Consider the following 144,179-nt stretch of genomic DNA (forward strand, 5'->3'; position numbering starts at 1 on the left):
AGCTGGATTTCCCGCCATGTTAGTTCTGTGCTCTGCTGTGACCGTTCCACAGTGGCTCTGCCATGTTAGTTCTGTGCTCTGCTGTGACCCTCCACTTCAGGTTCATCTGCAGAATGGCCGGTATCTTGTCTCTCTGTTGCTGGAGAGATGCTTACGGGATGAAATTTCTTCCCCTTTAACATGTGATAAAAATATATTATTGGATAATGAATTAGCTTGCCATAACTGAAAGAAAGCCCAGCCGGCTTTGGGATGTGTCCTGCCTGTATCAGTAGTTAGCCATGTGGATTGATAGAAACAAACATTTTGCTAAACTTGCATGAACTCTCAACTTCTAAAATGAGTCACTGAAGTCACCTGGGCTCTGAAGATTAGAAAAGAGTTATGCTAAGTGCTCAGCATTGTGAAAGCTTTTATAAGTGTAACCCTGTGAGTTTTCCTTTATTAACTCAGCTTATATAACCAATGGGCCATGCCTCCTCATGGCCACTTTCCTGGGTTTGGGGAAATATTTTAAGGGGACAAGGGAAGTTTTTGAAGTGCTGAGGCTATAATAGTGATCTATACAGAAGCCTAGGCAGTTGATCTAAAGAGAAATGGATCAGTTAGCTTGGATTTGAAGCTGCTTGGGAAGGAAGGATATTTTTCTGGCGATTTTGACAACTCCGGGTTAGCAGTAGCCACGTTTTATCCCTAAATTGGCAGGTGTCCCTAAATTGGTGTAGTCACCTAGATACTGCTAACCACAACCCCTCCCCCAAGTCAACACTTCCTTTTTGAGGAGACATATGAGTTTGGAACATCCTTGCCTGTCTGTTAGGTCAGGTGGTACCAGGACTGCATCCTCTGCTAATGGAGCAGTTTAGGCCCGGTTGCACAAGTCCATCTAAGCGAGCTGTGAGGTTTTCTCCGTTGAAAAGTCGCTCCACTTCATAAGCGTCACAGCAAGTAAAAATCTCAGCAACACCCCCAACCCCAGCACTGTACCACAACAGCCAAACAAAATGGCAATGCCTTCTCCTTGGGGGGGGGAGTCTTTCTTGGTGGTGCTGTCCACGTTTCTCACCCATGCCACTCTTGCTGTCACGCACAACACGCCCCCCCCCGACACACACACACACTGTGGGTGTTGTCTTTCTATGGCTCAGTTTAAGACTAGTTACAGGGGCTTTAAAAAAAAAAGAGAGACGTTTGAAAAAAAAAATCCCTTCAGATTTGGTTTAAATTTACTTTGGGTGATACTCTAATTTTTGCTTTGTTTTGTTTTGTCTTTATTCCAAAAACGTAAGTGCATTTTTAAAAATGGGCAGTAAGGCCTCAGTGGACAAGGTGCTTGCTCACTGTAGGTGTTCATCATGGTTTGGAGACTGAGACTGGTGGTAGAGTTGGAAGCTGCAGGACTAAGAACGGACGTAAGAGAAGTGCCAGCAACACCGTGCTTACCTCATTTTGGCCTAAAGTATGGCTGAAGAATAAGCACTAAGAGTTCGTTCTCCCAACCACCCACACCACATCCATAGACGTATGCTTAGCTCTCAGATTCCCTCTCCTCATTCTGAGCCTTGACAAATGTTGGAAGATGATGGAGGCAGGAGAATGGCCTAGCCTCTCTCCTCAATGATGTCCTGCCCTCCCAGGCTGTGACATTCACCACAGCCTCCTTTCCTATTAACCCCCATGGCCTCTTGTCCTCTTTCTTGGTAGACTTGCCAGCAGATAAGCCCCAGGGGATGCTGGAGTTGACTTCTGCAGAGGGCACCTTCAAAGGCTGAGGAAAGCCGCGACATTTTGAAAGGTATCTCGGTGAACAGGAATTAGCATAGTCTCTGTGTTGGGAGAAAAACCAACCAACTGGCACAGACCCCATAACTTTTGTTGGCAGCAGCAGCAAATCCTGAGTCTTGCCAGGAAAAACAGCTTTGAATGATAATACATAGCAAGTCAGAATGTAATCATTTGCAGGAAGCTCAGGCATCTATGTGCACAGGAGCAAACCATACCTGCCTCCTAAGAACCTGCCCAAGGTCATGATTTCATCAGCAACTCTTAGGAAGAGTCTCTCTCTCTCTAAATAGAAGGACATCTCCTATATGACCTCATGTTTAAGACAGTCTTCAAATCTCACATCTTGAGAGCCTCATTAAGAGCCCATCCTGAGGCTTCCATCTCTAAGTCCCAGCCCAGCTAGTAATTACTCCTGCAGCTGGAGAGACGCAGGTGGCTGCGCTGTGCAGCTCTTCCTGGTTTGCTGTGTCAACAAGTTTCAGTCTTCTGTGTTTCTTATGTGGGGCATGAGAAAGGCAACAGTGAGAACAAGACACAAAGAGCACTGAGGTCTGGACTTGCTGGGCTCACACTTCCTTCCCTTGGGATGGCAGCATCGGGAGCCTGCCCCAGGGTGGAGTGATGGCACGAAGCCCCGGAGTCCAGCAGTTTCTGGGCCCCGGTAGTCTGCACCTGGAAAAATGGAAGTCACACTGTTACTCACCTTAGAAGTTATTCTGAATGTGGGAGTTTCTGCCCAGTTTCTGTCTCATCAGCCCTAGATTACTGAGCTCAGAATTGGAACTGAAGGTGTCAGCTGTGTATTACATTCTACCTGCATCTTTACTTTCACAAACTTTTCAGAACAGCAAAGCAAATGACGAAATTCCACGGTGGTTTTATAATCGCAGATGGATGGCCCACAGTGGCCTCCTGATATGCCCAGGATGTGTGGGGCATACTGTGGGCTCAACGCTGTTCAGAGACACAGTGTAGAAACAAATATTACATGCTGGCCAGGTCCCAAGCACTGCATCTGCACTGACTCATTTAACTGAAAACAATTGTAGGCTACAGATGTGATTGTATTCATCATGTTCAAGGAAGAAACTGGGGCACATGGGGACATAGAGTGACTCATCTTAAACCACTTAAGCTGCAAGTGAAAAGATGAGAATTTAGGTTCACCAGGCCCAGGTCTCAGGGTAGAAGAATCCATAATAGCTACCACATGGGTCTAAGCCCTGCTACGATTAGATAAAATAATAGACTGTTTGCCTGAAACACAGTTAAAATTCTGGGAGCTACTTACCTAGTGCAGAAAAAGGCAAGGTGTCCACACTTACGAACCCAGGAGCTTTGTGTGTATGTGTGCGTGTGTGTATGTGTGTATGTGTCTGTGTGCGTGTGTTTGTACATGTGTGTGGTATGCATCTGTGTGCGTCTGTGTGTGTACATGTGTGTGTGGTGTGTATCTCTGTGTGTGTATGTGGTGTGTGTGTGCACATGTGTGTGAGTGTGTGTGTGCACGAGTGTGTATGCATGTGCGTACATGTGTGTGTATGTGTGGTGTGTGTGTGTGCATATGTGTGTGGTATATGTGCATGTGTGTGTATGTGCGTGCATGTATGTGTGGTGTGTGTGCATGTGTGTGTGTGTATGTGCGTGCGTGCGCTGCATAGTAGAAGATTGGAGAGGTCCAGCAGAAGGATGTGAGGTATCAATATTTGTTGACAAATATTCAACAAAAGGTTAGATTGGGGTGGTGGCTAGAGGTTGGGAGCCTTGATCTCTTGCATTAATTCCTAGTTGCCATGATATAAATGCTCTGATATTTAAGATTCATTCTGTCATCAAAGAAAGAGTTGGAAAGAGTGGCTAACCGCTCCCATACAACAGCGCCAGCAGTAGGTACTTGGTTGGGACGGCAAGTACATTAGAAGGTAACTGGACTACTTGCTAGGCAACACATAGGGACAAGGAACAGAGTAAGTATTCGTGAAGTCAGAGGGGCCTTTGACAAGCCAGATATTTGGCAGGGTTTTTTCTTTGCGAGAAGTTATGCACTTGAGTTCTTCAATCCAGTTTCATTTCTGCTTTCCTTTGCTCAGTTTGAATTTCAGCCCCTCACTTAGGTATAGTGAGGCCTCCCTAATCTTCACTTACATAAGGTTGGGGTTAGATCTCTCTACAACTGGACAGGAAATAAGGAGAGCTAGGAAGGGTTTAGAGGATTAGGTCTGGCTCCTCTTCCTCCGAAGTCTTCATCTCCCGGCTTTCTCCCAACACCAAGTTGTGAATGTCACGAAAGTATGAGTGCATGGAAGTACTGATTCACAAAAGTACAAGTGCATTAATGAAGTTGGAGCCCCCAGGATCCAATAACCCCCCACAATCCCATCTACTGATAGCCACACCTTTAACAGATGAGCCTTCAGGGGGCATTTCAAACTGCAACTAAGCTAAGCTTCAAAGGAAAACATGCTTATTATCCTTCTTAGTTATGCTCAGTGGGTTCTTAAATTAGATGTTCTCAAATTATCATACGAAATAATGGGCTTCATTACAGGCCCTCAACATGGGTGAATAAATTGAGTGTCTTCCTCCATTGCGCTCCACTTTATTTTTTGAGACAAGGTCTCTCACTGAACCTGGAACATGCTGTTTCAGGCAGACTGGCTAGAGCGAAGCCTCCACGATACTCCCAACTCCCATTTTTGCTTTCCATCTATATACTGTTGAGCCTAGAGGAGATCTGAGCTTGCTTTACCCACTGAGTCTTCTTCCTAGTTCCCTCAGCAACTGTTGAGATCAATTCGTAGCCCAGTGTGCCTGTACACAACCATAAGCTAAACGCTGAGAGCCGGAGGCAGAAAGAGCACTGTGGGTTTAGCCCATCCTCAGCGGCAAGGTGGGGCCTTGGCTCAAGACACAAACACAAAGCATCTGTAACACACAGTGTGAACAAGTTCAGAAGCTGAGTCACCTAGGGGCCGCAACACTAAGAGACACCTGGGCCTGCTTACCTCCCTTGATGTCCCTGTTCTGATGAGATATCACTCCTTCCATCCTCTCCCAGACTCAGTGACAGCATCAGCAAGAGTCAGTCACCAGTCCATCAGGACTAGCATTGGGAAGTGACAACCACAAGCCTGGAAGTCTCTAAGATTGCAAACGCAGCATGGAAAGGGGATTCAGGAGTCTTTTTTTTTTTTTTTTCCAATTTCATCTTACTGAAAATTAGCATAAGGGAGGTCTCGAGTTTGTAATTCTACCCTTGACAATGATGAGCGGGAGATGCCCCTGGGATTCAGTGTGCAGAGGGATGTGCAACAGTAGGGATGTAGCACAAGATAGTCCCCTTCCCCACTAAGTGACCAAGCTCCAAATGTCACCTGGCAATCCCTGATCTCTGCACAAAAGAATTTCTCCCAATCTAAGACATGCATTGTTATTCCAGGAAGAAATCAAATTCACAGATTTTATTAAGCTGTGCAATGCCACCTTTCATTCATGTCTTGTGTTTTAATTAAATTTTATAAACTACCAGTACAAATCAATACAATGCTTTTTTTTTTTTTTTAAACACACAGCTTGGGTGTTCTTGAAGCGTTTAAACAATGACTTTACTGTGGGCAAACAGAAGGCACAGAAACAGGAGAGGTAATTAGCTCATGCATCTGGTGCTGGCTAATAAATAAATAATTTGCACATGGATGTAGAAACCACTCAATGTTAACCATATTTGTTTTTTTTTTTAAAAAGGAGTTTGAAGTTGTAAGAAAATGCAAGCTTTAGAAGCTTCTTGGCAACCAAGTAACATTGCTTATTTTAAAAATAAGTTGCTTCCACGTAGCCAGGAGTGAGTGAAAATGTAGCAAAATCCCCCATCTCACTGGACTGATGGATTGGTCTTTCAAAATATATGTATATATTTCCTGCATTTTTCTTCTCATGGAATCCCGAGACCAGGAAGAGCACCCCGCTTTGAAAAGCGATTGTTTGGTTCATAACTTTGGTTTATTCAAAGAGTTAAGAAAGTGGTCCCCATTTCTCCAAAGGAGAAAGTGCGTTTGCTAGCCAAGGCTTAATTAGTGTCCTCTTTTTTGTAAAGATGAAAGTGTCTTTCCTTTCTCCAGTGTTTGATTGTTCCTCTTTGGACAGTCTTAGAGAGTCTCCATACCATTTCTCTCTGCAGCCCCACATGTAACCTTATTGTCGTCCAAGTTTGGCAAGTCCTCGGATCTGCTCGCACGTGCTTGCAACTGAAGGGTCCTGCCACACAGCTCTCTAGGTGTCCTCTTGCCAGGTGTGTTGGTGCACACCTGAGATCTCAGCACTCAGCCTGCTGAGGCGGGGCACATCATGATTTCAAGATTAGCTCAGGCTCTGTGTCGAGGCTGTCTCAAGTAAACCAACAAAAACAACAAAAAAAAAACCAAAAAACAAATCTTAAAGGTCACAAAAGTGTATATACTACAATGTGCTCCTACCAAGGCTTGCAAATAGGCAATTAAATAAGCATAATACTCCCAAGGGGGAAAAAAGTGCATTTTTAGAACAGAGATGACTAAAAGATAACTGAAAAAGTGTTACTTTTTTGGTTAATACTGGTGGGAATGACGGTGTTGATGATTTGCTTCCGGGTCTGTTTGATTTTGCTCTCTGTCTCCTAGAGGACGCTAATGTCAGATGGTCACATTTCATACAGGTCCTCTGCCTGCTCTGAGACGTTGGTAGTCCTGGGTACCAAAGCCCTCTAAAGTAGCCAACCCCAAGAAGAGAAGCTGGTGCTTGCATCTCATTCTAGCACTCTTTACAAAACTGGTCCGGTGTTGTGACTATCTCAGCAAGCAGGGACAAGAGAGTTCATCTTGCTGTAAACACGGAGTCACCACACACAGAGCCAACAGAAACCAGGGACTCCCTCCTTTCCTCTCTTCTCCTCATCAGTCAGGTTCTTTGTTGCCCTTTGTGGAAGTCTATACCTTGTTGGAACTACTTGTTCAGTGACTGCCAAAGGCAAACAATTGAAATGTCTCCATTAATCTGTTCCTGGGAGATCATGTCTTTTTACTGCTTGCTCTCTGCTTCTGTTTGCGAAGGTGAGCCTCTATTTCGTGCCGGAAGACGAGCATCCCCAGCTGCCCGTGGGATGCCTCATTCATGGCCTTGGATTGCATGCACATCTTGTACTGCTCGGGAGTCAGTTCATCCATACAGTGTTTCTCGTGCCAAAGGTGGAAAAGTCCCCGCACAGGCGTGCGCACCACTATGAGGTTACTGTGGAGATATTTCCGGTACAGGTGCACATCTTCACCGCCCCAGCCTTTGATGTCCAGGTCAAATCCACCTGTGGAGACAGAACATGCTATTGAATTGTGTGGCATACACTCAGCTTCCCTGGACTTTTCATCAAGAGGCATGGATGGGGTGGGGCGGGGTGTGTGCGGTGGCTGGGCAGATAGCTCAACTAGTGAGATGCTTTGCCTTGTAAGCATGAGAAACTGAGTTCCGTGCCCCACAACACACATTTAAAAAGTTCTAAAGCCAAAAGTGGACCCCTAAAAGGGCGGCATGCATTTGCAAGTCCAGTATGAGGGAGGGAAGTAGAGGCAGGGGGATGGTGGGAGGCTTGCTGGCCAGCCAATCTAGCCTGCTTGACAAGTTCCCGGTCAACGGGATGCTCTGTCCCAAGATTAAAACTGTGCATGACACCCGAGGAATGATATTTGAGGTAGTCCCTGGCCTCCACTGCACCCCATATACACAATATGGAGGTACTCACGGGAGGTGCTACTTGAAGCACCACCCACCCCAGTTTCCAGTGTCCCTCTGGGCTACATGCTATGGATGGCTGTGGCCATTTGGAGTGGTCTCCACAGCAGACAATGCAAACTTCCTCACATAATAAGACATTTGGGCTGCAGGAAAGAGCCATCCACAGTACTAAAGAATAGCCCTGGCCGGGATTAAGAGCTTCAGAGGGAGCCTGGCATAGTAGCGCATGCCTTTAATCCCAGCTCTCGGGAGGCAGAGGCAGGTGGATCACTGTGAGTTCCAGGCCAGCCTGGACTACAAAGTGAGTCCAGGACAGTCAAGGCTACACAGAGAAACCCTGTCTCGAAAAACCAAAAAAAAAAAAAGAGCTTCAGAGGAATCTCTCCTTTTGAACCTGACACTTTGCAATGTGAACCCTGTATTTCTGTATGGGAGTTTGGTGGCATGGAAACAAAACCCTCCCATAAAAGAATGCTTCCTTTCCTGGATTGCAGCTGTCTTGAACATTTGTGTGTAACCTTCCCATAGGCTGCTGGCTCATTTTAAAGGGCTCTGCTTCACAGTCAGTGTTGAAGCTTGCCGCCCCCCGCCCCCCCCCCCCGCAAAAAGCATATTGACCTCCTTTCAAAGCTAGCCTACACCTCATCATCCACTTGCTGTGAGGCCCCAGGACGGCCTTTTGCCCCTGAGAGCCCCTTTGGTCTGTTCTGCTGAGGCCATGTGGCTTTCCTTTCTGAGTTCTGGAAACCTGTGTGTAAATGTGTTCTTTTAAGCTTCTATGCAAATATACATGAATGCGTATGCCGGTGTACATTTTCATGTGTGCCTATGTATAGGTATGCATCTCTGTATATGTGTGTGCATGTTTCTGTATCTATGTGAATATGTGTGTATACATGTCTCTGTGTGTGCATGTGTGTCTGTATGTATGTGTTCGGATATGTGTGTCATTGAGTGCATGCATATGCACACGTATACATCTCTGCATATCTGTGTGTCTATATAAGTTCACACATGTGTGCTGATAGCGACAGAAGCTGTATACTCAGAGAGTAAAGTGACAAATGGGGCCTTAAATAAGCATTATCAGAGTAAAGCACTGATCTTTTTTGCGTGTGCTTGTCCCAGATTGCCCTCTTTTTCCTCATCACCTTCCTGGAGCCTCACAATGTCCCTATTAGTGGGCGCCACAGCAAGAACCCACAGAGGAGGAGGCACCCCTTCCTTGAATGCTGCCATTGTAAAACCCTGAGTGGTACTGGGTACACCTGAGAGGGGATGGTATATGTGATGGGGTCCCAAGTGTTGTCTCCTCCCCCTGCACCCCATGACCTGATAGCCAGCACTGTTTGTGGAATTGGTAGCAGCTTTACCAGGGGAACCTGCAGGATTTGCTCAAGGCCCTTGGGACAGCGGCCTCCAGGTGGCAGTAGACACAAAGTTTTATCTCACCTATGTTGATAAAGTCTGACCTGTACTGACAGGTCATCCCAAATCCAAAGTCTCTCCAAAATCCTGTTTCCTTCTTTATAACCTGCAAGGAAAAAAAAAAAAAAAACTGTCAGGGAGAGTATATAAAACTGGCATTCACACACTTAGGTGAGCAGTGCTCAAGACTAAACCCCCGTGCCAACCAATAGGCAAGATAGAGGGGTGTGTGTGTGTGTGTATGTATGTGTATGTGTGTATATGGGTGTGTGTGTATGTGTGTGTGTGTGTGTGTGCGCGCGCGCGCGCACGTGTGTGTGTGTGTGTGTGTGTGTGTGCACTCACAACTGTGCCAAATGGAATTACAATAAACTAAGTCTAAAGAGTGGCCTTGTGATTTTTGGCACCACTGGCCAGGATGTTTCTAGGGTGTAGGCATAAAAACATGCACACACTCTCTCACATAGAACCAAAAGCAAATTCAGAGAGCAAGTCTTTTGAGCGGTGCCATGGAAAAGCCACCTACGTGTCTGGCCTGGTCCCAGTGCCAGGGAGAAGTGAAGTCAGGCCCTTCACACAGGCCTGGGCACAGAGCCAGCAAAGGGCTCGGGAAGTTGAGACAAGGCCTTGGGAACAGTTTGGAACACACAGGCCAACAACAAAGAAAGAGAAGAAATGCCCAAGAGAGACGGAAGTTGTTCCAGGCTCCCTGGCCCCCACTACCTCTGGCTGGCTGAGGAGACGGTAGGTCTCAAGCTTGAAGCTACTCCAGCGAGACCATGTGGGGAGTGCCAGCCTGCAGGATGGCCAAGAGGCCGGCCAAGCAGTGACTGAAGAAAATCAGAGCAACTCAGGTCTGCTAGGTTTTTTTCCTTTAGAGAAAATTTCTAGCAAATTTGCTGAGGCAACAATACAGAAGAAAATAATAGAGATTGGCATGTGGACCTCCACCCGCACACACACACACTCACGTGTTCACATACACACACATTCACGTGTTCACACACACACACACACACACACACACGCGCGCGCACACACACACACACACACACACACACACACACACACACACACACACACACACACACACACACACACACTTTGTAGTTCCCCATAGGTGCTTAGAAGATAGGAAACAGGTGTGAGGAGGACTCACTTGTAACAGCTCATTAGAAAGGAGGAGTGCTCTTGCCTTCTCCCAGCTCCACCTCTGGCCACTGTTTTTTTTTTTTTTTTAACTTTTATTGATTCTTTGTGAGTTTCACATGCACCCAGTCCAGTCATCTCCCTATTCGTTCATATCTGCACTCTGCCCTAGAAACCTCCCCCACCCCCACTGACTAAAAAAAAAAAATTAAAAAACAGACCAAAACCAAACCCCGAAACAGCAGCACAAAAACGAAGCAGAGAAAACATCTTGCTGTGGAAGCTGTAGTATGTCACAGTATGTCCCACAGTGTGCCCCTTTGTTCCCACATCTTCACTTGCAAATGTTCATTGCAAATGAGTGATTGGTCTGGGTCCAGGCCTCTGGCTTCTGCTACACCATCAAATGGGGGATCCTCACCAGGCCTCCTCTCGGGTTATCCTGTTGTTGCCCTCTGTCATGGAGATGCTGCAGCTTTGGATCTGCAGGACCTGCCCTTTCACATGCCCCAGTAGTTCATAGATGAGGTAGATTTTGGGGATGGGCTAACTTGAAAGCCCTGCATCTGCACCTGGGTGGCAGCTGAGCCCACCAGCTCCCCTGTACCTGCACCCACCGGTGCAAGATCTTCAGCACTGCCCCCAGCTATTTCACCTGATGCTGCAGCGGGCCAGGGAGCAGGGTCAGCTCTCCCACTGGCATTATCCCAGAGGTACTGGCCACTATTTGCATCTCAGACACACCTCTTTATTTCAAGGCCCTGTTCTCCTTCCTATACGATGAAGACTTGAGCTAAATCACACTTAAAGAGTCTTCCAGCTCATTCACTTCATCACTGTTACGGCATGTTCTAGAACCTTCCCACAGCCTAAATTATGCCTGATAAAGGTCTTGCAAAAGAGTTAATGAATCTTAAACATTCTTTTATGCCAGAGTTCAGTAGTGCAAAGGCTATGTCATGCTATGGCTTAAGAATTTGCTCATGATGAGGCTCCCTGACATCCTGTCAAGGAGTGGGAGAGGCTCAGGAAGTCCCACCTACCCCTCTCCAAGGATTTGTTTGCAGTTAATGGTTTCTTGGGGGTGGGTGGGGGTGGGTGGGGGTGGGAGGGGATCTTCACAGTGATGCAGGCACTGGAAAGGTGCCCATACTCTTGTAAATAATGCCCGCCCATGCCTTTGCAAGCAACCCTGGTGAAATTCATCCTGTCACCCAACAATACAAAATATTTGACAGTAGAAGGCAAAGAAGTTTAGAAGGACTGTGTATGGCAGGAAAGTCTGGAGACACGTCCATTGAGTAAATATTCAATGGATTTTGTTCTTTCTCTGTCAAGCCAGGTAAACTCTCCTGTTGCAGCTAACGGCTTAATATCCATTCTACTGTCCAGGGTTCTCACAGACATGAAAAGAAGCACTAGTGTGCAAACTCCAGATATTTGACTGCACTCTGTATAGGATCTGAGAGAGACAGCACCATACTGGAAGCACAGCTGGACAGAAATGAGGGAGGGGGGCATGAGAACACGCCCAAGAAGTAGCTGTGCCCAGATTCTGGCCAGAATCAAGGTTGTGCTGAAGGACATAGCGGGAGGAGTGATGCTCACCCGGGGTGGTGTGATAGTAGCACCTCGATTTATGACCCAGGGGCTGTGGTATAGAAACAGTGACTTAGTTGGTTTTAAAGCTGGTAAGCCACAGAAAGCCACTCTGGGAAGAAGTCACTGAAATATAGTCTTTTGTGGAAACCGACATGGTGTGTCACAGCATGTAATTTCAGGGCAAGACGGCTTTCACTTATTAGAGGTTCTACCACCATCACTGGGCCATGTTGCTAACTGGACCGCTGCCCTTGGAGAGCAGCCTGGCAGAAATGAATGCTCTTAAGTTCTCTTCTGATGGGACCATGTCATGTTACTGCTAAGGATCCTATAAGAGCCTCAAAGGGTTTCCATTTCACCCAGTGCTGCCTGCTTCCTCCTTCTTCTCTCATCCCTGTTAAGCCTCTATGCCAGTGGCTCTCAGCCTCCCCAGTGCTGCAGTTCCTCATGCTGTGGTGGCCATAGCATTATTTTTGTTGCTACCTCATAACTGCTACTGGTATGAATCAGAGTGTAAATATCTGTGCTTTCTGGTGGTCTTGCGTGACCCCCATGAACAAGCTGTTTCACCCCAAAGGGATCATGACCCACAGACTGAGAACCTCTGCTCTACGCAGTCCTTTTTCCTGACCCTGAAACTCCCCAGACTCACAGGCATCCAAGGTGTCCCTACAGGCTCTGCTTGGTTTCCTTTCCCTTACTCACCATTGCTCAGAGCAATCACCCTCATTCCCCTGGCCAAAGCCAATACAACTGCCAGCCCCCCTGTCCCCCCCCCACTACATTATGCATTATGGGTACATTTGCTTCTCAGTTTGTCTTCACTCACCACACTCTAGGAAATCAACCCCAGAGCCCTAGTCCTCAATGCCCAGAGCACTGCTGGCCACACAGTGGTGCAATTAATAGACCCTTCTTCAGGGAATGGAGGAGGAACAGTTCTAAGGTAACTATGGCTCCTGGCCTATGGAAACAAATATGCTTCAAGTGAGAGACACTTGTCAGCAAGTACCTCAGCAAAAGTGTAGGTGGTCCAGTGGTGACAGCTGTCAGGATTGGTTAGCTCTAGATCAACAGGCAAAAAACTGTCCTCAGCTTCTGGAAGCCCAAGGCATGGAGCCTGACTTATACCCGTTGACTCAGGCAGAAGGAGTTCCACCTCTCCACCCAAGAGCTAAAATTTATACTTCAATGGTTCCACCACAGGAATGCCTGAACAGTTACTCATCTCTTCCTCTTGCTCTAAATTTCACTGGTCTGCCTACTGGTGCCACTATCACTTTAAAGACGCCCTAGAGGCATCACTTTAAAGATGTCTTTCCTGCCCATTCTTTCTCCAGCACCTTTCCAGTCCACAGACGTTTGCAAAAGACCCAAGTGGGCCCAAGTAGATCACAAAAGGATGAGTTTCTGGCTGGGTCTTCCCACAGGGAAGTTTCTAGAATTACAGCTTTGTGGGCAAGTCTTGTGATGGGGGCTAATTATTTTTTATTATGATCAAAACACAGAGCATCAACAACTCCCTCTGGAATCAGAGGGGAACGCAGCCGCCCCACAGCTGCACAGGCAGCCTGGAGCACAGGCAGTTAGTTGCCTGTGTGATTTAATGGTGTTGGGTTGGACAGCGGCCTATGAAGCAATCTGGATCTTAAATTTAAGTAGGTAACAAAGACTTCAGGCAGAGGATTCTCTCTAAATCAGAGTGCTTCCCAAGAACCGAACTAGGTCTGACCAGCCTTCTATGCCAGGCATGTTTATAGCCACATGGCCCACAAGCTCACACAGGGGCCCCGGGCTTGTTGCAGCTGTCCTTAAATTCTGAACACTTTTGGAACAAGGGTCTGCATTTTGGTTTCGTTCTGAGATAGTCTAGAGATATAACAGACCCCACACATGAATATTGGATACCTTGAATTGCGTCAGTTTCTAGGTCTCGCCATGCATTTGTGTATTCTCTTTATTACGTGGGACCTGAAGGGCCAGTGATCACACTGCAGAGGGCTCCAGGGGTGAGGACGATGTGCCCTCTTCTTGGGACCTCTTCAACGGAGGCAGGATGATTTGCTGGATTTCATTCCGTCTGCTGCTGCAGCAGAGCTTGAGGCTACGGTTCCCACGAAGATCCTACTTTAATTTCTTAAGAAATAATGTATTCAGGAGCCAAGGGGTGCCCAGAACTTATTTAATAATAGACGCAAATCTCATCTCTTCCCAGACCTCCACAGTGTCTCATTTTCACATCTTATTGGTATCTGTATAAAGTGATGACTGTGCTTTCTTAGAGGTTCTGGCTGGACACCGATGCTCCAGGGCTTTCATTTCTGGGATCTAGACTCTTGGTCCTCCTTGAAGCACACTGAAGCCAAGGAAAACATCTCCTTTATCTCATCCTCCTCCGTCAAGCTTAGCCCCACAGTGTGACACTCACATCTGTCCCTCTCCCACTCAGCCGCTGGCAGGAGTCTCAGCTAAGTGCACTTACGCCCTCTGAGCATGGCACCCCATGTGTGCACACTGAGATGTTGATGTCATTTGCCCTTGTTGAGAATTATGGGAGATTACATGGTCACAGTGAGAGAGTCTCAGATGGCGTCTGGCAACATCACTTTGGTTATTTAGTAAGTGTGTGTTTTCCCGGTCTGCAAGGGTTCACTGCATATAATTTGCTCAGCTGGCTATGCTAAAAACTGAAGCTCAGGTTAGTGGGTAAAATGGTCAGTAATTCACACCCCAAATAAAAATAAATCTCAACTAACTGAGGAGCTTCTTGGTAAAGTGATTGGTTCACAAGTATGAAGTTTTGAATTTGAATCCCTAAAACATACATTAAAAGCCAGTGTGGTAAAGCGTGTCTCTAGCCCTACTGTTCACTGTCCAGGCACACTAGGAACAGTGCAACAAAGTATGTGGGCTTAAGGGACAGGTGTTAGGGCCATGCCAGCATCACACATGAGGGAACAATGTTTGGCCGGGCAGAACAAGGACAGCACTCCGAGACTGCGAGCAGGTGTGCCACATAACAGCAGGCTGACTTGGGTATCTATGGAGTTGGCACCATCTGCCAAGTTGGAGGGATTTGCTGGCATTTTCTTTGCAAGCAGGATGTTTATGGAGGACGATTAGTCTTAACAAGAAATCAGGGTTTGCAGCCCTGTGTTTGAGCCAGCCCATACTGGCTCACCAGATTTGAGCACATCTCTTCCCAACTGTTTGCCCTGTGGTAACACTGGGAAGCCCAAAATAAGCCACAGTGGGATTATTTACACCATGGAAATTGGCAAATACCATCACCGGGGCATTTTTCTTCTTCTTTCCAAGAGTGGGTTGTTAAACATTTGCTACCATACCACTGGCGTTATGCCATAAATGCTTTTTATAAAATGTGGAATTAATTTGTTTATTCAAAAATCAGTCTCCGGCAGAGGGTGAGGAAAGACTGGAGTGTGGGGAGGGTCGGAATCTAAAGATAGGAGAAGCAGGAGGCTTCTGCAGGGGCCTAAGCAAGAACTGACAGGCTGAGCTTGCAAGGTGGAATGTTTAAAGTGAACACTGATTTAAATTACAGTCTTCCCTTCCTCAGTATGCTGTTTCTGCATTAACGCACCAGAAAGGTTTGTCTCATGGCTTAAAACTCAGAAAATTAAATATTAGTATGAAATCCCACAGTGCCACTTATTACTAATGAGTCATATGCAGAGGTTAAAAAAATGTCATCTGTACACACACACAAATCTTCACTTTTACTGCAAGCAAACTGGAAAATGACAGGGCTGATAGGCACGAAAATTCATAACCAGGGCATTGAGCAGGAGGTTGTATCTGCAGGGCTACTAGGGAAGGCTGTCTCTGGTTTGCATAGGTAAGGGACCGTTATTACAGACCCATGTGGATGGGCACCAGGGGAGGCTCCCAAGGATTTGCTAATATCCACAGCCTCTTTCTAGACTGAGCCAAAAAATGCAACCTCGGGAGGAAATGTACCCATCTCTCGCCATTACGTTTTATTTTATGGTGTCTTGCCATCTATACATTTTGTTCCCACTATATTCATTTCTGTGGTTTGATGTCTGCCTCTAGAATTCTTGTCGGCCGTTTCCTTTACACCTCAGCTCTCTTGAGGATGCTTGGTAGATCTAGTCCCACTGCTCAAGAGGAAAGGCATCCTGGTGGCGGCTGAGCTCTGTCACTCAGACCTTGCAATGTTAATTCTGTGTGCATGTGTGTGTATGTGTGTGTGTGTATGTGTGTGAATGTGTGTGTGCGCACGTGCGTGTATGTGCTATGCTGGCATGTTTGTGTGTGTGTGCGTGCCTGTGTATGTGAGTGTGCTGTGCTGGCACATTTGTATGTGTGTGTATGTGTGTGCATGTGTGTGTGTGTGTGTGTGTGTGTGTGTGTGTGTGTGTGTGCTGTGCTAGCACATTTGTGTATGTGTCCTCATCTGTGCTGTCTCCGTTTATCTCTTTTCACTTTATTTTTTGAGACAAGGTCTCCAATGATGCCGGAGCTGGCAGTTTGGACTAAATCTCTGGCTACTGACTGCCTTAGCCCTTCTGCTAGGATACCCCTGTCTCCATCATATTCCAGAATTGGGGTTTTGGGTATGTGTCACCCATCTGTCTGGGGTGGGGTGGGGACCTGAACCCAGGGTCTCATGCTTTCACAGCAAGCTCTTTTCCGCTGAGCCACCTCTCCAGCCCCCGACTATGCGGCGTTCTGTCTCTATAAAGGGTGGTTAAGGGATCTCTGATCAACCACTTCTGAGTGTATGAAACAATTGTAATTCTTCTGACTCTTGTACCAGGACTTGAAGCCGACCATTATAGGCAGCAAATGATACATTTTGTCTTGGGACTGTAGAGATGGCTCAGTGGCGAAGAAGTTTGGCTGTTTTCCCAGAGGACCTGAGTTTTGCTCGTAGCACCTGCACCAAATGTAACTCCAGCTCCAAGACACCTATGCCCTTTTCTGATCTTACACCCATGAGTAAAAATAAAATAAAATAAAAATGATCTGCCTAATGAAGGACATAATTACCGTATTTTTCAGACCATAAGATGCACTTTTCTCCCCAAAAGTGGGGCACAAATTAGGGTGAGTCTTATAGTCTGAAAAATATGGTATGTATTTGTCTGGGGCCTGGGGGTTCTTCAAATTGCTGCATGTCACTGAACTAGATAATTACAGACACTGAGCTCTAAAATGGCAGCTTTATGAACTGGAGGAGAGGTCAATGATGCCTTCAGAAATAAATGTCAAAAGCCATAGGGTGATTCAGGGCTGCTAGCATGGCCATGGGGATCTGAGTTGTTTCCACCTAGACTGCTGATTCAGTGGGTCTGGTGGGCCTGCTTCTGTGCTGTCTATCTCCCTGCCTTCCATCCTACCAGCTTTCAGCAGGATGAACTAGAAAGGACAAAACCTTTAGATTGTGAAATGAAAAGAATTCCTTGCAAGCAAATAAGGCCTTTATGAGTCCGAACTAGAAAAATTAATCATTTCCAATGTCAAATGTAAAACAGAGCTCTATTTAAAACCAAAGGAACTTTTATTCTCATTGGTTGAAAGGAAATAAACCCTTTATCCCACTTTCCCTTAAAGTCCCAAGAGAAGCTCATAGCTCCTGCGAAGGGAAACCAGAAGCCTCTGTCCACAGGAGACTATTTGCTCTTAAGTAGAAAACTGGTTCTTTGGCTGTGAAACTGGATTGGTTTCATCTATAAAGCCCAGGTAGACATGTAGCCCACAGTACAGACACATGCTACATCTGCAGTGCTAAAATCTGACGGAGCAAGTGGGGACTGCTCATGCACTTTCTGGCTTGAGCCGCTAAAATCGTGCTCAGCCAAGTATGAGGTACGAACCTCATCCATTCTGAAAACACCCAAAGCTGCAACGTTCTGTGAAGAGAGGTTCCCTGGGGAGAGCGAAGGGCAGGGGCAGGTGGGAGGAAATGGTTGGCTCCTTCTGAAAGCTTATCAGTGAGTCAACTACTCACATGAGCTTCCAGAAGATTCGTTTTCAACCCACGTGTCCTCTTTACATGGGCATGAGGAGACTTGGGTTTATCATATCTCCGTGTCCATGTCCCGTTTCCTCTCCTCTCCCCCCCCCCCCCCCCCCCGCCCACCACCACCACCAGGGTACTCATGGGAGGAAGGAGAAGCATGGCAGCTCCAGGCTTGCTAACAGGAGTCAGAAGTATCAAAAATAATCTCCCTGCTAGAAAGATCACCCTGAGAGCGGTGAGAGAGGAGTCGGCTCTGTGCCCTCGTAGCCAACAGTACAGTAGACCCCACATATAATCCTCATGGCTTTAGTTACTGCTATCAGCCAAAGTCTGAAAATACTAAATGGATAATTCCAGCAATGAGTGGATTATGTTTTAAATAATGCCTGTCTTAGGATATTGTTACAATTACTCTATATTGTCATTAGTCATTGCTGTTACTGTCTCACTGCTGATTTATAATATAAATGTTACTATGGGTGTAAGAATAGAGAACACCACACTATGCCCAGGGCTTGGGATTATTTGTGGGTCAGTGTTATTCATTAGTTCAGGCATGCAGTGAGGCTCTTGGAGCATACCCCACATGGGCAAGGCCACATTATTACAATGGCCTTGGAGGGGCATGGGGAGCCTCTCCTGGTTTATTTTATTTCCATTTCCTGTTTTGCTATAGCTATCTATGATGACAGAGATTAAAAGGCTCTGGAGCCTTGATGGTTCCATGGCCCATCACCTATGCAGCCAGGATCTTGGCAGAGAAGTCTCTCCGCTATTTCTTTGAAAGCTACCTCTCTGGGACCACCAATGATACCAAAATCTGCCCCATTACAGGGATATGTAGCAGTAGTGATGGGATGGGATGGGTTGGGGAACAGACTAGGAGACAGGACCAGGCCCTTGCTCCCTAATGACTCACTGTACTTCTGGGGTGAGCCACCTCCTTCAATCATCTCCTTTCCACCTGAAAAATGGGACCACCAGCCTTACTTTTCCCTGCTGGGTTTTGTAATGATAAAGGGACAGAATGGTCCAGCCATAATCCAATAATAGTAGTTCCCAAAATGAGAGAGGAAAACTATGAAGGTGTGAAATTACCTTCTTGTAAGGTACCGTTCCTATTTATTTCCCACTTTTAAATATTGCAAGCACTTTTAATCAACATGGCACCTGGAGCAAAGGCCAGAAAACCTGCCAGACTTTAAAAACCACCAAGGGGACTGGCTGGTCTGCAGATTCCCACTCACCTCACGGTCAGGTGCCCCTAGTAATGAGCGACATGAAACAGCCACACGCAGGCATCTGCAGGGTAATTACTCACCAGCTGCTGTTCTAGGGGTGGGACTGCGTCGTGATGGCCGTAGATTATGCCAGGGTTATACTGACTGAAAAGAACCGGATAAAATACCTTCTTCCCTGCAAATCAGAACGCAAACATCTGCTTTAAAAAGCGACTCATTCCATTGCTGGGCTTGTTTGCATGCATTCGGCCATCTGAAATAGTCCAGGCATTTTTTTATTTTCACCCGCTTTCTCTTGTCTCTTTACTCAACTCTAGACTACATTTTAGAAGTGCCATGCCAGCTAGACCAGTCATTCTGATTCGCCACCCTTTCTGTCCTCCAAGAATGGGACTGATACACAAGATATTTGCAGTCAGTGGCTGAAATTGTAGTCCCCAAATCGAAGAGTGTGGAGATGTCCTGGTGGTCCCGTCCTGTGTGCACAAAGCCCTTCAGCACTGGTTTCTAGCACAACCTTAAAGGCTGGCAAAGGAGGTCAGGAGACACTGGGCAGAGAGGACTTAGAGTCCACATTTTAACAGCAGTGACCATAGGAAGCATCTCAGCTGTTGATCAGCTGTGCCTAAGTCCACAGACATCATTTTTTGTATTTGGGTTTTTTTTTGTTTTGTTTTGTTTTTAACCAGCCACATCCTTGGTAATAACCTACAGCTACTGTGCTCTCCTTCAGAGCGGAGTGGCTTTTCTAGGCCCAGGTCCTCTGGCCTACTGTCTCCTTATGCACATCCCACTCACCTTACTTTCTGGTGGGAAACCGAAAAGGGCACAAGACAGAGTCCCGGAACTAGTGTGCCTGACAGGCCTGTAGCACAGCACCCAAGGATGAGTTAAAACAAAGTCACCTTCCCTGTTTTTTTTCCTGGAAGGACGTGAGCCTCACGCACACCTAAGCAAGATGTCAGAGTCCACTGTGCAGAGGAGCATTTCCTGAGCGAAAGAGAGAGCCAAGTGCGGGAAGGAGGGAACAATGAGGTGACACAAACCTGGCTGAGTGTTCAGCCTACACGTATTGAGGAACTCAGATGTGAAGTAGATGTCCACGTCGCAGAAAAAGAGCAGGACGTTGCTTCCCTTCCAGAAGCGGGCTCCGACATCCAGTCCCTTTCCCCGGGAGAATTCTCCATTCAGCTGGATGAAGGTGAAGTTCCTGAAATTGGCAGCTCTAGAAGGGGGCGGGGCAGGAGCGGGGAGGTCAGGGATTGCTGTTCACCCCCACATTACCCAGCAGACTAGGATCCCCTAGAACGTACACAACTGAGGCCAACCCCCTTCTGAGCATTCTGTCACCCTGAGGGTGATGGGGGTCCCCCAGGCAAGGACAGACTAGCCAGACTGTATAGACACCACTGGGGTTCAAAGGGCAGAGAGCACCTAGGAAGGTTTTGTTGTTGTTTTGTGACAGAGGTTTGCTGTCCAGCACAGGCTGGCCTTGATTTCATGGTCTTCCTTCCTCGGCTGACATTACAGGTATATGCTACAATGCCCACTTTCTACTGAACTTAATTAAAAAAAAAAAAAAATAGGATATGTATCTGTGTGTGCAGTTGCTCATGAAGGCCAGAAGAGGACATCAGATCCCTTGGAGCTGGAGTTACAGGTAGTCGTAAGCTAGCCCACATGTGTTCTGGGAACCAAATTTGCGTCCTCTCCAAGAACAGTATGTGCTCCTAACCACTGACCTATCTCTCCTGTGCCCTAATGAACTTTCAATGTTAATTTATATCTTCAATTTCTGCTAATGCTTCTACAATATGACTGCTATTGTTATCACTACTGTTACATTCTTTGTGATGGGGTTTGGCGTCGGTAAAGTCTAAACAAAACCCAAAGCCATCCCCAATGCATTCTAGGCCATCCAGATAACCCTAGTACATAAAAGCTCCATCACTGCAGAATACAGTTTATATCTGAACTCCAGTCCACAGGCCAGGCAACATGTTCTTGATGTGTGTTACCCCAGATAGACTGAAATTAATTCCTTCCTTCCTTCCTACCTTCCTTCCTTCTTTCCTAGCAGAACCTTCGGAAATAGGACACATCTGGGCAAAACATAATTCATTTAGTGCAAGTGGGACCCGGACAGTGCCCATCAGGTAGAACTGAAAAGCCGCATTCAGTGCTGTTGTGGCTCCTGTGTGCCAAGGGGGCTGTCATCTGGCAGGTCTCTCTCTTGTTGACGCCATCTATGCACCCTTGGATCATGGCTTGTCTTTCCCTCGCTCCCTGCCCTTCCTACCTTGGCCCAGCCCCAGCCCTCCCCAGCATCCCCCATCTGGATATATTCAGCAGACACAGAGGGAAACCTATTTCCATCACACAGTTTACGTTCCTCACAAACTTCTTGGCTGAAGGTCAACACAAATTGCTAAAGTCCTAAACTCTTCACATGCTAAGCGGTAGTGCTAGTATCTGGGGATTTGATCGCAGAAACTGGTTTGGCTACTCTTCTGTGACTTACGATCTTCTTTCAGATCTCAAAGGAACCTTTGGTGTTTTATCTCAGGCATCCAGGGCCCAGCCCAGTCACATTCTGATGCCAGACAGGACAGACAGGATGATGGTTCAACCTCAGATCCAGGTGGGAGACATGGGGTACGTGAAAAGCCCTGTTCTATGAGTCAGCAAACCAGGATCCAGGGCCTGCAACTGCGCTTGCTCCCTACCAGGTGCACACAGGATGGCTATGAAGATGTGGGAATACAGATTTATATATAGGAGTTAGAGTGGGTCTAGCCCTTGCCTATCATAATGTTCTTCTTGTAGGTTTCTAGAACCCTCTGGATCCTTCTACTTTGCCATTCTCCCATGCCTCCCTTGCCTTTCTCCAAAACCCTCTTCACTGCGTTCCAAGGCCACGTCAGCTCTGGACACTTCATTTCCTGTGATTTCCCCTCCTCCTTCAGAGCTTTATCTTTTTTTTTTTTTAAATCTTTTAAAAATAAATATATTTATTTATTCACTTTACTTCCCAGTCTTTGATCTTTTTGCTCAGGGCTGGTGGCTCCAGCCCACAGTTTCTTTAATTAGCACTGAGGCTGTGATCCAAAACACTTCAGAATCACAACTGGCACGACTTAAGGAAAGTACAACTCTTGTCTCCACAGTCGCACAGGTGCTGGGAGGACCTGGCAAGCAGCCCCCAGCCTCCTTGAGCTTGCTATAGCCCCAGCTGTCCTAAGTTGGCACAGCCCATGTCCTTCTGCCCTGTCTGTTCAGCTGCCAAGGGAAACTTTACCTGAGGGAGAGGCCTGGATTTCACCTGTTCATCTAGGGGGCTTCCCTGCAAGTTCTCCCAGATGCTTCATCCAGTGTCTGTTTTGGGCAAATTGCTTCAGCTTTTCTACCCTCTGAGATCCTGTCTCCTGAGCCACAGGGGTATTTGTTATCTGGTTTACAGAGAAGGAAGGCTGCCATTTCAAAGCACAGTGCTCGCTCAGGTTGTATCTGACTTATAATTCTAAGGGTAACTCTCCTAAGAGGATTTCAAACGTGTATCATGACAGATTTCAACTATAAAAGCTTATTGGTTTTATTAGGATTAATGAGACAGGGTCTTTTTTTTAGGTAGAGCAGGCTAGGCTCCAACTGACAATCTGCCTGCCTCCTAAATTTTGGGGTTATAGGAATATGCCACCACACTTGGCTTAAACATGCTTTTCGTCAGCAGGCAGGCTAGCAAGCAATGTTCCCTGAGGCAAGAGTCACACGTCCTTTAATGTTACATTGCTACCTCGGCCCGGGAGAGCCTGCAGTCCACTTTTACAGGTACTGCAAGAAGTCACTTCACCCTGAGTACAAGAATACAAGGTGAGGGGCACGGATGCCTGAGCTAACACTGTTAGAGATACAACAACCTATAGGAGATATCTTGGCAAACAAACAGCAAAGAGATAGCAAAAGACTGGATGCTACAGAGTTTAACAAAGGGCCAGAAATCTGATGCATCTGCCTGCCCACCACACGAATAAATCTATCTTGTTGTGTACAAAAAGTCTTCATAGCCTGGCTCAAGCTGCTTGGCCTATTAAAGACCTTCGTCTGCTCCATAGCCGCAGAAGGAAGGGGAGGGGCCTGGGCTTCCACATCCGTCAGTGGAGAAGGAAGAGGGACAGCCATGGTACTCCTGCTTAAAATGATCTTAATTTAAAAGACCTTTAGAAAAAAAAGTATTTGAACGTCAACCTCTATCATCAATGCATTGCTTCTAAAGAAAGATTCTTCAGGAAGCTAGGTCCCGAGGAACCCTTTTTCTGCCCTCACACAGCGGCAGTTTTATTTGTTTGTTTATTTTTGTTTTGTTTTCTGTTCATTCAGGCTTTCTATGAAGATAAGGTACTCTGTGCTATTTCCAGGGCACTACTCATTCCCAGCTCATTCCCAGTGCGCATCACAACCAGTCTTCAGTGTGTGTTTCTCCCAAAAGGCTACAGCATTCAAGACATGAACACTGACAGCCCCAGGAGGGTGTCTCTTCTGTATATGCACTGTCTATATGGGGGGGGGGGCGGTCACTATTGGGCCAGAAGCACATGAAGGTCCCGAAGTCTATGCCCATGGCTCACAGACCTCTGTCTTCTACAGTCCTTCCTGGCCGCTTTGTCTATCTTGGGCATGGCAGCCAGGGGACGAGTTTCCTCTGGCCTCCTCTGAAGCCCTGATAGGTCACCAGGCCCTGATTAGTGGGATACATATGCACAAAGAAGTCAGGGTATGTAGAGCCATCAATGGCCTAGGAAGGACAGTGCCACCTCTGTCATCCACCCATGGTTCCCCCTTGGCTTGAAGGATAGCAAGACCTCAAAGACTATTGTGCAGGGATTTCTCTGCTGCGGCTCTGGAAAAGCCCTATGGCCATGAGCGTAGACCAATAAGGCACCATGCAGGCACCCTAGTCTACTGTCTACCTGCCCGACTCTGATGACAAGCCCATTGGCACCATGACAGATGAGTCAAAAACGTGTGCGTGTATTTTCTCAGAGATCCTTTTCCCAGCAACACACTATCATCATGTATATCTGCGAAAGGGGCTCTCGTTCTTCTAGCTCCATACTTTTTGAGTGCCTTGCTGCAAACTGAAGAGAATTCCGGAAGCATTTTATTGAGCCTTGCCCCTGCCCACCTTGTGTCTTGATATCCTATCGTATCAACTGTACCAATGCACGGGGGTGTTAGCAGGTTCTGACCCTTTCAAGGAAGCAGCACCACGCCCCTCCTTCCTTCAGGAATTATCCAGGACTGGGTAGTTAAGTGGCACACACGGGGACAAAGAAGAGACTAAAAACAGTCGACACAAGAGTGACTAGAAAGGACTGAGGCTCTTCAGGTACTTCCCAAAGAACTTGATGTCTGGAGAGAGCTTTTCCATTAAGGAGAGCTCAGCACCCTCAAGTGCTAACCAGGAAGGCCTTACTGTTTATATAAGCTCACTTCCCACACCCAAAGGATGCTGGAGACAGTGGATTTGGAAGAATAAATAGATAAAAACTTTAGATTTTAAGATGAAGTACATGCAGAACAACAGAAAACACAGATGAGAAAATAGCATGCATATAAAAAATATTTAATTCACTCTTACACTGAAATGCAATATTTGGTGACAAGCCTATAGTTGTGGCATAGCAAGAAACAGGCACTGGCCATGGTAGAATGGAGGCTCTCCATCTCACTATTATGGGAATTCCTATTATAGACACACAAAAGGATACATGATTTATTCCTAATTACTTCTCAAATTACATTAATCATTGACAAAGCTCTTGAATTTTCCACTCAATTCCTTTCTTTGATATAATAAATCTGCTGCGTAGGGACTTCTGGGTTGCACGTAGTCATTTTTTTGTCGAGGTTATGATGACCTGAGAAAGCCATTGCTTCTGCTGCTCTTAATTCCCCTAATTGCCTTGCGTTTCTCAGAATGGGAGGATTAAAAGTGATAAAAGATACTGCTGTCTAGTATGATTGGTTCTAACATGGACATTTTCTCACAACTGCAAAGAGATTGCCTTAATGTGACACTTCTCGCGCTAGCCTTTTATTAAAAAAAAAAAAAAAAAAAAAAAACGACTTTAACATTTTTGCAAAGAAGCCGGGATTGTAACTTAAAAACTTTACATTGCATAGCCCTCAGCATCAAAATGTTTTATGGCTCCTACTCACTGAAGACATTTGGACGCAGTAAAGAATTGAAAACCAAACCTACGATCATCCCCATTTTTCACAGTAAGCACTTCCAACAATTAGTGCTGAATTCCCTGCATTCTGAGCTTACCCAAGCCAGTCGCTGCAAGTGTCTATGGGGAGCTCAGGTTTGCCTTTCCACCAACTCTAAAATTTCTTGTAAAATTGTAGCTCTGTCCATTAGGAAGAGAAAATGGAGTTTTTGAATCTCAAAGCAGCAGGGCAGGCTGGTGTTCATTAGTATGGGCTCTCTTGGGCCAAGCAAGGGGCTTGTTTTATCTTTTTTTTTTTTTGTTTTTTTTTTCTTCTTTCTTCTTTAGTGTATGGATCCAAGGTTTGTTGTTTTGAATGGGGAAATCAAAGTCAGCGTTGGCAGATGCTAAACAAATTTGCTGATGTACAGAAAAACACTGAGATGGCAAAATCTGGGGAAGAGGTCAGTTCTCATTGAAAAATGAAGGGCAGGCATGTGAGCATGGCACCAAGGTCTTGGGCAGGATTGTGAGTGGGGTGAAGGGGGGAAGTGTGGCTTCCTTCCCAATCAGGGGACCCTCGACCTGACCCATGAGACATATAATGCCAAGGATACCACGCAGGCATGGGAGAGCAATCACACAGAGTCCGGACTATAGCTGCAAGGCTGTGTGTGACCTTCACGGGAGCACATCCCTTCCTTTCTCACTCTTCTTCCCCTCGTGGTGGTTTGAATGAGAATTGTCCATTCACAGTCTCATGTATTTAAGCATTTAGCTATCAACTGATGGTAAGGTGACGGAACTTTCCTGGAGGAAGTCTGTCACTGGGGGTGGGCTTTGAGAGTTTATAACCTTTTCCCCACTTCTAATTTGTTCCTGTTTTCAGGATCTGGTTGAAAGTTTCTATCAACCATCTCCTGCCTCACCTATCCAATGCCCTGCTTTCCCCAGCCTAACCCTCTAAAACCGTAAAATAAAATAATACTCTTCCTTCTAAATGCTGCATTTGGTCTTGGTATTTTATTACAGAGGAGTAACTAATACAGGGCTCAACTCACAGTCTCAGACCTCCCCCTTTTAATCTCTCCTTACTGTCTAAGGCATGGGCCTATAACTCCTGCCTCCTTTGTCTCTGCCATGAGGCATGCTTGCCCTGACCCATGTATTGCTCATATCAACAATGGAAGGAAGCTGGATAATTCCTCACAAGGCCTGGAGCAAGCTGTGCCAGCACAGTGGACGCTGCGCTGGCTCCTTTTGTCTGTAGTAAGCAATGGATTTGCCATTCAACCCCATATCAAAGAGTGAAAGTGGCCACGGACCTGCAGCAGGCACAGAAGGAACATAAGACAGAGGATGAGGGACTGGAGCACCTGGGCTTGGTTCCCAGCACATATGGCAGCTCACAACCAACTGTAACTCCAGTTCCAAGGGACTCTGATGGTCTCTTCCGGCCTCCGTGAACACCTATGGCAGATATAGATACATGCAAGCACACACTCATTCACATAAAATAAAAATAAATAAACCTCTCTAAAACAGACAGAGATTGATTGGGGGGGTCATTTAACAATAAAACCACATACACGCATACATACATGTATCTATCTGTATACATATTTGTTTACATGTATATATTTGATTGAAGTAAACATTTAAATGACAGTGAACCGCTCTGAATACAGAGTTCAGTGGCAATTATTACCATCACAACATTGAACAACTCTCACCTCTTTCTATTTTCAATGTGTTGTCATGACCCCTGTGTTCTAATAAATCGTCATCTCCCATTCCTGTATATTACCAACTCCTGGAAACCACTAATATACTTTCAGTCTTAAAGATGTACTCATCTTGGATATTTCACATAAATGGAATTGGACATTGTCAATCTTTTGTGTCTTTCTTTCATTTAGAAGAATGTTTCTGAATTCCCTCCACATTGTAGCACGCATTAGCACTTTCCTCCTTTTTATGGTTGAATAGTATTTTATTGTATGGATATTTCAGGTTTTATTTTTTTTTTTTTAATTTATCAGACAATGGATATTTGGGTTGATTCCACCTTGAAAATTGATCACAATACCACTGAATGTTTGTGCACATTTGTTTAAATGCCTATTTTCAATTATTTTGGGATTTACCTGGCTTAGGAATGAAATTTCTAGTTTAGACATTATTTCTACTCTAAATCATTTAAAAAGCCATTGAACTCTTGTCCACTGCACTATTTTTCATTTCTGCCACCAGTGGGCAAGAGTTCAAATTTCTTCACAGTCCCGCCGACATTTGTGACTGTCTAACTTTGGGATTTTAGCCATCCTACAGGGTAGGAATTTACATGTGGTCTTCCTGTCCTGCTATACACACAAGTTCTCCTCAGTTATCTGGATGAAATCTTCATGAAATGACGTAAGAGGCGTGAAATGCTGTCACACTCTGTGGTAAGTCAGCTCCATGACAACACCACCACCACTAAACTACAAGCCTTTCTTCCCTTCTCATGCCTGGGGTAGAGCAGTGTGTGTGTGTGTGTGTGTGTGTGTGTGTGTGTGTGTGTGTGTGTGTGTGTGTGTGTGTGTGTGTCCATGCATCATATATGTGTATGCATGTTTGTGTGTGTGCAGGTGTATGTGACTGCATGTACATGTGTTTGCGTGTGTACAGAGAACACAGAAGCGACATCAGGTGTCTGTCACAATTGCTGTTCACCTTATCTTTTGACGCAGAATCTCCCACTGAAGCTAGTGCCCACTGGTTGGCTAGACCAGCTGGCTCAGAAGCTCTACAGACTTTCCTATCTTCGCTCCCACTCCCAGTTTCGGAGTCATAAGACACATATGGCCACACCTAGAGTTTACGGCATGCCGGAGATCCACACTCACATCCTTATGTTTGTGCAGCGGGTACCTTACCCAAGGAGCTGGCTCCCCACCTCTCAGTGCCTCATCTCAGATATGATTTCCCTGAGGGATGCCTCTATGTCCTCATGATCAGACGAAGATGAACTTATCCATGCATGATAATTCAACTACAAGTTACAATGTAAAAATGTCCTATTATACAGTTCCAATCAAATGGCCCCTTAGTCCGCTGCTGCTCAGAGGGAGCCGTGACCAGACACAACAGCGCATGAGGAAGCAGTGGAATACTGCTTCTCAGGCAGCAGCTCAAGCCTGCTGACTCACAGGATCTGGGGCCGGGGCCAAGTAGTCTGCATGTTAAATAACATCCAAGGTTGTACCAAAGTTTATACATATTTGAGAGCTACTGGATTAAGCTTTTACTTGAGGACAGATGAATTCTGGGAAAATCTGTAGACTAAGAATCAGGTTCTGGGAAGTAATTTGTGCTGTTTTCTACGACAGTACCTTGTAAACATTTTAACCACAATCTTTAGAAAGGAGCATACTGTCTTCATATCACAGGGCATGTACATGTGCAAGCACAGTGGCATGGTCAGTGAATTAGTGTTTCATGAAATAATATGCACCCTTATTACCTGTGATTCATTCTAAAATTTTGCGCCCTACTCTACTCCATTTTGCAAAACACTGGGGTGAAGCCCACGGAATCGATTTCATAATCCTCTAATGAATCACAAACCAGAGTTTGCAAAACAGCAATCTGTAGCAATCAACTGAAACACAAAGCTCAGCCGAGGAAGCGTAAACTCAGAGGAAGAGCACGCGAAACACTGCAAACTAGTCATTAAATAAGACTTTATTTTTAGATATTCTTAAAATGTTTGCATTTAGCCAGATTTAGAACAGTTTAATTACAGCACCGATCTCCGAACGGAGGGGATTTCATGGAGTCTGATTACAAATCTCATTACCGTCAACTAACAATTATGGATCTTACGAGGGCACTGAGGGGCATGTGGCTCTCTCGCGTAACTGGAGTGATGGCCCCAGGGACAATCTCTCTAAGCCTCAGTTTCTTCAGCTATGAGACAGGGCTAATAACACTATCTACCCCAAAAAGCCAGACATAGAGGGTCAAAGGGCCTGGGGAGATGGCTTAGTAGGTAAAATGCTTGCCACACAATCATGTGGACCAGGGTTGTGCTTCCCAGAAGCCATGGGGTGGCCCATCTGTAGTCCCAGCAGGTGGGAGGCATACACAGGGAATCCCAGGAACAAATGACCCATCAGACTTTTGGAAACTTCTAGCTCTAAGTTTGGTGAGGGACCCTTCGTGACTATATAAGGAGGAGAGCAACTGGAAAGATACCTAATGTCGACCTCAGAGCTCCCCACACACGCATACACATGTGCATATACCAATACACATACATGTGAAAATGCATACACATGTTCATATTATACACACGTGCATGTGTCAAAAGGTGCTATGGATATTCAATGAGTGTTCATAAAATAACAATAATTGAAATAAAAATGCCATTGAACAAACATCCTTACCACCTTAAAAGAATAGTGTGTGTGTAATTAAAATAATTATATATATGCATATGTATATTACAATAATCTGTCCCTGGATGAATAAACTCCTGTCAGGTGCTGGAGTTACAAAAACAAGTAAGACGTACTGTAACATACTTAACAGCTTATAATCTGGCTGCAATGTTGGTATCATAGAAATGTAAGTCATTACATCATATACTATATGCCTAACATAAATGCTGTTGACTATATGGCTAGTGTTTAGAGAGGCGAGGGCGGGAAGTGAGGAAGAGCCACACAGAGGAAATACAAGGTTGTGAGAGAAGTAGGGATTGAATAAAAGGAAAGAAGGGTGCAGGGAACCCCAACAATCATAGGACAAGAAGTCTCTCACTCTCTGACATCTCTCATTCTCTTAACTCCTTGTGCTTTCCCTAAGGAGGGCCCTTTCCCCTCCCCGCCTCCCCCACTGTCTCTCTGTGTCTCTCAGTCCCTGTCTCTCTCTCTCTCCCCTCATGGCCCACTCAGAACCTTACTTTACTCCCCTTCCTTTGCCCAAATAAATCTCTCCATATTCATATATGTTGCATGCCATCTCATTTTTAATCCTAACACTCCATTTTACAGACAGCTTTTTAAAATAATCTATTTGTATTTTTATGCACATGTGAGTGTCTATCTGTGTGAGCCACACGTGTGAAGTTACCTACAGGGGCCAGGAGAGGGTTTTCGATCCCTTGGAGCTAGAGTTACAGGTGGTTACGAGTCACCTGACATGGGTGCTCAGAACCAAACTTCAGCTCCCTGGAGAAGTGTCTGGTGCTCCTAAGCACCGCGTCACCTCTTTACCTCCACCAGCAGCTCTTGACCACCTTTTGAGAGTAGAGGGTGACAGGATTCCCAGATACATTAATAAACACCACCACATGTCTGGCACCACTCATACTGCACAGACTGATACCTGCCTTATTCCTAATAGCAGCAAGGGTGCCACCTTCTAAATCTACCAGGGTGGACTGAGAGTACAGGTATATTAAAATCTTACCAGTGAAAGCGGGCCCCAAAACTTGCTGGACATGCAAGAACAGAGAAAGTAAGTCCCCAATCTAGACTCCATAAGTGCCAGACACCAAACACTTAGATGGCCACAGCTTCACGTCAGCTTATCATCTGATAGTTGGCGTGTGTGTCAAGGGCCAAAAGCCGAGAACTCCTGGCTTTTTGCCCAGGCCTTTAGCTTGCCTCTGTCTAAGGCTGTTGATGTGGCCTACTTGACTGTCTACCTATCCACTTCCTTCCTGTCTGGACTTGAACCCACCATTTCTTGCTCAGACTGGTTTCTACCCTCTTGTCTCTACAGTTGATTACATCCTCCTTCTCAAACCTAACTCTCCCATAGCCAAATCCTTCCAGCATCAGCATCCTTACAGTGCTGTGTTCCTTGTCTTGTGAATACAGACTCCATTCACACTTCTCTGGGACCACTTCTTAAACCTATTAAAATCTGCTTCTGCCTGTTGTATTCATTTTGTAACCACTATATATGCATATAAATATACAGGTAGATTTACTGCATGCTGTGTGCTGTGTGATGTTGAGAGTTTATATTAGAAATTAAGATATATTTGCCCCAGTCATGTTTCCAAGGCAGACAAGATTATCTGATTAATGGATACCATTAGAACAGTTATACTGTGGGATGGAGAGATGGCTCAGTGGTTTAAAAGCATTCTCTACCCTTGCAGAACACCCAGGTTCAACTCCCACTATCCACGTGGCACCACCTCGCAACTGCTAAAACTCAAGTTCCAGGGAATTTGGCACCTTCCTCTGACCCTTAAGAGTACCAGAAATGCAGACAGTATATACAATCACATGCAGGCAAACATGCATACACACATCATAAAAATAAACCCTAAAACAGTCACATCTTGTGAATTTATTGCTATTCAATAAATTTGAGCATTGTACAAAGACGCAAATGTGTCAAACAATGTTCATGGCATCACATGCTTGTAACATTTAGTAACCCAGAAACCTGACATGGGAGGAATTGTTTGAGAAAAGTAATTAAGCCTTCCAGTCCTTAGAAGGAACATTTCCTATAACATGTCTATACTAGCCTTGTACTTGTACAAAAGTTTCTATAAATTTGACTCTGCATAATCATCAGTGTCCCAACATCCTTTGAGATATTTTTAAAAAGTGCCAAACCCAATAGGATAGGATTTGCCAGTTCTGTACACACGCTGGAGTCTGCCTGCACAGACTTTTTAAAAACTTTGGCATGCAGCAGTTGCCTGCAGTTTAGGATGCTGCCCCAATTTGGCATTGCATGTTTGAAGCTCCTGGAAAACTTTAAGAACAATTTTGTCCAGGAATGGATATTGTCAAAGATGGATATTGGGCAGAGAACATGAACCCTCACCATCTGAGTTCTCCACTGCTGAGCAGAGAGGGGAGGGGCACTGCAATGCATCGACCCGAGAAATTTCTATTTCAGTTACATTAGGGTATCCAATTATTTTATTCCATCTGATCCTCCTCACACAACGGCCTTTACTTCTTTTAACTCCTATTGCTTTAGGATAAGGGCAAACAATTTTCTTTTCTATAAAGAACCAGATAGTAAACTGTTTAGGGTTTGTTAGTCTTATAGCCATAAATAATATGTCAATCAACACACCTGCTGTAGCCAATAAAACTTGGTTTACAAAACAGATGTCTGTGGGCAATTTGGTCAGAAAGCTATAGCTGATGACCTCTGTCATTGGGATGTTTGAAATTTTAATTGTGCCCATTAACACGAGTCTGGTAACAGCGTGGGAAGAAACCCTGGACATGTTCTCCATCTTAGAAGCTTATTCCTCAACTGTCATCCATTTACCACGCAGCAGAAACTCCAAACAGACAATCCTGTCTACAACTAAACCATATGAACCTGTTCGGGCTGGTTCTGCCCCCTGAGTACTATTAAAGCCTTCAAAGCTTCACACATAGCAGAGTTGCCACGTGACTTCTCGTAGACTTCACGTAGACCACACGTCTACGGCACGCAAGCACGGAGCACGAGAGCACCATGCTGGCTTCCTCATTTGTACAGGATTTTATGGGTTATTTATCTTGGAAGAGGAAAAAAAATCCATCTTTGCTGCCTCTGAGTAACCCTGTACACTCTGCAATTGAATTGATCTGTGAGTTATAAGCATAAAACTTGAGGCCTAAAGGTTTCGGTTAAGTAATTTCTGTTCCCCTGGATGGGTTTAATCAAGGATCCTACCTCAGCCACCCCATCTGGGTGTCCCCTGATGTCTTTACTGAACAATGGATGAAAGGCAAAGATGAAAGGGTAAGAGCATTTGCTCTATGGATGAGATTTGATCTGGAGTATTGCTCTTAGACTGTCAAGCAGCGGCTGGCTTGGAGCTCACTGCACAGTTGTACTCTCCCTCAATCTGACTCTGCAAACATGAAAGCCCCGAACCCACGGAGTTGAGAGAGAACGTCTCCATTTATGCATCAGCTCCCAGAAGCCCATGTTCCGCCCCTTTACTGCAGAGGGCAGTTTGTGCCTACTGTTAAAACTCATCTCCCTGGCATCACAAAGACCAGCGTCAAGCTGACTGGTCTCCTGGGGAGGGAGGACTCTGAGTTCTCCTACGCACAGCAACAATCAGCCTCCGAGGTTATCCAGTGTTTGGTAAAACTAAGCAGATATGGGTCCAGATGTGCATAGCCATCCAGGATGCTGTGATTCCTGATATGGTGCCAGGCAGCACTTACTTGGAAGTGTTTTCAAGTATTCCTTTGACTTCGTTCATTTCTTCTTTCCCAAAGTAAACAACGGTTAGATGAACTCTCCCATCCTGTTGGATACACATCTCCCTGAAAAACAAAACACATGTATGTCTGGTCCTGTCTGCACATTTACAGGAAGACACAAACCAACGCTCTTCCTCTATCTTCCTCCTTCTTTTTCCTTAATTTTTTTAAAATAAAGTGCAAAGAGGCTTAAAGTAAACTCAACACAGAAGATTAGGGAACCCTGGTTGAACACTCAATTTTTATTTATCTTATCAGGAAAACCAATATGCTTTTAAATATACAGATGCGGTAAATAAAATATCAGATGCAAGACACCTTAGAGGCTACCTGCCATTGGATTAGCCCCCTTGGGGGGGCCGCAGGTTGTCCTGGAAAGGGTTCTTGGAAGTCTCTGGGGTATAAGACATTGGTTCTGTGTTACAGATGAGGAATCTAACGTCCAGAGAGGGTAGAACAAGAAGCTCTGTCTGTGTATGTTTCCCTTATGTAAGACAAACAGCACGGTCTTCATTACCAAGCGACCCATGGTAAACCACCACTCTCTGGTTCAGGACTATGGAAAGCCTTGGAAACGCTCAGTGTCATGAAAATTGTTGAGGGGATAGCAGTGCCTGTGTGCATCCCACCTTTCCAAGCAGGTGGGAAGAAACCTCACTCCTCATGAACTAATGAAGTCGATGAAACAACTAGACCTAAACGTTTTGATCAAAGGTTTCTGTACAACTGGACAGAACAAAGGCCTGGGAAGAGGAGCCTGGGGTAGAACGATGTGATGTAACACTGAGGGCTCTCTCCCAGCCACACTTCCTGCGGAGTCTTCACTGGCTGACAGCAAAAGCAACCACTGCCCTGTTGCTCCAATTAGCCCAGTTTATCCCTACAACCAAGTATCCCTGCACCAGCTAATTCACGGTCCTTAAACACTAGTCATGTGGCTGAGACCTCCTAGGGCCAGCTCTTTGGCTCTTGGCTGCCCTAGATCCGAGCCTCCTCAAAGCTTACGTGTTGCTTGCTATGTCCTATTCCTTCAAACACAACGTCTAGCTAATCTGCTAAGTTCTTCTGAGGGTTTGCTCTGCAAACGAATGTGTTGTGTAACTGTATGCATACATAAATGTAGATAAACATAGATATATGCATAAATATTTATGTGTACAGGCGTGTATTTATACATGTGTGTATACGTATGTAGATAATGTAACGTGGTGTTTCCCGGCAGCCAGCAGTAGAAAGATTCTGCTGGTGAGGTGGTATTTTGAGATAGTTTGGTATTTCCTGTGCCCTCCTTCCATTGTTACCATTCAAACAATGTCAACAAGACATAGACTCCAGAAATATCTTGTCCCTACTTACAGAGGTCAAATGACTAGATTTTTTTGTTGTTGTTGTTGTTGTTATTATGTCATAAGGGAAGAGCCCCATTTCTGAAGTTGCTTGGAAGCATTGGAAACAGCAGAATGTATGGTTTCTGCCCTAGGGGGACAAATGTACTTAGCAGATAAAATGAGCTCAAATAAATGCATAGAACTTTGCAAGTGTGGTAAGTTCTCAGGCTGGACTGGGTCTTGGAAGGTGAGGCCAAGAAAAAGACTTGTAGGGAAGGTCAGGCTGAGACTAAGCAACAGACATGTAAGGCTCAGCTTAGCTGCAGGTGTGCCTCTCAAAAAGGCTCGTTGCACCAAGACGCCCTGGGAAAACTTGCCAGATAATGTTTCTACTTCCTCTGACGTGGTCGGAGGAAATCATGCACACAGGCCAGGTGGCACAGAGATTGTACTTTAAAACTCTGTGTGTGTGTGCTCACGTGCAAGTGTGTGTGTATGTGTGTGTGTGTGTGAGAGAGAGAGAGAGAGAGAGAGACAGAGAGAGAGAGAGAGAGAAAGAGAGAGAGAGAGAAAGAGAGAGAGAGAGAGAGAGATGAGGGAGTCAGCGGTGCAGTGATAGCTTTGTTGCCTCTGTTTGCTGTTTTTCAATCAAGAAAGATGGATCAGGGCATCAGGGCTACCCTTTAAAAGGTCAGGTTAGGATCTCAGAAAGGGAAATCTAAGCTTGCTGTGGTGCCTGCCTCCAGCTCTCCATTTTAGGGGTTTGTGAATTCCTTCTTTCCTTCATTCGACAAGCATTTGTTGACAAAATACCACATGCTAGACCGTCTACCAGGGAGTCTTAAATAACAAGCAGGACTGGCATGTCTGGCCTGGAAGATGCTTCCCATCTCCTAGGCATGACTCACGCTACCCACAATGACACCACGCAGCGCTCCCTGAGTATGTGGCATTGTGAAGACCCCACTTCTGCTGTCTGAATGGCCTTTGTATTTTTCCAAAACCCTTTCCAGGTGACCACCCTGCCCTGGAAAGGGTATGGGAATATGTGTCATTAGACAACTGTATGTAGATGTCTTTGCGTCAGAGATAAAGGTTTTAAAGAGGAGTAACAAATGGCCGACTCATGTGGTGCATATAGACGTCTAGCTTATGCTGTTAATCATTCGTATTTGGACAGTGCTATCAATATCACAGAGGTGACAGGCCTGTTTCTGTTGGCATATTCCCGGGGACACTCTGCCGCCTTCTATTAGGTCCCCAGAGAAAATTATTAAAACAACTTGACTGAAAAGTTTGCATTTCTCAAGCTTCTCAGACATGAAAGCGTCTTAGTGTAGCTCAGGTTTGTGAGTAGTGAGCTGGCTAACTAGTTTTAAATTATTTTCCCAGAAACTTCCAGAGCCACCTTGAAGGTTCTAGGCCAAAATGGGATGAAAGAGAAAATTTCTAAAGAAAGTCAAGTAGGGCCCTCTGGATCCTTCCATTTCCCCATTCTTCCATGCATCTCTCACCTAAAGTCCCTACGAGAAGAACATTATGATGGGCGGATCCGGGCCCAGGGGTCCTGCTCAAACTATGACATCAGCCAAGGACAATACGGGCTGTAAGCTTTGAACCCCTACCCAGATCTAGCCGATGGACAGGACATTCTCCACCGTTGAGTGGAGAGTGGGGACTGACTTTCACACGAACTCTGGTGCCCCATTTCCCCTTGATGGGGAGACCTGGGGGCACTCAGAGGAAGGATAGCAGGCTACCAAGAAGAGACTTGATACCCTATGAGCATATACACAGGGAGGAGGTCCCCCTCAGTCACAGTCATAGGGGAGGGGAGTAAGGGGAAAATGGGAGGGAGGAAGAAATGGGAAGATAAAAGGGATAGGCTAACAATTGAGATGTAATATGAATAAATTAATAAAATATTTTGAAAAAGAAAGTCAATTAGATTTCCTTGATAGTACATTAAACATCATGAATGCCTTGAGAGGGATGAAAAGAGCAAGAAGGAAAAGATAAAGAACATCCAAACAAATATAACCCACCTAGGCTGAAGAGGAACTTGACAAGAAAAAGGGTTCAGTCCAGCTGGAAGCAGTCAAAATAAAAAGCAAGCAAACGTGGCACAAACAGAAAAGTTAAAAAAAAAATCATGAAGAATATTTTCCACTGAAGTCCCCCCAACTGTGCTGTGGAGAAGCAGACAACGATCTGGAGATCTGTAGCTTTTGTTACTTTGAGAGCCTTCCTGATATCAAACAAAGCACACGATGAAATAACAGACGAGCCTAAAATCCATAACGCGGATGCAGAGCCCAGCAGCCGAAGCCAAGTGTTAGCTAGCTCCAAAGGCAAAGTGAGGTGATTAGCCAGAGCAAAGAGGAGGAGGCCCTTTAAAGTGATGGCTTGTGGGCCAAGAGTGCACGTGCAAACATGACCGGACTTCAGCCAAGTTACCCTGGGAGCCTCAGGCACCCTATGATCACAAGAGGTGGGAGGATACTCATGGGCAAGGAAGTGGCACGTTAGGGCTGTAGATTTCCTATGCATGCCAACCTGATGGCAGTAAAAAGGAGCTCCCTTAAGCCCTATGACCTCCAGTATCCAAAATGGGGTCACACCTGGAGGTCCTGCAGCATCAAGACTAGAGTCATCTATATTGGTCCCAAAGGGTACGGTAGGGTTTTGATTCTTTGGAGATGGAAATACCCTGCTGGACTTCCTGCTGGCCTCGTGGATCCTTCTGCCTGGCTAGTGGGCCCACAGCATTGCCCCAGTCCCAAGGGATGCAGGCCAGGTCTGGCTGCTTCGCAGCCAGGAGGTGTGCAGGGCGATGCACACATGGGACCCACCTCCCTCATGACAGGAATTTTTTCTTCGTGGGAGTCATGACTGCCCAGAAATACCTGCAGACCCATGCTGTGGCCGCCTACATAACATGGTCCAAGACAATTCCTGGGAAAGTTGTGCTCTTCTGTAGTGAGGGTTCAAATACAGCTACACCCATTCCGATAGTGCCACTGCGGGGCAGCGATGACTCCTATCCACCCCAGAAGAAGTCCTTCATGTTCCTCAAGCGCATGCGTCATCACTACTTGGACGAGTACGAATGATTTATGAGAGCAGATGATGACGTCTATGTCAGAGGAGATCGCCTGGAGAGCTTTCTGAGAAGTTTGAATAGCAGTGAACCCCTTTTTCTCAGGCAGATGGGACTGTGCCCCACAGAAGAAATGGGGAAACTGGCCCTTAAGCCTGGAGAAAACTTCTGCATGGGGGTGGTGGGGGGCCTGGTGTGATTCTGAGCCGGGAAGTGCTTCAAAGAATGGCACCACACGTTGCCAAGTGTCTCCAGGAAATTTACACCTCCCGCGAGGACGCAGAGGTGGGAAGATGTGGCCAGAGATTCACAGGTGTGCAGTGTGTCCAGTCATATGAGGTGCAGCAGCTTTTTTTTTTTTTTTTAACGAGAATTATGAACAGAACAAGAGAGGCTACCTTAGAGATCTCCATAGTAGTAAAATCCACCAAGAAGTCACCTTACACCCCAACAAAAATGCACCCTACCAATACAGGCTACACAGTTACATGCTCAGCTGCAAGATCTCTGAGCTGCGCCATGGCACAATCCAAGGACACCGGGAAATCGTCTTAATGAGCAAGTACAGCAGCGTGAAAATCCACAAGGAAGACCTCCAGCTGGGCATCCCACCCTCCTTTATGTGCTTTCAAGGCCACCAGCGAGAGGAGATCCTGGAATGGGAGTCTCTGACAGGGAAATACTTATATTCAGCTACTGATGGCCAGCCTCCCCAGAGAGGTACGGACTCAGCACAGAGGGAGGCCTTGGATGACATTATCATGCCGGTGACGGAGATGACCATTGCCAATGCCAAGACTCAGGGGGTGGGGCGCGCATCATCGTCGACTTCAAGGAGATTCAGTGTTGGCTACCATCGTGTGAATACCATGTATGGTGCAGAATACATCCTGGACCTGCTGCTCCTATCTAAGACGCACAAAGGGAAGAAGACGACAGTCCCCGTGAAGAGGCACACATGCCTCCAACAGACTTTCAGCAACATGCAGTTCGTGGAGCACGAGGAGCGGGATGCACAGGAGCTAGCCGACAGAATCAACCGGGACTCTGGGTCCCTGCCATTCCTGTCTAATTCCCTGAAGAAGCTTATTCCCTTCCTGCTTCCTGGGTCCAAGATGGAGCCCAAAGAGCCCAAAGAAAAGAAGATCAACCCTCTGATCCCTTTGTCTGGGTGATTCAACATGTTTTTGAGGGTCATGGGAAACTTTGAGAAGACATGTCTTGTTCCAAATGAAACTGGTCATTCTGCTTTTCAACTCTGACTCCAACATGGACAACAGTGCCAAACAGGTTGAGCAGATGAGCGATTATGGAGTCAAGTACCCTGAAGCTGACTTGCAGGTTTAGCCTGTGTCTGGAGAGTCTTCAGGGGCACTGGCCTTGGAAGTAGGATCTTCCCAGTTTAATAATGAGTCTTCGCTCTCCTTCTGTGATGTCGACCTGGTGTTTGCTGCAGAACTCCTATGGGAGGTGTCGCGAGAACACAGTGCTGGGTCAGCAGATCTATTTCCCACTCATCTTTAGCCAGTATGATCCAAAGATTGTTTATAGTGGGAAGGTTCCCAGCACCCACCATTTTGCCTTTACTAAAAAAACCGGCTTCTGGAAAATCTATGGGTTTAGCACTACCTGTATTTATAAGGGAGACCGTGTCAGAGTGGGTAGCTTTGACATCTCCATCCACGGCTGAGGCCTGGAGGATGTGGACCTCTTTACCAAGGTTGTCCAGGTGGGGCTGAAGACATTCAGAAGTCAGGAGGTGGAAGCCATGCACATCCATCACCCTGTCTTCTGCGACCCCAATCTGAATCCCAAACAGTATAAAATGTGCTTGGGGTCAAAAGCATCTATGTATGGATCAACTCAGCAGTTGGCAGAAATGTGGCTAGAAAAAAAATGACCCTGGTTATAGCCAAAGTGGCAGCAATAGCTCTGCCAGGACAGCCTGATTGCAGCCCCACTGGGAAGGATGTTTCTAACTGCCTAATTTATTTTTCAAAAAAAATTTTTTTGTATGATGTTTTTGAAGTCCATAAAAGGATATATGTTCCAAGTCATTTTCATCCACAGGACTCCTTGAAGATTGAGCTTTTTGAACAAAAACTTGATCAGTGTTCGCCTTTGAAGCCATCTTGCTGAGCCGAATGTAGCACCTACATAGCACCCTGACTGGAAACACACATAACGGACAAAAGTTTTATAATAAATTTTTGGTTCTTGCTTTTTTTTTTTTTCTAGACAACTCCCCTTTCTTTATTGTCTTACGGTAAAAACGTTACGTGAACATTCCTCAGAAGTAGTATTGTGACAGAAACACAGTCACTCTGGTAAATGTTTTATGTTCTGTTGTGACTATTAACTTTGCACAAATTCTATCTTTTTACTTTTTTTTTTTTTTAACAACAGTTTTCTTTTTAGAGCCATCTTGAGTTCCAGTCACAAAGTAAGGAACAAGGAGACATGATAATAGCTGTACTGTCATTATCTCCTGGACAGATCTCCAAATTTGATTATTTCCCCCAAACTGTGCTCTACCCATGGTGGTCATTCAGGCTTTTACAAACAAGCAGGGGATGGAGAAAAGCACAGCTGTGACTGACACCTCTGTGACTCCTTGGCCTAAAGGGACCTGTCACAGAAGTCTAAGAAGGACTTGGCCCTCTCTCTGATCCTCCTCCTTTTTAGAGGGTACAGTGTTATATAGGGTGACAAAGAACGGCTGTTAGCAGTGTAATGAACACAGACTAAACAGACAAACCCCTAATGAAAGTATGAGGGGGCGTTGGGACTTTGTTCTCTTCATCCTGGGCTGTGGGTGGAGGTGGTGGCTTCAGTTTTTAATTGCTGTTTCATCCTATCTTGTTTATCTGAAATATATTTGATTTATTTAACACCCATTTTTGGGTTCTTTGCCACCTTGAGTGCCTGTCATTCGCTAGTAGTTACGTGTACCATGAGTGCAGTGAGAATGTTTTGTTTGCAGTAAACTGATCTCCAAAGATTTCTTTTTGAAAACACTTTTTCCTCATCTGTAATTTTTACATTCCCTTCTTACTAAATATTAAGTGTTCTTTGATAATTTTGGTGCTCGTGAGTTTTGGGGACAAAAGTTAAATGAATCTTTTATTACATCAGAATGTTGTTTTTTTTTAAACTCACAGATCAAATGTGCCTTAATAATTTGCTTCCATTTAGATTTCAAACAGTTGATAGATTTGCCATTTTAATATACGGTGTTGGAGATCTGCTTATTTGTAAATAGCCTATTGCACATTTGAACAAATAAACCAGTGGACAGCATTTTTCTATTGTACCTTGAAGACTCATTTTATCTCATAATTTTTGTGTTAGTTGAAGACTTGAAGTACATTTGAAGAGGAAAACACTGATACACACACACACACACATACACACACACAGAGAAAGAGAGAGAAAAATTCACCCTCTTTTGGTCTCTCATTAGAAAACAAATAGGCTTCTTGGGAATATAATATGATATAATATAACACAATGTAATGTAATATAATATATGCTAAAACAAAAACTAACACATCAGAATTGGACAAAACATACGAACAGAAGAAAAAGAGCCTACGAGAAAGCACAGGAACTAGAGAGTACTCATCTCACACTCAGGAATCCCACAGAAACACTAAACTGGAAGCCATAACATATATTCAAAGAACCTGTAGGGTAAAAAGAGAGAAGGAAATATAGATATAGCAAAAATAAAAATAAGATATTTTTTAAAGGAGGGGCCCTGAGATGACATCATAAATCAAGGAACTTCCAAAGATGACATTGAGTTAACTTCCTGTTGGCCATCTACTACTGGGCATGCAGCCTGCCCTCAACAGTAGTTTGTTTCCCCACTGAGACTCCCTAGGAAGAAAATTAATTTCTATGTACAAATGGTTATAAATTGGAGATTGCTTCTGAGCTAGGGATGGAGGCATGGATCCACTTCTCCTTACATGTCTAGGAACTCAGCTGGTGCAGACCACTGCAGGCCCTGTGCATCCTGCCTCAATCTCTGTGGCCTCACGTGTGCATTAATCTTGTTTATTCAGAGGGCATTACTTTCTTAGTGTCCTTCATCTCCTATGTCTCTTATATGCTTTCTGCCTCCTTTTCTCTGTGGGATCCCCTGAGCCCCAAGAGGATGGATTTGATATCCCCTTTCGGGATGACTGTGCCAAGGTTTTTCCCTTTCTGCATAATGCCTGTCTGTTGGTCTCTATGTTTGTTCCCATTTGTAGGAGGAAACTTTTCTGATGATGGCTAAACAACATAGTGATTTATGAGCACAGCAGGGGGTTATCAGGTGAATTTTATTGCTACTTTTTTTTAGAACAATATTTGTTTTCTATGTCCCTGGACTATCTAGTCTCAGGTCCTTGGTCATCCAAGCAGTGCCAGGTATGGGTTCCATCTCCTGTAGCAGGCCTTCAGTCAAACCAGATACTAGTTGGTTAGTCCCATAAACTGTATCACTGTTGCACTAGCACATCTTTCAGGCAGGACACCATTGCAGACGTGTTTAAGTTTCTCTTTTGGTAGTACGCAGAGTGCCCTCCTGTACCAAAGATGCTAGGACATAGGGATGAAGGCTCTATGTAGGCACCAGCTCATCTGCTCTGTGTTCAGTGAGTTGTGTAGCAATGTGTTGTCTTTAGCAATGGGGTCTTGCCATTTACTTGCGGAAAGCAACCCAATTGTCTTGGAAACAGGTTGGATTCTCTGGGCGTTCCCATGGGATGCCTTTGGCCTACTTGATCAGACTTTAAATTTAGGGGTAGAAAAGTACTTTTTCCCTGCTATGCTTGGTGACTTGCTTTATTATTATGTTTTAGTTAATCCGTTTGGACCTTGATCTGAAATGTCGTCTTTCTACCATGCTCCTATATAAGATAAATACTCTAGGAACTCATGATTTCACACCCCAGTTTTTCAGAGGCCTCTACACACCCAGCAACTCCTTGACTGCACATCAGATGCCCGTTCAGCCTCTGCCCCAGTGCCCACCTGCTCGGGGACTCAGTCTTTGCATGCACTATACTTTGCAGGGCCCTGGCTCTCAGGTGTAGCTTCCGTGTTCCAGTACCAGATGACCGTAATGGTCTCTTCAAGGATGATTTGATCCTGTTAGAAATAGCCTAATTACAGCTGACTACTCCTGTGCTCATGACCTAGAACTTAGAGAGCTGCCAATCACATTCTTCTACGGAACACTGCAGCTCCGTAATAATATGAACTCAACAATAAGAGATTTTAAAATCGGCTAAATTTTTCAGGATTTATAACTGGAAAAAAATAAGCTGGCTACTGTCCGTCCATATGCAAATTCCATACATAAAAGATAATGAGACCCACTGTGCTTGGTAGAGGGTTTCCAATCACAAAGCACCAATTCCACCAGTGCACCCTGGGATAAAAAGATCCACTTACTGGGTATCTATAAAAATGTGTCCCTGAAGCCTTCCTGTCATAGGTTTAAAATTAGCTTCTTAGAGTGTGTGGCTTAGAATAAGAAATAGACTGTGATTCAACCCAGTCCACCACATGCAGCTGAAGCAGGACAGCAAATGAAGCCAGTCTTCTGCTGAGCCAGGGCCTCTTTGTCACCCAGGGTCATCGCTGCTGTGGGTTTTGTCACCACTAGCCAGCTCCTGCCTATTCCTGATGATTTTGAACTTTATTTGCTTGCCTCTGAGAATGGCATTTCTGCCTGATGGATCCAGGCTCAAGTCAGAATTGAAGGTAACAGGTGCAGCCCTGGTTTATCAGGTCAGACCTGAAGGTGACAGGTGCAGTGCCATTTATCTTTGCAGATGCTGTTGACAGCCAGCCCATCCTTGCTAGACTTTCCTTCCTACGAAAATATACTTAAGCAAGGATGTTTCTAATTGTGTTAAGGAAGGCCAAATACGAATGGCACATTTCACATGAGGAGAGATGAGAACAGAGAGGAGGAGCCTTCATCCATTGCAGTGGAAATGAAGGCGTGCTGACAGGAAACGGGCAGGGGGCAGTGTAAACAAACCGACCTGAAGTTCTGCATGAAGTGCCGGAACTTGTCCACCCTCCTCGCTAGGGGCACGATAATGTTGATAAGGGTGTCGGCCATGTTGAGTTTTTCCTTTTTCACCTTCATGATGGGGCCAAAGGGTCGAAATAGGACAAGTCGTTGGAATTCATGTTTGTGGTCCCCTTTGAACGTGAGCTCATACAAGGTGCCTTTATCCCTTTCTGTTCGGTAAATCCCTGTGGAGCAAAACAAGGAAAGGCGGTTTCAGGAAAATAAGTGTTGACTAGTCAGTATCTTTCTATAATGAAAATCTACCATGAATGCCTTTACGTTTTATATGCCATTATTAAGAACCTCAAAATACACTTAATATTTGAAATGAAATAAAAACCTATCAGTCTAAAAATCCATTATGAAACCCTCATAAAGCCACAGGAATTTAACATTAGATAAAAAACGATTAATATATTTAGAAGCATGGAAGACTATTAGGAATGTTGATATAATCTATGTTAGAATGTGTTCTGTTTTGTTTTGTTTTGTTTTCCAAGACAGAATTTTTTTGTATGGCCTTGGCTGTCCTAGACTCGCTTTGCAGACCAGGCTGGCCTCGAACTCACAGAGATCTGCCTGCCTCTGCCTCCCTGAGTGCTGGGATTACAGGCGTGCACCACTGTGCCTGGCTGTGTTCTTTACTTCTCTTGCATACATTTTATAATAAAATTAGGATATGTTTATTTAACTTCGAAGTGCTTTAAAATTATCTCTTTGAAATGATAGTCATTTCAAGTGAAATAGTTACTGTGATTTATACGGGCATCTTGGAAGAAAATCGGTCTAGAAACATGAGTCCCTCCCCACCTCAAAGCTTCCGAAAGCATTAAGACGATAGTCAAGGTATCCAGTGTGATGGGCAGGCACACATCATATTTAGTCTAGTATCTTTCTACCTCTACGCAGTGTGATTAAAAATCTTAGAATATGTGTGTTCAAGGATAAAAGCCTAAGTTAAAAGTCTGGCCCCAAGTTTGTACTGGGGAAAACTACTCCACCGCAGGCCGATTACTACTTGAAGGCTTGCCTGGGCTGGAGTGAGTTCAAGGCCAATCTTCATTACTTAGTGAATCACTAAAGTAGCTCAGGGGTAGAGCACTTGGTTAGCATGTGCAAGGCCCAGGGTTCAACTTTCACCACCACCAGCGAAAAGCTGAGGTGTGCATCAATAGATCCCAACAGTGCGTGACACATAGTGAAGACTTCATGTATGCTCTCCATCATCTTTACCCTCCCTACTTCCAACAGTTCTGGTAAAACACGGCATATTAAGAAGGAATAGCCAAGAAGGAAGAGAAACAAGGAAAAGTTTATTTCTGTTGCTTTCAATCTGTGCGGAGCATCACTTGTGGGGCTGAAGATGCAGCCTCACCAGCTCACTCAGCTTTCAGGAGGATGCTCCTTCAGGTCAACTTGATAGAACTGCCCCCATCTAAAGACCAAACAACCCTCTAGGCCCACTTTCTCATCTAGGCCTACTTTCTTTCCTAGGATCACTGGCATTGTATGTGTCTTTCATATATCTCTCCTTTCATACATTACATTTATTTATTTACATATGTATGTGTGCATGTATGTATGTATGTATGTATGTATGTATGTATGTATGTGTATTTACCCCTCATACATTACATCCTGACTCCAGCCTCTCTTCCCTCCTCTCCTTCCAATCACTTCTCACCTCCCCTTTCCCACAGATTTGCCCCTACTCTGTTTTCCTTCAGAAAAGAACAGGTCTCCCAGGGATATCAACCAAATACAGCATAATAAGTTACAACAAGACTAGGTACAAACCCTCACACTAAGGCTAGGCAAAGCAACCCAGCAGGAGGAAAAGGGTCCCAAGAACAGGTGAACGAGTCAGAGGCAACCCCATTCTCATTGTTAGAAATCCTACAAGAACACCAAGCTACACAATCATAAAGTATATGCAGGGGACCTAGCGCAAACCCATACATGGCCTGTGATTGTCCCCTCAGTCTCTGTGAGCCCCTATGAGCCATGCTCATTGATTCTACGAGCCAAGTTCTCCTATGTCCTTGACCCCTCTGGCTTCTACAATCCTTTCTCCCCCTGTGCTGCTGGATTCCTTGAGCTCGGCCTAATGTTTGGCTGTAGGTGTCTGCCTCTGCTTCCATCAGTTGCTGGATGAAGCCTAATGACTATTGGGCTTGGCACCAATCTATGAGTATAGCAGAATATCATTAGGAATCATTCCATTTGGCTTTTTTTCTCTAGGCATGGTTTTATTTGAGGTCTCTGAGATATCCAGCCTCTGGTTCCTAGCCATCAAGGCAGTTACAGGTATAGGTTCCCTCTCTTGGTATGAGTCTCAAGTTGGACTAGCCATTGGTTGGTTACTCCCACAAGTTCTGGGCCACCAGTGCCCCAGCCCATGTTGCAGACAAGAAAAATGGCAAGGAAAAGGTTTTGTAACTGGGTTTGTGTCCCAGACACACGACTAGAAGTCTTGCCTGGTTACAGAAGATGGCCAGTTCAGGCTTCACCTCCCCATTACTAGGAGCCTTTCCTAGGGTCACCCTCATACATTCCAGGCAAGCGATGTCCTACTACACTAGGTTTCCACATTGCCCCCTCCCAAAGCCCACTCATCTCTCCCAATACCTCTCTTCCTCCATCTCTCTGTCCTCTCCTGCCCGATTCTTTCTCTTCTCAGTCCCACCTGCCCCCAGTCCACCTGAAAAATCTATTTTATTTCCCCTAAAGGCAGACAAAGAAATGTTAGAAACACTCAACAAATGAGGAGAGAAACTCTTATTTTTGATTTCCGCCATTTTCCCCATTCCACATTTTCATTTTATGCTTAAGCCTCACAGTAGATGAACATGCACCTCCTAACCTCTGATTAGCCACAGAAATCAGTCTTTGAGCGAATGTGCTGGCCGGCAGTGAGTTGCAGCTCCTCAGGGCATCTCATACGCCACCACCGTGCTGTTTCTCTTTTCTTCCTCACTCCTCTTTGTTTCTTTTGTGGGAAACATGTATCTTCCTCACGCACATTGCCAAGTTCTTTTCTTTGTTCTTTGACTTCTGGGAGGTTTTTCATCCTAGAGTTCTGGTCTTGTAGCCTCTTTGATTTCATTCAAAGCTTAGACCTCTCCGAGGTACAGAAAAGAGTCTGCTGCTGTGAATTGTCAATGTGGCCTCATTTCTCACAGTCATCCAATGGGCCTGACTTGAGACTCAAAAGGCACAGTGTACTAGGCAGTGAGCGCGGGCGACTGAAGGAATCCGTTCTTGTCTGAAGCCTGTGCTACTTCCTAGATTATCAAAATGGAACACCCCACTCTACTACCCCCAGTGTCAGGGATGCTGGGAGAATGGCTGAGCTCCTGCTGGGAAAACACTCAGCATCTTTCTGCAGCCAGTCAACGAAGAGAGGAAAAGGTATATTCCTTTGGAGGCTCCAAGGATTTCTTTGAAAACATCAAATAGGTCCTTCAAAGTCTGTTATTTTTTTCAGCAATTAGTCCCACGTGAGCAAACAAGCCTCTAATGATGTCTATAGCATCTGGCTAGATAACTTGTTTTTAATTACTATTTTTTATTAATTTATTCTTGTTACATCTCAATGGTTATCCCATCCCTTGTATCCTCCCATTCCTCCCTCCCTCCCATTCTCCTCTTACTCCCCTTCCCTATGACTGTGACTGAGGGGGACCTGCTCCCCCTTTATATGCTCATAGGGCATCAAGTCTCTTCTTGGCAGCCTGCTGTCCTTCCTCTGAGTGTCACCAGATCTCCCCCTCAAGGGGACATAGTCAAATATGAGGCACCAGAGTACGTGTAAAAGTCATACCCCACTCTCCACTCAACTGTGGAGAATGTCCTAGATAACTTTTTACTCAGTCCAAGTGATGCTCCGATGCCACACAGGTATATCTACACATTTGAGCAGTTCTTTAGGTTGGTGGCTGAGCCTTGACAAATGCCTTTGTTATTTCACGACAGTATTGCACCTACCCATCCATAATCCTGCAAAAGGCCGTCGAGAGTAGAACTCGCAGCTAAAACCATACAGGGAAGTGAGGGGTGCTGTAGGCTGATCGACTGCTTGCAAGAGGAACCAAATTTGATCCCCAGGGCTCATGTAAAAAAAAAAAAAAAAAGCGAAGGGTGGTTGCTCCTGCTTAGATCATTACACGTATAAACCTCATTTTCGATGCCTTACCTACATCTATTTTAAATTCATTATTTAAAACCCTCCTCACCCTGAGATTCACACTTGCTACCCAGCCACCACCACCAAGAACCTACCCTTGCATAGTCAGGAGAAGCCACCACAGTTTGCCTTGTGCTAATTCAAAGGACAGTGCCTAATGGGACCCTTTGCCCTGTGGACTCTTCAGTATCAATACCCAAAGGGCTGTAGAGAAAGAGGACAGGAGCATCCAGAGGCAGGGGTGGGTTTGCTTTGTTTTCTTTTTGTTTTTGTTTTTGTTTAACATAACACATAGCCAACACAGAACATAGGGCCACAGGGTAGACATCCCTACGTGGGAAACTCAAAATGTAAAGTCAACAATGCTCACAAGTTTTGCATTTTAAGCCATTTTCAACTTTATATTTTCTGACCTAGTTGGTAAAAACGTCTGCAAATAAAATCTAAAATCCTCCAAAAATCTGAACCATGTCTTGTGCCAATCATTCCAGATTAGAAAAAAAAAAATGGTACTTGTGGGCTGTCACAATATAGTCATTTTACTATTACGCAAATTAAACATAAGGATAAGACTTCTGTAGTTGCAGCTTGGATCTTGTCTAGAGACACCTCTGCTGTCTGCTTTCCTTGCTTTGGGTTTCATGTTTTCAGCTCTCTGTGCAATTATTTTCTTACTCAGGGCCCAGGTCTATGACCCTCAGCTAAGAAGGTAATCCCTGAGAAAGAAACAACTCCACCATCTGCTGTCTGTTCCCTCCCTCTCCCTCTTCTTCTACCCACCACCGCCTTCTCTCATGATGGAAATGAAACCTGTGACCTATCAACGCAGACTAAATACTGTTCTACCATCTAGCCACACTCCCAAGTCTGTTCCTTGCTGGTCTTCTCCCTTCTCTACATGTTATGTCACCTTGGAAATCATAGTGACAAGGGATAAGGGATGTGCCACTTCTTGCCATCACCCGACGTGAGTATACATAAAATGACCAATGCTGAACGCTGGCTGAGCACATGTAGACTTCCACAAACCTCTCACCATCTAAACACCATCTACTCCCTCTGCGTTCATCCCCATCTTTCCAGCCTTCCTGCTTGGAAGCCGGGACTCTCACCTAGAACCAGGTCTGTTACCTAGATATTTAGCTGTAATCAAATGCTGACCAAAATCTTGGCCTCCAGGTTTCAATTCACATTACACTCATCTTTTGTTCTTTTTTAAAATTTTTATTGATTTATTCATATTACATCTCAATGGTTATCCCATCCCTTGAATCCTCCCATTCCTCCCTCCCTCCCATTTTCCCCTTAGTCCCCTCCCCTATGACTGTGACTGAGGGGGACTTCCTCCCTCTGTATATACTCATAGGATATCAAGTGTCTTCTTGGCAGCCTGCTATTCTTCCTCTGAGTGCCACCAGGCCTCCCCATCCAGGAGGCGTGGTCAAATTTGGGACACCAGAGTTCCTGTGAAAGTCAGACCCCACTCTCCACTCAACTATGGCACCAGCCAAGGACAATACGTGCAGTAAACTTCAAACTCCTACCCAGATCTAGCCAATGGACAGGTCATCTTTTGTTCTTTAACCTGCTTATAATAGCATTCTAATTCTGTCCTTGACTCCCCATCTCCCCATAATCTGCAGAATAAGCAGCATCAATGGCACATTGTAGCTTCAAGACCCAATGTCACATCATGGCTTCAAGACCCAATGCCACATTATGGCTTCAAGATCCTCTAGTAAGGCAAGAAGGATGATTAGCAAATGCCTTACATCAACACATACAATGACCAGAAAACTAGCTTTAATTGTTCTGTGCATCCCACACACCTCATACAATTATAATGTTAGAACTGTATAATACTTGTGAGAAATTATGTTTTCAGAACAAAATAACCAGCTGGATCAGACCTGACAGGAATCATTCCTCTCAGCATGATGTACACTGACATCCTGCATCCTCCTAGTTCCAGCCCAGGATGATTCTGTTGCTTTTACTCATCAGCGTTGGACAGCTTCCTGGACAACACTGTAGAAAACTTCTGATCCAATTTGGACCACCATTTCAATCTCCTACTAAGCCTAGAATCTCTCAACATTTAGAAACTGAATCACAAATGCAATCACTAGATTGCTTAACCATTCTCTCCAATGTAGGGTGGCCCACTCCAAGGTATTATGTGCCCCAATTGAACCTGAAGAAACCTTAAGAGAACGATGCCCCATTCTCTCAAAGGGGGGTGTTGTATAGGTTGCTGTTTGCTCACTTGATCTACAAATGCTTATTCTCATTGGGATGTGATCATAAGTCATTATTGGTCTTATACAGAGAAGTTAGGGAAAACACAGGAACATCTCTCTTTGTCTTTATCGTAGACAAGGAGATGGGAGCTGAAAAGAAAGAAAGGGAGATTTAGAAGGAGGATAGAACAAAAGCTAGATGATTGAACCTACTCCTTAACTCAAGGCCTTAATTGTTACTTATAATGAAGGTTATGTCTAAGTCATTGCTATAGAATTTAGTATATTGATACAAAACATGGGCATGTCAAATACTTGGCAGATTTTAACACAAGAATATATATCCTAAGCATAACAGATAGATATGACTCTATAAATATATGAGGTAAATTAGGTGAATAAGGTCTTCAAAAGCCTCAGAGACACACAGAATATGGCATTTAAAGTTGTTCTCACAATCCTAAATGTCTTTGACAACAAGCCAAGTTAACTCCTGGCAACACCCAGCTGACCTCAAAGAAGATGATGAGCATCAAAGAGCCTCCTTATGGAGATGGCTTCAAAGGTGGCAAAATAGCCACTGGGGAAATGTCCTCATTCCTGCCACAAATAGAATCTGTCTAAAAATGGGCTACTTAGATGCAGGCAGCATCGACAACCGCACTCTGACAAGTCAGGGTAAGCAAGTCCTCAATTGTTCCTGCCCTGCAAACAAGTCTGGCAGAGATATTAGGCCAGAAAGCTGAAGATGAGGCTCCATCGTTATAAAGTGTATTGGCTGACTGGTCAGGCAGTAAGCTGTCTTAAGTCAATTTGTACATTTTGGAAGCTGCTAACCCACACTGCTGATTCACTCAGCAATTTAAGTTTTATTCCCTCTCAAGTCTCTGAGGGGCATTGAAGACAAGATAGTATAGTTTTACAACCAAGTTTAGTTGATTAGGGGACAAGATCATTTTAGATCAAGATAAAGAAGTTAAGCTATTAGAGTTGAGATAGGATAAATATTGAATCACATTCGGAAATTTAGACCCAACAAGACAGGAAAAACACTTACTTCAAACGAGATGAATGCAGATGGCCAAGTCACCATGAATGTAACATGTATAGAACTCATTATTCTCATGATTGTCACATGGTTCTCCCTGCTATGTGTAGTTTGTCTTATACATGTGTAATTAAAAAAAAAAGTATTTTTAAAAAAAGATCCTCCATAGTCTGGCACCAATCTGCTGTCATAATACTGTTTTTTGTCACTGCCTCAGGTGCTGTCTGGGCTGTAGTCAAACTGATTTATACTGATGACAAGGAGCCTCTCTTCCCCACTGAGAATATAGAAGGAACCCTTGTACACTCTCAGTGGGAACGTAAAATGGTATAAGTGCTGTGGGAAAAAGTTAGGAAGTCCCTCATAGTTAAATATAGGTTCACAGCCACGTGATTTACAATAGCTAAGAGAAACAACCCAAATTGTCACTGAGAGATGGGTAAACAAAATGTGGTACATGAATACAATGGGAAATTAGTCAACATGAAAAAGGAGTGTAATTTGACACGTACTACAAGGGTGGATTTTGAGAGCACTGTGTTAAGTGAAATACGCTAGTCACACAGTAAGAAATACTACCTAATGTTACTTTTATAAGGCTCCCCAAAACAGTTAAAATAATAGAAATAGAAAGTAGAATGGAGGTGTCCAGGAGACAGGGGAGTGACAAGTGAGGACTTAGTGGTTCATAGATAGCATTGTGGGGTTTCTTTGTTCTGTTTTGTTTTGTTTTTTACTGTTAGTGATTGAACTCAGGGCCTTGTATATGCTAGGAAAGCAATCTAACACTAAACTAAATCCCAAACCCTATTTTTTGGGGAAAGGATATAAAATTATTCTGGATGGTGATGGTGGCTGTCAAATTATGTGAATAGACATAGCATTACTGGACTAAATAATAAAAAGTTGCTCCTGATGAACTTAAAGGTATGTGAGTTTTCCACCATACTGCTTTTCTTGGAAAAAGTATTATACTTCTCACAGGGACATAAATTTCAATAGCATCACGTCTACCCCATTAGCCTTTCTAATCTCACCTTCCTCCCTGTGGGAACATTTCTGCCACATTCTCAATCTAAAGTGATCCTTCATCTTCCAGACATTTTCCCCCCTCGCAGCATTTGAACTTGCCTTTACCAAACCACTTTCTTGTACCCAAGAATGAAAAAGGAGGTGGAAGTCATCTGGTCCAGACATATGAGTGAACAGAGACCCAGGGAAGCAAGCCAACATTGGTCTTGAGGACCCACTTGTTACTGCTTGCTGGGGGAGAATTCCAGCTACTGGTGAGAAAGCTGTGTAGAATTGGACATACTGATTTCAGCAGCTGAGGTATGAAGTTGCTAGGTAAACTTTCATAGAGACATTGATTTGCATGCTCCCATCCTAAAAATTAAAGCTTCAAGGTGTGGGTGAGATAATCTAGATAGAGTCTTTTAATGATGAAGTAGGAACTCAGTATGCCCAGAGCACTGTTCCTAACATCCATGGTAGGAAGCAACCCCAGCATCCTTTGGTCTTTGAAAGGAAGATATGCTGCCATGTGTGAGAATGTGCATGAAATTGAAACATTTTTGCTGAGGAAAATCAGCTAACTACTAAAAGACAAATATCGCATTTCCACTTAATATGTAGAATCTAAAATACAATGCAGAAAAGGAAGCAAGGAAGCAGAGAGTAAAACCGTGGTCTAGAAGAGGGAGGGGGAGGAAGGGATGAGAACAGGGAAGATGTTCACTCAAGGGTACCAAGTGTCAGACTGGAGAGGTTTTTTATGGTGATCATGATCAACAATGTTGTATACTTCAAAGTAGTTCATACACACACACATACACGCGCATGCACACATACACATGCATACACACAGGGATGCATATACACACACGCTCACACAAATGAGGTACTTGGACATCAGTCATCTTTGCCAAACCTATAATGTATAGAAAGATCAAAATGTTACATTATATGTCATATACACTAATAATGTTAGTAATCTAAATAGATTCATGAATGGATGAATAAGTGGATAGATGGATGGATGGATGGATGGATGGATGGATGGATGGATGGATGGATAGATGGATGGATGGATAGATGGATGGATGGATAGATAGATGGATGGATGGATGGATGGATGGATGGATGGATAGATGGATGGATGGATGGATGGATGGATGGATGATAGATGGATGGATGGATAGATGGATGGATGGATGGATGGATAGATGGATGGATGGATGGATAGATGGATGGATGGATGGATAGGTGGATGGATGGATGGATGGATGGATAGATAGATGGATGGATGGATGGATGGATGGATAGATGGATGGATGGATGAGGATGGATAGATGGATGGATGGATGGATGGATAGATGGATGGATGGATGGATGGATGGATGGATAGATGGATGGATAGATGGATGGATGGATGGATGGATAGATGGATGGATGGATGGATGGATAGATGGATGAATGGATGGATGGATGGATACATGGATGGATGGATAGATAGATAGATAGATAGATAAATAGATACTAGAATGAAGACCTTTCTTAGACCTTACTTGAGGAAAGGAGGAGTTAGAAATGTACACTTAGACTAAATGAAGACGTCGGGTGGCGAGGGGTGAGGTGAAGACAGTGGAGAGCCCTTTGGAGGTTCCTGACTAAATGATAATGAAAGGAAAGGCAGAGTTGCTATGAGTAAGGCTTGCTTCTGAACAGCTGCCAAGACTTTCTCTCAAAACATACCACACTTATCTATCTACTCAGAATGCTATGGAAAAGCAGAAAGAAACTTGACATGGGAGCAGCAGGCAGAAGCAGGAGTTAAAAGCTCAAAGCCCATAAGATGTGTGACCAAGCTATTACCTGTGGCCCACCACCGACTGTGTCTACATTCTTCTCTCCATCCAACTTGCTACCAAAATAGCATGGGCATGTCTTACTGAGATTTACATTTACCCTGACTCATGTCTGGCTCTCCAACCGTGTTCACAAATACTATCTTTGAATGTTAAAGCATTTTTCAAATGCATTAGCATTTTCTTATTACAGGTAGGTACATAGAGGCCTTGAAAATTTAAATAAGTAGCTTAATCAAGGTTATACACAATGTGTTCACAGATGGATGGACATACAATTATGAACTTAAGAGCCATGCCATGGTTCAACTCCTCCAAGTTGATCAACTTTACCATAAAAAAGATATTTTAAAAATGCTTTTTCTGTTTTTTATCATTGAAACTGACTTTTGAGAATAGGAAAAAAATTACAATGCTTCAAAAAGTCAACCAACTATCTAAAGTACATCAGAAAGCCAGTCCTAGAATTTATCCTTGAGAAGTAAGATAATGTATTATTGATTCTTTGATATCAATATTTATTTGTCTTTTAGATGTGATTAATTGTAATATTTCATTCTTCTAAGATATATTGAAGATTAAATCAGTATTATAAAATATGCACAGTTGTTGGATAAGCAGTACTCAGCAATGTTAGCACTCACATGGCAAGTGTCATTGCTGTTATTGGCATGTCATTCCAGTTTGTGTCATTAGTCACTGAGAACCTAGTGGCTTTTAGTCACATAGGCCAAGACGTCAGAAAAAGCATGTCTGCTTGCTGTGCTGTGCTGGCATCAAGTGTTCCTGAAGGCAGAATCCAATTGCTGGTATCTGTAAAAGTTGCCGCTGGAGAACTGGATGTTCTTCCTCTTACTGCACTTAATATTTTTTTCTGTTACTTTAAGAAGCTTTGTAATATTTATTGATCTGTATAACATGTGAGTCAATGTAAAATTTCAAGAATAATACAGCAATATTTTAAAGTGTTGTTTGTGAAATTAATTTTTGTAGTGTTTTTATTAATTTATTCAGATTACACTCAATTGTTATCCCATCCCTTGTATCCCCCCATTCCTCCCTCCCTCCGACTTTTACCCTATTCCCCTCCCCTAGGTCTATGACCAAGGGGACCTCCTCCCCCACTATATGGTCATATGCTATCAAGTCTCATCTTGGTAGCCTGCTTATTCTTCCTTTGAGTGCCATCAGGCCTCCCCACCAAGAGAAGGTGTTCAAATATGGGCCACCAGAGTTCATGTCAGAGTTAGTCCCCGCTCTTCACATAACTGTGGAGAATGTCCTGACCGTTGGCTAGATCAGAGTAGGGGTTCGATGTTTACTACTTGTATTGTCCTTGGTTAGTGCAACAGTTTGAGTAGACTCTCCTAGACCCAGATCCACCCATCATGATGTTCTCATAGGTTTCTAGGACCTTCTGGGTCCTTCGATTTTCCCATCTCCTATATTTCTCTTACCTAGAGTCCCAGTGGGATGTCCTTACATCTGTCCCAATCTCCTGGTAAGTGAAGACTTTCATGGGACATGCCTTTTGGGCTAGTGCCCAATTATAAGTGAGTATCTACCATGTGAGTCTTTCTGCTTCTGGGTTAACTCACTCAGTATGATCATCTCTAGTTCCATCCATTTGTCCACAAAATTCAGGATGTCCTTGTTTTTAATAGCTGAGTAGTATTTCATAGTGTAAATGTACCACAGTTTCTTTATCCATTCTTCAATTGAGGGACACTTAGGCTGTTTCCAGGTTCTCGCTATTATGAATAAGGCTGCTATGAACATGGATGAGCATATGTCCTTGTTGTGTGGTGGAGCATCTTCCAGGTATATTCCAAGGGATGGAATAGCTGGGTCTTGAGGAAGCCCTATTCCCAGTTTTCTGAGATAGCACCAGATAGATTTCCAAAGTGGTTGTACAAGTTTGTATTCCCACCAGCAATGAAGGAGTGTTCCTCTTTCTCCACATCCTCACCCATATGTGCTGTCACTTGAATTTTTTATCTTAGCCATTCTGATGGGTGTAAGATGGAATCTCAGAGTCATTTTGATTTGCATTTCTCTGATAACTAAAGACGTTGAGCATTTCTTTAAGTGTGTCTCAGCCATTCGATATTCCTCTGTTGATAATTCTGTTTAGTTCTGAGCCCCATTTCTCAATTGGGTTATTTGGTTTGGTGGTGTTTAATTTCTTGAGTTCTTTATACATTTTGGAAATTAGACCTTTGTCAGATGTGGGGTTGGTGAAGATCTTTTCCCAGTCTGTAGGCTGTCACTTTGTTCTGTTGACAGTGTCTCCTGCTGTACAGAAGCTTCTCAGCCTCATGAAGTCCCATTTATTAATTGTTGACCGTAAGGCCTGGGCTGTTGGTGTTCTATTCAGGAAGCTGTCTCCTGTGCCAATGTGTTCCAGGCTCTTCCCATGAAATTAATTTTTAATTCATACTATTAGCTGAAGATGTTGAATCATTGGTCCTGATGCCTTGGCACTTGCCATTCCTCTTACTATTCTCCTCTTTAATCATCCCTACTGTTTAGCAAATATTCCACGTCATGAGAAAACTGTACGTTTGCTCACAATTGCTAATATAATTAGAATAGATCACTTCCCTCTGCCAGTTCTTCCAGACAAACTCCTGAGGTTGGCCAACATCCATGCCCAACAGTCTCAGTTCAGTTCTGGCTTTTACACTTTGTGTCTTAACCAAATTATTTAATAGCCCAGGATTTCTACTTTCTGGTTATAAGAATTGGATCCCTTTGAACTTTCAAAGCATCAACATCAACTGCTTTGTGCTTCAAGAAAAGTCACAAGTTACATCTCTTGTGTTTGATGAAGTCATTTAATTAGACAGTGGTAGGAATTCAGTATAGCTTCACAAATAAGCTATAAGATTAAATCCACAGGTTATGTGGAGGGAAATGTATGTGTTTTTGTATGAGCAATTTTTAGACACAGATAAGCTACAATGAGAAGAAGGTTAAGAAGTAAGTATATAAAATTGCTTACAATTTTCTGTCATAATATGTATTAGTTGACTGAAACTAATAATACCCAGTAAAAACTGGCAAACCTTATAAAATACAAGTTCCTAAGCTCCAGAATCTACTTCTTAAATTAGGGATGTGGCTTAGTTACTGTTCCATTGCTATGAGGAGACACCATGATCTAGGCAAGTTCTAGAAGAAAGTTTTTAAAAATTATTTTATTTTTGTACATATATATTTATATTAATACACGTACACACACACACACATACATACACAATAGATTACCTATGACAAGAAGAACCGTGACACAATCAGGAACTATATAAATGTTACATTCTTAGTGTTTTGACTATTTGTATTTGACAGCCTTGAAGAAGACATCTTTCCCATCTTGGTGCATCTAAAGAAAGTTTTTAATTGGGCGCTTCTTACAGCTTCATAGGTTTAGTCCATGATCATCTTGAGGGGAAGTGTGGTAGAGGGTAGGCATGTTGCTGAAGCAGTAGTTGATAGTTTTATATTCTGGTCCACGGGGGGGGAGGGTAGAGAGAGAGAGACAGAGAGAGAGAGAGAGAGAGAGAGAGAGAGAGAGAGAGACAGAGACAGAGACAGAGACAGAGAGAGACAGAGAGAGAGGGAGAAGGAGAGACAGAGAGAGTGAGACAGAGATAGACACAGAGAGACAGGGAGACAGAGACACAGAGACAGAGAGACAGAGACAGACACAGGGAGAGAGACAGAGAGTTGGTTCTGGGTTTCTGAAATGTCAAAGCCCATCCCAGTGACACATTTCCTCCAACAAGACCACACCTAACCCCAGAAGGAAACAACCCCTAATTCTTTCTGAACAGTTCTACTGACTGAGGACCAAGCATTCAAACTTATGAGCCTATGTGGGCCATTTTCATTCAAACCATCACATGGTGGGACACCATCTTTTGGGAACCATTGTTTTAACTCCAAAAGATTACATGCAAGTCTTCAGTGCTACAAAATACATAATGTTAAACATATATGTATTAAACAATACAGCCTCAAAATATGTTAAGATGAAAACAAACATCTGAAAGAAGAAACATACAGATCTACAATTAATATCCAGGGAATTCAGCCACTCTTTCAGCAACTGACAGACATATTGGACATTCATTATCACACATAACAGTAATAGTCAAAAGCAGTGGAATTTTTGAGGAAGTTTTCTCTTGGAGCCTGGAATGCTATGCAATAGCTTCTAGTATCCCAAGGATAAGCATAAAGTCATAACACATGGACAAGTTCCATGCAGGCACCACTGATCTTGTGTCCCCACAGTCCAGGTGCCACATCCAGGAGCAAACAATGGTTTGCATGATTTTAGACCCCAGACGGCAAATCCCTTCCCAACCTTCTAAGCTTTCTACACAGACTGGGGCAGGGGCATGCCACCCTCACCCATCTTTTTGGAATTCCTCATCCTACAGAAATCCTCATCCTACAAAATCACATGAAAATGGTGATTTCAGTCATTAAGTTCGGATGCAATCTGCAATGTAGCCATTCTTATCGGAGCATGAGTGCCTGCTTTTCGCCAGTGTGTAGAGGTTTTGCTTTTCTTATATTCTCTGACAAATACATGCAGGTAAGTGTGTTATGCTCAGAGCTATTATAAATACCTGAAAACTGAAGCTCTAACGTTATGTCAACATCATAAGGAAGGTACCAGTGACTGTGTATTCATTTTTATTAATAGACTCTTATGGCATACTACACAGAACATGAGGCCACTCAACTTCTGTATGGAACTGGACAGTGTGAGTATCACATTCCTCAGAATAAAAATTCTAAATCTACAAACACAGCAACAAGTGGCTGGCTGAGACACCAAAATCCCATACAGTTGCACATGGCCACATTTAATTTAGTCTAGAAAAGTTTTCAACTAGATAGTATTAAAACTTATATTTTGGCCACGCTATGCACAACAAAGACAGCCTCTTGGCCAAGTTATCATTGATAGCTGTATTTATTTTAATCCCTTGGTTTATGGATGAAATTATGTTATGACGTCTGTGTAACATTAGACCTTCAATTTTCAGGTATCCTGTAATATAATAGTTCTGAGCATTATGGTTACACACCTTAAGTTTGTCAGAGAATACAACTTTTCAACAGAAATGTATAACCATCTTGTAGCTAGTTAACTCAGGAAACAAATTCTAATAGATTAATAATTATCTTAAGAAACACACATGCATGTGCATGCTGTTATGGAGAGCGCTGAGTCTATTCAGTGTTTGCCATGCAAGCAGGAAGAACAGAATTAGATGCTCAGAACCCATATGAAAAAGCTGGTTGTAGAAGAACATGTTTGTAATCTCAATGCTGGAAGACTTAACTTGGCAAGTTCCAGGCTGGTGAGAGATCCTATCTCAAAAAATAAGCTGAGCATTACCTAAAGAACAGCAAGCAAAGTTGAGTTGTGGCCTCCACAACCACTGGACACGTCATGTGCATCTGTACAAACATATGTGCCTGCACATGCCCAGACACATATATCCACAAATAAATCTTGGCATAGTAAGTAAAAGCAAAAGGTTGTGCTAACAAGCTCTTTATAAGAATTTACTTTAAATTCAGTCACATGTTTGTTAGGGGGAAGTGATGAGGAAAGAAATAGCAGAAAATAATATTTATATAAAGAATGTTTAGAACAAAGTATTAATATATAGAGAAAACCAAACTCATGTTATAAAATGATAAGAAGTACAATTCACCAGGGAGACATAATGTTAAACATATATGTATTAAACAATACAGCCTCAAAATACGTTAAGATGAAAACAAACATCTGAAAGAAGAAACATACAGATCTACAATTAATATCCAGGGAATTCAGCCACTCTTTCAGCAACTGACAGACATATTGGACATAATGACAAGAAAGACACTGAAGATGTGAACAACCAAATCATCAAACAAGGTCTAATCAACAGCTGGAGAATACGTCACACTAGGCAGCATCAAACACACATCTTCAAGCACTCCCTACAAACATAATTAAGGCCACACAACAAACCATAGTTTTAAAAGAACTGAAACATAAACAGTATTTTATGATCATAATGGAATCCTAACAGAATCCTGAAACAGAAAGACAAGACAGGGGCTGGAGAGATGGCTCAGTGGTTAAAAGCACTAGCTGCTTTTGCAAAGGACCTTGCTTCCATCCCCATCACTCATTCCCAGCTCACAACTCTCTGCAACTTCAGTCCCAGTGGAATCTGATGATCTCTTCTGACTTCCTCTGGCATTGTGTGCATGTGGTGTAGGCATACATGAAGTCAAAACATCCATATACCAAAAATAAAAATAGATCTTTGAAAGTATAAAAGAAAAATAAGGCAATTTCTACAAACTTTTAAAGTAAACAACATACTTTAATTTCTGGGCCAAAAAAGTACTCTTAATTCTTTTCAGTATATAAAACTAAATAGTTAATTGCTATACATGGCTAATATAAGAGTCAGTACCATCCACTAGGAATTATTATTTAAGTAAATTGATTTAAAACCATTTCTATTGACAGTCAATATGCAGACTTGTTACTTATTAAGGCACTCCTTGGTACCTTAATCAATGACAACACAAATATGAGAAGACATGTCTGAACATCACAAAGCACTATCCACTTCCAGTGTAGTGTTCAGAAAATATGTGTCACATAAATGTCTTGATTATCTCTCTTTTCATGGGAAAGCCACAGAACTGAAACTCTCGGGGACCACAGGGTGCTGGACTTAAGTCCCAGCTGAGTAATCTTAGGTAAGACTTGTCTTCTCCTTGTCTCTGTGATCTTGTCCCTAGTATAAATCTATTCCCAACAGAACAGTTGTGTTGTAGGGATGGTGTGAAGACTGGGATGGATATAAAGCACCTCCAGCAATATACAAACTATCTTACGCACTCAACAACCACCAGAATATTAGTGGGAAGAAAGGCTCATTTCTCTTTAACATGTTCTGAAGCCCCTGTTCATGTAAAACAGAGATAGATGGTCAACCACATTTCATGGCATCTGACAAAGAATGCCTGAGCCCCAAACATACAGGATCAGACACTGTTAGCTGTAAGGTCTAACGAACAGCTCTCAATCTGGTGATTTACTTTAAGTGTCAGTTCACAACTGTGTCTGGCCAGTGTAATCACCTGGGAGCTTTAAAATCATTGACACCCTGACCATGCTCCCACAGAGTCTGATTTAATTACTTTGTAGTATGGCCTATGCTCCCCAGGAGGCTGTAATGTGCAACCAAGTTTGGAAGGCAGTGCTTTGGGGAATATGATTTCAACACTTCCATAAGCTAGTGATTTCCATATGCAGCCAAACGTATTTTCCAGGCAGTCCCAGGGTGCTGGTTCTTGGCCAATAAACATATTGTTACATTTCAAATCAAATCTAGGAGTTAAGTAATGACAAAGATAATGTCTCCCCTTTCTCCACCATTAAGTTGCTCTATTACCATAAATTGCATTGGTAAAGTAGTGTTAATGTTTCCAAGGTCTAATGTGACAGAGGCATTTGTCCTCTGATAGCTAATATTCAGACAAAACAGGCATGAACAGCAGTAAAATCTAGAAGCACTTCCAGACTTCTGCACTCACTGTTCTCCCTAAAAGACTCCCTGGTGCCTTCTGCAGCTGCCTCTCCCATGTAACAGCAGTCACAGGCTCTGGTTTCCATTGGACATAAAAAAAACCTTGTCACTTTGGGTTACTAATGTTTGGGAGTGGAAAATTCTATAAGAAAGACATATATAGGAAAATCTGAGAAATTGTAGTGAGTCTAGTGAGTGCATGGGTGGTGGAATGCAAAGTTAAACCTCAAGTGTCGTATTCATGACAGCTACCACAGGACATGGGCTGTCAAGACGTGAGGAGATAGAAGTGGATTCCTATGTAAAATCCTTGCAGCTGCCGACAACACAAAGACACCTCAAAAGCCACAGCTTCTAACAAACAAAACCCATCTACTTCAATATTTATTCCTTCCTTGGATCAACTGACAGTCTAGTTGAATTGCTGAGTTCCAATTTCAGTGAGAGATTCTGTCTAAAAAAAAATAGAAGAGCAATCGAGGAGGACACCAGAGGTTGATCCCTGGGTCACACACACACACACACACACACACACACACACACACACACACACACACACACACACCACACTGAGCTGCATCAAATTATTGACACTTTCAAAGCAAAGACCACCATTTAGGAAACTATGGGAGAGGTCTTTCAAGAACAAAATTCAGTCAATGATGAAAGCAAGATTTGTCTGTGGGATACTTGGGATGGGACTGTCAGCAATCTCAAGGTCTTGAGTGCTGCCCTGTCTCTTAAAGTGTTAATAATTTCACACAGCTCAACATGTGTATGCGTGTGTGTGCGTGGTGTGTACATGTGGTTCCCTGAGATTAACATCTAGCGTCCTCCTCAATTGCTCTTGTTTTTTTTTTTTTTTTTTTTTAAAGACAAAATCTCCCATTGAAATCGGAGCTCAACAGTTCAGCTGCACTGTCAGTCACCAAGCCCCAGGGATCCTCTTCCATTTCCTGCCCAGGGATGGGAGCACAGGCTTCTCATGCAGGTGCTGTAGGCTCAGGTCCTCATGTTTGTACGACAAGCATTTTACTAACTGAGCCATCTCCTCAGCTGTCCAAGTTAACATTTTCCTCCCATTATTGCACTATAAAACATGGAAGGCACTTCATCCTTCTCATTAAATCTATCTTATTCTCTTCTGTGGATTTGTTATGTCTTGATGACAGAATTGAAGACTTATGAAAAATTTCAGTGCCATAGAAAATGTGTAAGAATTATTGTTCTGTTCTGGCAACTATCCAGAATAAGGGATGCTTACACAGCTGCCAGTGTCAAAGCCCTGGACTGTCAGTAGTTTATATCAAGTACCTTCGGAAGGTCCTTCACAAGGAGAGAGAGAGAGGGAGAGAGAGAGAGAGAGAGAGAGAGAGAGAGAGAGAGAGAGAGAGAGACACAGACACACAGACACACAGACAGGCACAGACAGACAGACAGACAGACACACAGACACACAGACACACAGACAGGCACAGACAGACACAGACAGACACACAGACAGACAGACAAACAGAGATAGTGACAAAGACAGACTGAGACAGAAAGACACACAAAGAAAATTTCTTCTCTCAAGTAAAGGCTTCCCTCTGTGACAAACATGATTGCCTGTCATTAGAAAATAACTTTGCTCCACACTGGAAAAAAAAAACAAAAACCAAAAACAGGCAAGACATGAACAGCAAGAAGACAGACACTCCTTTGTAGTGCACACAGTTCTGAAAGAACACCTCTCAACACAGTATGCTTACTTTCTTAGGTTTGGATTATAAATGCATTCATCCATATGGATTTCAGTTGCCTCTGTACCTAAGTTCAGAATGTGAATATTGTAGTGTGCGTTAGAGAATCAGAGCCCAAAGCTCAGAGAATTGTTGGGGACATCTTGGGAAAGTCCTATCCTCTGAGTTTAGTGGTCTGGAGTGTTTTGCACTGAGGATATAAAATGTATTCTTAAGAACAGGACTGTGTTTCTCTTCTTGTTTGATACCTCCCCCAGGCTTACCTCAGGACGGACGAGAACATCATGGGTGGAAACACAAGGAATCTGCATTCCCAATGAGTGACCACTCTAAAGTTTCCACACAGCAACTTTTCATGCACTTTACCCTCACACTCTGCTGTGTTTGGTTTCTTACACAGGGAGGACCTTGCCCTTAGGATGCTCCCCGTTTGTATCAGGGCATCCACACCTGCACAGGTTCCCACTGCTGTCATGCCACACTGATGTCCTTACTCCAATGGCCCAGACACTAGCTTCCCAAGGACATCACCTCCCCTGGGTGGCTAACGAAACCACACTTTGCAATAACATTCCCTGCTTATCTGCTTTTCCTGCCTGGTGCTGCCAACCCACAAGGCTTCTGTTTCCTAACTACCTGGTGCCCTTTGGCTTCCTACCCTAGGTATCCTGTATCACCGCCATCAACTTGTTCAAATCTGTCCTGCTTGTATGTCATGCATCCGGTATTTTGTTTTTATTAAGACAGTAAGGATTACATCTTGCTTTCAAATCTTTTCTATGCTCTATACTCTAACATAGAAACCAGCAGGCTCACAAAAACATACTCATGGACAGTTTTTACGTTAGGCTGGTATGTAATTATGAGAGGCATTCATAGATCTTTAGTTAACTACACTTGCTAAAAATCTCTATCAAGGACTACAAAGTCATGCCACAGGACACGGGAGTATCAGGGCAACTCAGGGGGAAGAGAGTCTCAGACTGAAGGCAAGCACATGTTGAAAGTTAAAATCTTATAGCTAAGAAATACACTTTTTAAGGTTTCAAAATGATCACAGAAGTTGATGGATCTTTTATCTATATTCTACAGTAACTTGATATATAGCCCCAAACATTCATCCACATATAAGAGGTTTCTAGAATTTAACAGAAACACACACACACACACACACACACACACACACACACACACACACGGGAGGGTGTGGCATAATACATTCACTACTCAATTCCTTTCAATAATGTCTACAACCTCATCTCAACCCATCCAGACCCCAAACTCAAAGCTTCAATCAAATGTGCTCCATATCCCTGGATTTACCAAGTTCTGCTTTGCCCTAAGACTCAGACATTGGTACAAATGACTTCCTTTCCCTTCCCAGTCCATTGTTCAGCCTTCTCTGTCATTTTTCATTTACTCTTTATAACTCAGTTCCAAATATCTTTCCGTGGATAGCATTCCATTCTATTCCCCGCAAGGGTAGATTTGATGATCTTCCTGAAATGAGGCCATAGGTGTATTTGAATTCAGTCCAACTAGTAGTATTCCTGAAATATTTTTTAAAATGCCAAATAAAGAAGAGAAATCCTAACCCATACACTTACAGAGGAAGGAGTCTGTGAGGGCCACAGCAAGAAAGAGGTCACCTTCATGGCAAGGAAAGACACTTCAAAATCAAGCAAGCTCATTGACACCTTGATCTTGGACTTGCGGTGCCCCCCAAAGTGAGAGAAAGTGAATTTCTGTTTAAGCTACCTGGTCTCTGATGCTTTGTACATTAGCCCAGGCAAATCAATACACTTAGCAATGACCACCTCAGTAACACAGGGTTTACCACCCTAGAACACAGGTCTCACCATTCTAGAACATAATGTGGGTACATATATGCATAGTTTCAACTGGCACATGCACCCACCCACTCATTCCATCTTGGTCAACAGCAGCTCAATTAGGTCATGATGGAGGCTGGCATAACTAGTACCTTCATCATTTTATCTCTTACTCTCATCAGTCTATTAGCCCACCACATCAGTTCTAACTGCGGAATATGATTAGAAATTGACCACTTCTAACTAGCTCCTCTGCTGTTAATATGATCTGAGTGCTCCCACTTGCTGTCCGGTAACTGACAAAGCCACCTAATGGTATCCTTGCTGCTGCCCTGCCTCCACACAATCTATTCTCAATACAGCATCCATAATAATGCTTTAAAACATTAAGCTACCTGTGGTGGCTCTTCTTGGTTGTCACCTTGACCACATCTGGACCTAACTAAAATCCAAATGGCTGGCCACACCTGTGAGTGGAAAGACCTACTTCTAATCTGAGTCTTTGAGGTGGGAAGACACTTCTTTAATCTGGGCCACACCTTCCGCTGGTGGCCTACATAAAGGACGTGGAAGAAGGAAGCTTGCTCTGTTTGGCTGACTGCTCTCACTCTCACCAGCAAGTCCATCCCATCACTGGCATTATAGCTTACTTCTTCGGAATTCTTGCATATACTGAAGATCAGTCAAGACATCCAGCCTCGTAGTTCAGCAACTACTGGATTCCTGGCTCTTCCCTTGGTAGACAGCCACTAGTTGGGGCTATCTGGACCATAGAATATAAGCTATTTTAATGTCATATGTATGTATGTACATATGTATATATGTATGTATTTTATTCTATAAGTTCTGTTCCTCTAGAAAACCCTGACTAATATATTACCCTTTTGTCTAACACCAGCTGGGGCATTCCTGCCTTACTGAGAGTAAAACCCATAGATTTTTTTTTTTCCTGACCTTATTGACCACATGACATGGTCCTATTTCCCTGACCACTTCCTTTTCTTGTTTCCATCAGATCCTCCTTGGCCACATAGGAATCTCATATTCATCCATTATAGCAGGTCCAACCTGCCTAAGGCATGTGCAACAGTCATTTCTCCTGTCTAGAAATCTCTTCCTTCAGATACATGAATGGCTCCCTCCCTCTTCAATTTCATGCTCAGATGTTACCTTCTCGGGAAAGCTAAGCCCCCTCATCTTATTCAAGACTTTAATGCCCTTCCCAGTAACCCCTGTATTTCTAAACTCCTTTATGTTCCTTCTACAATAGAAATCACACTTTCTCAGGCTACGTGAATGGCATTCTTAGTTTGTTTTTATGTTTCCCGTCCATTTTATGACTTGAATCTGGAACATTACCCACAAGGCACTGAGAACTTGGTTCCCCACTGGCATTACTAGGGCTGAGGTTATGAAATCTTTGTCACATGGGCTCTGACTGATGGATATAAGCCATTAAGGACAGGACTTTGGTGACTACACCTGCCTCTGATTTGAGTCCTACTTTTTGCTCGCAGGATGTAACCAGCTGCCTCCCACTCGTAAGGATACCTAACTACTTCTGCCATTGTGCCTCTTTTCCTGCCACAGTGAATTGGAAAAATCCCGGGGTCTGTGAGTTAAAATAAGTCTTCCACACTTTTAGGTATTTCTTCCAGATATTTTGTAACAGTAATGAGAAAAGTTAATTAACATACCTCATAAGTATGTATCTGTGAGAGGTTCACTGTTAGATTCCCCAATACGGGGAACAGTGGCTGACATGCACTGGCTACAACAATAGTTGAAGGAATGATAAATAAAAATGCTACCCACTTCTTAAAGGCTCCGTGAAAGGAGACCAGGATTTACTACCACTCCTCTTAGGAACTGCAGGTGAATAGAAATCCTTTACCCATTAGTTTTGGAAAAGAGAGTCAAACTACATTCAGGTGCCAAAGTGTACTTTTATGCACAGCTTCCTTTTTGAAGAATTACCTCCATTTTTTCCCCTCCAACTGACAACTCTAAAGAGCTTAAATTTTATCCCTAAAAGCTTTTGCTTTAATGTTGTCTTAGACCCTGCACCAGAGACTCGTCTATCATGTTAATATTCCGATACACAGCACTGCTTTTAAAAGACGGAGAATATTTCACTGCCTAACCATAACTGTGGTGTCTGGGAGGAAAAGGACAAGTGTGTTTCCATGCTTCCCTTGCTTGGATCTGAAGTTCCTTGGGCAGCCATTCCATGACAGACAGAGTCACGGACATAGCCAGTGTCAAACCATGGAAGGAGCAAAACAAGGCAGAGGCTTCACTTAGAATAGCTGAGACAGTGGAGCGCTGGTTCAGAGAAACTGGAATCTAATAGCAATTAGCACAGTGAGTGGGGAGTCAATGAGAATACTGAGTCAGGTTCCAGGGGAGGAAAAATGACCAGGCTCTGAAAGGCCACCTGTTGATAAATCCAACAAGTAAGAAGCCATAGCCTAAATATTTAGCCTCTCAGGTCACAGCTAAGGGGTGTTGGACATCTCTGCTCTTCAAAATAGTTCTTAGTATAGATGTGTCCTTTAAGGCTGGTGGAATATCCCCCTGTAAGCCACCCATCCCCACATGTGATCTTTAATTGTTAAAATAACACCATGGTGACCATGAAAACACTGGGATCTCTAGTGACGGGAGCCTTGGCATTTTAGAATGGCATCAACAGTTGTATTACTAACAGGAGAAAGCAGAAGCATATATTTTAAGGAATGCTCAAATAAATGTTAGTGAATATTGACGTGCATCCTAAAGCCAAGAGACAGCCTTCCGTGCAAATGGATATGCTACCTATCAGAGAACTAACTCTCTCTCTCTCTCTCTCTCTCTCTCTCTCTCTCTCTCTCTCTCTCTCTCTCTCTCTCTCTCTCTCTCTCTCATTTGGAAGGCTCACCTACTGACAATTGACAGCCAATTAAGATTCTGTATTTCCATACAACCCTGCAAATGCCCCCCCCAGTTCCAGTTGTCTCTCCCTGCTCTCTCTCCTTCCATCTCATCTTCTCCCCACCTGATCGCCTCACCCTGCTTCTGTCCTCCCCTTCCCCTAGTCCCCCCCCCATAAAATCTATTCTATTGCCCTCCTCCCAGGGAGGTCCCTACATCTCCCTGCCCGCCGCAGCCCAGATATACCTAACCTCTTTAGGTCTATGGATTATAGCTTGGGTACCATTTACTTAACAGCTAATATCCACTTATAAGTGAATACATGCTATATTTCTTTATCTGGGTCCGGGTTAACTCTCTCATGATGATTTTTTTTCCCCTAGCTCTATTTACTTGCCTGCAAATTTCATGATGTCATTTTTTTTTAACAGCTGAGCAATATGCCATTGGGTAACTATACCTCACTTTCTTTCTCCATTTTTCTATTAAGGGATATCTAGGTTGTTTCTGCTTTCTGGATATTATGAATAAAGTTCTTATGATTACGGCTGAGAAAAAATGTGATTAATATACTATACTTATCAACACAACTTCTGGTAACCATACATTAACATAGAGTTAGTTAAATAAGAATTTTAACTTCTTGTTTGTTTTTCTTTGCATTAAATGATATTTTTACAGTTAAGAGTAAGAAGAAAAATGAACCGACCACCAATCAATTGTGTCAGAGAAAATCAACAATAATTCAGAAGGTGTGAATACTCTTTCTTCAAAGGACAAACTTTCCCAAGAGTGCAGAGAAAGAGTCTAAAGAGTTTCTAAGGCTCTTCCAAAGCCAATAAATTACCAAAACAGTAACAATAATTGCTAGTATCTGGTATGCAGTAATTATTTTAAAATCATTATATATATAACAGCTTATATATTGTTCACAATAATCTTATGAGTTTGAGATTAAGGATTTCAGATTTGCAGATAAACTGAAGAGCAGAGGTTAAGCAACTAGAAGGTAAAATAAACTACATGCCCTGTATATATGGCAGCTAGTTAGTGCATGTAGCTGGAGTTTAAGTCCAGGCAGCCTGACTCAAAAGTCAAATGCAAAGCAGCGGGGCAGATATCTGGTAAAACTTCCAGGAACAATGACCGGAGACTTTTAGAAGTTAGTTATATGCAGTTATGATGACATGAAAAGAAGCTCAAGAAGAAATAAGAGCCTCCATTGTATGACCTGGGGATGTGCTGCTTCCGAGTAGAAAACAGGTAGCGATAGGGAAACCAGGTTAGCTAAGGAGAGTCTGTATCCAAGAGCAGAGCGAGCGCACAGTGGGAAGTGTTGTCAGGCATCCACAGAAGAGAGGAAAAATAGTGAGCCAGGTGAGATAATCGGGATGGATATAAAAATAGAATCATGAACCCTACAATCAAATCAGTTTCCCACTGAGCAGTCAAATAAAATCCATGGAGACACAGAAGAGCAAAGCGGTGCAAAATCAGTGTGATCAGTCTTTGTGCTTTTTATTAACTTATTCATCAATATTTAACTGATGCATGTGTGCCAGGTGTTAGAGCTGTAGAGCAGTGTGACAAATGGTACCCTACCTTGGCCCAGCAAAGGATGCAGCAAATGTAATCCACAATGACAGGACACAAATACAGTGAACACAGAGGACGCGGTTTTCTATCATTGCACCATTAAGTTGTTTTTCTCTTGTTCTGGTCATAGCATATTTTCCAAGTATTACTCAACATAAGTGAGTACTTCCAAACTTAAATTTCATTATTTTTAAATTAAATTCAAGTTTAAAACAAACAAACAAACAAACAACCCCCCCTTCTTCAGCCTATTTGCAAAGAAAAACTTAGTAAATATTTAGTAAACTGGTGGAACTGGATCTATTAACTTGATGACATTTTTTGCACACATTTTCCAGCCCCGTGCTTTCTAACCAAAGTGTCTTTCCTAGAGTGGCACAAACAAGAAAAATTCTGCTCCAAGTTCATAAATGACCAGTCTGCATGGGTGGACTAATTACCACATGGGCTTACTGCCCTCACTGGCCATCTGGTCTTTGCATGTCCCCAAAATATCTCTAACTTGTGGGAGCTGAGAGTAAGAGGGCAGCCATGCTCAGAGAGCAGCCCTGATCACTGGCTGCGCTCTTCCACCTGACCTCCCTGTCCCTCTTGTAACAGCACACGAAATGCTATGAATGGAGGCATTTTAAATATATTGCAGAATACAGAACAGGCCACAGATGGCAGGCAACACAGGATAGGCAGCCGCGGCTAACTCTGGTTTTCACAAACTGACACATATATTTGAGAAGGGAGGAAAAAAGAGACAGTCTGCAAAAAATAAACTTAAAAGAATAAAACAAAATGGTGCTGTTCACAGAAGGTTCTTTTTACTTTTTTTTCTTTAGGTTTGAAAGGGCAGGAAGAAGAGGTGTGTGGTAAGTCTTTGTTTTCCTCCTACCAGTTAAAACTTATTCATCTCACAAGAATCTCAGAAAGTCTTGAAAGAGTGAAACAGCATTGTAAGAGGCAGGAGGGCTAACGGGTAGATGGGGCTTGACTGAGCTTGATGGCTGACCTGCACTTTGGCGACTAGCAGAAATGAAGCTCAGGGCACAAGGACAAAGTGGGTGGTCACCTTCCTGTAAAAAGCTTTCTGTCCTCGGTATCCCTTTGTAAAGGCTGGTTAGGACTGAGAGATGACCTACAATTCTGTTTTCTTTTCTTCTGGGTTTGTTTTCATTGTGGAATGGGCAACAGGGAAGCCCAGGACAGAACTGCTGTGGTGCTGTCTGTTTCAAGTATACCACTTTGTCATGTTTAGAAAGTCAAACTTATTTTTGACTCAGCAGTTAAGATCAATTTCCGGTGTTGCAGAGAACCCAAGCTTGGTTTTCAGCACCCACATAGTAACTTGTACCTCTAGTTCCAATATATGTGGTGTACTTCTCTGGCCTGCATTGGCAACACACACACACACACACACACACACATACAGTATACATATATATGTGCAGAACTGATATATATACACAAAATTAAAATAAGGGAATATAAAATAAGTATTTTATTTTCTTTTTTAAAAAAGATTTACTTATTTATTTTATGTATATGAGTGCTCTGTCTGCATGTACACCTGCAGGCCAGAAAAGGGCATCAGATCCCAGTGTAGATGGTTGTGAGCCACCATGTGCTTGCTGGGAACTGAACTCAGGACCTCTCTAAGAGTAGTCAGTGCACTTAACCTCTGAGCCATCTTTCCAATCCCTAAAATAAGTATTTTATTTTGAGTCAGTCATTAGAATTTGAGCATTTTCATATCCTATCAGGAAGTGAAAAGACAACAGTTGTGGAATGTCTGGAGAACACAGTATTGTCACTCCAACACTTACCCAAACACCCTCATTTTAGTACAGTGTTTTCACCCTCTTAATCTTTTCTCCTTAATAGTATGTCTTGTACTTTTCATAATTTAAATGATAGTTTTTTTTTCACAACAAGGTTTTCCTCTATGTTATTTAATGTACACTATACGTCTGTCCAGACACTGTACAATTTCACCAGTTTCCTTTTGCTAGACATGAGGATTGGCTGTTTCTAACTATGATGAACACTCTGCATGCGTGTGTGTGTGTGTGTGTGTGTGTGTGTGTGTGTGTGTGTGTGTATGTGTGTGAATGTGTGTGGGTGGGTATGGGGTGTGGGGGTTTTATGAGTACAGGTGTCCATGGAGACCAGAGACATCAGATATCCCTGGGACTGGAGTTATAGGCAGCCGTGAGCTGCCCACATGGGTGCCAGGAGTTGAACTCTTAGCTTTAACACTGAGTCATCTCTCCAGCCTCATGTTCATCAACAGTCTTGACATAAATATTCATGGATATTCTTCAGAGTAACTTTTTAGAGGTGACAACACTAGTAAAATGTGTGAGCATTTTAAAGGTTTAAAAAAAGTCACCTCAACCCCATCAGAGACTTGAAAAGGAATAAAATTAATTACCTGAGGACACAGGAAGTGCAGGTTAGCATGTTTTAAGTTGATAGAGATGAGATATGGTAGATATTGATTTACATTCAGAATTTTAGACTCACCAAGATAGGGAAGATGTTTTCTTCAAGGTTGCCAAATACAAATAGCCAAAACACTAAGAATGTAACATTAATATAATTCCTGATTTTTTTTTTGTTCTTCTTGCTGTGTGTAGTTTATTGTATATGTGTGTAATAATATTAATGTATATATAAAAAATAAAAATATTAAAATATATATAATTAAAGGAAAAATCACTTCACATAATGGCTGTACCAGTTTATACTATTATTACTAAATAAACATTTTCATTCATCTATCCTTACATGATAAATAAATATGTATTTATTATATACTGTTCACTTTCTCTGTTGTGACTTTTTGATGCCCAATTCGTGCTTCCATTTTTCTTCTTCTCTGGTAGGAAAAAATCAAACCCTCTCTCATTCGTAAATGAGATTCTGCTCATGTATCTATCAGTTTGTATTTTCAGTCATTTATCTTTAATGGTGTTTGTCTGAGTTCAAGTAATAACTCATACTTATGTGCACACTTAATCAAAATAAAGTCTTTCTTACATTCTGTTCCCAGCCTTTCCATGTTGTCCAACAGTGTGAAGAGGACATGATGGGTTCTGAAGATTTTTGGCTTGTGGTTAAGGGAGACCAAAGCATACTTTTACATCCCACACATTTTATATTAGCGCAAGTAATCTGCAATTTTTTTTTCATAAATTCCATGCAACATAGTTTGTGAGTAGAGGTTACAGAGATTAATGGTTTCATTAAACATGGACGGGAAGCCAAACTACGCCCTGCGTTTCTCATAAACTCATTGATCGTAAATGTTCACAATTCATGGAGACTCAAACTTTGAACTTGAGACTGAACACTGTGTTTATATTCCAGCTTTAAAGGAGCATTGATAACTACTGAAACTTTCCCAGAAAACATCTAGAAAGTTACAGTATTTAGTTAAGAAGCTGCTAACTATATGAGAGCCACAAAGTCTCCTTTTAGGTAAGTGCTTATCCAGGGTCCAGGGTACACAGCCCTCATGTTGAGGTCCTCGGACTATTCCAGGAATGTTGTGGGAGTTGGTACATACTTGTTGACTAAGTCATCACCCCAGAGTGGTGAACCCCTTTTTGTCTTGAGGCGCCAACACACTGCTCCTGTTGCAGATCACATTAGCTATCTGCGGTCCCTGCCTTCACCCCTTTTCCGTGTTTCAGTATTAAACTTGGTCCCACCTACCTTGCCAGGCTGCCCTGATAATTGGTGGCAAGCCTTGCCTATGTGAGGCCGACTTCCAGCTCACTGGAGCTTTGTTCTAAAGGCTTTGATGGTAATAGCACAGCTCACTTCTTCTGGAAGCTGAGCTAGGTTTTGGTCTTAGAGCTGGTCGGACCCTGCCAGCCCTGCACCCAAGCCTCAGTGCCAACAGACAGCAGCCAACTAATGCTGTATCTAATTCTGGTTATTATGCTAGGCTATTTAGCCTCCGACTAGTGACAGTATATTAGGAAAATTATTTCCAAGTTGGAAATTTTATCTTTGTGGTAGTCAATTGTATATTGTTACAACAAAGTAGGCAGAGGTTTTTTTTTTCCCATAATTTTCTCTACTGAATTTTGTCTCCTTATAGTAAAAATACAATTTCAATTTCCCTTCTTTTAGTCTGTGCCCCACCTCCCTCGATCATATTAATGTCTTATGAAAATAGACTATGTGTTAGTAATTCCATAAGTGGCAAAGTAGTTTGGCATCAATGGCTATTATAGTTGCCCTTAAATTCCTTTTTAAGATAGTTCTTATATAAATGCGTTTATTAGATTCTCCATTAAATCCTGTTGAAAATGCCTGTGGAAAATCTCAGATGTAACCTAAAGAATACAATCTCCAGAATACTTGGGAGCCCTTTAGTCAACTCACTATTTCAAGAACGTTGAACTTGATCTTCCAGCTTGAGCAGCTTTACTCTTTCTTTGAGGGTAGAGATTCTATCCTTTCATTTTAACCCATCATTGAGATATAAGGCCAAGTGACTCACCATCTTAAGTACTCAAGCCAGTTATTGTAGCGCTGTAACAATGGGAGTTCTGCAACCAACATGAACTAAATTTAGAGCATACCATCTCCTCCGAAAGAAACTGTACCCATTAGCATCATCCCATCCCATCCACCCACCTTTCTAGAACCGTATCAGCCACGAATCTTCTTTCTTCCCCAGTAGACTAGCCATAACTGGAACCATGCAACATATGATATTTTGTGTCGTTTCCTATGCTTAGTACAATGCTTTCAAGTAGAAAGCACCAGCATATTATTACTTTCTTTTTTCTATATTTATTAGTTTTGTATATGTTTGACTATTTTGGCTGAATGTATATGTGTGCACTATATAGTGCCCAGTATCCATGAGGGTCAGAAGGAGGCACTGGGCCCCATGAAATTGAAGTTATGGATGGTTGTGACCTACCATGTGGGTGCTGGGAACCGAACCTTGGTCCTCTACAAGAGCAACAAGTGCTTTTAACTTCGGCGACATCTCTCTAGACTTACTTCATTTCTTTCTAAGGCTCAAATATTTTCCATTTTGTGAACATCTCATATTTTGTTATTCAACCACTCACTGATGGGTTTTTAGTTATTTATATCTTCTACATGTAGTGAACAAGGTTAGTATGAACACTTGTATGCAAATTTGGGGTGAATGTGTGTTTTCATTTTTCACTGGTAGACATAAAGAAGTATGGTAGATGGATTACAGGATTATGTTATAGTTAACATTTTGAAGAACTTCCAGGTTGCTTTCTAGTTCTGCCTTCATCTAACACTGTCAAATAGATGCTCTGTCTTGCTATCTTAATGACCCAGCTAGAAAGTAAATCTATCGTGGCAGCATGTTGAATGGTACATAGCCCCAAGGTCTTACAGAATAATCTAAACTACTTATATATGGTATCAATACTTGGTCATCTCAGTCCTGTCTAACTCTTCAGGGTACCTTGCCATGCCCATTCTTTCCACTCCATCTTATGATACTTCTAGTTAATGTTTAAGTTTTATCTTACGATGCATAGTTGTCTGCATATAACAAGTTGACACATGTATCTGTCTTACATATATTATTATGACTGCCTAAAATTTTCTATCTATCTCTGTATGTTTCCTACTCTGTCTCTCTCTATATATATGCTCCTCTTTCTGTCTCTCTGTCTGTCTCTCTGTCTCTGTCTCTGTTTCTCTGTCTCTGTCTGTCTCTCTGTCTGTCTCTCTCTCTGTCTCTCTCTGTCTCTCTCTGTCTCTCTCTGTCTCTCTCTCTCTGTCTCTCTCTCTCTCTCTCTCTCTCTCTCTCTCTCTCTCTCTCTCTCTCTCCACTCAACATACACAGACACACCCTTGGCCTGAACCAATTTATACTTATTTTTCAAAGCCATGCTTAAGGGTATTCTTCCCTAGTGTGTCCTTCTTGACTACTTCAACCTGAATAAGACAAATACTCCATGTCCTTTATATCACTTGCTCATTGCATGGCCCTGGGATGTCGTTATCCACATACTTGGTGTCTGTCAGGTAGACTCTCGAGTAGGAATTATATTATCTGAGTTGTCTATCCCTAGCACTAACAATGTGTGAGGCACATTCAATGAGTAGAAACCTACCAAAGCATAACTCTCAGCATTTTATGCTACGCATCCATTCATACATTTAACTAGCTGAAAAGTTTCAAGTAGCCCTTAACCTAATTGCTTCTTGCAATCTAATTTCCCTTGGCTCCATTCTGTGCAGTCAGTGTCCTTCCCACAAAAGCTGTCATATGAACTCACCTCTCAGGATTTTGTTTTTCATATGAATTGATAAATCATATGGAGCCCTCCATAGTTGGGAAGGTCTAGTTATTCCCTTCATATATATCCACAATATAAACAAGAACTTGGGTGCAGAAAGAGCTAAACATAAGACGTGGTACAGGAAACCCTTTATGATGGGACCCTTCCTTAATTTATCCCTTTACATCTCAGCTCCTATATGTAATAGGAAAACCTTACTCAGATACTTTTTCAGTCTGTAGTACATCAAAATCAGAGCCTTCTGTTTTAGCTCAGATCAGGAATGTCCCTCAATGACTTAGTCTTCAGTTGGTAGTGGTGCTATTGCAAGGTTGTGAACACTTTAGGGAGCTAGGTCTAGTTGGAAGAAATAGTCCTTTAAGCTGTTCTTGATGAACATGACAACATCACAGCCTCTTCCAGTCCCTCATGTGCTGCTTCCCAGCTACCACGAGGCAAGCAGTTCTGTTCTACTATAGACCTCCCTCCCTGATCCTCTGTTTCCCCATACGTCCAGAAGCAGTGGAACCAAGGAAGGATGGATTGAAACATCTGGAACTGGAGGCCAAATTAAGCCCTGTCACCTTTAATCAGATACTGTGACCGAAAGCTGACCAACACTGTCTCTGTGGGTCTGTACTCTGATGAGCAACCTCAACCTAAACAGATGGGGAGGATGTGACACACAGATCTACTCTCTAGCTAGTGGTCAAAATTATCTCACTAGCAATACGCTCCCTATCACGAGAGAAATCATAAGGCTCTGACAATGACATGGACAAAGCTAAGAAATACAGGAACATGGTCGTCTATTGACAAACGAGTTCTGTTCAAACCTATATTCACAAGTCACTTGGAAAGATTATTGGCTCTGGTGAGATGCTAAGACCATCCCATAGATACTTCTTTTAGTGTGTGTAAGGGAAAGGATTCATAGGTGTGCACACACATGCATATGTGATCATATGTATTTTTCTTTTTCATATTTTTAGATTTATTATAATTTATTCAAATTACATCCTGATTTTTGTCCCTTTGCTTGGTTATATGCGTTTTTGAGATCATAGGTCACCTTGGGTGTCCTTTCTCACAAACATTCTATATTGTTCTAGAGATATAGCCTCTCCCTGGCCTGAAATTATCCATTTGTATAGGCTGTTTGGCAGGCAAGCCCTAGGGATGAATTTTGTCACCTCCACAGCACTATAATTACAAGGGTATGCTGCCACACCTGGTTTTTAAATTTTGGTGCTGAGATCAAACCCAGGTCCCCACAGCACCAACTTAGCTCTCTCCCTCCATCTTGCCTCTTTAAACCACTAGGTACACATGACATGTGACTCTTCATCAACCCATCCAAACATTTAACTGTAAAATCCATTCACAGTTATAACTTGGAAAATCAGAACCGCAGATCATAAGGGGCACAAAGAGAGAGGAACTACCTACCTCTCTTACAGGTTAGCAGTAGGCTGGAAACTCGAGAGTTAATTATGAGTTGCTGATGCTAGCTCTAGGGTTCATAGATGTCCACAAGGAAAGGAAAGAAGAGGCAATTCCCTGTGACAGGGTTTCAGAGGAAGACATGTGACAGGATTTGGAAAAAAAAAAAAAAAACCTAAGTCTTTCAGGCCTTGGCTTCATTTCCTGCTGAAGTGTTATGGGGGGTTGTAGAAAGTGAAGAGCAGCAAGGATGACATTTTAGTCATTCATGTGTATTCAGGCCTACGTGATGGATGGAATTGGCAGACATGTGCACAGAAAGGGTACATGGTTGTGGTGGGAACAAGAAGGTACCTTTTCATTTTTTCTCATTACCCTTTAACTCCCTTGTCCAGCTTACAGAAGATTTCAACACCAGGATGTCCTGAAAGGGTTCGTAGGTAGACTTATGTATAAGGAAGAAAGAGACAGAAAACAATGGTCCCAAGTTCCTGTAATGAAGAAGACAGATTGACTCCACATCACTAGGCTGGGCCTCTGTGCTCATCAGTTACAAACTGACATAATATTAATGAAAAGCCTACTCCTATTATCCTGCTAAATAAACATAGTGATAAATAACCTCTAATGACATACTGCTATATCCAGAGAGCAATGATCACTCAAGCCTCAAACGAGAAATTTTTTGTTTGTTTGTTTTGATAGATGGTTATTAACTCAAAGACCCACAACTAGACAAGATGCAGTGGGCGAAGACTTAGAAGTGTGCATCTCTGAATATAATATCTTTGTCCCACTCTTCCACTTAAGGCTCATGCATGTACACAGAAGATGGTATGGAAAGACTGTAAGAGCCAGCCATCGTGGGCGACTATAAGGGAATAGCATTTTGTAGACAAAACAGGGCAGACGTACATATGAACTCACAGATGCTGTGACAGCATTTAAAAGACCAGCACAAGTTCAAGACAGACACAATCCCAGCATGGAGGTGGGGCAGAGAACACAAAGTCCCACCCTGAGCCAAAAGCCATATACAAATGATAGCTGCTGAGGGAGAAAAAAAAAAAACATTTTACTTCAATAGAGTGACACTGGTTATATCAACCACACACTAGGGCATGCCCCATGCTCAGAAGTTAGCCAACACAAATCAGATTCCATGACTTTCAGTGGCTTCTCCCTCCGCTCCTCCGCTCCTCCGCTCCTCCCTCCCTCTTCCCCTATCTTTATTTCTGTTTGTCTTTTTTAAGAGTAAAAGAAGATGAAGTTGGGTGAGTAGGGAGAAGAGGAGATCTAGGAGAAGCTGAGGGACAAGAGAGAATATGATAAAAAATATCACTGTATGAAATTTTCAAAGAATTATTTAAAAAAAAAAACTATAGTTGTCCTTGTAAGAGCACAACATTTGACAGAAGAAACTCAAGTGTCAGTATTTACTACATTAAAACCCAAAGACTAAGAGCCTGGCTCAAGATAGGGAGGAGCAACAAACAAACACAAAGCAAAACAAAAAACCTACAATGTTAAGAAAGAAAAACATGACTTGTCTTGATTGTCAATTTGGTGAGATTAGGAAGCATCTAGGAAAAGCACTTCTGCATGTATCTCTGTGGACCTCATACCAGCTCTGGTTGTGGGTGGCACCATCCCATAGAACGGGCCCCAGGTAGTAAAAAAGGGGAAATGGAGAAAGCCTTCATTAGCATGGGCGCTTTCTCGCTTTGCTTCTAATCTTCCATGAAGTGCTTTGCTCCACCGTACCTTCCTATCATGATGGGCTGAGCCTCTGAAAGACTGAGTGAAACAAATCCATCTTCTTGTTGTCATTGAAACCCCAAAATCTGACTGCACAGAAAATGGCGGCATTCTTTGGACCCATGCCATAGCTCATAGAAATTCAGGTTTTGCTCAAAGTAAATCTCACATTAGTGGTCTTCCAGATTTGAGGCTGTGACCACAGCAAAACTCATGAGTAAAATCAATGCAATGCATTTCTTATAAACGAGTCAACTGTGCATAATGGTAGGGACCAGGTTGTGAGGTGTGACACAGGATGATTGATTTGTAGCACAATGCAGGCCGATACAGTAATTAATGGGCTTTAAACTACTGTTCTAAAAGGGCGTTTCACACTTCTGTCTCCATGCACAATTTAATGAGGTAGAAGTATTTCTTATGATTAAAAAGAGCCAGACTAACTTTAAATGCAAGAATTTGAGAAAGAAATACGTAATGGAGACCTCAAAGAACAAACAGCTGGCTAGAAGCTGGAAATTTTAACATGGTGGAGTAGATAGCCAACCACGGAAAGGAAAGATCAAAATGATGAAGGTCCGGTGTGGCCAGCAGGGCAGTGAAGCCCCTTGAGAGGTTTTATGTTTTCCTTTTATTTCTTGGAGAAACATTCACTTTTCCATGCTCTCTGGCCCATATGCCCATTGACTAGTCACAGAAACTACCCAACAGAATCTCCACATCTCACACCACGTGACCTGCTGCAGGAGACGTAGTCACGTGCGAGGGGCGAGGAAGTCCTGAGCCCTTGTAGCTTTCTTAGGAAAGGAGCCTTACTTGAGTGGAAAAGTGTATCATATGTTCTCTCCCGTGGGGAAGGAAGACGTAAAAGAGTCTTTCTCTTGGGGTGAGATCAGAGAATACCCCCAAATCCAATGGGCCATTGTATCTGCCTGAGATTGAGATTTATTCTAACAGAAGCAAAGATCCTAGTCCACAGCTCCCCACTCCCCAGTACGATCCAAGCTAATGAGCCTCAAGAAGCTAGGCACGGCGGAAGAGCACTGGGACATCGTCACAGGAGAAAAATAGAAGAAATTTGCTAAGATACAGAGCACATGAGAGACCTAAATTACAGGGCCCCAAAAACAGTAGCCAGTTCAAACAACTCTCGCCCTAAACATAAGCATAAAGCCGTATCATCATGGTATCTAAAGACCCTGTTCCACTAAGAGTAACCATAGCAACAGCAAACCTCTAACCCACCCATATCCTGACTACAGAGGGTCTGTTTCAGAACTTATGACGGTTCATTGTACCCTCCCTTGCCTTACCAGAGGAGGGAGCCCGTACAGCTGTTTTGTTTTCTACTTTCAGCAAGGTACTCAAGAAATTACATGAAACTTTCAATTTTATTAGAAAATAGGTGATTTCATGCAACATTAGGTTAATGTAAGTCTTTTGAGCATGTGTAAGGCAAGCTAGAATGAGCTCTGACTTTAGCGAATTGGATGCATTTTTCAACCTATAATTAATTCAATGTATGAAGATGGATTTATTAGATATAACCATTGCCTGTGTTGAGGTCCATCAGTAGATGACATTACTACTGACCCTCCAACACGCATACTTACACTAAAGGCTCGTGAGGAGAAAACTCATTTTCAGATGTAAACAGTTACCTCAGCCTCTACTACATATACATGGTATCTGGTTTTGGGCAAAAGGGGGGGATATCAGAAATATGATGGACAAACTCAACTCTCTACAAAGAACTGACCCTCAGAACTACACCTGGGTGTGCCACAGACAGTGGAACAATGTACCAATGAGTTTGAAAGACCAGGATTGAACAGTTAAAAGCTCCAGCTGGGTTCTCTTCCTCTCTCTCCCTATCTCTCTGTCTTTCTGTTTCTTTCTGGGGTACCCCTCCCCCTTCCCTTCTCTCCCTGTGCTCATGCAATAAAATCTCTATTTTTTTTTTAAAGCTCCAGCTGGAAAAGTGGACCAGTACATCTTCACCAAACATTTCTGCTGTGAGATAGAGATGACAAGAGTAAAATGGAAATTCATCAACACAGTAAGCAATGCGCTCACTGGTTCACTTCTTCATCAAGGAGGTAGAGTCAACACAAAAGACTCGAACTGAAACCTAGAGAAAAGAGGAAACAGAAATAGGGCAGCCAAGAACAGTCAAGCAGTGTCACATATCTGCAGCCAAGATTCCAGAGGAGAGGAGACAAATAAAGAAATATTTGAAAAAGTATTGGTACAGAATTCCCCCAAAATGCATGCCAGTAGTCGAGTGCAGATTGAAGAAGTTCAGAGATTACCTAGTGTGAAAGTATGAAAACAAAACAAAACGAAGCTTTAATTTAATGAACAGTATTGCACAGTAGCTCCCCGTTGACCATGAGTTCTAAGAGCGCCAAAAGAAACATAGAACCCTTTATACAACTGAATTTGCCCTACATATACATTTACAATAAAACTTAATATTTAAATCAGGCACAGTAAGATAATAAAACAGACAATTATAATAGCATACTATAACAAAAATATATTTAAAAGTGCTGAATCTCCCCAACCCTGGAAATTTTCTATCTAATATTTTCAGTTGGTGCTTAAGTTAAACTACTTGAAAGTACAGGACTCAAGCTCTCAGGCAAGGCAGGGTCACTGTATAGAGGCTACGTTTCCAGTTTGGCTGATTGTGCCATTTTGCAGTTCTGCTATACCTCTAAAATTATGTCAAACACCTGTCAGAATGGCCAAGATCAAAAACTCAAGTGACATCACATGCTGGCTAGGATGTGGAGAAAGGGCAACGTTCCTCCATTGCTGGTGGGAGTGCAAACTTGTACAGCCACTTTGGAAATCAACCTGGTGCTTTCTCAGAAAATTGGGAATAGTGCTACCTCAAGACTCAGCTATGCCACTCCTGGGCACATACTCGAAAGATGTTCCACCATACAACAAGGACATTTGCTCAACTATGTTCATAGCAGCTTTATTTCTAATAGCCAGAATCTGAAAACAACCTAGATGTCCCTCAACTGAAAAATGGATAAAAAAAAAAAACAAACTGTGGTACATTTACACAATGGAATACTATTCAGCTATTAAAAACAAGGAAATGTTGAAATTTTCAGGCAAATGGATGGAACTAGAAAAGATCATCCTGAGTGAGGTAACCCAGACTCAGAAGGACATGCATGGTATATACTCACTCATAAGCGGATATAAGCTACATAATACAGGACAGCTACACTACAATCCACAGACCTAAAGAAACTAAATAACAAGGAGGACCCTAGGGAGGATGCTTAATGGTCATCTGGAAGCGCAACTAGATCAGACACTAGAAGTATTTGAAGAGAGAGAGCAGGACAGGAGCCTACCATAGAGGAGACTCCATCTAGCAAGGGACTGAAGCAGACGCTGAGACTCACAGCCAAACTTTGAGGCAGAGCACAAGGTGACTTAGGGAAGACTTGGGTGATAGAAGGGCCTGGAAGGGACAGGAGCCCCACAAGGAGAACAATGGAGCCAACAAATCTGGGCCCAGGGGAACCTACAGAGACTGATGCACCAACCAAGGACCATTCATGGAGAGGACCTAGACCCCCTGCTCAGATGTTGTCAGTAGGCCGCACAGTCCCTATGTGAGCCCCAGAGTAGGGCCTGCTTCTGACAGGGACCCTGTTGCCCACTCATTGATCACTTTCCCCCCTGGTGGGGTGGCCATACCAGGCCACAGAGGAAGAGGATGCAGGCAGCCCTGATGAGATTTGATAGGCTGGGGTCAGATAGTAGGAGGGCAGCTCTGCCCCGCCCCCTCCAGAGGACTAGGTGAAGGCAGGAAGGGGAGAAGAGGAAGGAAATATGGGACCAGGAGGAATGAGGGAGGGACTACAGTTGGGATGTACAGTGAATAAATTAAAATTTTTAAATGTAATAAAAAAATTAATTCATAAAAGGTACTGAATAAAAAAACATCGGTTTCTTGATCCCTCTCTGCACCCCCACCCCACTAAGTGCTTGCTGTTTCTTGGTGGCACAACTTTGACATGCTTTCTCCCGAGTTCTTACCATGAAAGATGAGTATGTGGGCTTCTCACGTGGAATGCCTATGTATGCTTGTTTTCCAGTCATCCTCAGATTAGAGGTATATACTTTGGGTCAATTAGTATTTAGTTTTTACATAATTGTGACTATATGAATATTGAGCTTTGTAGCATAGAAATGTATGTGTTTGTATATTCTTGTGTATATGGGTACATGTGTGTGGATGGATGACACATGTGTGGAGGTCAGAAGACAAACGTCAGGTGTTGTTTCTTTGGCATCTTCCACCTTCTGTTTGAGATAAAGTCTTTCACTGGCCTGGAACTTTATAAAATGGTCATCGAATGGTCATGACCATTAAGCTCCAAGGACCCACCTGTCCCCGCCTCCCAACTTGCTGTTGCTAGGATTATAGCCACACACCGTGGTGTCAGCTTTTTATTTGGGTGCAGGGGATTTGAACTCAGGTCCTCATGCTTTCGAAGGAAGTTCCTGCCCACTGAGCCATCTTTGCAGCCCCACAGATTGTTGTGATCTCAGTTTTCCTAAGGTTTCTTTCCCCCTGACTTTTGGTTTTGTGTAGCCTGGTGTCACATTCCTCTCCCTGGACCCCTGGCCTGGGAGCAGAGCTCATAAAAGGTGCCTTAATTGTTAGATTCTGTATCAAGAAAGAATTAGCAAAGCTTATGACAGACAAAGAAACCCATTTACTAAGAATGCTACAATGTTACTTTTCCACACCCTGTATCCTGCCCCTCAGTATTTAAGTTGGTGTTCTGGGATTTGTAGTCCAAGCTGGAATCCTATTTGTACTGGTTCCAATCATGGAAAGCATCTTCCCATCCAAGTTGCTGACTTTACGGTAAAGCTGTAAGGGCAGAGCAGACTGGCACTGCGGGCACTGCTTACAACCTCCTATTTTATATAAGTACATTTTCTGAAGAGTTTCATGCAATTTCTTTTATAACGACTGTGTGATACAAACAGGATATAAGAGGTCAAGACTGACTGAGACACGGAGGAGCACACCTCCTCAAGCCTACTGCATAAAAGGAACCGTGAAAAGACCAGGCGACAGGGCTCCTCCACTCCCCAGCAACAGCACTTGGGAGGGCACATTTTTCAAAGCCTCCCTTAATACAGAGTTTGCAATCGCTGAACAGAGAAATCAAGTTTTTCAATTACTGTTTCTAAACACTGTCAGTAAATGTCAGCTGCCAGTTAAATGTGAACAAAAGACTGATGAACTAGCTAGAGAAATTTGAGCAATGACCTCACACCCAAGATGATACTTTGGGAAGAATGAGGAAAAACTTGGAGCTAGAAGACTCAGAAAACATTTCAGAAAGGAAACTGCCGTATACTGTTGGGTAGACAGAGGGCCAGCGCTTCCTTGGTGAGGCACACTGCAGAGCAGGAAGGTCAAGATGGGCACATCTGGATGAGCACCAGAAGGTAGAGAAAGAGGGGAGGGGCACAGGAAGGAAAGCTGCGAAGGGAGGGTGGGCAAAAGCCTCCAGGGATGTCTGTGTTGGAAATCTACCTCAAATGCAAAGCAGATGCATAGTAGGTTTCAGAGAGCATGGCAGCAAGGGAATGCTTGACTCTGCCCTTAAGGAACTGACTGGCACCCAGCTCTTGAGTAGACACTTGTGTGACGTTCTGATCCAGTATCTTCTCCACTTCCTTTCCCCATAGCTCTGCGATCACCTTAAGAGGGTGTCAAGGCAGTTCAAACAAAGCCTTTTATATCAAAGGCTCCTACGAACTTTCTGTGGTTTAACTATCGCCTCTAAGACATACTGTAATCTGTCGCTGTAGCAGTATTAGGGGGTGTCTTAGGGTTTCCGTTTCTTCAACAAAGAAAGTTGGACCAAACTAGGACCACGCATGGAGAGGACCAAGGACCTCGCTCTCAGATGTAGCCTCTAGGCAGCCCAGCATTCATATGGGTCCCCAAGTAGGGGGAGCAGGGGCTGTCCCTGCCATGGACTCTGTTGCCTGTATTTTGATCACTCCCCATAGATGAAGAGGATGCAGGCTGACCTGATAAGACTTGATAGGCTGGAGTGAGTTTGTAGGGGAAAAGGGCTCCCCCTCTCTGAGGACTAGGGAGTGTAATAGGCGGGTAGGGAGGGTAAGGAGGGTGGGACCATGAAGAAAAGAGGGAGGGGGCTGCGATTGGGATATAAAATGAGTAAGTTTTTTTTTAAGTAAGTTGGGGAGGAAAGGGTTTATTCAGCTTATACTTGCACATTGCTGTTTATCACTGAAGGAAGTTAGGGACAGGAACTCACACAGGGCAGGATCCTGGAGGCAGGACCTGGTGCAGAGGCCATGGAGGGGTGCTGCTTACTAGCTTGCTTCCCATGGCTTGCTCAGCCTGCTTTCTTATATAGGACCTAGGACTATCAGCCCAGAGATGGCACCTCACACCAGGGGCTGGACTCTCCTCTGTTTATTACTAACTGAGAAAAGCCTTACAGCTGGATCTCAGGAGGCATTTCCTCAACTGAGGCTTCTTCCTCTCTGATAACTCCGCCTTGTGCCAAGTTGACACAAAACCAGCCAGTACATGGGATGACATGCACAAGAGACAATTAGGCTAAGAATGATTCAAAGTCCTGCCTTTGAGTGTATTTCTGATAAAATGAGTTTGGCTAGATTTTCCTTCAACTTGGACTTCCCAGTCTCCAGTCATGTGATGAATTTCTACTGCTTCTAACTCACCCAGTCTGTGGTATATTGTTATAGCCATGGAAAACACATTAGGGTTTTCCCCTAATGTTATCCCCGTATGTGGGAGGCAGAATCAGTGAGATGAGGGGTTCGAGGTCATCCTCGTCTGTATTGTGAGTTTGCGGCTAGCCTGGGCTACATGAAACCTTGTCTCACACAAAACAAAACAACACAAAGCTAATGACTTTGTCTTCAGCATAACTCTTTTATATGTCTCTTTCTGTTGCATTCCCAACATGCATGTTTTCCCCTCGCTTTTGAACAAAACTGCTTCTCAAGGAAGTTTATAAAAGTGAGGAGTATGAGGCCCCTCCCCAGTATGTTTTCAGGTCCTGCACCTGCTTTAAGACAAACCGCCTGGCATCATTTCAGGGCTGTAATAGAGTATATTTAGCCAGCCACCTTCTGAGCAGCGCAGCGGCAGCGCAATTCTCAGGCTCTGGAACGGCGATGCTGTTCACCAGCTGTGCAACCTTAGGGTTTTCAACCTCTTCCAATTTCAGATTCCCCCTGAACTAATGGAGATAATGAGAGCCTCGAATCACAGGGAAAGACTAATTTACATGAGATTACACTTCAGAGAATGTCAAAATGTGTTCAAATACACAACCAGCTGGAATAAACCGTAGCAACCACCATCATGGGTTACAGGTGTCCTCAGGATGCTGTGGTTGCAGAAATTGTGAGGAGGGGGCTATGTGAGGCTCAAGGGCCTACGTAGGACCTTCTAGCTGCAGCACACTTCCGGATCCAGAACATCCTATGCTCCAACTTCAGGCTCATGGCACTACAATCCAGTGACTATCAGGGCCTACGTGCTGGCGAAGATGGTTTCCCTTCTAAACATGATCGCCTGAACCCCCACATTAAGTCCGTCTGTCTTCCAGAAGTCTGGCATTCCATTCTCTGCTCCCTTTAGGTTCCAATCTCATACTCCACCACTTTCAACCTCTTCCTTGACAACTCAGCTTCCATCAGCGACCGGTTCTAAAGCCCAGAGCACCAAGGTTCAGTTCCCTCCACTCAAGTCTCCCTCATTCAGACCTTCATCTCTTTGCAGAAACAGCCTGTGGGATCTTTAAGTCCGACAGCTGGCTCTCTCTCCTTTATTAGCCCTCAAACAGCTGGGGCATTCTGCACACAGAACAGACATTCTACACCCGCATGCTGATTGAAGTCTGAGGGAGCGAGCCCTCCTATTCCCTAACTGGAGAATCTAGAGGCTACACTCTAACTAACTCCTTTGCCAGAAGCAACACTTTCCATCCAGCATGGTTAAGAAGGTTGACGTCTGGGCAGCAGGCCTGGCACACTCCCGGCTACACACACATATGGCGATGCCTTTTGCCTGCTCTTCTTACCCTCATGGCTCATACGTCCTTCCAACCTTGCTCTGTCCCAGCTCCCCTTTGCTCCATGGAATCCTCCTGTCTAACCTGGTCCTTCTATAATATCACAAGTTCCCTCTTCCTCCCTCCCTGCCTCCATCCTACATCCCTTCCTCTCTTCTCTTCTCCTTCCTCTCTTTCCCATCCTCCCTCTCTCTTTTCTCCCCCTTTCTTTCTTCCTCCCTCTGTATCTTCTTCCTTCTTCATGGCTTTCCTCCCTCTACCTCTCTCTTCTCTTCTTCTTTCTTCTTTTTTTCATTTTTTTCTTCTTAGTGCTGGGGCTAGAACCTTATATGTACACATGTTAAGGAAGGGCTTCTCCACTGAGCCACACCCTAGACCCTCTCACAACAAATTAAGGTACATCAAGAAGAAGAGTGAAAGCTCACTTTTAAAAGCTCACTGGGAACTAATTTACCTCAAATAAGGATAATAACATTGCAAATCACAAGCCAGGCTATGGTAGTGCACACTTTTAATCCCAACACTTGAGAGGCAGAGGCAGGTGAACTGCTGTGAGTTCGAGGCCAGCCTGGTCTACATAGTGAGTCCAGGATAGCCAAGGCTACACAGAGAAACTCTGTCTCAGAAAAAGAAAAGGAAAAAGAAAAAAATAGCAAATCACAAAAGCACAATAGGAAAACCAGTTTCCAAGTTTTGTAACAAAATACACAACTCTCATGAGTTCCATGGTTTCCAGTCCCTTGAAGGTCAAGGGAGCTGACCTTATGAAAAGGTATCAGAACTGTATAACTAATTATCTGACAACAATGCTCTTTTTTCACTCTCCCTTCCCACCCTCCCAATGTGAGTCATAGGTAGGATGAGCCATGTCATTGCTACGCTCATAGCAAAATGAAAATGTAGGACATCAAACTATTGCGCAAAAGCAGTGTGCTCTTCTATCATGAGGCCTCCTAGCTAGAGGGTCCGGATGGAGTGCCTGGAAGATGGCTTCCTGCCCACTGGGAAGGAAACCGAAGCTACTTTCCTTCTTCACATCATCCCATGAGGAACTCATCCCACCATGTGTAGCTCTGAGCATTTGCCTGCATTTAAGCCTCTTATCTCTCAGTCCAGAATGTGTATCATTTATCCCTTCTTGTAGACAACTAAAGCATCAGCAAACAAATGAGATTTGAGAGCAGGGTAGAGAGAGCAGCCTGACAGCTCACAGGCCTGCTCATAACTCTTCCAGTAGAAGCAACAGCAAGAGTTCTAATTCTTCAATTTTCTGTAGACACTGCCTTAGGACCCTAGGGTTGACTCAAGAGCTGGCATACTTTGCTCTTGTGTTTACCACAATCCTCCCACCTACCACAATACCCTAAAAATAACTCAAGGGTCACCCAGGGTACAGAATCCCATCTATTCCCTGTTTCTGCACCTGGAGCCTCAGGTACACAACAATTCATTAGGATGTAGCTTTTCTTGGCTGATGGCTTTGTGCCCTGTGTATTCAGATGCTGATTTCGATGGCCAGAGTTCTGGTTGCAGTCCAGATGCGGGCACTGTCATTTCTATGAAGAATCTCCTATTTTAATGTTATGTAAAAGTTGCTCTCCATCATCTCTGATTGGTGAAGAAAAAGCTGAACAGCAAGAAGATGGGCAGAAGAGTTCAGGTGGGACTTAAGATCCCAGTGAAGGAGTGGAAGAGAGAAATGAAGAGGGTGGAGGAGAAGGTCTCCACGAGGAGGTGGCCATGAGGAAAAGGTAGCCATGAGGAGGAATTCACCATGAGGGAGTCACCATGAGGACACAGATGGAGCAGGAGCATCCAGGGTGAGATTAGATGGCAGGTAATGGGGCAATGGCTGGGAAACAGTCCAGACCAGTGTAGTCTGGTTAGGATAGTATCTGCCCACCTATAGTGCTTACAAGGTTATTAATAAATGTAATGGGGCTCTATGTCATTATTTGGGAGCTAAATTGGGCATAGAAAAAAACCCATACATTAATTTTACATATTTTACTATTTATATTTCATCACCAAGTGGCTGACAAGAGGCAAGTCATTGACATGAGCGCGAAGAGAGTCTAGTTCCTGCCAAGTGCCATCCGTGACACATTTGCTTATCAGCGGATCGCTGCAATCCAGACCTAGAGTCACACTGGATTTGGCAAGGCAAGCTTTAACAGAATGATCACAGTATCCCCCCTTATAAGTCACATGGTGACAAATAATCAGTGGACCTCCAAAACTCAAAACCTCCCCCCCAAAGTCCTGATTATAGTGTACAGGCCAAGACTGACTGAACAATATGCTACAAAGTTTTATAGCAACCTCCAAATTGCCTGGTTTTAAACTACATCTCACTGTAGTCTTTCTCATAGTCTGCTTCAGGATAATTTAAAGGACAGAAAAGTAATTCCTTACAGTGTTAAACTTTAGTGAGTGCAAGATGATGTGACTGCAGGTTCATTGTCTGTGGAGCCCCGCATACTCTGTATGTGTGTGGGTGTCCCCACGTGGTGAAGGTAGAAGGGCAGCTTCTGAAAGTTTCAAGAAGCCTCTTCTGTAAAGGCCTAAATCACACTCATGCGGCATTAACCCTTCAGTGCCCAAGTCATCAAGATTGTCACATTTTCGACACCTGACGTTTTGGAGGAGCACATTCAAGACACTGCAACCCCAAAACCTTTCCAAGAGATCAGAGCTTGCTCCATCACACTCCAAAATTGAGTCGTCAGTTGGCATTTGAAATCTCTTGCCGTGCCTCTCAGCCCGCAGTAAATGCAGGAGGGAGAACATCACAGGCTAGTGACTGACAGCTCTATTGGGACAATAGACACTAAAAGTACATGTAGGGATCCCTCTGTCAGATGCCTGGACTGGATAAACTGCTCTGTGGGATGACGCACCACTTCGACTCCCTACTCTCTTAAGGGAACATAAAATCAAAGATGGATGGCAGTGACACGCCAGCACGTATCTCCCTCTGAAGGATTAAGGAATAAAACGTAAAGAAAAACAAAAAAATGAGGAGGTGAATAGTTAGACATCCTGAGGCAGGGGCTTGATTTCAGCTTGTTGTCTCACTTTTGTACCCAAATGGCTGCACAAAATTCATGCTATTAAATGAGAATCCAACTCAGACCTCAGCACCTACGAGACATCCTGAACAGAGAAAGAACTATCGTCGCCCTTGGGCTCTAGAAACCCTATAGGTAATAAATCATATGGGCATAAATGTGGCATTTTCCTTTTGTAACTGCTGCAGAAATACACAATTGTCACCGCCACCCCAAATGCCATAGTTGTTTGTTGTCACTTTCTCCTTCTGTAGGGTAGGTGGCTTGCCTTTGGTCACCCAGTGGATGGTGGAGCACTCTATCACCTGGGGTCTAGGAAGGGCCTTGGCAGACATGCACAGCAAGGTTCTTGTTGATGGGGGAGCAAGCCAATTCTCAAGGCACTTAAGGGTCTTATTGTAAGTCACACAATGCCCCCATGCTCCTGTCACCTGCTTCCCAGCTCTAAGTTTTACATGCCTGTTACCTGGAAGCACCCCATCCCATAAGGTCTTATTGCTTCTTTGGAAAAGTTGTGGTTTGAATGCGAAAGGTCCCCACATAGCCTCATAGTCCTCAGTGGGTGGTGCTGTCTTTGGAAGGTTGTGGAACCTTTAGGAGGGAGAGTCTGGCTGGAAGATGTGGGTACTTGGGAGTGCACCCTTGGGTGCTGCTGTCCCCGCTGACTCCTGTATGCACCCTGGCTCTTGCTCCCCCACACTGAGGTAAGGGCTGCCCACCTGCTCTGCAGATCTACCTCCTTCTGTGCTTTACCCGCCACAGTGGACTATATTTCCTACAACTTGCAAGCCCAAATGAACCCTTCAGCTGCTTCTTATTATGTATTGGTCATAGCAATATGAGAAGAATCTAGAACATGCGCAAGCAACCTCATCCTTACCGTGCTGGTCCAGTGGCAGGCAGATTTGCTGACTTCATTTCGAATTCTCTGAGCACACAGAACATTCCTGTTTAACTTAATTTCCCAAGGACTTCTGCTAAATGACTCCAACTTTGGACTACTGAAGTCTCCTACATCAGACAAAGTCATTTTCTCTGCAGTTATGTTTAGAAATGCAAATAAGTTGTCTAAAATACATCACTCCTAGCCGAGTCCTTATTACGGCTCAAACTCATTATAGAAAACAGATCTCAAATCGACATTTTCCATTGCCTTCTTCCACTGTGAATAGGTGTAGATGGAAGGAAAGTGAGCCAAGACTGAGAAGATGAAGTATAATTCAGCCCACCCACTTCTCTGCAACAAGAACCACAGTGGGCACCTCCAGCTCAGCAGCCTTCCCGCTGACTCCTGTAATCACAGGACTCTCACTCAGTTCTAGGACAACACTGTTTTCCAATTTCCACCTTGGATTGAACTTAAACTCCACTCCCTGCATCTTCTTCTGACTCGTAGACTTCCCAAATGCCTCCCCTCCCATGACCATACAAGATGGCCTCCATGATGCTTCTCTGTGGATAACGATTTACAAATCAAATAACCTGTGCTGTCAATAACTACATTTCACACAAGTATATGTAAAACGTTATGTTTTCATTTATACAGAACATAAAAATAATTGTCCAGACTACACGTGAGTCAGTCTCCCTAAGACTATCAGCTGTGTCTTATGCACGGAGCCAGTAGCGGGCAGCTAGAGTGAGAGTGTCTCTGACAGTCAGCCGGATCTCAGGGAAAAGCGACCCAGGTTGGTGTCACTGCTGATTGAGAGAAAAACTGGCCTTACCCATCCAGAATCCAGATAAAGAAAAGCAGATGGAGATTTCAAAAATGAAGGCAAATTGGAAATCAAAAGGGCAAACTTTCCTAGCTGCAGGCATTGATTTGTAATCAAGTTCTTTTCACGTTGCTTCGTATGTGGGCAGAAATCTATAGCACACTCAGGGGAGCGCGGCAGAGCAGTGGTTTCTTTAAAATGAGGTCTAATGATATTCCCCTGAGGGTCAGCTAGTAAAATAATATATGTAGAAGCACCTCATAAACTATAAAGAACCAGCAAATGTGGTGTTGCCTTATCCTACCCTGAACTCTCACTAAAAGCTTCTCATGTGATCGTTATTACACTAGCCAGGAGGCAGGAGGTGTGATGTATTTTTTTTTTTTTTTTTTTTTTTGTCTCTCAGATACATGAATTAAAATAAATCCTCTCAGCAAAAGATTCATCTTGTAAATGATTTCTTTACCTCGATCTAGGGATGTGAAAAATGATTCTATATTAAAAATCCGTGAATTTATGGCTCAGATTTAAAGCAAAAATAAAAAATAAAAAAATTACAGGATAGCCAAGTGCCTAAAGAGAGCAGAAGAAGTAGTAAATTGTGTGTGTGTGAGAGAGAGAGAGAGAGAGAGAGAGAGAGACAGACAGACAGACAGAGAGAGAGAGACAGAGAGAGAGAGAGAGAGAGAGAGAGAGAGAGAGAGAGAGAGAGAGAACACACATGGACGCTTGGATACACACATTCACATGTGCACATGTATGCGCAGGTGTGTATGCATGTAGACGCCAAGACCTATCATTGGCCTGGGACTTGCCAAGTGGTCTAGCCTACCTGCTAGTGAGCACTGGTCACGTGCCTGCCTCCACCCCTGAGAGCTGGGATGACAAGTGTGCAGCAGTAGCACACCTGGCTTTGTGAGTGTGGTGGGGTGGTGGTAGAGTCTGGGGAAATTGGACTCAGGTCCTTACTTTTCCAGTGCAAACACTTGGACACTTGAGCTGTCACCCCAGTCTGAGAGAATTTTTGACTGAAGAGAAACTGTCTTTCCTGAGGGCAATGACATGGTTTCCTGACAGAAAATATAACAGGCAAATTACCTAAGGTAAAAAAGATGTAGCTACTACCGTTCTTGCTCTGTTGAAGAAGATTTTATCCAGAGGTTGAGCAATGGAACTAGATGCCCTTAAAGGCTTCTTCCAAATTGGTAGATGGCTTTTGCGCCAGGAATAATGCATCAGTTAATAAGAAGATACCAACAAGCCCTCTAAGAAAATCAGTAAGGAGAGCATCTCCTAAGGAATCAAACACAAACGTAATCAGTACAAGAATGGCTCCGAGTCCACGAAAAAGTGAACCGCTTCTCTCAATCCCATCAGCGCTGACATCTCTACAGCATGACACTGCACTCAAGGACCTGCACCCAAGGCTTGAACTTCTTGGGTTCAAATCCTGGCTCTGTCATTTGTGATCTGCACCTCCATTTCCCCCTTAACTAATAAGTACTTCCTTTTCCTTGTTTCTTAATGGGGTCCTCTTGAACACAAAAGGGCAGCATGCTTTCCACAGGGCCTGGTACATGTAAATGCCTTTTTTGTTTTTCAGTGCATTCTTTAGGTCTCATAATCCAACCCAATTTGTAAAAGTGTCTAGAATAAAGGATACAGTGAAATCACTCATACATTCTATTTGGGTTTCAGAGTTTTGTATGTATATTTTGTCTTAACTCTTTTCTTTTGTGGGGTTGGGTGGGTGTATATGATAAGGTGCACACGTGAGTTTGCACATGGGGACCAGAGGTTGGCAATGGGTATTTTCCTCAATTGCTCTCCACTTGATATTTTTCATACAAGGAAGGGCCTTTTACTAAAACTATAAACCGCCCTTCAGGGTCCTGGCGAATTGGAGCATCAGGTCTTCATGCCTTCCAGGCAAGCACTTTACCAACCAAACCATGAAGTTCTGCCTTCTTCTAACTTGGAGCAACTAAACTGCATTTCAGGCAGTTTCCAAGACACAGTGAGAAGACGCAGGTGTTTCTGAAGAGAGCCTTTACATCACACCTTTAGTGTCTCCCTCATAAACACCTGCCACTTCAGAGCCAACTGCCGAATCTCTGTAGCAGGGACATACCCAGGCTCTGGGGTACTTCAGAAGTTTTCTCAATGCCCGCCCCGCACCCGCAAAATCTCCAAGCAAGCCAACCTTCTATGAAGTCTGCCGCCGTGTAAGGACGCTGGTGTGGGCTGCTCTCGCCAGGGCTGTTCAGACTCTCCAGGGCCGATTCTATCGCTTCCACCAACTCATCTCGCTTGTCCTTCCTCACAGGCTTCTCCTCAGGGTGGCGGGTCAGGCCGGTCTCCAGCTGGTATACCTTCTGCAGAGTGAAGCTGTCGAAAGGCACGGCAGCATACTCGGTGGCCAGCTTGACACCTGCGTGCACCTCGGCCTTGTCCACCTGCCCACGCAGAAAGGCCAGCAGATCGGCCTGGGCTTTGGGCTCAAGGTCCCAGCCCGAGCGCAGGCCGGTGGCATCGCTGGCTTGGTCCTGCCCACTGCGGAGCTGCTCACTGCGTGCCTGCAGTTCATCCTTGAGCTGCGCAATCTGTCGCTTAAGGCTATTCACATAGTTACGATGCTGTTCCTCACGCTCCTGCAGCACCGCTTGGTAGCCATCTTTACCAGTGGGGCCGTTGGCCCGTGGTAGTCCCAGCTGCTCCTGGTCGCCTTTTGGGGTGCAGGCTAACATGTACAGGACGGAGATGGCACAGCAAAGCAGCACCAGCAGAATCACTACTCGAGAAATCCACGTCAGCAGCCCGCGGCGGACCATCCTCACTCAGGTGTGGGCCGTGCATCCAGTGTGTGCAACATCACAGGGCACCAGGACGGCCCCACACAAGGGCTTTCCTGGTTAGACCACAGTGCCTCTGAAGCCCTGTGAACTGACTTCATCCATTTCCTTCTAGAACGTGCCCTGCCTTTGGAAGTCAAGCATCACATGAGACCGCACTCCTGCTTCCAAGGGAAGATCTTCTAGGCAGAAAAAGTCAATCAAACGGAGCCTCCAAGCTCCTTCGTTTGTTCCCATCATAGCCTTCCTGATATCCCGACCATGAGAGGGAACCTGAGAAGACACAAAGGACAGGTAAGCTTAATGTTTCCATTCAGATTCGATCGTTTTCTATTCGGGACCCCTTTCACTTGAAATGTTTTCACTTGATATTAGGTGTATATAAAATAAGCGCACTGTTACAAACCATGCATTTATTTTAAAGCAATTCATTTCACTTCAACATATATTGAAGATTAAACAAAAATCTGCACATTAACGACATGCATGTGGTTGTTTGACATAATTCCGTCTTGGCTGAATATTGGGTACTGCAGGATGGACAGCTCACCTTCATCGTTTTGGAGAACTGACCAATAAGAAAAGCACTTGGCATAAGTGTGTAATGAAAAGCAGAAAAATCCTTAAAGAGGTTTCTCAGAAATAGTTGAAAATGCTGTTCTGATCCCAAGTCGAGATTTGTTTAGCCATTATTTATAAAGCTCAAGTAAAAAAAACAAAAAACAAACAAACAAAAAAAAACAACTCATGTACAAATTATTTAAACCAATCAAATCCAAGGATACACTAATTTGATGCTTACATTCTGAGGAATAACAGTAGGAAAATGCTACAAGTCTTTGCTTACTACAATCAAGACATTATGTGTCTACAAGAGGGGAAACTCTACATGTATAATAAACACCCTACAGTTCAGAACATAACTCAGGACTGAGATGTTTTGGGCATTGTATGGTGTGATGGCATGTGCAAGCCAAAGCCACAGCTGTAGTGAAATTTCCCAAGACAGCTCGAGTGAGCATTGCTAGAAACACATGCATTCACTGTGCATTTGATTTTGAAGCCATTTCAGTCATTGCATGTTCAGAAACCTTACTCTGGCTGAATTTCTCATTCAGTTACATGAAGTTGCAACCCACTGCTTGAGATGCTGAGGGCTCATTCACTACAGCAATCAGTAGCCAATTGACCCCTCCTCCAAGATTTGTGGGAAGTGTTTATGGCAGATAGTTGAGTATGAATGTTTTTGTAAATCAGAACACAAGTGTCCATCAAAGGAAACTTGAAAAGATACGTGGGAAATATTGCCAAATGCAAACGCTACTTCTTTTGAGAATTGAAACTGATTTTTTGACTTGTCTCTATTTTCTCTGTGTGTTGTAACTCTTCATAATGACACATATTTTAATGATCAGAAACCAAACTCCAATGACACTGAAATTACTGGGAGCAGACATCGCCACCAGTGCAGGGAGAGGACAGGAGGCTGGTGTGTATGCTCTCTCCAAGACAGGACCAATGGCCATCAGAAAACACTTGAAGCTTTCGCATATCCAGAAGTTCAAATAAAGCAAGTACAAAAATGCCAGTGGTGGCACCCCAATGAGAGGAGTCTGTGGCAGCCGTCCCACCAAAGCTCCAGCCATTCCTGATGGTGGCAAAGACCGCTCTACCACAGAAAGGGATGAGTTAGAAGAAGAACGGAGATGAGACAGTGTCTTGTCAGGACTCAAGAACGAGATGTGCCTGTCCAGTCTCTGTGGAGACTTCTGGTCTTGCTTGGTCACCAGTAGTTTTTAGAGTAACTGCATCCCAACACTCAGTCCTCTACCATAGACAACATCTATTGACACATCTGTTTTGATGTATTCTCCCCCTTTTTTTTTTTAAGATCATCGTAATTATCATAGCCATAAGTTAATCAATGAACCAATAAAAACAGATCAAATAAACATTTTTTGTTAAGGGATATTTTTATAAAACCTTCCTGTATGTATCTTTATATACCAAGTCTCATAAAAATCAAGGAGGACCTACATTTTACCATTTTATGAAAACAGCATCTTAAATAATTCCTGTAATGTTGAAATTAATTTAAGAGCACCTTTACCTAAGCACAGCAATCTAGATTCTGGGCCAATAACCACTTCCTTTCCTAGTGTTCTGTCCCAGTCTTGATGAGGAGTCCAGACAAATTTACACTTCCTGATCCCCTGGTGAAATTCTCTATATTCAACACATGATGACGACCCAGGAGGCTCAGTGGCTTGTCCTGAATATCTCGTGTACCTGCATTCTGAGTTCACACATGGGAGGTCCCCTCCCACTGCCCAGGAGACAAGCTTCTTACCAAGAACCCACACCATGACTACTTCTCCACTTTCTGGAAAAGTTTAACATATAGCATTTTCTCTCTGATATATTTTCTAGTATTTCTCTGGCCCAAGGAGTCTCTTAACTATAATTTAGAACAATGCATAGTTATTAGCACAAAACTAAAAGTGCATGCTTGCCCTTGGAAAGCCTTTCATGTCTGATGAAAATCTCAGGATTTGTGTAATTACTATAATTCTGTGATTAAAACCACCTTGGCTCTGATGTTCAGGCACCTTGCTGTTTTTAATGAAATCTCTCAGATGAGCTCATTATATCTGAGTATTAAATTATCAGTGAGGACACGTTATCACATTATTCTGCCATTTTAAAGACCCTTATTTTAAACACATTGTCATTACAGACAAAATAAGAAAGGAAAAAAACCCCAAAGAAACGGAACATTCAACACAATTTATTGTGTTGTGGAAACTTAAGAGAGGCAATCATGCTAACAGATTTTAATGGAATAAATGTTACATTTGCATACTGGATTGAAGTTTTGCTGGTTTAACTTAAGCTATGCATTAAGGCTGTGGTTAAGAAAATTAAAACTAGAACAGTGATGGCACATATCTTTCATCATTGGGAGGCAGAGGCAGGTGTTTGAGGCTAGTCTAGTCTACCGAGCAAGTTCCAGCACATCCGGGGCTACATAGAAAACCCTCTCTCAACCAACCAAGCAAGCAAGCAACCAAACAAACAAACAAATACAAAAGCAAACAAAAACAAAAAAGACTCGTAGAAAAATAAAACTATAAGCTCTCTCTTTCTATCCATAAGACCTTTGTTATAAGGATTGGGTGTTTCTCTGAGGTGACTCAGTGTGAAAAGGCACCTTCTGCCAAGCCTGGCGAACTGACTGGGATCCCTTGGGTCCATGGAAGAACAAACTTTCTTGTAAATATGTACACATGTGCACAACAAATAAACTTAAATAAGTAAGTAAATTTTAAAAACAAAATTTCTTTTTTAAAAGTCTAGTTAGCGTGGCTTTGGAAATTCACTAGGTTACTTGGCCTTCATTCGCCAGAGAGATCTTGGAAAAGGAGCCAAGGGAACCAACATATTTTGTAAAAGAAAATAAACAAATAACCGGTTTCACTATGGCATTTTCATGCATACTTAGTTTTTGTTGACTCCCCTCAAACAGTCATCTCCTCAATTTTCTGCTCCTCTCTTCACTTTGGCTCCCATTACTCCCCTTCCCAGAAGCACACCATGTGTGCTCTATCACGCCTCCCCATCTTTCCTTAAAACCCTTTTAAAATGGCTATACTACCAAAAGTCACATACAGATTCAATTTCCATCAGAAGCCCAATGATGTTCCTCACAATGTGTGTGTGTGTGTGTGTGTATGTGTGTGTGTGTATGTGTGTGTGTGTATGTGTGTGTGTGTGTGTATGTGTGTGTGTGTGTGTGTGTGTGTGTGTGTGGTGGTGGTGGTGGTAGGGCACAGGGATCCTAAGTTTCATATGAGAACAGAGACCACAGACGGTTAAGGGATCCTATGCAAAAAGAATGTTGCCAAAGTTAATCACAACGTGTGTGACTTCAAACTATAGTGCAGAGCCATAGTGACAAAGACAACCTGATGTTGGAATGAGCACAGACATGCAGGCCATGGAACATAATAAGACTCAGAAAACAAACCCTCTCAGCTATGGAAACCAAAGTTTTGAGAAAATTGTCACCCCTATCTTATTTAATAAATGATGCTGACAAAACCAAATATCCACATGCAGAAGAAAGAAATTATATCAGTATCTCACACTCTGTACAAAAATCAATTTAAAACATGAAATCTGAAATCACTAGAAATAAACACAGGAAGAAAAAACACTTCAAAATACAGGTATAGTTTGAAACTTTCTGTGTAAAATCTCCAAAGCATAAAAAAAAAAAAGCCAAGAATTGAAAAGTGCTATTAAATAAAATTAGAAACTTCACAGCAAAGGAAATTCTCAGCAGAGTGCAAGATGACAGAAGGCAAGAACAGACATTTAGAGAGAGAAAAATATGATGCCAAAAATTCCTGCCCAAAAAGCCAGCATTTTTTTTCTTTGTAAAATGTTGGGAGCAGACAATACATAAGAAACAAAATTCTGCATCCTTTAACAGACAAAATATTTCCTAATGTTTCTAGAAATCTGCTAGAGCATGGTCTGGTACTTTGTATTTGATTGTTAATTATTTTCCTCCCCAAGGTCTGCTTGCAGTCTTTAATGAGCAGACGACCACATACCAGAAGAGACGCTGTGTAACCTTGTCTCCAAAATTATCCCTGATGGGCTAAAGTTGCCCATACACCTGGGCAGGGCAGAAGGGAGGTAGATGGAGCTAAGGCTTGTGGGATTGTAGGACAGAAGGATCATGGGAAGTACACGGGTAGAGGAGAAGAGAGGAGGAAGGGAGACCACTATGGTGTAACGTAAAGAAGAACTGTGTGGCCAGGAGGAATTAGCTCTGAGGATCGGTGTGGCTGATGAGAAGCAGCCCAGATGGAAAGACTGTGGTGCAAGTGTTTATATTATTTTGTATGGGAAGCAGCCCAGATAGGGGATGACTAGAGCAGATGGCCTGGGACGTGGGGCTGTGAGATAACAAAGTAGCTTAGGGGGTTAATATCTGCCCAGCCATGGGTGAAAGAAGGCTTATCAAAATCTAACAGATGTCTGTGTCTTTTACCAATATGAGAGTGGGTTAAATGTAACCTCCATAATAATCATATAGATTAGTGATAGATACTAATCACCAATTTTCTATAACAGCAATCTAGTCTGTAATCAAACATAGGAACTGGCAATAGTGTAGAGGCTAATATTCTGGTGCTTCTGTGGGAAACCCAGACATTTTACTTAGCCCCTCACAATGCCATTCTCACAGTGGTTGTAACAAAACACACTTCAGTAAGACCTCGGTGAACCAGTGAGGCCGTAAGGGCACAGCACATGCTCCCATCTTGGCAGAGGAGCTGGAGAAGTCGATTTAATGTGTACAAAGTGTTTACTGTCTTGCAGACGGGAAGCACCATGTAATTACCAAGCACAGCTACACATTTGAGATGACAGTAAAAATACAGCTTTATGCGATCTCAGCCACACTGCGCTATTGTTTTAAAAACTTAGCCAGGGAACTCAGATTTTCTAGCCTAGCTAAGTCTCTCGGGAAATCTAAGGGGCAGGGAGAGAATGTGGAGAAAGGAGACAACCCCGTCATTAACCGATTTGGCACGCTTGGGAGAAAAGAAGTGGGCTTTATTGTTGTCAGAAATCCTTACGTTTTTTTCAGGCTTCTTGCCAGTTACATTTTTGTACATTCATCCTCATTGATGGCTTTTCCCAATTCTTTCTCATCTCTTGCTAGCCGCTAAGGACGAGTCTGAGATGTACCGTGTCTTGCCACTATATTTACCAATTGGACTAAAGGAGACGTGCAGCGCAATGGTTCCACTGCCAATCTTACAACCTCTGGGAGTGGCAACATCTCGGGGAGAGGCTTCTCCATAGTCTCCTGTGAAGTGTCCAAGCCTGTTGAATAGGACTCGGACTCTCACACTCAAGAGTATCATCAGCAAAGGCCAGGTTCTATCCTTGTCACCTTAGACCAACCCTAAGAGCTTTATAACCGCAATACATAGCTTGGGGGGCGGGGGTGCTTAAGGAATTGACAACTCTTCCTGAGTTTTGAAAGCAGGCAATCCATCTGAATTGGCCTATGCCAAGGAAGCTAGCAATGGATTGAGTTTCTCTGGACTTCAAGTAGAAAGGACGACAAGAGCCCTGACAACTCACCCAGACCAGGGAACATCTGAGACTGCCCCATATGCCCAGTGAGCGCAGCAGTAAGCCAACAACAGATTGGCCTCAGTCCCTTCCATCTAGGATTCTGTGTCTACATATGAACAAACAGGCAACCCGCCCCTTCTTCTATGCTCAGGTTAGCACGTAAGCGGCTTAAAAAATACCAGCTGAGAGGCTGGGCGGATGCCTCTGCTGGAAAAGTACTTGAGTTTTGATTCCGAGCACTCAATCAAAAATTTTGGTAATAGCATCAAGGAGCCACAAACAGGCAGATCTCTGGGGCTGCCTGGCCAGCCAGCCTATCCTAATTTGTAGGTCTCAGGTCCCAGTGAGGGAATTTGTATCAAAAACAAGGTGGCTGGCTCATTCCTGATATTCAACATGGCTGGCTGGCTCTCTGACTTCTAAACAGACACACACACACACACACACACACACACACACACACACACACACGAGAGGAAGAAAGAGAACAAGTGAGTGAAGTACAAATTCCATCTTCAGCCAGCTTACAAGCATTGGTAGGAACTGGTGTCTTTCTAAAGAAGTATACTTTGAGCTCCAAATAGACAAATGCCTTTAAAGTAGATGTAAAGTATCAATGCTCTATTCCCATATACCATTTTATTCGGTTGGGAACAAGGCCTAAGAAAAGAAATCAAAGTTAATAAAATGGGGGAGGGGGAATGATCAATACCTGTTAAGATATGCCGGTGGCCATGGGTTCTGTTACCATTCATCTCCTAAGAGATGAAACCAGCCAGAGCCTACAAGTTGCCCCAGATGTGCAGTGGACATCAGAGTTTCTGTACTCAGGACAGGAGTTGCCATTAGGAAGGTTGTTGGCATTTCCTTCTCAGTAGACATTTTGGTCACGAGAGCTGTGTACCATGACAGGACACCTGCAAAAGTCTATTGCTGTCCACAAGAAGCTCATAAATCATGAAGGACTGCAGGAAAAGCCCCGTGGATAAAATGCTGTCAGATTCTGTTGCATGCAGAAAAGATGGTGAAAAGATCGGGTCAGGCAGCGCAGCGGTGCACAATGACAGGCCTTGTGAGTGATAAAGGGAGCTATTCAAGGAGATGCAATAAATTCAACAAGACCTCTCCACTCCCTGTGCAGACAAGCCAAGAGATGGAGGAAAGAAACAGGCAGTGTCTGCTAGGTCAGGAAGTGGTAGGCCAAAGGCCCCAAACCACCGTGCCAGTCAGTGCCACTCTGAAGCATACAGCAAGCTCTTTGACTGCAAGGAAGCAAACGAGGTTTCAGGCAGAGGACCAAGTGTGCCAACAGAACATACATCAAAGTCACATGTATCCCAGGGATACATACAACATCCTGGGTGAACACAGAAAGAGCAGTATGACAGGATTCTTATTCTTATTCATGGGTTTCAAATGCTCTTCCAAATGGATATAACGCTAATGTTGTCTACTGTGCTTAGACATTTAGAATCTCTTTCAAGGCTTCCGGTAAATTCCTGCATGTTAACCAACATCATGGAGCAGAATAGGCGGTGTGGCGTTTGTTATATTGTGTGTTAAAAGCTTGCAGCTACTACCTTGGGTATTCTACCTTGCTTTCCTTCCTCCTCACATCTATTCTTCCTTTCCTCTGTTCAAGAGGCCCTTTGGGACAGAACGTAAGGTGACCAACTGAAACCTCCAGGCAACACCCAGTGGGGAACTAAGACCGGCCAGTCAATGATGGTAGATATGGCTTCTGAAGGCATAGCCAAGCCTTCAAATGACAAGAGCATGACAACTTCAGGGAAACCTCATGAGAGATGAGCCAGAACCACCACGCTAAGCAGCTTAGAAGGCGTGATGAGTACGTAGCTTTTAAACTTCTTGGTCTGGGGATAATCAGTTGTGCACAAACAGATAGTTAATACATAGAGTGCGGCTTTACCAACCACACACAATGCAAACCTTCAAGTAGCACATTTTTCATGGTGTAGTATAGTTTCACACGGTTTATTTCCTATGATATAGTAATCTTATGTAGTCAGAAAGACACTACTATAATCACACCTCCATTTGGGAAACAGAGACCAGAGAAGCTGTGGGACTTGCTTCACAACCTAAAGCCAGAGAGCCAGCACCCAAACCCTTCTCTGATGTGACGCTGTGCTTCCTGCCACAGCACCTGCCTCCAAAACCCAAGGTTTCACTCTCACGCAATGGATGCTTGTTGAAAATCACTTCCTTTTATTTTTAACATCAAGGCCTTTAAGGAAGCAGTGAGCTCATGGTAGAATTTAATAACTTTCTAGGGGATCCCAGTCCAAAAGCCTTGAGTCAACAATGGAGTAGTTCTCAGAAATATGTCACTATTCTAAGATGAAGGTCATGTGACTCAAGGCTGGTGGAGCATTCAGAAGTGCCTCTGGCTCTATCATGGTGCTAAGATGTGCCATATGGAGACCATGCCTGAGCCATCTGGTCTACCAACTTTTGCCTCTGACTTATTGCTAAGGACACGTGGTTTCAATTTATCATATAGGGAAGGAGAGTTTCTGCAGCAGAGCTTCCTCCACTCATCAGCACACTGGTTGTCTACTCCCCACCATCTCCTGCTGGACATCACACTAGTCACTCGCTCTAACAGCAGGACATGAGAGCCTGAGCCATAGGACAATAAGCCAGGATGGTTCGACAAACGGTGGCAAAAATCTCTACAGAAGTAAACAGTGAGGTGTTCAATTGAAGTCAGACAAAAACAAACCCTTATTGGGGCTGAAGGACCCTAGACTTTCCAGATGCTACTCTCAGTACATGCACAGGTGCACATAAAAATGCATGTTTGCACCTGCTTCTTCTACACACAAGAGTACTCATCAGCTCTATCAACTGTTATGTTAATAATAATCTGCACAGTGTGCATACTTAGATCAAGGTCAAGAGTACTTTCATAGTGCCTAAAGTAATCTGGAAATAGATATGGTGCCTTATAATCTCCCCAGTCCATGTCCAGCTGAAGATCTCAGCGAGGGCTTTGTAGTTACCACATCTCCTTCTTGGTTACAGGTTTCTAGAGCCCCAACATGCTTTATTTTGCCCCCTCCTTTCACGGGGACCTTGGTTTCAGAGGCTATCCCTGCCTCTTGGCTCCACTGTCTCCCTCCAGGAGTCTCAGCATCTGTGGCTAGGCCACATGCCCAGACCATCACCAGGAGCTCATTTCTCTTCCCTCCTAACTGAAAGGTCTTGTTCTCAGCTTTAAGAAGGTTCTCAATGGTCTGTCTTGTGGGGTTTCCCTGTGCCCAGCCCCTCAGAGCTGGTTCTCAGCACACACACATAACCCAATGGAGCCAGCTTGCTGCTTACTTCTCAGTCAAGGACTCCCAATCTGAGCAGTGCCCACCTCCCCCCCCCTCCACATAAGTCTATTTCCTTAAATAATTATTCTATTTCATTTTTCCGTATATGGATGCAGGACAAGATAAGTGTGTGGAAAAAAATGGGGTCAGCTAATCAGAAATCAAAGGTACCGATATTAACCATTTTGACAGCATGCACTGCAAAGACACAAATATTCTAGGCCCCCTTTAGCTCTTGCCCCTTTTTGGTTTTGCTTTTTCATTTACTGGTAGGATCTCAGCAGAGAAAACTTGGTAGGGGTCCTCCCTACGCAAGCGTCTTCCATTGCCAGCCCTTACCACCCACCTTCACGCCGGCTTCAGGGAGCTTTGAGGCAGTCCATTAGTACAGGCAGCAGATGCGATGTCAACAGGGCGCCAAGACAGAATAATAGGACCCTACTCAAGGGACCTGGGAAGAACACAGACTCTCTTCCCAGCAGTAAGATGTGTGCAGTCTAAGGGCTGCAAGCTGAGTCAGCTGTGAATCCTTTGCATAGGGATCTGCCTAGTTTGCTTCTTTCTTGGTACTGTGACGAGCCACCCTGGCACTGCAAAACAAGAAAGACGCCTTAAAGCAAGGCTTCCTACACTCTCCCATTTCTCACAATTATGACCACTTAGTGAGTACTTACTTTGGGGCCAGACATCAGACTAAGTACTTTGCAAGCATTATCTCATTTAATCCCATGAGTTAAACCTTATTATCCCCATTAAAGATAAGAAAATTGAGGCTTAGAGCAGTGGGTGACTCCTCCAAGGTGCACAGGCTGGGCCAGTGGCCAAGCACAGCTCCAGCTGACTCTCGAGCTCTGTTCTTACCCACTAGTGTGTACCATCCAACACCCTTCCTAATCCAAACCGTTGAGGGCACATGTTCTCCACTATAGACCCCAGTACCCCTCATTTCTCTAGCTTCTGACTTTGTGCAGAAGCTTTCCACTACCGAGCACTCCCAGCAACTGAAATGAGAGCGGAAGCTCTTTCTGTACCTTGAACTGTTGGCATCACAGTCAACCAAGATACATGTTCCCAGTTTTGTCACTGGCTATCAAGCTCACACTCTCCTAACAAACACGGCATATCCATGCTGTGATAAGGGAAGCCCTTCTTGTTGCTGCTGCTGCAGAACTGAGGCCAGGACACAATACGCCTGCAGCATTCATGGGTTTCTGGACAGAGGCCAGGAGATTATACATGCGTATCCGTTTTAAGACATCTTAATTAAAAGACACCCTGGTAAGTGGAATTTTTAATCAACTGAGAGGCATTCTGCTTTACAAAAGCAAAAGAGAAATCTCTCTCTAGGTCAGTGGGCATGATGGCTGGCAGCAATAGAAGCTCTCTTATGCCAAGCACTCTGTTCCTTTTTTTTTTTTTTTTTTTTCCCTTTAGAGAGTCAAGAGCCATGGCCATGGTCATGTACCCATAATGTCACTCCAGCTTCTGTCTTACAGCCAACAGCCAAGGCCACCTTGGCACTGGGCGAGACATAGCGAAGTGAATGCCTACAGGGATCTAGTCCTGAGACTGTGCAACGCAGCTTCCAGAGAAATTCATGTTGGTAATTAACAAGGAGGGGACTAATTAAAGGTGAACAATGCTCAGAAGCTAAGTACCCAGAAGCTACATAATAAGCGCAGTGTCATACGCAGATTACAGGTGGAATTGCTGAGTGCTAAGTATCAGCTACAAGGTGAGGTCAGTGTGAATCACGTCATGTAATGCTGCACAGGGTCCGCTGGCTCTGATAAAGTACTGTCGATTTTGTTCACATTGGAAAAACAACATAGAGAAAAGTAAAATGGAGCTCTTGCCTTCCAGATAAAATGTGCCATGGGGTCTTTCCAGCAAAGAGAAGGGAGGTGCCGAATGGGAAATATTGGTGACCCAGGGTCTCAGATCTCCCAGAACAAAGAAAAATATAGAAACCACAGCAAGAACAGGTAAAGGAAAAAAACTGGTCCAGAGCCAAAGAAAATAGCCCTCTTTGCGAGTCTCTGAAAAGGCTTTGCAAGAGCTATAGGCAAAAGGTTGAGCCTCCTGCATTGCCTGTAGTTTGATTGTAGTCTTGTGATACCCTCACTGGCAAGTCACTGATGCCCATTCGGCAAGGCCAGGATACAGGCTCAGGAGGATTAGGGGATCAGGGGATCTATCATGCCTCCCCAAACCCATGTGATAATACCTTGGTTCTCAGCTTGGCACTATTGGGACGTAGGTTAACCTTTTAAGAGTGGGAGCTTGATGGGAGGGCTTCAGGCTGGGGGAGTGTCACATTCTGGAAAGAGATACTCAAAGTCTGACCCTTTCTTCAACCTTATTTGCATCTTAGCCATGAGACCAGTGGCTTTATTCTACTGTATTGTCTTGACATGCTATGCTGCCTTAGCATAGCCCCAAAGGAGAGGGACAAATCACACATGAACTGAAATGCCCAAAAACATTGGCCAAAATCACCCCTTACAATGAGGCAACGATCTCAGGCATCTATTACAGTGACATCAAACTGGCTGCCACATTCTCCACAAGGATAGAAGGCCTTCTAATTCTAATATATTATAAATCACTTTCTTCAGTCAGTTTTAGAGAGTAGAGAGAACCACTCTATATGTACAGAATTAAAAATCAAAAGGAATAATATATAATAGATATTATTCATTTTGTATATAATTCATACACACACACACACACACACACACACACACACACACACACACACAAATACACATATACATACGGGACATGTTGCAGTGTCCCAAAGCAAGGCAAGAAGGAAGAGCAAAGAAGCCAGACCATCTAGACATAGGGTATACATAGTTTTCCAAGAGAAGTGAGACAATCTGCTGATACCAGACTAGGATAGGGGCCATGCCCTAGTTTAAAGGTGAGATGGAACATACTCTTTTGCACATCTACCTTGAGGACCCCTGTTGGTGTAAGAAGTGAAAGCCTGAGAAGGTGGCATCTCCTCAGATACCCGTGGCCACCTCAGCATCATGTCATGAAGTGCTCCTTCTCTCAGGGTATCGGCTGGCCTCCCACTCCCCATCCCAGACACCAGCCAGCTTGTTGGTCCCTAGTTCTAGGGCCCCGAGAAATCTGGCACGGAACAGCCCAAGCTGAAGGAGGTCATACTCATGTTCGCTTCTGGGATCTCGGGGGTGTTTCGTTAGCTGAACGAAGTGATGGAGGTTAAGAACGAAACTGCTAGTTTTAGTCAACACACATGAACAGCCTAACTTTCCCCCTCTTCTTCCTTCCCTACCTACAAGGCCGACCCCAGCACACAGAGGGGCTTTCTTTCGGAGAGTAGTGATTATATAAGAGGACTAGAGAAAGTACACACCATGCATAATTACTTTAGAAACTCTATAAAGCCAGATCAATAAAGCCACCTCTCTTTGTACTATGTCTCTGTGAATAGAAACAGAGCCAAGATGTAGAAAAATATAATAGGAACCCCAACAACAAATAAGTGCATTTTGCTTTCTTATTTGGCAAAATAAAACTTAATTTTGTAGAAAATATTTATTTATTTATTTTTCTTTTTAAAATATATTTTATTAATTTATTCATATTACATCTTGATTGTTATCCCATCCCTTGTATCCTCCCATTCTTCCTTCCCTCTCATTTTCCACTTACTCCCCTCCCCTATGACTGTGACAGGGGGGACCTCCTCCCCCTGTATATGCTCAGGGTAACATCATGGTTCCAGTCCACCCAGTCTGAGTGTCCTTCCTGGAACTGCCTACCCTGCCTTCAGTGCCTCCCAATGTGACACTTGTCGTCAACCCCTGGGTCAACTATTTCTTCACAGAGAGTAATAATGGTTAAGATATTTGCTAAAAACATTTCATAATATTGGGATTATAAACCAGAGCTGTCTGCAATAGAAGTTAGTGTTTATACACCCAAAGGGATTGCATACAGTGTGTATTTAATACGTGTTTGTTTTCCAGTTTAATATTATCTACCACTCCCCAAATGTGCTCTCTCTGTATCACCGGCAGGATGCTGTGTGTATTTCCTGCCAACTTCATCTTCTTGACTATGCAGGTTGACCTAGAATGCAGAAAGACCAACCAAGAAAGAGACAGAGTGTAAGAGGCAACAGAGAGGCACTGGGAAAGGTTTACAGCAATTAAGTCCTACACCATGGTAAGAATCTAACCTTGTGGGCAGGAATGAACTAACATCTCAATTTTGAAACTGGAAGTCGGCATGATCAGAATCCACTTTTGGCACATGGGAAGTGTGAGAATAAGTTAGAGAGGAGAGACTGGCATTGGGAGTAGCGGCCTTGAGATCATCACACTCTTACGGATAAGGAAGGATTTCAATCAGGGCCATAGCCCAAAGAAGAGAAGCGGCAGATGTTCAGGAACTATTTGTTGAACACTGTATTAGTTCATTTTCTACTCCTATTATAAGTAAACAAACAAACAAACAAAAGAAAGTTTACTCAGGATTATGGTTCCGGAAAGTAAGACATGGTGGGCTGGTCCAGGAGCTGGGGGTTCATATCCTTTACTACAAGCCTGTCTCAGTGACATGACATCATTCCTCCAGCTAGGCTGTGCTTCCTAAGTGTCCCCAAACTCGGGACCAAGAGGCAGGAGCTTATGGGATTCATACCCATTCAAAGCTCCGTAGATACCATCCATCACCAAGATTTGGAGATTTACTACATGAGATGAGAGAGAGAGAAAGAGGGGGGGAGGGAGGGAGGGAGGGAGAGAGAGAGAGAGAGAGAGAGAGAGAGAGAGAGAGAGAGAGAGAGAGAGAGAGAGAGAGAGAGAGAGAGAGAGAGAGTTTATTCACCAAGAACTGGGCTTGGGGGCTAGCTTTTGTGATTCAAAAGATGGAGCTACCATTCCAAACAACAGCACACACATCTGAAGATTGAGGCATTGGACATGCTAGTTCTGAACTGGACGCAGGAATGACAGAGAGACTGGGGCTTTGGCCAGAGAGTTCTGCCTTACATTCTTCAAACCATCTGGCCAGACAAGCACCTGCCCTTCCAAGTCCTGATCCTAAATCAAACTTCCTGTGTCAATTAGTGGTTTGCTAAACACCTGCATATCTTTTAAATCTCTTATCTTCAGGATACAGTTCAGTGGTTGAGAGCAAGGTTCCTGGAGTCAGGCCACAGGAGTCCTGCCTTATTTGGTTTCTTTCATCCTTTGTTTCCCAAACACAAAAGGGCCTTCCCTGCAGATGTTTCTGTGCTAAAAAGTGAGATACTGCATGCAAAGCATTTGCCAGAGTTATGAAAGCAAAGTCACTTTCCCATCACTGGGAGCCAAACTCAGTCAACCAATAGGAGAGAGATCAGAATGTCAGTGCCATCAGAGACAAGGATTGGATTGGTGATTGTGCAAAGTGACAGAGCTTGTTCCAAGCAGGATGACCACAAAAACTCCACACTCAGGACCCTGTACCTGGCCTCTGAATTGCATTACTGCATTCTAGAATTTAAATCAAGCATTTGATCATCTATACTTACTGGCTCCCCATCTATGAACTTGATCAATAGATTGAAAATATTATTTTTAAAATGTGCTCATATTGAACACATAGATTTTAAAAAACTTATTCCCTAATTGAGGAGAACTGTTTCAATGACACGTAACTTGTACTAGGTATTATGAATAATCTGGAAATAATATGACGTCATTTATACAAGAGACATAAATATCTCAAAGTTTTGCCATTAGCCAGAGCCCTGGAGCCAATAGTCTACAGATACTGAAGGAGAACTATAACTCATATCTTGCAGCATCCCCCCAAATCCTAGTTAGTTTGTTTGTTTGTTTGTTTGTGTGGTTGGTTGGTTGGTTTTTCAGGACAGAGTTTCTCTGTGTAGTACTGGCTGTTCTAGACTTGCCTTGTAGATGAGGCTGGCCTCAAAGTCACAATGATACACCTGCCTCTGCCTCCCTGAGTGCTGGGATTATAGGCGTGCACCACTGCACCATCTCTAGTTTATTTTTAAAAAGGAAAAGGAAGTGAGGAAAGGGAAGGGAAGGGAAGAGAAGGGAAGAAGGGGTAGAAATGAAAGGGAAGGAGAGGAAACGGAACATTGCTTTTTGCTAGAGAATCAAAGGGGGTCTTACAGAGTCTGTAAAGGTTCAGGGAGAAAGATCTAAGGGAAGGCAAACAGTTCATCTGAAAAAGTTCTCCTCACACTCCCATTTGAACAAAACGTTAGCTGGAAGATGAAAGGTCTGTGGGTTCGAAGGCGCCTGGCATGAAGAGAGGCACAGTGGACCTCAGGACAATAAATTTCATGGCTATAGACATAAGACTGTAAGCATCAAGCAAGCTTTTTTGCACCTGAGGACTCACCATGAGCCTAGGCATGGGTCCATGGGATGCTGCCCAGCAGAAGCGGTGTCAGAAAGACAGTAAGTAACCCTTGGGTGAAATCTAAGAGTCCCCAGCATGCTTCTGAGTTGCAACTTTCCAGAAGCCCAAAATGGCATGCCTTGATTCACCAGTGTTCTGATTTCAGCTGCTGCTGCCGCTGCCGCTACTCAAAGTCCCAGGGTTCAGAGCAGCCTTAAAGAATGGCAAAGGATGCATTCCCAGCTAAGAACCCAGATGGGTGAAGGAAGAGAAGGGATTGTCTGATCCACTCTCCTGACAGCATGTCACTCCCCTCATAATGGGTTTTACTGAAAAGCTTCCTCTCAGGGTGGGCATAAAATGTTTTCACATGAAAAATAAGATTGGACTATGGTCCTTTGATTACACACACAGAAAACTGCAAAGCTCACTGAAATTAGAACTGCATTTGAATCATCTCCAAGGAACAAACTATTATGGCATCCTATCCTGTGCTACAGTGTCTAACCTTATAACAGGCGGCCATGGAAAGCAAGAGACAGGCATCTAAAGCTACCACATGCTCCTTAACCACCACAACCACACCCTCTACTAGAAAAATACTAGGCAAGAGTGCCTGTGATTGTGTGTGTGTGTGTGTGTGTGTGTGTGTGTGTGTGTGTGTATGCAGGTGTTCATATGTATAGACAATCTTAGTCATCGTTCCTCAAATGTTTTGTTGTTGTTTATTTGTTTGTTTGTTTTGAGACAGGGTCTCTACTTGACCTAGAATCTACCAAGAAGGCCAGTAACACCTAGAGACCCACGCACCTCTGCCTCCCCAGTCCTGGGATTCCAAGTGCCTGCTACTACATATGGCTTTTTAAAATGAAGGTTCTAGGAATCAAACTGAGATCCTTACGCTTGCAAGGGAAAAGGAACTTCTGCAGCCCAGCATGTGGGATTCTTACAGAGAGCACATGTGTGGCAGCACCACTGCGTCACCATGAATTAACCTTTCTCAAATCCGGCTCGTATGATAGCACACAAGTTGCATCCAACTGACTACCAAATGTGTATGAAATGCTTCCTGTGTAAAAGGGAGCACATTGAAGTAGAAGACCAAAGAAGCTTCCATGGAGCCTATTAAGCTGTGTATTTTATTAGACAGAGATGGGGACGCTTAGTCTAAATGACCATAAACCTATATGATATGCTGTATATCTGACTATTACCCTATTCCTATCCAATTCCACTATGAAGGGGCAGTCTTTAAAAAGTAGTGAAATCTAAAATTTCTCTCTTTTACTGACCATGTCAAAAACGTTTAATATTTTTTTTTCTAGCATGACTAGTCTTTTAGCTATCAAACCTTTTTTTTTTTATATGCCCTCAGGGAGAGCTGAAAATACAATGGGCTTGTCGCAGTCCCTTCTACTTTATTATTTTTTAATATTAGCTTCTTGTCTGTAAAAAGAAAAGGTGAGACGTCTTTTCCCTTAGAACCAACTTAATGGGTCTCAAGACTGATATAAATGCAATTATCCCGTGGAGGAGAGAATCTGGGGAGGGTTCAGCCTTTAATGAATATCACTTAATCTCCATTAAAAGCTTTACAATGAGATCATGAGTCTTAGCAGGTTCCTTAGCCAGAGGGGGCTAACCAGGGTGACGCTGAAGTCCCTCACTTGTTTATTCCTGATGTTCTGGCTCAAGGAGATGACTGGCATGGACAACATTATATTGGATTGTAGCTTTGTCAGAAAGCACAGAGACCCACCTCAGGGACCAGCAGGAAAGTGATGGAAAAACAGCACAAGGAGACTGGCCCCGCCATGACACATAGCCAGCACTTGTGCCCTGAGGAGACCAAGTTCATCTAGAGACAGTGCAAGACACAAACACAGCTCAACCCCAGGCCTCCATGTTGCACACCATTTAGTCCCTACTGCTTCTCTTCTCTAGTCACCCTTCAGTACAGAAACTGTGTGTCCTTTGTCCCGCTTACTAGCCAGGCTGAGGACTCTTTACAGGGTACCCAATCTTACCTACAGAGCTCATGGCAACTTTGTCTGTTTTCCTTAAACAACCGTGAAGATGCTTTACAGTGTAAAAGCTGACCCCTCCCTGTGGGCGATGCCTCCCCAGCTTTTATCTTCACTGTGACTGACACTGAGAAGCTGCAGACATTTCAAAGGAGTTTAGCTTGAGAAAAAAAATGAAGGGTGATAATCAGAGGGGCTTGGAGAATCACTATTTATGTAGAAAACATGTGCAAGCAATGAGCTGTTCTCAGATCACACACTTTGCCTTTCTCTCTCAGCTGCCCAGTCCTGACAATTCCCCATAGACACACCTGGCTTATGCCTTGCTTACTCTCTGGGTTGGCCCTCCCCTGGCCAGACATCCAAGATGACTCTAGGTGCCTCCTCTTATGGCTGCTGAGCAACACGGTCAGTGCCAATAAAAACGATCCTGCTGCCTGCATCTCACAGAACTGCCAAAAAGGTCTAAGTCAGGAAGGTGAAGGGGCATTTAGTGTGTGTTTTTGTCATTCTGCGTCATCTATCATATTCCATAGGGACAGGGAAGCCAAATGAGAGATAAAAAGGACCTTTGTAACTCCCATTTAATACGTAACTATTCCTTAAAAAAAAAAAAAAAAAAAAAAAAAAAAAAAAGAGCCTTTTAGAAGTAGGAATAGAAACGTCTGATCAACTCTGTGTAAGCCTAGCACTCCCGAATCCTGTCTTGTAGTACTCTTCATCCAAACTCATCTTCCTCAGAACATTCAGCTGGGTCTAAGAAAAATCATACAAGGTTGGAAGGCAGGAGCCCTAGTCCTCACCTCAAAGTGTGGCATTTCTTTAAGTACAAGGGTAGAATAACCACGATTTGTAGATGAAAATTATAGGTAAAATGGAAAACGTATATTTTGCCGAGAAAGATATTACTGAAATGATTACGAGTCATAGCCAAAATAAAAACAAACCATTTCCTGAAATATGTAATTTAAAAGGGAAAAAATTGCACAGTTTACCCAACATCAACCTAAATACTTTTGAAAGTGTATTTTCTCAGTAATGCAAAATACAAGCACATAACATACTTAGCTTAATATTTTTATTAAATGATCAAATTCCTGGTTATTCTAGGACTAGAAAAATTCTAATAAAAATCTTCAGATAAGGCCAGCAAGATGACTCAGATGATAAAGGGGCTTGCTTGTCATTCATATCTGACAGCCCGAATTAGAGGCCAGGGACCCACGTGGTAGAATGAGAGAACCAACTCTCAAAAGTTGTTCTCTGGCTTCTGTACACATGTCATAGTACACGTGCATGCACATGCACGCACACACACACATACACGGGGGAGGGAGGGAGGGAGGGAGCGAGGGAGGGGGATAATTATACAGCCAGATGTTTAACAAGTAGTGAGTAATGCCTCACTTAGGGCCAGGTCTAATTCAAGAGACCTGATTGAGATGCTGCAACCATCTCTGTATATGTTTACCAACATATCTATACCAGCTATTTATGCTGGATACCCAGAGCTCAGTACATAATGAGTAATGAGATAAGGCTCCTGAACTCAAAGAACTTAATGTTTGGTGCTGGCAGGGAGGGATGAATGAAGAAATGTGGCATCTGAGCTACCAGAGGAACAAAGCGGCTAACAGGGGTATACAGGAGGGACAGTCCATCTCCTCCAGAGGGTTCAGAGAAGGCTCTGTGCTGGAGACAACAGCTAAGTCTTTGAGGAAGAATTTTCTAGAAATGGAAAGAGAAAAAAAGGACCTTTCTAACAGCATTACTGAACCATGAATGGCAGTGGCTTGTAGACCCAAGGCAACATGGTATCTGAGGGAAGGTGTGCTGCTCACATGGGACACTGGGATCAAGGTTTTGGTACCAGAAACATTAAATTCAGGGTCCAGATAATAAGTTTGACCTTTGACATATCAAGTTGATGTACCTAGAGATATTTAGGCAGAGATGGAGAAGTATGTCAAAGAAGTCAAGTCAAGGCTAAGGAGAGACTAAGGGTCATTGGCATGTTGAAATTAGCCAAAAGACAGTGTTAGAGGGGTCCATGGCAAACTGCAAGTGGACCTGGTGCTTTGTATTCTAATGCTAATTATTGGCCCCTAAGATCTGCTTGCTGCCTGCCTAGATAAGTACATCCTCAGTACAGTGGTCTTTGTTGTGTAAACCTTGCCCTACCTAATTTAAAACTGATTGCTTAACAAAGTTGCTGAAGCCCATAACTGAGAAGGAGAAAAGGAGGCAGGGCTTGGGTTTATGGGCTTGGGGTCTGAGAGGGACTGTGAGGCCAGGAGGAAGGGAGTAAAGAAGGAGGAGATGCAGGAGGAGAGGAAGCTGAAAAGAAGTACGTCACCATGGGGCGGCAAGGACCATGGGCACGTGGCCGTGAGGGCTGGCCTAAAGTGACAGAAGAAAGCCAGACAGGAACAGATATGACAAGTAACTTGGGGTGTATAGCTGGGGGAATAATGAAATAGCTTAGAGGGTTGGTTCCTGCCCAGTTATGGTGCCTTTGAGCTTTTATCATTTTAAAAGGTCTCTGTGTTAGTTATTTGAAAACAAGCTGGGTAAAGAAGCCCTCCAGAGTCTAATGACAATTACACAGCAGCTAAGGGGTAAGTCTACAGGGTTGTCATTCCTCATAAAAAGTGTTAAGAATGCCAGCTCTTGGGGAGGCAAAGGCATGAGGATCTCTGTGAGTTCAAGGCCAACCTGATCTACAAAGTGAGTTAAGGGTGGCCAAGGCTGCACAGAGAAACCCTGTCTGAGAAAAAAAAAATGTATTTAGAGTGAAAAATGTAACAATACAGACATAGAAAGGATGCAATAGAACTGTCCAATGTGGCTGAGAAAGAGCATGGAAGAGGCTGAAGTAAGTGAGAAAGTGTGTGTGTGAAGGAAATGGAGGTAACAAATATAAGAAATTCTTTAAATAAAATAGTTTAGTTCTAAGGAGAGGAGTGTGTGCACATGTGAAAGAGGGACAGGGAAGAGAAGAATAGAGAGGCAAAAAACAAAACAAAACAAAACAAAAAACCCAAAACTATGCAACAGGTACATGTCCACCACACTGGTACAGGTGGGCAGTCTACAGGACATGTTCCTTACTGAACATCAACTCCCACTATAGCTCCCCAAGTCTTGCTCAAAGCTACCAATTTTGAATGGTGGACAAGAGCTAAATTCCGAAAAAGACCTCCCACCTTCTACTTCTTATGACTATAAGACTTGGGCTACGAGGCAGGAACAAAGACTTAGTAGGTCAATCACTTGTTATGCAGTTGTGAAGGATCTTAGCTCAGATCCCAGAGCCCACTAAAAGCAGGCTGCTGTAGTGGGTGTCTGTGGTCCCAATACTCCTAAGGGAAGAGGGAAGGGAAGAAAGTGGAGGAAGATAGGGAATCCCCAGAAGCTAGCTAGTCAGCTAGGCTGGCATACACAGTGGATTAGAAAATGAGACCATATCTTAAATATGATGAAATAAAAGGACCAGTGTCCTAGGGTTTCCTCTTCCCTCTATATGCACAGCCACACTCATAGGGGAAAATGCTAATGTGTACACGTACATACAAAGATAAACTGTAAGGGTTTTAGCAGTTAACATTGAATCAATCGTTTTTTGTGATTTTATCATTTACAAATTAGTATCAAGAATAGGAATGGATAAAAAGGATCATAAGGAAAATGTTGGCTATTCCTTTCCCTCCCTGACTGTAGATACACCTAATTTCACAGCATCTCTCTTATTCATTATTGTAGATAAGTAGTAAAGCTTGTACTTAGGATTTGCCCTCTACATTTATAAATTATAAATGATGACAAATAAACATTCCTATAATAGAGTTGCTAAGTTCTTGCTTCCAAGAAGCAAAGCAGAGAAAAATCAATTATCCTCAAAGTTGGTAAGACTTCACCTGTCACTTCAAAGATATTCTAATGAGAAAAGGATGACAAGAAAGAAGTCACGTGCAATGAGCAATCAGGGCAGTTTTGTTCAGTACTTCACCGCAGCCTGAAGTTGTAGAGCTATTGCTCCTAGAATAATACTGCTGAGCCTCAGCCATGGTCTCTGCCATTCTCCGGAGCAAATCACATCACACAACAGATACCAGCTATTTCATAAGCCCCAAATTTCAGCCGGAATGCCTAAGAACCCGAGTCATGGGTAATGATAAAGCTGTCGTGTCCTATTACAGAAAACCGTAATGACAAATTTAATGAACAAAGCCCTTAGATTAATTTCAGAGAGCTCAAAGCCTCACAGATGAGACCAGTTACTAGCTCACCATGACATTCCAGTACAGGAGGCAAGTAGCTAGCATCCTAATTTTGGAGATTTAGAGACTTAGAGCACAAAGCACAAGCTTTCTAGATTATTGTAAAAACAATTAGCTAATTAATCCATCTGCTAGAGTTTTCACTCCTTCTGTACTTAATTTAAAAAGCAAATCTAGGCCAAATGGAAAGGGCATGCAATGTGCTATGCTAATCAGATGTCTCTTGGATGGGTGAAGAAACTCTTCGTCAGGCGGTAGAAAGCTCAGTTCAGCAATAGCTGGGACAGCTTTGAGTGAACCCCTGCATGCCCTTGTGTTGTGTTATTTAGAAACAAAACCTATAGTCCAATGGAATATCTACGTCACGTTCCTACCACCCACCACTTACCATCGAAAAAGCATTGTCCAGTACCATCCTGTTGGGCTCTCAGCCTCACGATACAAATGAAATAGAGGTAATATTTTGTGCACCCCTTGGGAGAGAGACTCAGCTGTCCTTTTAATGTCTAACCAAGGTGAAATTTCATGTTAACTATGATTTCTGTGAAAGAAACGAACTTGATGTTCCACATGTGAATTCAGCTTGGCCCTCGTGCTCAGAAGGCACGGCGCAGACCATGGATCTTGTCCTGTTCTGTGTACTTATGCAATCCATTGATGCCTTCCTGTCACATCCTGTTATGAACTCCATGGCTTTTCAGCAGACAAAAGATCAAGGTTTCTTCTGCCTGTTTATCCCTTCATTCTGTTCACACAGCCTCCTGCACACAAGCAGAAGAGAGTACCGGCCGAATCTCCAAACTTCTCCAAATCTGCCTGAGTTTTTCTGTTTCATTTGTGGAAAGATGGTCCTGACATTCACACTGTAGCAGGATTGTTGTGTGTTGGGATTTCTATCCTAGTCTGTCATCTTAAGCTTGTTGGAAGGCATGGGTCTTTTCTCTTATTGTTTCCTCTTTTTTTCCCAAATGTTTGGAAACATAAAATGGTTATAGTCAGATTACTGTTGCAACTTAGAGTTTGAAATGAATTGTTGAGCCAGTAATGGCTGTTTTATGGTGGCTAGATCTACCCTACCCAAGAAACAATAAACAACAATTGAAGATTTCTGGGAATGAAAACATATAAAGATGGTATTTTATTTTTTTGTTTTTCTTTCTTTTTTATTTAGTTAATTTATTTATTCAGATTACATCTCAATTGTTTTCATCTCACCTGTATCCTCCCATTCCTCCCTCTTTCACCCTATTCCCCTCTCCTAGGTCTGTGACAGAAGGGGACCTCCTCCCCCACCATATGGTCACAACCTATCAAGTCTCATCTTGGTAGCCTGCTTATTCTTTCTCTGAGTGCCACCAGGAATCCCCACCAAGGGGAAGTGGTCAAATATGGGGCACCAGAGTTCATGTCAGAGTCAGCCCCTGCCCTCCACATAACTGTGGGAATGTCCTGTCCATTGGTTAGATCTGAGTAGGGGTTCAATGTTTACTGAATGTACTGTCCTTCATTGGTGGTATTTTTAAAAATAATTTCCATACTACAAATAACTACTATCTTCCGTCTCCTGTCTCCTTGAACATCTCTCTGCCTTCTGTTCTGATGACTGCAAAAGAGTTCCCTGATTGGCCTTCCCACTCCAGAAGCTCCTCCCCTGCTGCCTTAGCTCTACTAAGCTACAAGTTCAATGATAATTTTTCACAAAATAATTAACTAGAAACCTCTTACATTGACGGTCAAACTCCTTCTAACCTGGTCTTCCACTCACTTTCCAGTCCTACTTCCTAGTGTATACCAGCCACCAGCAGCAACCCAGATGCAAGGACCTCCATTAGACTTCAGCAAAGATGGCAAGAGGGAGTGAGGTGTCACCTTGCATGCCTAGCCTCAGAGCCATCTGAATGACAGCACAGATGCTCTACTTCTCCAGATGATATCTGACCTGAAAATGGCCTTCATGTCAGTCATACCTTAATAGTTACTGCTGTGATCATGTTGTAATTTTTGCCTTAAATACTCTTTTTTTTTTTTTTTAATTTTAACATCTCCCCCTTTGAAATCCTGACCTTATTCTTTCTTGCAGACTTACTTTCGATGCCAAATTGCTTATGAAATTTTACTCTGTTACTCTATTTCTATCCTGCTTAGTCACCATGTACTTTGATTTTTACCTTCCTCGCGACTCGCATTATATATTTTTGTTTCCATTTCATTGCTTCTGATGTTTGTGCTTCTGGGGAATGAACTGGTACGACCGCAGGCTAGGTAAGCATTGTCTTTCTGAACCATACTCCAACCTGGACACATACTTTCCTGCACTTTCTATCCTTCTGAAACACCCAGGTGGTCTTGGCGAATAAGGAGTAGATCTTGTTCATTTTATATACACACAGCCGAGTCATACCCAGCTTCAACTCTTTTGAGGGTCCACAAAATAATTGTCTCTGCTCTGGACTCTAGAAGAAAATCTTAAAGATACAATCTAATTAGGAAACAAACTGGATACATGGAAAGTAAGGGTTCGGTAAAAACCTAGCACCAAAATGATAAGACCTGCGAAACTATGAGGGCTCTTGCCATTACTGATGCCAGCTCCGTTTCTCCAGGTGCTCAGCTATTAACAATTGGTCTTCTTTTTAAATACCTGAATTTAAAATAAAAGTAACCCTGAAGGGGCTGGAGAGATAGCTCAGGGGCTAAAAGCAGGTTCTGCTGCCGAAGGGGACCTGAGTTTAGTTCCCAGCACCCCACGTCCAGTGGCTCAGAATCAGTTGTAACTCCAGATCCAGAGACAGTGGGGTGCCTTGGCACACACACACGCCTGCACTCACATGCACATACTCCCCACACTCATAAACTTAACTAAATATTACAATTTATATTTTTAAAACTAACACTGAGAATGCATCATACCCAACGATTTATGAAAAAAAATAAACACTGAAAAATACTCTATATTAACAAGCAGACAGTTGGATATAACAGAAGCTCTCTAGGAGTCTAATGAAGAAGAAAGTTTGTGGGGAGTCAAGCACCTGCCTCTCCCATTGCTGTGGACGAAGATGGGAAAGTGAGAGCAGTGCACACAAGATGACCCTTTAGAAGCCATTAAGCTAAGTACTGGGGAAAATTAAATGAAATCCACCAAAAACTATTTCTTGGAAGGTCTAAAAGCAGAAGGAGCAGAAAATTGAATCTGAAATGAAAAAGCCCGAAGTGACCTAAGCTCTTCTCACAATGTCAAAGATGCCCGGGGAATGACAATTAAAGGAGGCATAGGGATCCCCGAGAGATTCAGATGATAACCAAGCCAGCTTCTTAGAATGCCTCCTGCGCTGGGTGCCATTTCCTCCTGTGCAGACCAACGGGGAGAAAGTGTAATCAGAACAGCGCTAGTGAGTACAGTGATACGCCCGCCTTGTGTGTCTGTCTGCTGCGTGTCTCACTATCGCCTCCAGAAGTGGGAACCTTGGAAAACTGCAGAAACCCGGAGGTGCTACTTGGTTTGAAATCAGTGGGGAAACAGAATTAGCAGTCAGGACTAGAGGCACAATCACATGGAACACAGCAAAGGAAGGCTCGCGCCATCTGTGGTACAGGAAGGAATGGGCAAAAGACATGTTTCTCATACATTTTAAGGCTTTAACATATTTCCAAATTATAGCCCCCAAGGCTATTACTGGCTTGTGGATTATGCCCCCAAAAAATCTTTAAAAGTCATCTGTCGTGCTCAATTTTATGGAATAGAAAGTGAAGTTTCCCAGCTCTCTAGAGGCTTCAATAGAGGAGGAGGGAGAGGAAGGAGAGGAGGAGAAGGGAGAGGAGGAGGGAGAGGAAGGAGAGGAGGAGGAGGGAGAGGAGGAGGGAGAGGAAGGAGAGGAGGAGGGAGAGGAAGGAGAGGAGGAGGAAGGGAGAGGAGGAGGGAGAGGAAGGAGAGGAGGAGGGAGAGGAAGGAGAGGAGGAGGGAGAGGAGGAGGGAGAGGAAGGAGAGGAGGAGGGAGAGGAGGAGGAGAGGAGGGAGAGGAGAGGAGGAGCGAGGAGAGGAGGAGGAGGAGGTAGGGAGAGGACGGAGAGGCGGAGGAGGGATGCGAGAGGCTAGGGCGAGGAAGGAGAGGAGGAGGAGGGAGAGGAGAAAAGGAAGCAGAGGAATGTTCTCCCGGTGCCTTAGAGAATTCACTCATTAAACAAGTTGCCAGTTAAGCTACTTTTAAACCAAATGGTCTGAGATAACTCAATCTCTGCAACTTCTGCCCCAGTGACATCAATGAGCCATAAAATAAGAGTTGATAACTGCTTAAGCATGGTTTTCTTGAATGGATGATCCATCAACTGAAGCCTCTGGATCAAAAACAATGCACATAAAAATACACATTATGTACTCATTCTTGAAACTACTCCCTCAACTAACTGACTGCTAATGCTAACAGCACAGTTTTACACCTTTGAAGTAACTTAAACAATAGTCGATAAACTCATTCACAGTTGAAAAGCTGAACTTTGGGTCATAACAGACAAAAACAATGCATGTTCCACTTACTTCTTTGGAAATGAGAGTGGAAAAACAAACTTAATATGCATAATTTTGAGATAGTGACCTTGCATATTTAACCTTTCAACTGCAGCTTGCAGTACTAACAAGCTGCCGATCAAATGTCACATGGTCTCATACAAAAGAATAAATATCATAAAATTCATAACACCCTCTTATGCTTACAACCCTCAGATAAACAAGAATATGGTATTTGAATTCTTATTCAATTTGAACAAATACCCATGAAAATCCTATGACTAATATTATTTATATTAATGCTAAAATACTGATTGCTTTCTTCATGAGATTAGGAATAGAGTAAAGATATACATTCTTCTGATTCTTATTAGCAATAGTAAAAGAACTTCTGGCTGGCAAAAAAAAATTTAAAGCAAAGAAAGGAAATAAAAGGTATGCAAAGTAGAAGTAAATAAATTATGCATATTGCATAGCTATGCAACCCTCCAAAATATAAACAAATAGGTGAGGTCAGCAGAGTCAAAGATACAAAAATCACTACACAAATATCAATTACACAATAAATGAGCTAAGTTGGGTGGTTATGATGATCTCTGTAGGCTTGTTATATTGATGAATCTAACAATCTGGCCTGTAGTGTTATAGTGAGGAGACTATATACTCAGCATAGGGTAGAGGTATGTGAGATATCTCTCTATCTTCTTAGTTCTCTCTGAACCTAAACAAAGAATACTACCCAATTATTTCAATGGACTATCAATGATTAGATGGCACATTTAAAATACGGTAACACAATTGCCTAAAAATTGAAATACAAAGCTACAAATCTATAAAACATACAATGTACGTGCTGAATACACTGATAAAAACATTGATGAAACAATTCAAAGGTGTAAATAAATATATTTATAAAAATACATTCATGAATTAAAAGGAATATAACAATTCTCCCCACCTGGGTATACAGATTTAATTGACTTCCATTAAAAAAAAAAAAAAAAGACCTGAGCAAGATTGCTTTACACATATAAACAAGATTATCCTAAACTTTGTGTGAGAAGGCAAAGGAAGGACAACACCTCAGGCAATTTGAAAAGAGGAATGAAGTGGGAAGAATCAGCTTGCCCACTTTGGGAATTATCATACAGCTGTGGTAGGTCGTGTGGCATCCACAGGAAGAATGGCACATGGACCAGGGATTCAGAACAGAGAATCAAGAAAGAGATCCAACTGAGATGCATCCAGCTGACTTTTCAACAAGGTGTATGGGTCATTTCACAGGAGGCAGGGTGTTACCAGCACATGGTACTGTTCCAAATAACTGAAAACTTGAAAGGAAAACCCTTTCTATACCTCACAGCCTAACAAAGATTAACTCAAGATCTATAATAGATTTAACTATACAAGGATAAACTTATAAAATATTTAGAAAACAGAAAAATCTTTGGGATGAAAGACAAGATAAAGTTATTTTTTTTTATCTTATTACTAAAAGCATTATGGGTGGAAGGACATGTTGAGAAATTAAACATCATTGAAATTTAAAGCTTCTGTGTTTATTTAAATTATATGTGTATAAATAGAAGTGCGCATGTTCACGCGCACGCGCGTGTGTGTGTGTGCGCGCGCGTGCACATGCAGGCATGTGCATATACACGCACAAATATAAATCTGGATTCCGTGTCTAAGAGAAAAATGTCACCTTTATCTTTTTGAGTCTGGCTTATTTCATTTAACATAACTATCTTCAGTTCCACACATCTTCCTGATAATGATATTGTTTCATTCTTCTTTAGAGTCAAATAAATAAAATTGCCATTGAATAAAATTCTTCTCTACATTTTCTTATCCACTCAACATGCACTGATGGTCATTTAGGCTGGATCTATCTTGGCTCTTATGAATACTGCAGCAATAAATATAGATGTGCAAGTATCTCTGTAATATACTAACTTAGATTCCTTTAAGTAAACACCCAGCAATAGCTGCCCGCCTCTGTCAGACCACTCTGTGGGAGTAAGACGTGATGTCCAATGCAGAGGACGAAGTAGAAAGAACTGACACTAAAAACACCGCTTGTAGGATGGTACCTCTCCTACTCACCCTCGGTGAAGGGGTTCAAGGATAAGCCTGGAGTGTTAAGTACACAAGCACAGAGAGAGGACCCTAGGAGGAAGGAGAGACAGGGCAAGACCAGCCTAGAAAAAATTTTAAGAGGGGAGTTGCTGGCCAAGCATAATCAGCCACCCTAAATAAAGAAGTTTTGTGAGAAGACATCAGCCTACTGAGGGACATTTTACACACACACACACACACACACACACACACACACACACACACACACGTATCAGTTAATCAGCACAAAGTCCCAATGCTGAACCATATCGCTAGAGTGGTCCGTGAAAAACCATAGCTCCTATTTCCCATGAGAATCCTGCATTCTGCATATTTATTTACAGCTTTCCAACATATCATGCTATGTGGGAATATATTCTTTCCTACAAAAAATGACCTTAAAGTCTAAATATGCAATCAGAGTTTCACGACCTGTCCGGTTTACTATGCTCCTTTTGTCTGCTGGGTCATTGTAGAGATGTCCATGACATTTTTGCTCCAACATTACCTACAGGAAGAGCAAAACACAAATGGTCTGCCTCTGATGTCTACTTCTTATTCCACAGATGCCTGCCACACTGGCTCACTGTGTAGACACAAAAATGACTACCTGTGGGCTCACGGCTTCCAGCACCTACTACATGACTAAGAAGAGACTGTTAAGCGTGGATGAGAGACTGTAGGGAAAATATCACCAGCATGGCAGCCAGATTCCTGACTTTCACTTCCTGAACTGTCTACTTCAGTCACATTGGCCTCGCCCATGCTCAATGCGCCGTAGGTGATGGATGAGTTCTTGATTATTTTTGCCTGTGAAGAATTATTTGTCAAGTCCCCTTTCTCTCTGATCCAAGCTAAAGTATCTTTCACTTTGCCTGAACAATCCCTAAACATCTTTATCATCAGCATGTCAGTGTGTATGTTGCCTTCCAGGGCAGTTTGCCTGGGTCTAGATGCCTACCAGCATTCCACAGTGCACTGATTTTGTCTGCTCACTCACCTTCCTTGTCTATATTCTTACCTCTTCCCAGAGCGAGGGTCAGTTAATAAAGATCATGTACTCTTCATTATTAACAGCTTATAAATTATGCCTAGGGCATAAATGAAACGATTTTGTAAATATGTTTTCTCTTGTAGCGCATACCTTATTAAGCAAATTCTACCTTCAATCAGTTCTGATCTTTTACATTCCCATTGTGTATTTCACTAAGTGTATAATACATAATACAGGATTACAGCTTTGAATTTTTCATCACCCCTTTCTGTGTCTGACATGGAGAAATAGGGGGCCACCTTTAAACAAGTCCCTTTAGGCTCCTGTCAAACACTGCTGTTTTTCTGCTGGTTCTCACTTGACTATCATAGCATTTGACAGAAAGGTCTTCAATTATCTACAAATCCTGGAATCCAGACAAGATGTGTTTATGTAAAAGAAGAGTGGATGCTGGCTTGTGTAGGCCTTGCTAAGAAAACTTCTCTACCCTAAGAGATTGCCTAGCTTCTGAAGGGATGATGACAAGAAATGCTTTGCTAAACACCATCTTCTGTGAGCTGTTCTACATTGACAGGAATTCCACTCCACAGATGAAAGAGAGCAAGAACAAGAAAAAGCAAGTGAGAGACAGAGAACAAACACAAGGCATACACACATGCATGCACACACACACACACACACACACACACACACAAATGTATACACACACATACACAAATACACACACATGCATGCATATTCACAGGCAAGTGAGCCACCATTGACTTTGTGTGTGTGTGTGTGTGTCTGTCTGTCTGTCTGTCTGTCTGTGTCTGTGTGTTGTGCACTGATGCCTATTAGCTAACCCCCAAGGAAATTCATTTTAAATTGTCTGTATAGTTAACACGGTCAGTCAAACCAGAGCTGTGACACTTCAGCCACAAGAACAAAGGAAAACTGTTCATGTCACATAAGATCAAAGCCTGGTCAGTGACAAAGGAGCCATTCAATACTGCAGGTAAGAGGCACAGTGCTGTGGCTCCTTATGACAGTCTCCCAGGTGGAGCCCCAGATCTCTCAACCTCTTTGCCTTCTTCCCTCCATAAGAGCAACTGGCAGTCCCAGATTTGGGGTGACATTTTGAGGGGGCAGGGACAGGAGATGGTGGATACTTTGTACCAAGGCAGCTTTGAACTTTTGCACAGGAAGAAACTGCATTCATCCTCTCAGTGGGGGAAGAGAGCATTTCTTTACTGTTCTCTCATCTTTATTCATTCACCTGATTAACAACTTTTAATTCATTTGCCTTTTTGCTTCTCTCTCTCTCTCTCCCTCTCTCTCTGTCTCCCTCCCTCTCTCCCTCTCTCTTCTATCTCTCCCTCTCTCTCTTTCTCTTTCTTTCTTAATTCTCTCATACAATACAACCCACCATTTCCCCTCCCTCCACTTCTTCCAGTGCCCTACCACCTCCCATCTCCCCCCAAATCCATCCCTCCTCCTTTCCCATGCAGAAAAGGACAGGCCTCTCAGGGTATTAACTGAACAATGTCAACAAGTTACAATAAGACTGAGCGCAAACCCTCACAACAAGGCTGAACAAAACAACCCAGGAGGAGGAAAGGGGTCCCAAGAACAGGCAAAAGAGTCAGAGAGGCCCTCTGCTTCCACTGTTACAAGTCCCACGTGAACACCAGGCTCCACAGCAATAACATATATGCAGAGAACCGAGCTCAGACCCACGCAGGCTCCGCTAATGTTGCTTCGGTCTCTGTGAGCCCCTATGAAACCTGCTGAATTGATTCTGTGGGCCTTATTCTTATGGCGTCCTCAGCCCTTCTGGTCCCTACAATCCTTCCTTCCTGTTTCTTCGGGGCTCCTGTGCTCTGCCTCCTGGTGACACAGAACCTGAGAGAGTAGCCAACCAATGACTGGTCTAACTTGAGTCCCATGACAGGAGAGGGAGCTCATGCCTGACATTGCCTGGATGACTAAGAACCAGAAGCTGATTGGTTCATTGAACCTTTTAAAAGAGCAGTTACTATTCAAGAGGGAGAGGCTGCAATTTCTAAGTTATTTTACTTAACTAAATGGCTTCACATTAGTTGAATTATTTTATAAAAGAAATAGTATAGCCTGTCCCTAACTTCTAATTCTATTTTCTGGATGAGTCTGGTTTGGCATTCGTAATTCTCATAATGTAATACAGAGGTGCCAGCTATTCTGAGAATATTCACCCACAGATACAACTGTTCAATAAGCAGATAGCATGATCTAATTTAAGTTGTTGGCAACAAGACTCAATTTTAACTGTACAGTAACTAAGTCTGAAAATCCTTGAAGCAGTCTTCTTGCCCATACAAAATATAGCAGTTTATGATAAACTATAATTTAAAAAAAAAATCATAATCCTAGGGATTTTTTAAACACAACTGCTTTTTTTTTTTTTTTTAAAGAGAATTCTCCAAATTTCTTATCTTTGGTTCTAAATGTCTTTCTCAAATGTAGTCTGACCTCCAATAGACCAGCACACAAGCCATCCCTCGTCACTGTCAGCCAGGGGTCAGTGCATTTTTACAGGCTGTTTATGAAAGCATATTGCAAATCTGCAGAGGGAGGTGCCTGCGGCTGTCTCCTGAAAGGCTTGTTGACAAGGCTGGCCTGACTGGTGCTGGGAATGCAGCCTGGGGAAAGTTTCTCAGGCAGAGAAGAAGAACTGCCGAAGTGATAAGGTTGGTTTGCTGTGCCTTGGTTGTTTGTACCAACAATGTGATTCATAGGGAGCATCTGCTTTCTTTCTGAGAGCCTTGTATTTAACGGTGTGTGGTAGGCAGAGAATGCCTGTGTGTCCTCCCTATAAAGACCCTCCTACACCTCAAGACTCTGGAAAAAACTCTGGACACATACTGCTGTATTTTTGGGGCCTTATGTACGTTACATAGGAAGAGGTACACAGAAACTCCACACACCACTGGCATTTCTTCTTCCTGCCATCTAGTTGAGTGTCCTTGCTGTCACACCACAATTAATCTTACCCATGCATGTATACACTCATCGTGAGTCCTCCTAGTGAATCACGGAGAGTGTGTGAATGCTCCTGCTTCACCCTCCCAACAAGACCCAAAGCACGACATTAACTCTTCCGTAGGAATGGTTACTTTTCCAAAAGGGAACAATAGAGTTAACAACTATCAAATTCTTCTGGTCAGTTTGGATTTTTAGGAGAGAGGTAGGAAAGCGGCCATTCTCCATTCAGGAAACACAGAACAATCAAACAGGGCTGATGAGATGGGTTTTCCGTTAGAGACACAACTGGAACTTTTATAGGCTGTTTTGCTGCCATTTAATTAATGGGAAAAGAACAGTTTGGTGACTACAAGGACATGGCTGTCAAACTATGAATTTAGAGAGAGTCTCAAACAATAAATCTGCCTTCTGCCAGAGGCAACCAAATAAAACAGAGAAAACAGCTGCAACATGCAGCACCACGAAGGAGACTAAGGCTTTCATTTCTCAAACTCAATTTTAACCAAATGTAATTAAATACACCTCACCTCCACTCTTAAATTTTATACAGCTTAAAAAATATTGGGAATAAATTATCACCAAATAATATTTATTACTGAAGTGCTAAGCACATTAGACATGAAAACACAGATGTTTAATAAAAATACAAAAATTCAGAATGTTTTTTCCCATAGGGAAGGAAAACCTGTTTAGCTTTTTGGTTACTCTGGATGAGAAAGGCATGTTTTAATTTCAACTACTTACTAAATACATAAACCTAGACCACAGCAATTCCAAATACGTACGCTCCTGGATGAGCAAATCTGTTGCTCTGATAACCTCTCTGATGTCAAAATGCCAAAAATGAACTGAAACTGCTTTATCCAAATATGTTGTTACAATTCTTACGTAAATGTGAGATATGGCTTCACAGCTATGCTAGGAAAATGTCAGCAGTAAATTAATAAATCTTCAGCAAAAGAGTTCAAATAGCTCTTGTGTTGCGTTTTAACTCTACTGCGAGCCCCAGCTTTACTTGCTATTCCAGGAAAACTGTACAACGAACAGCCCATCGTGCACATGGAAGCTACGTTTGCTAGGAAGATAAAATGTGTAAAGAAGAAGACAAAGTACAGAACAGGGCTCACAGGAGGAATTTCTGGAGTTTTTCTTCTTGAAAATATGTTTTCAAATACAGACAGTAGGACTGTGGGGCAGGAGGATGCAAACCTATACTCCCAATGCACAGGAGGAAAGAGATTTCAAGCATGTGAGGCCTTACAAAAACAAACAAACAGAAGAGCAAACAGAACAGGAAGAGCCAGTCCACACTTTCCCACTTCTTGTTCTCAGTATCTCAGCTCTGAGGATGAAGGTAAGCTATAACAACACAGGAACTCAACATCTCCAGGGAGCAGCTCTAAATGGGCACATCATTCATACTTCCTTATCCAAGGAAACAGAAAAAAAAAAAAAAAGGCATGTTTCTGGACTGATCTAAATTTCATAAGTCCCTGAAGAAGCACTTCCTCCCAATGGTTAGCAGTTCTATATTGGTGTCCCCTCTGCTGTAGTTTGGTCTAGAAAATTGTGTTATATTCATAGATACCTTGGGAAGCCACTTTTCTGCAGGATACTTAATATTTAAATAAACTTTAGATTACTAGGAAATGTTCAGAGTGGATCTCACTCCATAAGCCTATGCTAGCCTAGAATTCTCTCTGTAACCCAGACTAGTCTAGAACTCACTGTGTAGCCCAGGCAAGACTCACAATGCACAGCAATCCTCTTGCCTCGGCTCTTCCCGCAAGTCCATGCCCAGTGGTTCGGCAAACATTCCAAGGAAGATGAGACTGTGAGGGTTGTTATAAGGATTTAATCTAGGAAAACGGCTCCCAGTATGTGACTATTTCTCCCATCATAACTGATGGTGAGGAATCATGGACCACTGCCATTGGCTTTGCTGCATGATTGACTTGACTGGCCCATTTCCTGCAGGACTTCACTGTAGTTTTAAATTCATCTTAGTTCTGGTACAGCGCCTCAAACATAGCAAGCAGCCAATAAGGGTTTCTACATAAATGAAATGAGGATATAGGTAAATATTTTACTTAGTATAATGTCCACTGAGTTTATCTACATTATTAACATGGTAGATATAATAAATTAAAATTATTGTATATTTTTAAATTGCCAAAAGAGGATTTTTTAATGTTGTCACCAGGAAAACAACTCTATACAGTGATAGATTTTTGGATTACTCTGATTTATTTATTTATCAAAATACCACTGTGCTTCATAAATATATATATATATATAATTATTTTCTACTAAAATTAAAATTTTAACTAAAAGAACAAAAAGAGTTCTGAAGAAGGAAAGTAGTCAAAAGTTACGCAAAGAGAACATTAGGAAGATGCATGGTCTACAAAGTACAAGCCTAGTTACGTGATATGATAGGGTCATGGAGGTTGTGGGTGCCATAGCATTCGAACCATATCACTACAGTATTTTAGAAACAAGGGGTAGCTTAATATATTTTTACACATTTAATATGATCCAATAACAGAAGAGTTCTATATTCTCTCTCTACACATGCAAAGTCTTCTGCAGGTCCCTAAATCAGTCGGGGTTGAGCTGTCTTCCTTCAGGAGGTATGAGTATGGGCCTCAATCATTGGGCCATTGAGAAACCATCTGTCACGTGGCTGCTGTCTAAGCTTAGTTTTCTACTCAAACCTGACAGTGTTAGCAATGGGGGTGGTGGGGGGGGGGCGGGCACAAACCTTCTCTGCCTGTCACTGTCTTCTTATTTTCTGCACTTTCTCCTTGGTCACAATTGTACATTGCCCAAGTATCTGCTCCCACGGAGCCCTTTTGGATCACATTGATGCCCAAGTGACAGCCACAGAACGCAAGTGAAATTTCTTTTCCATGTCTGCTAGGTTATACAAACTTGAAAGAATGGGTTAGAAGTTAGCCCTTCTGGATTTGAAAGTGAGAGATAGCTCAAACGTACATTAACAATGGAATACCATTCATCTTTGAAAAGGGATGAAATTCTCATGCAGGCTAAGACATGGATAAACTCTGAAGCTATTATGCTAATGAATAAGTCAAATACCAAAGACAAATATTGTAGGCAACTAGAGGAGTCAAATTCATGTATACACAGAAGATGAAATCTTGATTACTGATGCTGGTGTTGGGGGGAGTGCGGATTTATTGTTTATAGGTACAGAGAGATTTTTATAGGTACGGACGGGTTTTGCAAGATGAAAGAGGATCAAAACTGGATGGTGGAGATGGTTACACAATAATGTGACTGTACTAATGCTACTGAACACTGTACGTATGTACACATGTACTTATAAATAGTTACAATGGGTTGACGGATAACGCTGATTGGAGTGAGCGACACCCAGATATCAGTAAAGTATAACTCCAGATGTGCCTATGAGGGTATCTCCAGAGATGGTTGGCATGTAGAACAGCAGCTAAGGGGGTACGACGCTCCCTGAATGTTAGCCATGTTGTCTCATACACTGCAAGCACAGACAGAACAAAAGTAGAAGGAAGGAGGCAGCAAGTTTGAGCAAATTTTCTATTGCTGCTGCCGTCACTTACGGCCATCAGACACTAACCTCTCCTGCCTTCCAACATCATTTCACACTAATGGCCTTCCAGGGGGTGTCTAAGCCTATGGCCTTGGACTCAGGCTGCAGCACTGGTCCTTCTTGTCCTGAGGCTTCTACATCCTTAGTCTGAGCATCTTCTGTGTCCTGTGTAGGTCTCTGCAGCATGTGAACCACCATCATTGTATTACTGACTCTGTAATTGTATACTGAAATCTTTTAAATTATATACGTGTGCGTTCATACATAGTCTCTCGATTCTGCTCCTCTAGCGAACTTGGACTGATACAAATAGCAAGTTTTATGTTATCATATTAAAAATATGTTTTACATGATGCATACATTTTACAATATTTGTAAATGACTAATACACTATTTTAAAACCGTTGAATTATACACCTTAAATAGGTGATCTGTATGTTATGTGAATTTGCATCTTAATGAAACTGTTCTCTTTTTAAAAATAAGTAAGTGTGGGCCTTCCAGTATGCTCAATTCCCATTTTATTCAATCAACTGGCGATGGAAGTCACCCACAGAGGTAATGTTAGTGAACTCAGACCTGCTGGTTGGAAAAGGGCCGTTACCAAATCGGGCTGCTTAGGGACTGGCCAAGTTTCCACTCTTTCTCCATACTTGACCCTCCATCTGTCCTTCTTCCTTGGGTAGTTACTTATGCAGCCCCACCAAACTGCTAATTAAATAATGTCTTAAGTTTCCTTGAATCTCTATTCAAACATGGATGGAAACTAAAAAGCACACGCAGGTTCCCAGGGATGCTGTTTTCTGCAAAGACCTTGGATTCTGGAGCAAGCTGAGAGTTTTAGCTGATGCTCTGGGGCAGTGTTATCTAAGAGATGTCAGCCTTGATATCAATCAAGACAGCACTCCTCCCAGAGAGAGCTGACAATATTCCAATCAGAAGAAGTCTTTTCACTAGAAATATTCACCAGTAGTTTTCTAGAAACCGCAGAGAACTTGCCAGCAGTGAGGTCATGAGAGCATGGGTGACTGTGGTGAGGGAGGGGAAAGAGAAAAGCCACTATCATTTTGCTAAGTCTCTAAAATATTCATATATGTGTGTGTGTGTGTATGTGTGTGTGTGTGTGTGTATGTGTGTGTGTGTGTGTATGTGTGTTTCTTCACAATAATCCTGTGATGTTGAGAGTATTCTGTTACACAGAGCCAGAAGCAGATTATCATAAGATCAAGAATTAAATGTTCCAAATAAACATGTAGGTTTTAGCTAAACAGTAATCAACAATTATATTCTAAATTAAGAAGATACTGTGTCCCATTCCATCACAGCTACAAATGCCCTCAGGGGTAACAGACTGGTTCCAACTATTAGCATCATTTACAAACAGCTGATAAATATTAAGGAAAGGTAGATATTACATATGGAAATAAAATAATATTCTTACAAATTCTGTGTCAAACTTCAGCTAAATGCACATCTAAACTCACAATTCATACCAAACTACACCATTTGTCACCTGTTTAATAACTTCAAAGCAACATATTTCTATCAGGGTTTTTTTTTGCAAATAAATATGATTTTTAAACAATATTTCTGGAAATACATTGGAATTTTATCAGTGAGAAACATTTTTATATAAATTAACTTATGCCACTTTTTTCAAAAGTGTATACATAAAATTTTAAAAGCAAAAATCAAGCTGTACCTTAAAAAAAAAAAGCAATAGTTCTCACACTCACAACTCAGCCTTAAGTCCCAGAGTCCAAAGATAATCATTTCCAACTCTTCCAGGTGTTTAGTATTGACTTTCACACTTCAACTAATTGTCACGTGCTTCTAGCCCCCTTTAATATTTACGGGCTTCTCCTGTGGAAGGTGAGGGTCCTGATTCTTAACCTTCTATGCATGTTCACACAGCCCAACCGAAATCCTCAAAATTTAATTTTTGTTTATAATAAAATTAGGTATTTATATTATATTGTGATAGTTTACTATTGTTCATAGCTGAACCTAATAGTATACTATGCCTTCCTTGTCTTGTATATCTTTTTGTGTTTATTTCTCATGCTAATAATTGCCTTACATTTTTATTTTAGTGTATCTACTTAACTTCCCCTATAATTTAACATACCTAGAAGACCCGATTTCATGACAGATAAATACACTGGGTGATCTTCCCAATGCGTTGCATTTTTGTTTTGTTTTCTTCTGATTTCCTTGGGCTATCCTTCTAACTTCCAGGCCTGACGTAAGTGATGCCCAGATGTCAACCTGAAATTTTCCCCATGATCATACATTTTAGCTGTCTAGTTGACTGCATGAAAGGATATTCAGATGACTGGCAAAATACAATTTGGGTTTGTCTGTGGTCCTGTTTCCAGAAAAGACTGATATTGGAATCAGTGCATCCTGGAACAGAGGCCCACGCTTACAGAGTGTGAGTTAGCAGCTTCCAGACTGGATAAACAAAGAAGCAGGTCAAATTGATTTCTCTTTTTCTCCTCTGGAGCACGGACCTTTCTGCATCTGTGCTTGGACTTCAGAACTCCAGGATTTGGGGGTTCCAGACTATCATGGGAGCTGCCCACATCAGGCTCTCAAGCCTCTACACACCTCCCATAAGAGAGATTTCACCTGTGCCCAAAATACCTTTTGTCTTGCCTCATTTGGAAAGAGTCTTTCCCTAGAGTCTCCCAGAAAATGGAAGACAACTTTTTGAGACATTTCAATCACTCTGAAGCTAGCATTATTCTACCTCACATTTGATTGACAGTGTGATCATGCACAGGAATCCAGGTGGGCAACAATTTCCCTCAGATTTATTTTATATTTTTATTTATTGACATTTTAATTTTATCGAAAATACATTGTTCTCACATAATATATTGTTATTATGATTTTCCCCTCTATTCCTCTCCATTTCCCTTCCCATGCAGATCCGCTCCCCTTTAACCTCTCATTAGAAAACACACACAAGATTCTGAGGGGTAATAATAGAATATAAGATATAAAAACAAAAGACCCATCAGAATAGGATGGAACAAACAGAAGGAAAAGAGCTAAAGAAAAGACACAAGAAACAAAATAGACACAAAGACCCACTCATTTGCACAATAAAGAATCACATAAAATCACAAAACCCAGTCATAACAAATAGATAGATAGATAGATAGACAGACAGACAGACAGATAGATAGATAAGATATGGCCTGTAGGGTAAAAATAAAGAAAAAAGAAAAAAGAAATAATAAAAGAGATACATTTTTTAAAAGCCCTAACATGACATTATGAGACGAGACCAGCACAGATGCCACTGAGTTTGCTTTCTGTCATCCATCCACTACTTGACTTGCAGCCTACACTAAGAGTAGTTTGCTCTACAGAACCAGTTTCAGGACAGCCAGGGTTAGCTAGAGAAACCCTGTCTCAGGAAAACCAAACAGGAAAAAAAAAAAAAAAAAAAAAAAGGAAACTAAACTATCACTTGAAGACACTTTGGATGGCAGAAATGTGTTCAGTTCTCCCTTCAGCTGTGGGATCCCATCTCATCTGGTGCAGACTTGTTCTGTGCAGGTACTATGCATGCTGATATCTCTATGAGTTCATGTGTGAACTGGTCCTGATTAGTCCTGTTGTGTTTAGAAGATTTTATTTCCTTGGTATCTTCCATCCCCTCTGCTCTTAAGAGTCTCCTCCTCCTCCTCCTCTTCTGCAGAGTTCCCCTAGCTCTGAAGGGGAGGTGGACTTGATGAAGATGTCACATTGAGGGCTGAGTGTTCTGAGGTCTCTTACTTTCTGCAAATTGTCTGTCTGTGGGTCTCTACACTTGTTTCAATCTGTTGCAGAAGGAAACTTCTTTGATGATTGCTGAGCAAGGCATTGGTCTATGGGTATAGCAGAATGTCATTAAAATGAATTTTATTGCTACATGCCATTAGTAGGACAGTAATATTTGGTTTTACCCTAGGTCTATGGTCTATCTCAGGTTCTTGGTGACCCAAGCAGTATGGGATATGGATTCCATCTCATGGGGTGAGCCTTAAGTTAAATCAGATATTGATTGGTTACTCCACAAAGTTTTGCCACTATTGCACTAGCGTATCTTGCAGGCAGGACACCATTGTAGATGGAAGGGTCTATGGCTGGGCTGGTGCTTACATTTCTTTCTTGATATCATGCAGAGTACCTCCCTGAGTACCAAAGACACTAACCCAGTGGGATGAAGGCTCTGGGTAGGCACCAGCTCAACTTCTTCATGTTCAGTGAGTTGTATAGGTGTTCTCTTCAGCAACAGGGCCTTCCTGGAGAGGACCCTATAACCTTGGCAGCAGCCTGAGTTGTTTGACGGTTCCCATGGAACCCCTTTGACCAACAGCTAAATTAGATGTAACCCAATGCTGGTTGGGAAAGCTTCATCTAGTGACAAGAGATGTACTGGGGCTCTGTCTCTCCCCCCACCCCACTTAGTGATTTCGTTTGGATTGCTTTTATATATGTATATATTTTAGGAAGCTTATATTGTGTTAGGTTTCCATAAGCTTTGCCTCAAGAGATACCTCAGTTTCCTCTAGCATCAACCACTGTGGTTCTGAAGTCAGCAACTTGTTGGCTCCCTGAGAGTCTTACGTGACCTACTTTTTTTTTTTTTTTTTTTTTTTTTTGGTCAGAACTTTGGGGAAAAAATTTTTTTATTCACCGTCTTTATCAAATGTGTCCTAGTGTTCATCTTGGCTTTGTTCAGTGTGTTCTCTCTTAGTATTTCATTTGTTCTCTTTCTGAAACTCTTATTAGTTAGGAGTTCACAACGGCCTCCTGTTTGCGCTCTCTCTCTCTCTCTCTCTCTCTCTCTCTCTCTCTCTCATCTCCTTTTTATTCTGTTGTCTTGGAAATTTCAGCAGCAGCTCTTCAATGAATGTTTAATTTATGACTGTTGTACTTTCCATTTCCAAATCCTCTTTCATGGACATCATACATGTATTTTCTTGAATCTCTCAAAGAATACTGATTATTGTTTTTAAGGTTTCTTTCCTCTTCAGTCATCCAATTTTCTCTGAATCTTCTGCCCTGGTTGTTTACTTGATTGATCCTCCTTCACTGCTATGGAAAGCCTTCAGGATATGACTATACTTGGCTGTCCAGCCTGATACTTAAAACAGCAGAGCTCCCATGTCATGATTGAATGGGTCCATCGAGTTAATGAAGAACTCTCATCTGACTTTCTTGTTTATTCAGTTAATCCCCCCCCCCCGACACACACACACAAATGATTCCCTAGTCTCCTATTCCAGAGACACAGGAGCATCCAACAATAGTCAAGAGCTCTCTATATAATGGTACAATTCTATACACAGATTTATACATAAATATTCGTTTTTCATTAAGAATTTGGCTAAGGTATCTTACCCATATTTTCAAATGTAGTTGTTTCTAAATTCAAAGCTTCTGTAGTCTAATTGTTCTGGAAAACACACACAGCAGGAAATTTGTCTAGCCACTTAGGATGGAAGGAGGTATGGAGACTTCTTATCAGTCACTTAATTTTTACTTTCCCCTCCCCACCTGCCTTTTGGCATAGCTGCTCATTCCAGGGATGCGGGCTTCCTGGTGCTCAGTGCTACCTGTCTTCCTTGAACTGTCTTCCCTCCCTGTGACCACTTTGCTTGCAGGTTTTTTTCCTTTGCTAATGTGTTTTCTATTCAACTATTTGCCTTTCAATTTCCAAAATTTTCTTGACATCCTTCATCTCCAACCCTCATAACCCATTTCTTTTAAGGATCTGCAGGTTTTTTATTTTTTACCCATCATTGTGATCAGCCTTGGGAGGAAGCAGAGATAAACTCATGTGAGTAAGCTGCCATTTCTAACCATAAATCTAGAAATTATCTACGATGAAAATAAGATTCATGTTACATGATTGGAGAATTGTACATTACCATTATAAAAGTTTGGGCAGCATTTGAGTGTACTTGGGCCAAAATGTTACATTTAATTGTGGAGTCTATAAATCATAATTAACAGGTAAATCAGGAGTTGCAGTTATGGATCAGATAAAACTAGTATTCAGAAAATGCAGAAACTAGCTTACAGGAAGGGGCTAAAAGAACAGTCTATACACTGAAGAGTAGGCTAATGGGAGGTCTAATAGGAACTGTCAAGTAGGTCAGGAATTACTTTAGACCAGATGGTCCCCACCCCTTGAGTTTTCTCTTTCCACTTGAAATAGAATACGGGAGTAGAGGTAACACAGACCAACAGTGAAGTAAGTTTAGTATTACCAGGGTAGAGCATGGTCTTTTCTGGAATTATATTAAAAGTAAGAAAACTTCACTCCTTCAAGACAAACACTGCACAATAACATGAGCTTTTTTTTCCTTTCAATAGACTTTATGCAGGAGGTAATCACAGTTAGTCAAAATTTCTTACTTTAAAAAAGTTTGTGGGTAACAAAGGATATTCCTAAACAGCTCCGTTCCATTTCAAGATTCACACATTTCAGAAAGTCTTTTGAGGGAATTAAAGGTTGAGTTTCTGCACATTAAAATGAAATGCATTCAAAATGTGGGTGACACTTCAAGACTGAGGCAAAAATTACTTCTGTCCATGCTACAGACTTTTTTTAATAGCACACTATACTCTTTTTTTTTTTTCCCCACACTATACTCTTTAAAAGCTTTGTCTCCCTCATTCCGACACAGGGTCTTGCCCTGTCGCTCAGGCTGCCCTTGAATTCTACATCTTCCTTCTTCAGACCTTTGCGTGCTGGCCTTACAGGCACGTGACACCAGGCCCGGCCGTTCCCACTTTTTCCTTTCTCTCTTCGTGTGGATGTATGCGTGCTCTATGTATATTTGTGAATGTTTTTCACACGTGAGTGGGCACACTCAGATATGTGAAGTGGGTGTACATTTTTGCATGCGTGCATGCACGAAGGCCTGAGGTCAGGTGTCTTCTATCACTGTCCAACTTACATACTAAGTGTCTCTCAGCGACCTCAGAATTCACTATCGCGGCTGGCCTGGGTCTCCAGACTGCTCCAGGGATCCAGTCTCAGACTCTTAAATCCTGGGATAGTGGGTAGGTCCGTGCCCACCTGGATTTTACTTGGTGCTGGGCAGTCAGAGATTCCTCACAGCTGCATAGCAAGTCATTTGCTTGCTGAGCCATTGCCACAGCTTCCACTTATTTGAAGAACACTCAAAAACACAAACAGTAACCTAAATAGAAAAAAAAATTAACTTTAACAGATTAAATAGTTAATATTAATATATTTAATAGTCTCGAACCTCTCAAATTCTGCCACTTATGATAAAACGGAATCCTTCACAATAAACTACATATGGTGAAAGAAAAGAAAGGAAATAAAGAAAAAGAGGAAAAGGAAGAAAAAGGTAACTCATATGTAAATTGTGCTTATACAATTCTTATAGGTATGCTGGACATTAGAGATGGAATTTAGCAAGCCTGAGGCATGTATTGAATATATGACATCTTTTTTTTTTTCTAATCGCCACAAAACTTTTTAATGTGACCACATTATTCAGTCCTCTGTCAGAATCACTATAGCACCTCCCCATCTTTTTAAAAAAGTAGTGCTTTTTTTTTCATTTTTAAAAAATGTATTATAATTTATTCACATAACATCCTGATTGTTATCCCCTCGCTTGTATCTTCCTGTTCCCACCCTCCCTCCCTATTCTGCCATATTCTGTAGCTTTCCCACTCTTCCTACAAAGATACTTCTAGAGGCTTCTTGAATGCACTTAATAGACAGTGGATTTTAATATCAACCATACTGCAATTAAAAAACAGAGTCAGCATCTCTTTCTGTAACTAACCATATTCTTTCATGTTTCTTGTTTTTATCTCTGTGCGGTCTCTTTTATCATGAACCTACTGAACAGTCTAGACCCAGTAAATACTACTGAGGCCCATGTGTGTGGGAAGGAGCAATACAGAAGGCCAGTGGGTTTCTGCAAGGTCTGCCTGTGGCTGTGGACATAGAATCACTCCCATTGTCAGCACAGATTTGATGACCTGTCCGATTCTAGGATGGAATGCTTACCCTTCAAGCTTTTATTTATTCTGCAAATAAATAGATGCTGCATAAAAGTATTTCTAAAATATTAAAGCTTCCTTGTGTAAAAACTGCCGTGAAAATAGGGTCAGACTAGCTAAACAGATTATCAAGTTTATATTTTTTTTTTACTAGTGGCTATTCTAACCAAAGGCACACAGAGGCTCCTTTGGGGGGGGGGCATTCATTGACCAACAACAGGAGAGAGGCAGCTGACAGGAGGTCATGGGGCAGGACCCAGGAAGGGAGGAAATATATGACAGACGGAGGACAGATAGGGAAGACAGAAGACACACCAAACTGGCCTCTACCACCTGTCAGATTTGTATGTTATTAAGGAAATCTAGGTTTCTATCTATTAATTGATAACACATAAATTTGAGCCAAACTTTATATTACACACAGAAATCAATTTCAGATAGTGTGAAGATCCAAGTGGAAGAGACAAATTCCTGTCTCATTTATTTCAGATTGGGAGGAGATCCTTAAACAAGATGTGCGAAGCTGTACAAGGCACTCACCATAAAGATTTATCAGTTGGGTCATGTTAAAATTAAGGAAAACTTACACTTATTAAGTGGTAGTCTAAACAAAGTAAAAGGAGCATGTCTTAGGTCATTTTCTGTTGCTGTGATAGGATACCTGAAACTGCATGATTTATAAAGAATAAAGGATTATTATAGCTCATGGTATCAGACAGTCACATACAAGGCGCCAGCATTTGTTCAGCTTCCTAGAGAAGCTTTCACGTCACTTCAGAAATGACGAAAAGCAGAAAGGCAAATGGGCATACACAAGCAAGAAAGCTATTCGAATGTCGCTCTCCACGTACAATTCAATAAATAAAATAAAAATACCTAAACAAATAAATGGTTTGAAGATACATCAGAAGAAATCTTACAGAATACAGAAGAAAGAATAGAGTCATTTTGATGGTTAGTTTTGTCACCTTGACATAACATAGAATTACCTGTAGACATAAGATTATTGTGCAATTCAAATGCTGATTTCTGTACCCCCACCTATATATGATTGCCATTCTTGTTTTGAGAATCTTCTATCTCGATGTTGTGTAAACACTGATTCCCAATTGTCCCCGGTATGCCAATAAAGCAGCTAACATCCAATTGCAGAGCAGGAGAGTAGAAGTTAGAAGAGGAAGTTGGGGATTCAGCCAGAAGCAGACATCCAGGAGACATCTGGTGAGAGGTGCCAGAGGAGGAAAGCTCCAAAGTGCAAGTATCTCTAGAATGCATGTATGCTGAGAGAAAGCCAAATTAGCTCAGATGGTTAAGAATAGAGTTAAAACTGCTCAGCTGTTGTGTTGTGAAGCTTACTATTAAACAAATATAATACAGGCTCAATTATTTTGTGATAGCCTGGTTAAGAAAGAAATTAAGAAACAAAAACAGTTTTATAAAAAATAACTTGAATATGTTGGCATACCCAGTTGGGGCAGAACTTATACAAATTTAGCCAGAATTTACATAGAATATAAATTTAAACAGAAAGCAGTTTCTTAGTTCTGTTCATTAAGAGAGTAACCACATGTCCCATCCCTTGTATCCTCCCATTCCTCCCTCCCTCCCATTTTCTCCTTACTCCCCTCCCCTATGACTGTGACTGAGAGATTTCAAGTTAACAAATTTGTATCTCAATAAACAATAAAAATCTGTCAAGTTAAAAAAAGAGAGAGAGAGTTTCTAAGGCGAAGCTCACAGCTTTCTGATTACATACACACACACACACACACACACACACACACACACACACACACACGCACGCACGCACAGAGAGAGAGAGAGAGAGAGAGAGAGAGAGAGACAGACAGCACAGAGAGAGAGAGAAGAAGAAGAGAAGAGAGAGAGAGAGAGAGAGAAAAGAAGAAGAAGAAGAAGAAGAAGAAGAAGAAGAAGAAGAAGAAGAAGAAGAAGAAGAAGAAGAAGAAGAAGCAAGGCCTCCAGCAGGCTGCAGAAAAACAAAAACTGATACAATAAACCTCAGAGAGGCAAAGCTAAAGCAGTTCTTTTAGGAAGCCCTTGCTAAGGAGAAAAAAGTGGCTCTTTAACACAAGCAAGCTTCTCAGAGCCAGACTTCCCTAGCCAAGGCAGGAAGCCAAATCCCTTTGAGAAGGGGCTCTTGCTGGCCTGATTCATGCAGGCCAGAGGAGCAAACACTTGTGGACCCAATAACTTTCCAAAGTGGGAGAGCAGTCAGGATCCAGTGAGGGAGACAGACGGAAAAAAAAAAAGCCTATCCCTGGAAGCAGGAGCCAGAGACAGACAGAGAAGCCTCAAGCATCTGAACTGCTAAGGTCTAGAAGGGAAGCTGGGTCTAAGAAAGTAAAGGACACAGTCCTGGATTCCATTTGAGTTAGTTTCTCTTAGCACACAAATAATTTTTTCACTGACGACTACAATTTAATATGCCATCTTTGGGAGAGATAGGATGAGACAGACTTGGAGAAAGAAGAGACTGAGAAATTAGATGCCAGATTATAGGCCACAGAACAGAGGTTAGAGGAATCCTTGAATCAAAATAAGGAACCTTCAGAGAAAATCCGGTCTGGAACTTCCAATAACACCAGATGAGAAAAGTCCACAAAGTGTTGAAGAAATTGCAAAATGGCAGCCCGTTGAGATTCTGGCTAGAAAGGCTTAGGCTAAAGCCAACATGTTCAGACTGGATATTGTATATTGTATGTGTGTTATCAGGGTTCAAATACTGGATGGAGGTCTATTTGCTAAAGTAGAAGTGCAGGTCCTGTTTGATGTTGCCTTGGAACAAGGTCACACAATGCCTTGTGTGGTCCTGCTTTGCAGAGCTCTGAAAACTGAATATATATGCACCATGCCATAGATACATATTCAAAATTCCAATGGGCTTTTGTCTTAAATTCCGGAGAGCATGATTCTATAGTCACACATTTTTTAGAGATGCTTGACTATCTTGGAGATGCCTTTGCATACTGAGGCTAATGGTGGTTAAGCATGTATATCCTCTGGGATACAACAAAGTTTTTAGACATTATGACATGAAATCTGTTACGGATACAACTTATAATTGTATTGATCAAACAATTATTAAAATATCTAACAATAATTTTAAAAAGTAGTCATAAACAGAAGGGGAATATAATATCTCCCCCAAATAGATTAAATAATAATTTATTGATTTAAAAATTTTTTAAATGAGACAAGTCACACACCTGCTAAGACACGCTGAGTTATAGAAAGGACTGCTCAATTAGATCAACCTATAAAGATCCTAATTCCAAAATGGAAGACAGGAAATGTGTTATATCAGGGAGGAGAATATACTCTTGTCTCAACAGGAAACAAAAAGCTATGTATTATATTCAAAATGATGGAAATCAGATTTGATAAGATTTTGGCTGAAGATAGAAGGAAAGAGATCAAGAAGACCAAACAGCTCAAGTAACATGGTTTGCTCTGATTTTTCCACATGGGAACAGCTCTGAGACTGACTGAGACATAAAATGTCTCAAGCCAGGATTTCAATTGTGCATGGTCAATAAAACTTTGGCTATAAAATCCTCAGGACTTATTATGTCATTTTTAAAATGATATAGATAAAAACTTATTTTTACAGAGAATCATCTTTAACTGAACGGTGCTCAGTGCACAGCCTATACATATATTATTTTTAAAATGTACAATGCCCTTGAAAGATAATATTTTGCAGAGCAAAAGGACCAGACACCAAAAAAGACAAGACAGGCAGCCCAGGTGATCCTACCTCACAGACAGTCTCAATGGCAATATTTCCTCAAAAATCTGCATCTGGGACAATTTCAAAATGGCTATCTAGATCATCCAGCCTCACAGACTGTTCCAGTCAGAACTTCAGTTAAGCTCTGAATTTTCTTTACTGGGCAGAAAAAGTTACAGCTACCTTTCATAAGACTGGATAATATCCCAATTTCCTGGCGTACCCAAAAAGAAAAACTATGTCTCTAATCAGCAGGAAGCAATTTTTAAAGACTATACCTCATTCCCATTGGGAGATAGATGTGCTTTGGTCATCCTATGGGTGATACTGTTTATTATTGTTTTAAAGGGATTTATTATAGGCATAGGAAGTAAAAGGATAAATCATTGAATCTGCTTTTAGACCAAAGAACATTAATGAGCCAAAAGTATCATATTGGTATAGATCTTTGTATATTAACACAGATTTAACATTATATTTTGTTATAATATGCTAAGGTAGTGAACCTGTGTAATTCTTAAAACTGCAATGTTAAATTCTAGTTCTTTGAAAAGTTGCTATTACCAACTGTTTAGGATAATTAAGAAATTCATATTATCAGTCAGACAATCAAACTATGGTCCTGTTAAATACTAGCTTAGTTAATTACAAAAACATGGTTTCTAGATTGGCAAATAAAAAATAGATAGAAACAAACAATTCAGAAAAGATAAATGCT

At 42.8% G+C, this 144,179-nt stretch overlaps 1 protein-coding gene and 1 pseudogene across 1 annotated transcript; one reads left to right on the forward strand and one right to left on the reverse strand.

The window, feature by feature from the left end:
* Nucleotides 1-6,276: 6,276 nt before the first annotated feature.
* Nucleotides 6,277-95,533, reverse strand: Csgalnact1 (chondroitin sulfate N-acetylgalactosaminyltransferase 1). Its single transcript, XM_051169520.1, has 7 exons — nt 94,593-95,533; nt 43,897-44,113; nt 33,383-33,484; nt 20,022-20,200; nt 19,056-19,150; nt 8,998-9,079; nt 6,277-7,117 (listed from the first exon to the last, which is right to left on the reverse strand). Exons 1-7 carry the CDS (start codon nt 95,218-95,220, stop codon nt 6,828-6,830), a joined length of 1,593 nt encoding a protein of 530 aa, XP_051025477.1. The 5' UTR covers nt 95,221-95,533; the 3' UTR covers nt 6,277-6,827.
* On the forward strand, nt 37,309-39,798 carry LOC127209793 (chondroitin sulfate synthase 1-like; annotated as a pseudogene).
* Nucleotides 95,534-144,179: the final 48,646 nt, after the last annotated feature.

This window comes from Acomys russatus, chromosome 27 (genome assembly GCF_903995435.1).
Source record: "Acomys russatus chromosome 27, mAcoRus1.1, whole genome shotgun sequence".
In the NCBI taxonomy this organism is placed as follows: Eukaryota; Metazoa; Chordata; class Mammalia; order Rodentia; family Muridae; genus Acomys; species Acomys russatus.

Bases quoted from the DNA above. Each gene is read 5' to 3' on its own strand.
- Csgalnact1 (XM_051169520.1), bottom strand. From the start codon at position 95,220: ATGGTCCGCCGCGGGCTGCTGACGTGGATTTCTCGAGTAGTGATTCTG. The intron at 19,151-20,021 runs GTTTGTGTCACC...TCTGATTTGCAG, and splicing joins TAGGCTGAACACTCAGCCAG to GGAAGAAGGTATTTTATCCG. The intron at 9,080-19,055 runs GTGAGTAATTAC...TTTTCCTTGCAG, and splicing joins CACCCCTAGAACAGCAGCTG to GTTATAAAGAAGGAAACAGG.